General features: G+C 42.9%; 3 protein-coding genes across 3 annotated transcripts in view; 2 read left to right on the forward strand and 1 right to left on the reverse strand.

Moving 5' to 3' along the window:
* Positions 1-14,566: 14,566 nt before the first annotated feature.
* On the forward strand, positions 14,567-31,448 carry dynlt1a (dynein light chain Tctex-type 1a). The gene is made up of 6 exons (XM_073028409.1): positions 14,567-14,585; positions 14,858-15,023; positions 16,500-16,541; positions 16,633-16,756; positions 24,005-24,082; positions 31,229-31,448. The coding sequence occupies exons 2-6, from the start codon at positions 14,997-14,999 to the stop codon at positions 31,297-31,299; spliced, it is 342 nt and encodes a 113-aa protein (XP_072884510.1). The 5' UTR covers positions 14,567-14,585; positions 14,858-14,996; the 3' UTR covers positions 31,300-31,448.
* A 15,273-nt stretch (positions 31,449-46,721) lies between these two features.
* Positions 46,722-116,722, reverse strand: rlf (RLF zinc finger). Its single transcript, XM_073028411.1, has 8 exons — positions 116,540-116,722; positions 68,123-68,277; positions 67,050-67,131; positions 60,262-60,397; positions 57,434-57,636; positions 55,125-55,261; positions 53,758-53,899; positions 46,722-52,682 (listed from the first exon to the last, which is right to left on the reverse strand). Exons 1-8 carry the CDS (start codon positions 116,666-116,668, stop codon positions 47,055-47,057), a joined length of 6,612 nt encoding a protein of 2,203 aa, XP_072884512.1. The 5' UTR covers positions 116,669-116,722; the 3' UTR covers positions 46,722-47,054.
* Positions 116,723-143,275: 26,553 nt separating this feature from the next.
* The window catches only part of znf593 (zinc finger protein 593), a 9,761-nt gene continuing 8,857 nt past the window's right edge, over positions 143,276-144,179 (forward strand). The window contains exon 1 of the mRNA XM_073028412.1: positions 143,276-143,401. The gene's annotated coding sequence lies outside the window, so the exon portion shown is untranslated. The remainder of the gene's footprint in view (positions 143,402-144,179) is intronic.

The raw sequence follows: 144,179 nt of genomic DNA on the forward strand, positions 1-144,179 counted from the left end.
CTGCCTGTATATGGAATGGGTATCTCTGCATACTTGGCTGTATATGGAGTGGGTATCTCTCCATACCCTGCCTGTACATGGAGTGGGTATGTCTCCATACCCTGCCTGTATATGGAGTGGGTATTTCTCCATCTCCTGCCTGTATTTGGAGTGGGTATCTCTACATACCCTACCTGTATTTGGAGTGGGTATCTCTCCATACCCTGCCATTATATGGAGTGGGTATCTCTCCATATCCTGCCTGTATATGGAGTCAGTATCTCTCCATAGCCTGCCTGTATTAGGAGTTGGTATCTCTCCATACACTGCCTGTATTTGGATTAGATATCTCTCCATACCCTGCCTGTATATGGAGTGGGTATCTCTCCATACCCTGCCTGTAAATTTGGTCAATCTCTCTCCGTACCCTGCCTGTACATGGAGTGGGTATCTCTCCATACCCTGCCTGTATATTGAGTCAATATCTCTCCATACCCTGCCTGTATATGGAGTCGGTATCTCTCCAAACCCTGCCTGTATATGGAGTCAATATCTCTCCATAACCTGCCTGTATATGGAGTGGGTATCTCTCCATACCCTGCCTGTATATGGGGTCAATATCTCTCTGTACCCTGCCTGTACATGGAGTCAATATCTCTCCATTCCCTGCCTCTATATGGGGTGGGTATCTCTCAATCCCCTGCCTGTATATGGATTCAATATCTCTCCATACCCTGCCTGTATTTGGAGTGGGTATCTCTCCATACCCTGCCTGTATATGGGGTGGGTATCTCTGCATACCCTGCCTGTATATCGGGTGGGTATCTCTCCATACCCTGCCTGTATTTGGAGTGGGTATCTCTCCATACCTTGCCTGTCTATGGAGTGGGTATCTCTCCATACCGTGCCTGTATATGTAATCAATATCTCTCAATACCCTGTCTGTATATGGAGTGCGTATCTCTCCATAACTTGCCTGTATATCGAATGGGTATTTCTCCGTACCCTGCCTGTATATGGAGTCAATATCTCTCCATACCCTGCCTGTATTTGGAGTGGGTATCTCTGCATACCCAGCCTGTATATGGAGTGGGTATCTCTTCATAACCTGCCTGTATATGGAATGGGTATCTCTTCATACTTGGCTGTATATGGAGTGGGTATCTCTCCATACCCTGCCTGTACATGGAGTGGGTATGTCTCCATACCCTGCCTGTATATGGAGTGGGTATCTCTCCATAACCTGCCTGTATTTGGAGTGGGTATCTCTACATACCCTACCTGTATTTGGAGTGGGTATCTCTCCATACCCTGCCATTATATGGATTGGGTATCTCTCCATATCCTGCCTGTATATGGAGTCAGTATCTCTCCATAGCCTGCCTGTATTAGGAGTTGGTATCTCTCCATACCCTGCCTGTATATGAGGTCAATATCTCGGCATACCCTGCCTGTATTTGGAGTGGGTATCTCTGCATACCCAGCCTGTATATGGAGTGGGTATCTCTTCATAACCTGCCTGTATATGTTATGGGTATCTCTGCATACTTGGCTGTATATGGAGTGGGTATCTCTCCATACCCTGCCTGTACATGGAGTCAATATCTCTCCATACCCTGCCATTATATGGATTGGGTATCTCTCCATATCCTGCCTGTATATGGAGTCAGTATCTCTCCATAGCCTGCCTGTATTAGGAGTTGGTATCTCTCCATACCCTGCCTGTATATGAGGTCAATATCTCTCCGTACCCTGCCTGTATATGGAGTGGGGATCTCTCCAAACCCTGCCTGTATTTGGAGTGTGTATCTCTCCATACCCTGCCTGTATATGGAGTGGGAGTCTCTCCGTACCCTGCCTGTATATGGAGTGGGAGTCTCTCCGTACCCTGCCTGTATATGGGGTCAATATCTCTCCGTACACTGCCTGTATTTGGAGTTGGTATCTCTCCATACACTGCCTGTATTTGGATTAGATATCTCTCCATACCCTGCCTCTATATGGAGTGGGTATCTCTCCATACCCTGCCTGTATATGGAGTCAATATCTCTACATACCCTGCCTGTATATGGAGTTGGTATCTCTCCATACAGTGCCTGTATATGGATTGGGTATCTCTCCATACTCTGCCTGTATATTGAGTCAATATCTCTCCATACCCTGCCTGTATATGGAGTGGGTATCTCTCCATACCCTGCCTGTATATGGAGTCAATATCTCTCCATACCCTGCCTGTAAATGGAGTGTGTATCTCTCCATACCCTGCCTGTATATTGAGTCAATATCTCTCCATACCCTGCCTGTATTTGGAGTGGGTATCTCTCCAAACCCTGCCTGTATATGGAGTCAATATCTCTCCATAACCTGCCTGTATATGGAGTGGGTATCTCTCCATAACCTGCCTGTATATGGAGTGGGTATCTCTCCATACCCTGCCTGTATTTGGAGTGTGTATCTCTCTGTACCCTGCCTGTACATGGAGTCAATATCTCTCCATTCCCTGCCTCTATATGGGGTGGGTATCTCTCAATCCCCTGCCTGTATATGGAGTCAATATCTCTCCGTACCCTGCCTGTATTTGGAGTGGGTATCTCTCCATACACTGCCTGTATATGGGGTGGGTATCTCTGCATACCCTGCCTGTATATCGGGTGGGTATCTCTCCATACCCTGCCTGTATATGGGGTGGGTATCTCTGCATACCCTGCTCTTATATGGGGTGTGTATCTCTCCATACCCTGCCTGTATATGTGGTGGGTATCTCTCTATACCCTGCCTGTATATGGGGTAGGTATCTCTCCATACCTGGCTGTATATGGGTTGGGTATCTCTCCGTACCATGCCTGTATATGGGGTGGGTATCTCTCCATACCCTGCCTGTATATGGAGTGGGAGTCTCTCCGTACCCTGCCTGTATATGGAGTGGGAGTCTCTCCGTACCCTGCCTGTATATGGGGTCAATATCTCTCCGTACACTGCCTGTATTTGGAGTTGGTATCTCTCCATACACTGCCTGTATTTGGATTAGATATCTCTCCATACCCTGCCTCTATATGGAGTGGGTATCTCTCCATACCCTGCCTGTATATGGAGTCAATATCTCTACATACCCTGCCTGTATATGGAGTTGGTATCTCTCCATACAGTGCCTGTATATGGATTGGGTATCTCTCCATACTCTGCCTGTATATTGAGTCAATATCTCTCCATCCCCTGCCTGTATATGGAGTGGGTATCTCTCCATACCCTGCCTGTATATGGAGTCAATATCTCTCCATACCCTGCCTGTAAATGGAGTGTGTATCTCTCCATACCCTGCCTGTATATTGAGTCAATATCTCTCCATACCCTGCCTGTATTTGGAGTGGGTATCTCTCCAAACCCTGCCTGTATATGGAGTCAATATCTCTCCATAACCTGCCTGTATATGGAGTGGGTATCTCTCCATAACCTGCCTGTATATGGAGTGGGTATCTCTCCATACCCTGCCTGTATTTGGAGTGTGTATCTCTCTGTACCCTGCCTGTACATGGAGTCAATATCTCTCCATTCCCTGCCTCTATATGGGGTGGGTATCTCTCAATCCCCTGCCTGTATATGGAGTCAATATCTCTCCGTACCCTGCCTGTATTTGGAGTGGGTATCTCTCCATACACTGCCTGTATATGGGGTGGGTATCTCTGCATACCCTGCCTGTATATCGGGTGGGTATCTCTCCATACCCTGCCTGTATATGGGGTGGGTATCTCTGCATACCCTGCTCTTATATGGGGTGTGTATCTCTCCATACCCTGCCTGTATATGTGGTGGGTATCTCTCTATACCCTGCCTGTATATGGGGTAGGTATCTCTCCATACCTGGCTGTATATGGGTTGGGTATCTCTCCGTACCATGCCTGTATATGGGGTGGGTATCTCTCCATATCCTGCCTGTATATGGGGTGGGTTTCTGTCCATTTCCTGCCTGTATATGGGTTGGGTATCTCTCCATACCCTGCCTGTATATGGGGTAGGTATCTCTCCTTATCTGGCTGTATATGGGTTGGGTATCTATGCGTACCATGCCTGTATATGGGGTGGGTATCTCTCCATACCCTGCCTGTATATGGGGTGGGTATCTCTCCATACCCTGCCAGTATATGGGGTGGGTATCTGTCCATACCCTGCCTGTATATGGGGTGGGCATCTCTCTGTACCTGGCTGTATATTGGTTGGGTATCTCTCCGTACTCTGCCTGTATATGGGGTGATTATCTGTCTGTAGCCTGCCTACATGGGGTGGGTATGTCTCCATATCCTGCCTGTATATGGGGTGGGTATCTCTCCATACCCTGCCTGTATATGAGTGGGTATCTCTCCATGCCCTGCCTGTATATGGAGTGGGTATCTCTCCATACCCTGCCTGTATCCATATACCCTATATGGATCTCCATATGGATATGGAGATACCCACCCCATATACAGGCATGGTATCTCTCCATACCCTGCATGTATATGAGTGGGTATCTCTCCATGCCCTGCCTGTATATGGGGTGGGTATCTCTTCGTACCTGCCTGTATATGGAGTGGGTATCTCTCCATACCTGGTTGTATATGGAGTGTGTATCTCTCCATACCTGGCTGTGTATGGAGTGGGTATCTCTCCGTACCCTGCCTGTATATGGGTTGGGTATCTCTCCGTACCCTGCCTGTATATGGGGTGGGTATCTCTCCATCCCCTGCCTGTATATGGGTGGGTATCTCTGCATACCATGCCTGTATATGGGGTGGGTATCTCTCCATACCTGGCTGTATATGGAGTGGGTATCTCTCCATTACTGGCTGTGTGTGGAGTGGGTATCTCTCCGTACCCTGCCTGTATATGGGGTGGGTATCTCTCCGTACCTGGCTGTATATGGAGTGGGTATCCCTCCATACCCTGCCTGTATATGGGGTGGGTATCTTTCCATACTGTGCCTGTATATGGGTGGGTATCTCTCCGTACCCTCCCTGTATATGGGTGGGTATATCTCCGTACCCTCTCTGTATATGGGTGGGTATCTCTCCGTACCCTGCCTGTATATGGACTGCATATCTCTCCATACCCTGACTGTATTTGGAGTGGGTATCTCTCCATACCCTGCCTGTATATGGAGTGAGTATTTCTCCATACCCTGCCTGATTATGGAGTGGGTATCTCTCCATACCCTGTCTGTATTTGGAGTGGGTATCTGTCCATACCCTGCCTGTATTTGGAGTGGGTATCTCTCCATACCCTGCCATTATATGGAGTGGGTATCTCTCCATATCCTGCCTGTATTAGGAGTTGGTATCTCTCCGTACCTGTTTGTATATGGGGTCAATATCTCTCAGTAACCTGCCTGCATATGGGGTCAATATCTCTCAGTAACCTGCCTGCATATGGGGTCAATATCTCTCAGTAACCTGCCTGCATATGGGGTCAATATCTCTCAGTAACCTGCCTGTATTTGGAGTGGGTATCTCTCCATACCCTGCCTGTATATGGAGTGGGTATCTCTCCATACCCTGACTGTATTTGGAGTGGGTATCTCTCCATACCCTGCCTGTATTTCGAGTGGGTATCTCTCCATACCCTGCCTATATATGGAGTGGGTATCTCTCCATACCCTGACTGTATATGGAGTCAATATCACTCCATACCCTGCCTCTATATGGGGTGTGTATCTCTCAATACCCTGCCTGTATATGGGGTCGATATCTCTCAGTACCCAGCCTGTATTTGGAGTGGGTATCTCTCCATACCCTGCCTGTATATGGAGTGGGTATATCTCCATAAATTGCCTGTATATGGATTTGCTATCGCTCCATACCCTGCCAGTATTTGGAGTGGGTATCTCTCCATACCGTTCCTGTATATGGAATGGGTATTTCTCCATACCCTGCCTGTATTTGGAGTTGGTATCTCTCCATACCCTGCCTGTATATGGAGTGGGTATCTCTCCATACCCTGCCTGTATTTGTAGTGGGTAGCTCTCCATACCCTGCCTGTATATGGAGTGGGTAGCTCTCCATACCCTGCCTGTATATTGAGTGGGTATGTCTCCATACACTGCCTGTATATGGAGTGGGTATCTCTCCGTACCCTGCCTGTATACGGAGTGGGTATCTCTGCATACCCTGCCTGTATATGGAGTGGGTATCTCTTCATAACCTGCCTGTATATGGATTGTGTATCTCTCCGTACCTGGCTGTATATGGAGTGGGTATCTCTCCGTACCTGTCTGTATATGGCATGGGTATCTCTTCGTACCCTGCCTGTATATGGAGTGGGTATCTCTCCATACCCTGCCTGTATATGGAGTAAGTATTTCTCCATACCCTGCCTGATTATGGAGTTGGTATCTCTCCATACCCTGCCTGTATTTGGAGTGGGTATCTCTCCATACCCTGCCTGTATATGGAGTGGGTATCTCTTCGTACCCTGCCTGTATATGGAGTGGGTATCTCTCCATACCCTGCCTGTATATGGAGTGGGTATCTCTCCATATCCTGCCTGTATTTGGAGTGGGTATCTCTACATACCTTACCTGTATTTGGAGTGGGTATCTCTCCATACCCTGCCATTATATGAAGTGGGTATCTCTCCATATCCTGCCTGTATTAGGAGTTGGTATCTCTCCATACACTGCCTGTATATGGGGTCAATATCTCTCCGTACCCTGCCTGTATATGGGGTCAATATCTCTCCGTACACTGCCTGTATTTGGAGTTGGTATCTCTCCATACACTGCCTGTATTTGGATTAGATATCTCTCCATACCCTGCCTGTATATGGAGTGGGTATCTCTCCATACCCTGCCTGTAAATTTGGTCAATCTCTCTCCGTACCCTGCCTGTACATGGAGTGGGTATCTCTCCATACCCTGCCTGTATATTGAGTCAATATCTCTCCATACCCTGCCTGTATATGGAGTCAATATCTCTCCATAACCTGCCTGTATATGGAGTGGGTATCTCTCCATACCCTGCCTGTATATGGGGTCAATATCTCTCTGTACCCTGCCTGTATTTGGAGTCAATATCTCTCCATTCCCTGCCTCTATATGGGGTGGGTATCTCTCAATCCCCTGCCTGTATATGGATTCAATATCTCTCCGTACCCTGCCTGTATTTGGAGTGGGTATCTCTCCATACCCTGCCTGTATATGGGGTGGGTATCTCTGCATACCCTGCCTGTATATCGGGTGGGTATCTCTCCATACCCTGCCTGTATTTGGAGTGGGTATCTCTCCATACCCTGCCTGTCTATGGAGTGGGTATCTCTCCATACCGTGCCTGTATATGGAATCAATATCTCTCAATACCCTGTCTGTATATGGAGTGCGTATCTCTCCATAACTTGCCTGTATATGGAATGGGTATTTCTCCGTACCCTGCCTGTATATGGAGTCAATATCTCTCCATGCCCGGCCTGTGTTTGGAGTGGGTATCTCTCCATACCCTGCCTGTATTTGGAGTGTGTATCTGTCCATACCCTGCCTGTATTTGGAGTGGGTATCTCTCCATACCCTGAGTGAATATGCAGTCAATATCTCTCCATCCACTGCCTGTATATGGAGTCAATATCTCTCCATACCCTGCCTGTATTTGGAGTGGGTATCTCTGCATACCCAGCCTGTATATGGAGTGGGTATCTCTTCATAACCTGCCTGTATATGGAATGGGTATCTCTTCATACTTGGCTGTATATGGAGTGGGTATCTCTCCATACCCTGCCTGTACATGGAGTGGGTATGTCTCCATACCCTGCCTGTATATGAGGTCAATATCTCTCCGTACCCTGCCTGTATATGGAGTGGGGATCTCTCCATACCCTGCCTGTATTTGGAGTGGGTATCTCTCCATACCCTGCCTGTATTTGGAGTGTGTATCTCTCTGTACCCTGCCTGTACATGGAGTCAATATCTCTCCATTCCCTGCCTCTATATGGGGTGGGTATCTCTCAATCCCCTGCCTGTATATGGAGTCAATATCTCTCTGTACCCTGCCTGTATTTGGAGTGGGTATCTCTCCATACACTGCCTGTATATGGGGTGGGTATCTCTGCACACCCTGCCTGTATATCGGGTGGGTATCTCTCCATACCCTGCCTGTATATGGGGTGGGTATCTCTGCATACCCTGCTCTTATATGGGGTGTGTATCTCTCCATACCCTGCCTGTATATGTGGTGGGTATCTCTCTATACCCTGCCTGTATATGGGGTAGGTATCTCTCCGTACCTGGCTGTATATGGGTTGGGTATCTCTCCGTACCATGCCTGTATATGGGGTGGGTATCTCTCCATATCTTGCCTGTATATGGAGTTGGTTTCTCTCCATACCTGGCTGTATATGGGGTGGGTTTCTGTCCATATCCTGCCTGTATATGGGTTGGGTATCTCTTCATACCCTGCCTGTATATGGGGTAGGTATCTCTCCGTATCTGGCTGTATATGGGTTGGGTATCTATGCGTACCATGCCTGTATATGGGGTGGGTATCTCTCCATACCCTGCCTGTATATGGGGTGGGTATCTCTCCATACCCTGCCAGTATATGGGGTGGGTATCTGTCCATACCCTGCCTGTATATGGGGTGGGCATCTCTCTGTACCTGGCTGTATATTGGTTGGGTATCTCTCCGTACCCTGCCTGTATATGGGGTGATTATCTGTCTGTAGCCTGCCTACATGGGGTGGGTATGTCTCCATATCCTGCCTGTATATGGGGTGGGTATCTCTCCATACCCTGCCTGTATATGAGTGGGTATCTCTCCATGCCCTGCCTGTATATGGGGTGGGTATCTCTCCATACCCTGCCTGTATATGGGGTGGGTATCTCTTCGTACCTGCCTGTATATGGGTGGGTATCTCTCCATACCCTGCCTGTATATGGAGTGGGTATCCCTCCATACCCTGCCTGAATATGGAGTGGGTATCTCTCCATTCCCTGCGTGTATATGGGGTGGGTATCTTTCCATACCGTGCCTGTATATGGGTGGGTATCTCTCCGTACCCTCCCATATATGGGTGGGTATCTCTCCATACCCTGCCTGTATATGGGGTGTGTATCTGTCCATATCCTGCCTGTATATGTGGTGAGTATCTGTCTGTAGCCTGCCTACATGGGGTGGGTATCTCTCTGTACCCTGCCTGTACATGGGTGGGTATCTCTCCATACCCTGTCTGTATATGGGGTGTGTATCTCTCCTTACCCTGCCTGTACATGGGGTGGGTATCTCTCCATACCCGGCTGTGTATGGAGTGGGTATCTCGCCGTACCCTGCCTGTATATGGAGTGGGTATCTCTCCATACCTGGTTGTATATGGAGTGTGTATCTCTCCATACCTGGCTGTGTATGGAGTGGGTATCTCTCCGTACCCTGCCTGTATATGGGTTGGGTATCTCTCCGTACCCTGCCTGTATATGGGGTGGGTATCTCTCCATCCCCTGCCTGTATATGGGTGGGTATCTCTGCATACCATGCCTGTATATGGGGTGGGTATCTCTCCATACCTGGCTGTATATGGAGTGGGTATCTCTCCATTACTGGCTGTGTGTGGAGTGGGTATCTCTCCGTACCCTGCCTGTATATGGGGTGGGTATCTCTCCGTACCTGGCTGTATATGGAGTGGGTATCCCTCCATACCCTGCCTGTATATGGGGTGGGTATCTTTCCATACTGTGCCTGTATATGGGTGGGTATCTCTCCGTACCCTCCCTGTATATGGGTGGGTATATCTCCGTACCCTCTCTGTATATGGGTGGGTATCTCTCCGTACCCTGCCTGTATATGGGTTGGGTATCTCTGCGTACCATGCCTGTATATGGGGTGGGTATCTCTCCATACCCTGCCAGTATATGGGGTGGGTATCTGTCCATACCCTGCCTGTATATGGGGTGGGCATCTCTCTGTACCTGGCTGTATATTGGTTGGGTATCTCTCCGTACCCTGCCTGTATATGGGGTGACTATCTGTCTGTTGCCTGCCTACATGGGGTGGGTATGTCTCCATATCCTGCCTGTATATGGGGTGGGTATCTCTCCATACCCTGCCTGTATATGAGTGGGTATCTCTCCATGCCTTGCTTGTATATGGAGTGGGTATCTGTCCGTCCCTGCCTGTATATGAGATAGATAGATAGATAGATAGATACTTTATTCATCCCCATGGGGAAATTCAGCATTTTTTCCAATGTCCCGTACACTTGTTGTAGCAAAAACTCATTACATACAATACAATACTTAACTCAGTAATAATATGATATGCATCTAAATCACTAGCTCAAAAAGCATTAATAATAGCTTTAAAAAGTTCTTAAGTCCTGGCAGTTGAATTGTAAAGCCTAATGGCATTGGGGAGTATTGACCTCTTCATCCTGTCTGAGGAGCATTGCATCGACAGTAACCTGTCGTGTGGTGAGTATCTGTCTGTAGCCTGCCTACATGGGGTGGGTATCTCTCTGTACCCTGCCTGTACATGGGTGGGTATCTCTCCATACCCTGTCTGTATATGGGGTGTGTATCTCTCCTTACCCTGCCTGTACATGGGGTGGGTATCTCTCCATACCCGGCTGTGTATGGAGTGGGTATCTCGCCGTACCCTGCCTGTATATGGAGTGGGTATCTCTCCATACCTGGTTGTATATGGAGTGTGTATCTCTCCATACCTGGCTGTGTATGGAGTGGGTATCTCTCCGTACCCTGCCTGTATATGGGTTGGGTATCTCTCCGTACCCTGCCTGTATATGGGGTGGGTATCTCTCCATCCCCTGCCTGTATATGGGTGGGTATCTCTGCATACCATGCCTGTATATGGGGTGGGTATCTCTCCATACCTGGCTGTATATGGAGTGGGTATCTCTCCATTACTGGCTGTGTGTGGAGTGGGTATCTCTCCGTACCCTGCCTGTATATGGGGTGGGTATCTCTCCGTACCTGGCTGTATATGGAGTGGGTATCCCTCCATACCCTGCCTGTATATGGGGTGGGTATCTTTCCATACTGTGCCTGTATATGGGTGGGTATCTCTCCGTACCCTCCCTGTATATGGGTGGGTATATCTCCGTACCCTCTCTGTATATGGGTGGGTATCTCTCCGTACCCTGCCTGTATATGGGTTGGGTATCTCTGCGTACCATGCCTGTATATGGGGTGGGTATCTCTCCATACCCTGCCAGTATATGGGGTGGGTATCTGTCCATACCCTGCCTGTATATGGGGTGGGCATCTCTCTGTACCTGGCTGTATATTGGTTGGGTATCTCTCCGTACCCTGCCTGTATATGGGGTGATTATCTGTCTGTTGCCTGCCTACATGGGGTGGGTATGTCTCCATATCCTGCCTGTATATGGGGTGGGTATCTCTCCATACCCTGCCTGTATATGAGTGGGTATCTCTCCATGCCTTGCTTGTATATGGAGTGGGTATCTGTCCGTCCCTGCCTGTATATGGGGTGGGTATGTCTCTAGAACCTGCCTGTAGATGGAGTGGGTAACTCTCCATGCCCTGCCTGTATATGGGGTGGGTATCTCTCCATACCGTGCCTGTATATGGGTGGGTATCTCTCCGTACCCTGCCTGTATATGGGGTGGTTATCTCTTCGTACCTGCCTGTATATGGGTGGGTATCTCTCCATACCCTGCCTGTATATGGAGTGGGTATCCCTCCATACCCTGCCTGTATATGGAGTGGGTTATCTCTCCATTCCCTGCGTGTATATGGGGTGGGTATCTTTCCATACCGTGCCTGTATATGGGTGGGTATCTCTCCGTACCCTCCCTGTATATGGGTGGGTATCTCTCCATATCCTCCCTGTATATGGGTGGGTATCTCTCCATACCCTGCCTGTATATGGGGTGTGTATCTGTCCATATCCTGCCTGTATATGTGGTGAGTATCTGTCTGTAGCCTGCCTACATGGGGTGGGTATCTCTCTGTACCCTGCCTGTATATGGGTGGGTATCTCTCCATACCCTGTCTGTATATGGGGTGTGTATCTCTCCTTACCCTGCCTGTATATGGGGTGGGTATCTCTCCATACCCGGCTGTGTATGGAGTGGGTATCTCTCCGTACCCTGCCTGTATATGGAGTGGGTTTCTCTCCATACCTGGTTGTATATGGAGTGGGTATCTCTCCGTACCCTGCCTGTATATGGGTTGGGTATCTCTCCGTACCCTGCCTGTATATGGGGTGGGTATCTCTCCATCCCCTGCCTGTATATGGCTGGGTATCTCTACATACCATGCCTGTATATGGGGTGGGTATCTCTCCATACCTGGCTGTATATGGAGTGGGTATCTCTCCATTACTGGCTGTGTATGGAGTGGGTTTCTCTTCGTACCCTGCCTGTATATGGGGTGGGTATCTCTCCGTACCTGGCTGTATATGGAGTGGGTATCCCTCCATTCCCTGCCTGTATATGGGGTGGGTATCTTTCCGTACCGTGCCTGTATATGGGTGGGTATCTCTCCGTACCCTCCCTGTATATGGGTGGGTATATCTCCGTACCCTCCCTGTATATGGGTGGGTATCTCTCCGTACCCTGCCTGTATATGGGTGGGTATCTCTCCCTACCCTCCCTGTATACGGGTGGGTATCTCTCCGTACCCTGCCTGTATATGGGTGGGTATGTCTCCATACCATGCCTGTATATGGGTGGGTATCTCTCCGTACCCTCCCTGTATATGGGTGGGTATCTTTCCATACCCTGCCTGTATATGGGGTGGGTATCTCTCCGTACCCTGCCTGTATATGGGGTGAGTATCTCTCCATACCCTGCTTGTTTGTGTGTCTGTCGAAATCCCTGTCAAAAAACACCGTTGTCTCTGTTCCCACCACCATCCCTGGCAGCACGATCCGAGCACCTACCACTGTGTACCACTTCTTCAACAGGTTCGACAGCTCAATCTCATCCTCACCGCAGAAATCCACACCAGGCTTACTTCCCACACAGGAAAATAGCCACTCACAGGAGACCTTGCCCACGCCCAGGATTACGGCTGCACAGGTGGAAGGTCAACTGAGGAAGATCTGTACCAGCAATGCGGCTGGACCGGATGGAGTTTCCCCACGATTACTGAGGGCCTGTGCGACTGAGCTGGGAGAACCACTACAGCGCATTTTCAACATGAGCCTGGAGCAGAGAAGAGTACCCAGACAGTGGAAAACATCCTGTATTGTCCCGGTACCGAAGAAACCACAACCAAAGGAGTTGAATGACTTCAGACCTGTTGCCTTGACGTCGCACGTGATGAAGACCATGGAGCGGCTGATAATACAGAATCTGAGGCCACAAACCAGGCACGCCCAGGATCCTCTTCAGTTTGCGTATAAGGAGAAGGTGGGAGTGGAGGATGCTATCACGTATTTGCTGCACAAATCACTCTCTCACCTAGAGGGGGTCAGTTGTGCTGTGAGGATTACATTCCTTGACTTCTCCAGTGCCTTTAACACCATCCAGCCCAAGATCTTAAGGCACAAACTAACGGAGATGGGAGTAGACTCTCACATGGTGGATTGGATAGTGGACTACTTGACAGATAGACCTCAGTATGTGCGGTTGGGAGACTGTAGGTCTGACACGGTGGTCAGCAGCACAGGGGCGCCGCAGGGAACCGTACTCTCTCCGGTCCTGTTCACCCTGTACACATCAGACTTCCAATATAACTCAGAGTCCTGCCATGTGCAGAAGTTCGCTGATGACACGGCCATAGTGGGGTGTGTCAGGAATGGACAGGAGGAGGAGTATAGGAAACTGATCTCAATATCACCAAGACCAAGGAGTTGGTGGTGGACTTTAGGAGATCTAGGCCTCATATGGAGCCAGTGATCATTAATGGAGAATGTGTGGAGCAGGTTAAGACCTACAAGTATCTGGGAGTACAGTTAGACGAGAAGCTAGACTGGACTGCCAACACAGATGCCTTGTGCAGGAAGGCACAGAGTCGACTGTACTTCCTAAGAAGGTTGGCGTCATTCAATGTCTGTAGTGAGATGCTGAAGATGTTCTATAGGTCAGTTGTGGAGAGCGCCCTCTTCTTTGTGGTGGCGTGTTGGGGAGGAAGCATTAAGAAGAGGGACGCCTCACGTCTTAATAAGCTGGTAAGGAAGGCGGGCTCTGTCGTGGGCAAAGTACTGGAGAGTTTAACATCGGTAGCTGAGCGAAGGGCGCTGAGTAGGCTACGGTCAATTATGGATAACTCTGAACATCCTCTACATAGCACCATCCAGAGACAGAGAAGCAGTTTCAGCGACAGGTTACTATCGATGCAATGCTCCTCAGACAGGATGAAGAGGTCAATACTCCCCAATGCCATTAGGCTTTACAATTCTACCGCCAGGACTTAAGAACTTTTTAAAAGCTATTATTAATGCTTTTTGAGATGGTGATTTAGATGCATATCATATTTTTTTTTACTGAGTTAAGTATTGTATGTAATTAGTTCTGCTACAACAAGTGTATGGGACATTGGAAAAAAAAGTTGAATTTCCCCATGGGGATGAATAAAGTATCTATCTATCTATCTATCTGTAAACACAAGAAGTTCTGCCGGTGCTGGAGGTCTTAAGCAAAGCGAAGCGGGAACAGGCAACGTTACTGGAGAGGTACAACCCATCGACCCCAGGACAGGAACGTCCTCCGGGTTCACTGAACTCTGTATAAAATACCCATCTTAAACTTCCCCCCTCTCACTTCAAAGTTTTGCACTATATTATTTTGCATTTCCACCCGGGTGGGGGGGAAATCTCCATCTATGTATGCCTGTCAGGTCGCCCCCTCCGCCGCAGAGTCGGAGCCTTTTGTCTGTAATGGCACATTGTTTGATAAAGTCCCTCCTTCAGCTCGGTTAAGTGCAGGATGTTGTGTTTCTTTTCAGTCCCGAAACCCCCCACCGCCAACACGTTGCGGCCCCGGTCTGGCCGGGAGGAGCGGCGAGCTGCCGGGGACCCCCTCCCCCCGTCCTTAGCGATCCGGTTTGTTGTGGCAACGGCGGCGGCTCCCGGGAAGGACCAGCTATGGATGACTTTCAACAGGCGGAGGAGGTAAAGAAACAGAAAAAGATTCATGATGTCCCCCCCCCCCCCTCCATGGAACTTTAATCCGTGTCGGCCTCGGAGCACAAAGGCTTTGCCTTTTGGAGGGAGGGAGGGACGGGCGTTGTTCCAGGGCGATCCGCCTGCACCGCGCCCCGGCCCGGGCTGAAATCCCGGGGCGGCGGGGGGCAACCGGCGGGACTGGCTCCACGGTGAGGTCGATTGAGGGGGTGGGGGGGGGCAGGAAAGTACTTTTATAGTCTCCGCAAAATTACTCCCTTCTTGGGATTGGAGCGGCGGAGGTGGGGATTGAACTTGCGCCCGGGCCTCCGCCGCCCTGTTCCGTGCGATAATACGGTCTTTGTGTTCTCCTCGGGTCGGCAGACCCTCGAGGATGATGGTGACCCGGACGGGGAGAGCAGGCTGATGGGGATGGTCAGTGATGGCCCCCACCCTTTTACACCCACAAAGGCTGATTTGTTAAGTCTCTCAACCCCATTCTTTTGTGTTCTCCCCGTAACCGGACTAACCCAGAACTTGCCGACCTCCATGCGGGGCGAGGGGTGGGGGCTTGGTGTCAGACAGCAGGCCAGATTCAAGTACTGCTCCTTCCCTTTGAACAAACCGCAAAACCCAAATCACTACAGTTTTTAGCAAAATCTAGGACCACCTTGCACTAACAAGGACATTTTTTTTGTTCCAAGTGTGTTTTCTTGTGGGGGGGGGGGGAAGAGCTTTTAAGTTTTGCTTCTGAATGCTGCTTACATGATGGGCCTGTTGCAAAGTAAATTTTTTAAATCCAACTGCATATATGTCACCATATACAGACTTGAGATTCATTTTCTTCCAGGCATACTCAATAAATCCATAGAATAATTAGCATGATGGAATTTTCTGGGAGTTTTTCTTTCCGCCTGTGCAAACATGTACCTATAAGCGTACTCGGCTTTGACTTTGACCGCGTCCATGCTGATCTGAGTTAGTCACTTTTGCCCGCCTTTGGGTTCATGTCCCTCTAAACCAGGGGTTCCCAACCCGGGGTCCGTGAACTTGGATGGGATACTCCTTAGCCAGGGTGTGTGAATCTGCGGAGGCCAAGCTATTGGGCATATTCAAAGTGGAGGCTGATGACGAGCAAGATTCTCAAGGTACGAGAAGGCAGGGGACTGGGGTTGGGAGGGAAAAAATAAATAAGCCATGATGGAATGGCAGAGCAGGCCTGATGGGCCGAATGGCCTATGTCGCATGGAGAGTTGGGGCTCACCATTGACAGGAACGGATAATAAAACGCCCTCCTGTACCTTCTCAAGGTTGTAAAACAATTACCTTCATTGTACGTTGCGGTGTGCACCTTCACGGTGGTACAAATGTCCCTGTACAGCAAGCATCGCAGTGGAGGGGTCTGTGCCCCAAAAACAGGATTCGCATTGTTCCCAAACTCATTAAACATGCATTGTGATAATCCGTTTCGTTCCCATTTTCCAGGCTGCCTTTGTTGTTGATGACGTGAGCACTATCATCAAAGAGGTGAGTGTTTCGATTCCATTTCTGCGTCGCTTTTTCCGCGCGTGGCTGATGCTTCACAGTTGGCTGATGGTTTCCCGGTTGGTACCTCCAGGCAGTGGAAAACACCATCGGAGGGAATGCCTACCAACACAACAAGGTGAACCAGTGGACGGCCTCCGTGGTAGAGCAGTGTCTGATCCAGCTCACCAAACTGGCCAAGCCTTTTAAATACATCGGTGAGTTTTCGTTTTCTCTCTCTTGGCTTGTGGACATATTTCCAAGTCGGGATGGTAAGCGGCATTTATTAGAATTTTATTCCAACAGTATAGCCCCTTTGGCCCATCCTATTGTGCCAACCCTTTAACAAAGATGAATCTAACCCTTCGCTCCCACATCATCATTACGTGCCATATTTATTGACAAGGGTGATCGTGGTCTTCTATCTGTGGTTCTTATTCTTTACTCTATCCATCACCATGGTTGTTCGTGGCAATTTTTTTTTCCTACAGAAGCAGTTTGCCATGGCTGCCTTCTGGACAAGATGGGTGACCCCAGCCATTATCAATACTCTTCAGAGGTTGTCTGTCTGGTGTCAGTGGTCACATAACCAGGACTTGCGATCTGCACTGGCTGCTCATACGAGCATCCACTACCTGCTCCCGTGGCTTCATGTGACCCTGATCTGGGGGCTAAGCAAATGCTACCCCTTCCCCAAGGGTGACCTGCAGGCTATCGGAGGGAAGGGGCACCTTACCTTTGGTGGAGGTGTATCTCCACCCCGCCAATTGTCCCACCCATATGGTTCCCCTACTTTTCTTTCTCCCATTAGGCTATCTATGAGTCTGTCTTTAATGTATATGGCTCTACCAATACCACTGGCACTGCATTCCAAGCACTTACCAATCTCTGTGTACAAAACCCACCTCTGACAACACCCCTGTACTCTCCTCCAAATTTTGCCCCTCATATTAGCCATTTTTGCTGTGGGAAAGAGTCTCTGGCTGTCCACTCTATCTATGCCTCTTATCATCTCGTACACCTCTATCAGGTCACTTCCTATCCCCCACCCCCTTACTCCAGAGAAAAGCCCCAGCTTGCTCAACTTACCCTCCTAAGACATGCTCTGTTATCCAGGCAGCATCCTGGTAAATCTCCTCTGCACCCTCTCTAAAGCTTCCACATCCTTCCTATAATGAGACGACCAGAACCAAACACGAAACTCCAAGTGTGGTCTGACCGGAGTTTTATAGTGCCTTCTTAACCACCCTCTCGACTTGTGCAGCCACATTGAGGAATCCAGGGACGTGCACCCCAGGATCTCTCTGTTCCTCCACAATGCTAAGAATTCTGCCGTTAACTTTGAAGGAAAGCTTATGGGGGCATCATCTTCCCCATGTTGTCTTGCCTTCCTTGGTGTTAGAGGCCCCGGATAATGTGAGGCACTGTTGAAGAAGTCATAGCGGGTTGCTCCAATGCCTTGTGTAACAGGTAATCTCTACCTCCATACTGTTCCTGGTGGCTGAGGTGTCAACCTCCCAACATTGTTAACAGTGTATACGTGTGGGAAAGTGGGTTCCATCAAACTCCTGCCATCTGTTCAGAAGATCCTTGTGAGGTGTAGCCAATCACCACAATTTCTTTGATCTTTGATTCTAGTCAGGTTAACACTCTATACGTTGTTGATGATTACATAGAAACCCTACAGCGCATTACAGGCCCTTTGGCCCACAATGCTGTACCGAACATGTACTTAATTTAGAAATTACCTCAGGTATAGAAATATAGATAGTACTCTCAAATTTGATGATTACTAATTACTACCATTTAGAACATAGAACAATACAGCACAGGAATAGGCCATTCAGCCCACAATGTTGTGCTGAACCAGTCAAATTAGCAACCAACAACGCACACAAAATGCTGGTGGAACACAGCAAGCCAGGCAGCATCTACAGGAAGAAGCACTGTCGACGTTTCGGGCCGAGACCCTTCGTCAGGACTAACCGAAAGGAAAGATAGTAAGAGATTTGAAAGTAGTGGGGGGAGGGGGAAATGCGAAATGATAGGAGAAGACCGGAGGGGGTGGGATGAAGTTAAGAGCTGGAAAGGTGATTGGCGAAAGTGATACAGAGCTGGAGAAGGGAAAGGATCATGGGATGGGAGGCCTCGGGAGAAAGAAAGGGGGGAACACCAGAGGGAGATGCAGACCAGGCAAACAACTAAATATGTCAGGGATGGGGTAAGAAGGGGAGGAGGGGCATTAACGGAAGTTAGAGAAGTCAATGTTCATGCCATCAGGTTGGAGGCTACCCAGCCGGTATATAAGGTGTTGTTCCTCCAACCTGAGTTTGGATTCATTTTGACAAATTAGCAACCAAGTGGCCCAACCAGACTAATCCCTTCTGCCTACACAAGGTCCATATCCTTCCATTTTCATCTTTCATGTGCCTGTCTGAACGTGTCTTAAAAGTCCCAAACATATCTGCCTCTACCACCACCCCAGACACCAACCACTCTGTTTTTAAAAAAAAAACACTAGCCCCTCATATCCCCCTTGAACAACCCCTCTCACCTTTAATGCGTGACCTCTGGTATTAGACATTTCAACCCTGGGAAACAGATACTCTCTGTCCGCTCTATCTCTGCCTCTCATAAACCTCTACCAGATCTCCCCTCAGCCTCTGGCGCTCCAGAGAAAACCACCCGTGATTGTCAAACCTCTCGTTATGGCCCATGCTTTCTAGTCCAGGTAGCATTCTCCTCCGCACTCTCTCCAAAGCCTTGACATCTTTCCTATAATGGGATGACCAGAGCTGTATTCAATACTCCAGATGCAGCCTAACTAGAATTTTATAAAACTGCAAGATATCTTCCTGACTTTTGAATTCAAACCCTGGACTAATAAAGGGAAGCTTGCCCTTTGCCCCCTTAACCACCCTATCAAACCGCGTAGCCACTTCCAGAGAGCTATGAACCTGGGCCTCAAGATCCATCTGCTCCTCAGTGTTGTTAAGGGTCTTGCCTGGATTGGAGTCACCAATGCCCTTGAGCAGAAAAGGCTACAAAAAGTAGTAGATATGGCCCAGTCCATCATTGATAAAGCCCCCCCACCATTGAGCACATCTATGCGGAGTGCTGTTACAGGAAAGCAACATTCATTATCAACCACCCCCATCACCCAGGCCATGGTCTCTTCACACTGCTGCCATCAGTACGAAGGTACAGGAGCCTCAGGACCCACACCACCAGGTTCAGGAACAGTTATCACCCCTCAACCATTGGGCTTTATGAACAAGAGAGGATAACTTCACTCACCTCATCACCGACCTGTTCCCACAACCTATGGAGTCACTTTCAAAGACTCTGCATCTCATGTTTTTGATAGTTATTGTCTATTTATTAATATTATCACTTTTTTCCCCTTTTTGTACATATATTTTCCGTTTGTTGTCTTTTGCACGTTGGTTCTGTCCTGCTAAGTGCAACTCTTCATTGATTATATTCTGTTTTTTTGTATTTACTGTGAATGCCTTCAAGAAAATGAATCTCAGGGTTATACAAGATGATGAATTCACTTTGAATTTACGTTGAACTTTGAACCAACTTTCATATCATTTGCAAACTTACTAACCCATCTCATCTACATTTTCATCGAGGTCATCAGAAACAGCAGACGTCCCAGTACGGAACCCTGTGGGACAACACTAATCATAGGCCTCCAGCTCGAATAAATCCCTTTGACCACCACCTTCTCTTCTATGAACAATTTAATTTGTACAAGGCAAAAGAATATCAGAGGGGTAGTAGCTCTGATCTCATCTCTATGTTGATTCAAATTATTTACTTGAGATCGTTTAATGGTATGGGGTGGCGGGGTGGCAGGGTGGAGATATGTCTCTACCAAAAGGGGAGTAAGGCACTCCCACAGGTCACCCTTGGGCAAGGTGTCACACCTGCTCAGCCCCCTGATCAGGGTCACATGAAGCCATGGGAGCAGGTGGTGGATGGTCGTATGAGCATCTGGTGCAGATCACAAGTCCTGGTTATGCGACCACTGACGCCAGGCAGACAATCGCTGAAGAGTATTGGTAATGGCTGGAGTCACCCGTCTTGTAAAGATAATAACAAGAGAAAATCTACAAACGCTGGAAACCCGAGCAACACACACAAAAGGCTGGAGGAGCTCAGCAGGCCAGGCAGCATCGATGGAAAAGAGTACAGCTGACGTTCCACCACCAGGACTGGAAAAGAAGGGGGAATAAGTCGTCGATGTTTCGGGAGTCCTGATGAAAGCCTGTTGATTTTGTCGTGGTTTCTTGAAATAACCAGGAGACGCAGAAGGTTCTTCGAGAAGTTTAAGCCTTTATTTGCAAACAAAAGCTGAGACAATTAATGAGTGTGTCACTAATTGTCCGCCGAGCCCTGGTTCACAGTATTCTTTATAGTAATTTCTTATCTTAGTTGCATTAGCATACCCCGTCTCCTATCTCAGTTACATTAGCATACCCTCGACTCCTATCTTAGTTACGTTAGCATACCCCGTCTCCTATCTCAGTTACGTTAGCATACCCCGTCTCCTATCTCAGTTACGTTAGCATACCCCGTCCCCTATCTCAGTTACATTAGCATACCCCGTCTCCTATCTCAGTTACATTAGAATACCCCGTCCCCTATCTCAGTTACATTAGAATACCCCGTCTCCTATCTCAGTTACATTAGCATACCCCGTCTCCTATCTCAGTTACATTAGCATACCCCGTCTCCTATCTCAGTTACGTTAGCATACCCCGTCTCCTATCTCAGTTACGTTAGCATACCCTCGTCCCCTATCTCAGTTACGTTAGCATACCCCGTCTCCTATCTCAGTTACGTTAGCATACCCCGTCTCCTATCTCAGTTACGTTAGAATACCCCGTCTCCTATCTCAGTTACTTTAGCATACCCCGTCTCCTATCTCAGTTACATTAGCATACCCCGTCTCCTATCTCAGTTACATTAGCATACCCCGTCTCCTATCCAGGTACATTAGCATACCCCCGTCTCCTATCTCAGTTACATTAGAATACCCCGTCTCCTATCTCAGTTACGTCAGCATACCCCGTCTCCTATCTCAGTCACGTTAGAATACCCCGTCTCCTATCTCAGTTACATCAGCATACCCCGTCTCCTATCTCAGTTACATCAGCATACCCCGTCTCCTATCTCAGTTACGTTAGCATACCCCGTCTCCTATCTCAGTTACGTTAGCATACCCCGTCTCCTATCTCAGTTACGTTAGCATACCCTCGTCTCCTATCTCAGTTACATCAGCATACCCCGTCTCCTATCTCAGTTACATCAGCATACCCCGTCTCCTATCTCAGTTACATCAGCATACCCCGTCTCCTATCTCAGTTACATCAGCATACCCCGTCTCCTATCTCAGTTACATCAGCATACCCCGTCTCCTATCTCAGTTACATTAGCATACCCCGTCTCCTATCTCAGTTACATTAGCATACCCCGTCTCCTATCTCAGTTACATTAGCAAACCCCGTCTCCTATCTCAGTTACATTAGCATACCCCGTCTCCTATCTCAGTTACATCACACCATCATCATCCCCATACCATCACACCACTCCATAGCCCGTACTTGCTCTAGTCTACTCCCTGGAACACGTGTCCCCCTTCCCGGCCTTGACTGGTCCCCATACCATCACACCACTCCATAGCCCATACTTGCTCTAGTCTACTCCCTGGAACACGTGTCCCCCTTCCCGGCCTTGACTGGTCCCCATACCATCACACCACTCCATAGCCCATACTTGGTCTAGTCTACTCCCTGGAACACGTGTCCCCCTTCCCGGCCTTGACTGGTTCCCATACCATCACACCACTCCATAGCCCATACTTGCTCTAGTCTACTCCCTGGAACACGTGTCCCCCTTCCCGGCCTTGACTGGTCCCCATACCATCACACCACTCCATAGCCCATACTTGCTCTAGTCTACTCCCTGGAACACGTGTCCCCCTTCCCGGCCTTGACTGGTCCCCATACCATCACACCACTCCATAGCCCATACTTGCTCTAGTCTACTCCCTGGAACACGTGTCCCCCTTCCCGGCCTCGACTGGTCCCCATACCATCACACCACCCCATAGCCCGTACTTGCTCTAGTCTACTCCCTGGAACACGTGTCCCCCTTCCCGGCCTTGACTGGTCCCCATACCATCACACCACTCCACGATCCCGTCTACCATCGTTATCTCTACATGCTTACTTTCACTGTTAGCTACATTCTCAAGGCACTGAGCTTACTTTCACTGTTAGCTACATTCTCAAGGCACTGATGTGTTCAATAGTACAGAGACAATACAGAGATTACATTCTGGCTAATAAGTTGGATACATAGTAAATATAAGGCTGGTTTTTCACTGTTAGCTACTTTCTTAAGGCTAGCTACTTTCTTAAGGCACTGATGCGTTCAATAGTACAGAGACAATACGGAGATTTCATTCTGGCTAATAAGTTGGATACATAGTAAATATAAGGCTGATTACATAGTTTTGGTTACACAGCAAACAATGCAACTTTATTCTCCAATAAGTTCCAACAGCATTTTGTCTGTGTTGTAAAGACACTGCCCAGAAGAAAGCAATGGCAAACCATTTCTGTAAAAACATATGCCAAGAGCAATCATGGACAGACCATGATCGTCCACGTCATACGGCACGTCACATAATGACGATGTCATACGAAATGGCGCATAATGATGATGATGAGTTAAACAGTTCAATCTTTTCATCCAATGTAAGTTTTCCGGATGTTCTTTCTTTGTTTTAACCAGCAGCTGAATTCTCTCCCATCCCAAAGCCTTAGACCCTTACTTTGGCTTTCAAACTATTCAATGCTTGACACTGACCGTTTCGAAGGCCCAACCTTAAGGAATTTAAAAACAGACCTTTTGATTGTAGCAAAATATCTGACCTTGGTGGAATCACCTGCTGTCCTTCCCACTGTACGCTTTGATGTACCTCTGATAAACAAATGAATCTGACACACTGCCTTCAATAAGTCAGAACATAATGTCAGTGTAAGCTCAGAATAGTTACAACAGGAACCATAGCGTAACGCTGTTACAGCGCCAGTGACCCAGGTTCAATTCCTGGTGCTGTCTGTGAGGAGTTTGCACGTTCTCCCCGTGAATGAGTGGGTTTCCTCCCACAGTCCAAAGACCTACCGGTCGGTAGGTTAATTTGTCGTTGTAAATTGTCCCGTGATTAGGCTAGGGTTAAATCAGGGGATACTATTCCACACAGTATCTCAAAACATAAATGCATTCCTGAAATCGATAAAACTTCATTGATTTGAAACAGGCTGTGATTTTTCTCTGTCCCTAGATAATGCCTGACTGGCTGAGCATTTCATGCGTCGCTTTAATTCCCGATTGTCTGTGACTGCAGCGGTTTCTGTCGCTCACTATTCTTCTCTTTCCAATTTCAGTGACCTGTGTTATTATGCAGAAGAATGGAGCCGGCCTGCACACTGCTAGCTCCTGCTTCTGGGACAATTCCATTGACGGTAAGGAAGACTGAAGTGCCTTTGCTGTTGGCGATCTGTGCACGGAACAACGTGTGGGCGTGCTGACGGTTCAGTACCAACTTGCAGGTCGCTCAGAGCTCTGCGGCACGTTTATGAGAAGCCCCTGCTACACTTTAAACTAAATTTATAACCTGCTGAACATGCTTTTTCAATTAGTGCTGGACTTTGGCCAATGACAATGCAAGGCAGCATCCTGACAGATGTAGTGTTTAGCGTAACGTTTTACAGCGCCAGCGATCCGGGTTTAGTTCCCACCGCTGCCTGTGAGACATTTGCCCGTTCACCCCATGTCTACGTGGATTATGTCCAGATGCTCCAGTTCAGTATCATCAACATAGTTGTGAAATTTGTTGTCTTTGTGGCAGCAATACAATGCAATACATGATGATAGAAAAAAAACTGATTTACAGTAAGAGTATACATTAAATAGTTAAACTACATAAATAACGTGAAAAGTAGAAATAAAAAAAGTGGTCAGGTAGTGTTCATGGGCTCAAAATCTAGAGGGGAAGAAGCTGTTCCTGAATCGTTGAGTGTGTGCCTTCAGGCTCCTGTACCTCCTCCCTGATGGGAGCAGTGAGAAGAGGGCATGTCCTGGGTGATGGGGGTCCTTAATGATGGATGCCGCCTTTTTGAGGCATCGCTCCTTGAAGATGTCCTGGACACTACAGAGGCTAGTACCCATGTTAACTGACTAAGTTGACTCTCTGCAGCTTATTTCGATCCTGTGCAGTAGCGCACCTCTCTCCATGCCAGATGGTGATGCAGCCGGTTAGAATGCCACATTCCAAATAGGTATGGGCTAGGGTTGCTTACCTATGGGCAAGCTACGTTGGCGTCAGAAGCTTGTCCACGCGTGTGGGCTGCCCCCCAGCACAATCCTTGGACTGTGTGATGGTTGCTGACGCAAGATAGAAATGTGCGTGTTTTTAAATAAAAGCTAATCTCTCCAATCAGGGATTCTTACGCTGGGGTGGGGGGGTCCATCAACAGATTCCGGGGGGTCCTTGATTTGACGGGGAAAAAATTTACATCTTAATTTTACTAACCTCTAACTGAAAGCACATATACTGTATTACGATAATCATAAATTAGTTTTAAAAAATAATTTGTTAACTTTCATGATATAATCTGTTTCTTTAGTAATCCTCTATATTTTATTTTCAATATTTAAATACTTTATTCCCAGAAGAGTCCATAGGCTTCTTCGGACTGCCAAAGGGATCCAAGGTGTAAAAAAGGTTAAGAACTTGAGTTTTAGACAGGCAGAGGGAGACAGATCGATAAGAGTTGACCCCATTCCAGTTCCAGACAGAGTGCGGCGCAGGCAGGCGGGAGGGCCGTGGCCAGGTAGATTGTGAGGTCAAGGGTCAATCTTATCGGACACGAACTCTTGTTGTAAGAGCCTGCTAATAGTGGGAAGCTGTCCTTGGGCCTGGAGGTGCATTCTGTTAAAAGCTTGAAGACCATCCAGTGGGAGCAACTGTGCCCCACTTGAACAAGATATCCAAAAGACCCTCCCTCCCTCCCTCTCTCGCTCTCACAACCATGTCCACTCACCCTTGTAACCCTCTATTACATCATTACGTGCCATGTCCACTCGCCCTTGTAACCCTCTATTACATCATTACGTGCCGTGTCCACTCATCCTTGTAACCCTCTATTACATCATTACGTGCCGTGTCCACTCGCCCTTGTAACCCTCTATTACATCATTACGTGCCGTGTCCACTCGTTCTTGTAACCCTCTATTACATCATCACGTGCCATGTCCACTCGTTCTTGTAACCCTCTATTACATCATTACGTGCCGTGTCCACTCGCCCTTGTTACCCTCTATTACATCATTACGTGCCGTGTCCACTCGTCCTTGTTACCCTCTATTACATCATTACGTGCCGTGTCCACTCGTCCTTGTAACCCTCTATTACATCATTACGTGCCGTGTCCACTCGCCCTTGTAAACCTCTATTACAGCAGCAGCTTGCAAATACAGATCCACCATGGGCAGCCTGTTCCGAATTGTCATTCTCTGAGGTGGTGAGGCACAGCAGAGTGCATAACTGGGAGTGATGCATAATGCCAAATCATATTAGAAGCATAGAGCACTGCAGTGCAGAGACAGGCCCTTTGGCCCATCTAGTCCACGCAGAAGTGTTACTGTCCCCAGTCCCATCGACGCACAGCGTTCCGACCCACTCCCATTCACGTACAAACACAAACTGCTCCTAAATGCTGCAAACCAACCTGCGTCCACCACTTCCAGTGGCAGCTCATTCCACACCTTTCACCCTTAACCTATGACCTGCATCTGTCGTAGCAAAAACCTTGCACTCAACCTTCCTAAGACCAAAGAGCTGGTTGTGGACTTCAGAAAGGGTAAGGAGTGGAACACGCACCAATCCTCATAGGGATCAGGAGTGGAGTGAGTGAGCAGTTTCATGTTCCTGGGTTTCAGTATCTCTGAGGATCTCACCCGGACCCAACACATCACTGCAGCTACAAAGGCATGGCAGTGACTATATTTTATCAGGAGTTTGAGGTGATTTCGTATGTCACCTGAAACACTCGAAAACTTCTACAGATGTACCATGAAGAGCATTCTGCCAGGCTGCATCACTATCTTTCCTTTCGGTTAGTCCTGACGAAGGGTCTCGGCCCGAAACGTCGACAGCGCTTCTCCCTATAGATGCTGCCTGGCCTGCTGTGTTCCACCAGCATTTTGTGTGTGTTGTAGGCTGCATCACTGTCTGGTATGGGGGGGGTTGGTGGTGAGGTGGCTACTGCACAGGATTGAAGCAAGCTGCAGAGAGTTGTAAAATCCTCAGCTCCATCATGGGCACCAACCTCCGTAGTATCCAGGACATCTTCAAGGAGCGGTGCCTCAGAAAGGCGGCGTCCATCATTAAGGACCCCCATCACCCAGGCCATTCCCTCTTTTCATTGCTACCATCAGGAAGGAGGTACAGAAGCCTGAAGGCACACACTCAGTGATTCAGGGACAGCTTCTTCCCCTCTGTCATCTGATTTCTAATGGATGTTGCACCCATGAACACTACCTCACTACTTTTTAAAAAATTTCTGTTTTTGCCCTACTTATTTTAAGTTAATTATTTAATATACGTATCTTTAATTCAGTTATTTTCTATATTTATCACGTATTGCGTTTTACTGTTGCCGCAATGTTAACAAATTTCACTAGATATGCCGGTGATATTAAACCTGATTCTGATTCTGACCTCTAGTTCAAATCTCACCCAACCTCAATGAAAAAAAAATCTCTTTTTTTGCATTCTATACCCCTAATAATTTTGTATGCCTATTCCAATCAGATACTGTTCCAGATGCAGGTCTCCCTTGGGCAAGGTGTGGTATCTGCTTAGACCCCTCCCCACTGATCAGGGTCACGGGAGCAGGTGGAGGACGGTCGTACGAGCAGCCAGTGTATATCACAAGTCCTGGTTATCCGACCACTGACACCAGGCAGACAATCTCTGTGAAGAGTATTGATAATGGCCGGGGTCACCCGTCTTGTCAAGGCTCACTGCCCAGAAGAAGGCAGTGGCAAACCGCTTCTGTAGAAAAATTTGCCGAGAGCAATCACGGTCAAAGAGACCATGATCACCCACGTCATAATGACTGGGCACTTGATGATGGAGATGACCCCTAATAACTTTGTAAACTTAGTCGTATCACACCCACCCTGCCTTGCTTCAGTAGGGTGCACTGTCAGATCATTAGGACTCGGAGTCTGGTTACCTTGTCAGTTCCTCGCCAGCTCCAGATCGTAGAGATACGCACGGTTCCATCTAACCCAACATCGTCTGGATGTGCGACAAAGCCCTTCACTAAACGGCGTAGCAGCGGGTAGGAGCTTCAGAGATTGAGTGACTGTAACCAATCACACACACACGAGTCCCGCCTGCCTCGTCAGTAAAACCTTTGCCTTTCGAGATACAGTCAAGATTTGAGGTTGAAGTTTGCTTGTCGATTGTCCGTCGAAACATACAGTGAAATGTGTCGAGCAAACATGAGGAAATCTGCAGATGCTGGAAATTCAGACAACACCACACACAAAATGCTGGTGGAACACAGCAGGCCAGGCAGCACCTATAGGAGAAGTACTGTCTCGGCCCGAAATGTCAACAGTACTTCTCCTATAGATGCTGCCTGGCCTGCTGTGTTCCACCAGCATTTTGTGTGTGTTGTTGAGTGAAATGTGTCGCTTGTGTTAACAACCAACACGCCCGAGGATTTGATGGGGGCAGCCCAGGAGGGTTGGCAGAGCAGTCCACTGCCAACATAGTGTGTGCCCACAAGGCTCGGCAGAACAGAACAAGCCCCGAAACAACAGCGGCAGAAACGGGCCCGGTTCTCCCCTCCCCCACGCGCATACACTTGAAGACCATCCGGTGGAGTGGGGCCTGTAGATGCCGGACTTCGAGCTCCTCGGGCGAGCCTGCAGAGTTTCGCAGACCCCGCTCTGGCCGGCGGGCCTCAACCTCCGCACTGCGACTCGAGGGAGGTCACAGCTCTGCGCCATCTTGGAGAAGTAGATCGCCCAATGCAGGCAGATGGGATTGGGGCAGGTGGGCAAGTGTATAGTAGGTCAAATAACCTGTCTTGGTGCAGTGTAACACTGTGACTGCAGGGCATTCCTATCTTCCTGACTGCTGAAGTAGTCATTATGCCTGAAACTCAACACCAGAGCACGGGTAGGCTCTGATCATGTACTTCAGTTGTTGCCAGGAAAAACTCCCCAGCAGTCCTCCAGTCAGGGCCTGGGTTTCAAGTTTCAGCTGAAATTGTGGCACTCCCTTCTCACTCAACTGGAATATCATTACGCGCAGCTCCGTAAACACAAGAAATTCTGCAGATGCTGGAATCTTGGGGAACAAACACAAAATGCTGGAGAAAATCAGCAGCTCAGCAGGAGGGGTCATCTATTTGGTGCTCCCAGCGCAGCCCCCTCTACATCGGTGCCGACCAAAAGAGATTGGGGGATCACTTTGCTGAGTACCTTCGCTCCGTCTGCAACAGACGGGATCTCCTGGTGGCCAACCATTCATCTCTACTTCCAATTCCCATTCCAACATGTCGGTCCATGGCATCCTGTACTGCCACAAGAAGATCACTCTCAGATTGGAGGAATACCAATCTGGGTAACCTCCAACCTGATGGCACGAGCATCGATTTCTCCCCTCCCACTTTTCTCTTTTTCTGGCTCCCCCTCTTACCCCTTCTCTTCCCCTCAACCTGCCTATCACCTCCCTCTGGTGCCCCTCTTCCCTTTTCCCCATGCTCCATTGTCCCCTCCTATCAGATTCCTTCTTCTCCAGCCCTTGACCTTTATCACCATTAATCCCTCAGCTTCTCACTTCACCCCCACCTCCCCTGCTCTTACCTATCACCTTGAACTTCTTCCTCCCCCTCTCATTCTGGCTTCTGCCCCCTTCCTTTGCAGTCCTGACGGAAGGTCTTTGCCCGAAATGTCCGCTGTTTATCCCCCTCCGTAGATGCTGCCTGGCTTGCCACGTTCCTCCAACGTTTTGTGAGTGTTACTGGTGGTTTGCCCTCCAGTGAGAGAGTCCACATTGAACGTTTGAGGAGGCTGCCAGCTGAACACTTTGCATCAAAGGGAGACAGAGCAAAGAAAATAAACATCCTAGTGAAGTTTATTGTCATTTCGACCATAGACTGCCGGTACAGTACACAGTAAAAACGAAACACTGTTCCTCCAGGACCATGGTGCTACATGAAACAACACAAAACTACACTAGACTATGTGAGACAGCACAAGGCTACACTAGACTACGTGAAACAACATCAAAACTGCACTAGACTACAGACCTGCACAGGACTACATAAAGTGCACAAAACAGTGCAGGGCAGCACAATAATTAATAAACAAGACAATAGGCACAGTAGAGGACAAATTACAATATAATAATAAATGATGTAGATGTCAGTCTAGACTCTGGGTATTGAGGAGTCTGATGGCTTGGGGGAAGAAACTGTTGCACAGTCTGGTCGTGAGAGCCCGAATGCTTCGGTACCTTTTGCCAGATGGCAGGAGGGAGAAGAGTTTGTATGAGGGGTGCAGGGGAGGGGGGGGGGGTCCTTCACAATACTGTTAGCTTTGTGGGTGCAGCGTGTGGTGTAAATGTCTGTGATGTCAGGAAGAGAGACCCCGATGATCTTCTCAGCTGACCTCACTATCCGCTGCAGGGTCTTGCGATCCGAGATGGTGCAATTTCCGAACCAGGCAGTGATGCAGCTGCTCAGGATGCTCTCGATACAACCCCTGTAGAATGTGATGAGGATGGGGTGGTGGGAGATGGACTTTCCTCAACCTTCGCATAAAGTAGAGACGCTGCTGGGCTTTCTTTGCTATGGAGCTGGTATTGAGGGACCAGGTGAGACACACACCTACAGAAACAAGAAAATTTTCAGAGCCTGGACTGACACCTTACTGCCCTATTGTCCTGTTTATTATTTATTGTAATGCCTGCACTGTTTTGTGCATTTTATGCAGTCTTGGGTAGGTCTGTAGTCTAGTGTTTTTTTCTGTGTTGTTTTTTTACGTAGTTCAGTCTAGTCTTTGTACTGTGTCATGTAAACCATGGTCCTGAAGAAATGTTGTCTCATTTTTACTATGTACTGTACCAGCAGTTATGATCGAAATGAGAATAAAAAATGACTTAACTTGAGATCCTGGAAATCCAAGCAACACGCACGATCAATGCTGGAGGAACTCAGCGGGCCAGACAGCATCTATGGAAAAGAGTCGACACTTAGGGCCAAAATGTCAACTGTACTTTTTTCCATAGATGCTGCCTGGCCCGCTGAGTTCCTCCGGCATTGTGTGTGCTGCTCGGAATTCCAGCATCGGCGGATTTTCTCTTTTTTTATGATTGAATTACTATTCTGGGAGGTCTCTTCCAGGGACGCCTACCCTGAAGAAGTTTAAATCTTCCCTTCGATGGGAGTTAAGTGAAACCCTCTCTCACTGCTCCCCCTCAGTGTTCCCGACCGCCATCCTACAGGAAGCAGTTTTGAAGCCAACGTGGATCTTTTGTGCTTCAATTTGTCATGTGCTCCACTGACTGCTGTTCTCATTTTTAGGAAGTTGCACCGTCCGGTGGGAGAACAAGACCATGTACTGCATCGTTAGCATCTTCGGCCTCGGTATCTAGAACTGGCTTCAGCGACACTCCATGTCACGTGCAGACCACTTCCAAAACTGTTTTCAGAATTTTCTTCCCAGTGTCCTATTAAATGATCTCAGTCAATCACTTTGTGAAAGTGGAAAACACAATTATCATATAAAGTGGATGTAACTTAATGAATGACTTACTGGAAATCATTGTCATACACTTATTGCACTACAAGTACTAACTTTTAAAAAATATTATTGGGAAATATTACATGATGTGCACAGTCTTGTGGTCACCCTGCTATAGGAAGGATGTTGTTAAAATGGAGATAATGCAGAAAATTTTACAAGGTGTTACCAGGATTCGGGGGTTAGAGTTATACAGCACTGTGCTGAAGTCTTAGGCACATAGGTTTATAGCTAGGGTGACAGACTTTTGTACAGTGCTGTATTCGTCAATGTGGAGCAAGGAGTGAATTTGTAAATCTAGCGGGGCAAAGGAGGTTTTGAATGGCGAGGGTGGAGCACCGCGGGAGGGGTGACGGGTGGGGTGGGGGGGAGGTGGCGGCACGGGTATAGACACACCCAGCCCTGAGACACCAGGCAAGGCCATTTGATTTCAAACTGGTGTATTGATCATTACAGAATATCTCTCTGGTGCTTCCCTCTCCCTCCCCTTTTCCCAACCACGATTCCCCTCTTCCTGCCCCCTTCCCCCTCTCACTCCACAATAAAGACCCATATCAGTATCATAAAATTTCAGGTTTTGTTTTGTAGCAGTACAGTGCAATACATAAAATTACTACAGTACTGAGCATAATAGTTAGGCACCCTCGCTATATGAATGTGCCTAAGACTTTTGCACAGTACTGTGGGGAGAGGTGAACACTCGAGAACTTTATTCCTTAGAGTGTAGGAGACTGAGAAGTGATCTCAGAAGTGTATAAAATCCTGGTGGGCACAGATAGGGTTAATGAAGATAGTCTTTTTCCCCAAAGTTCAAAGTAAATATCAAATTATACACATCACTTTCTACTACTATGAAATTTGCTTTCTTGCGGGCATTCACAGTAGAACATACAAATACACAACAGAATCAATGAAAAACTACAAAGACTGACAAGAAACCAAAGTGCAAAAGACAAATTGTGCAGATACAAAAACAAAACAAAAATAATCAATAAATACTGAAATAATTGTTTAACTAACCACAGTGAGAGGGGAAAGGGTAGGAACTGGAGGAATAACTTTTATTCCCACACAGAAGATTGGTACATGTGGCATTTTATTTTTACTGGGAGATCCAGCACATCGACAGGCCTTTCCAGCCCAATGAGTTCACGCCGTCCAATCAGACCCATGTGACTGATGAACCGTACATCTTTGGAATGTGGGAGGAGACCAGAGCAACTGGAGGGAATCTGCACCATCACAGGGACTCTCCACAGACAGCAGTGGAATTGAACCCAGTTTGCTGGTGGTGTAATAGCATTACCATAAGATATAGGAGCAGAATCAGGCCATTTGGCCCATTGAGTCTGCTCCACCATTTCATCACGACTGATCCAGTTTCCCTCTCAACCCTAATCTCCTGCCTTCTCCCCGTATCCCTTCATGCCCTGACCAATCAAGAATCCCATCAACGTCTGCCTTAACTATACCCAATGATTTGGCCTCCGCAGCCACCTGAGGCAACAAATTCCACAGATTCACCACTCTCTGGCTAAAGAAGTACCTCCTCACCATTCTTAAAGGATGCCCTTCTATTTTGAGGCTGTGCCCTCTGGTCTTAGACCTCCCCTCCATCATTGGAAACATGCTCTCCATATCCACTCTAATGAGGCCTTTCAACATTCAGTATGTTTCAGTGAGGTTCCCCCCACCCCCCCCCCCCCATTCTTCTAAATGCCAGTGTGTACAGGACCAGAGCCATCAACGCTCCTCACGTGATGAGCTGATTTTAAAGTTAGGCTGATTGCTATGCTTCCACGCCATCCCAGCTGAGTTGCAAGAGGAGGTAGTTGAGGTGGGTACACAGACAGGAAAAGCTTTGGGGAGATGGGCTAAACACGAGCAAACGGGTCAAACTTGGACGGGCATCGTGCTCGGCATGGACTGGCTGAGCCGAAGGGCCTGTTTCTGTGCTGTATGACCAGTTACTTTGAGTTACAGTATTTGCAGGATCTGCTACCTGCCAATAGCTGAAGAGTATAAGCTTTGTTTCTTTTGTGTGAGATCATTAAATTGATTTACCCAAATGCAAGCACCTTCTGCGTGGCAAGCGTGCAGCTAGGGGACACGAAATTGTTTCCAATGAATCGACAAAAGCAGAGCGAGTTCAACCTCAGAATCACGTGAGCCAAGTATCTTTTTGAACAAATGCACATTGAAGATTAGTTTTGAAAAACCTTTTTCTTTGAAGAAAATCTCAAAACATGAGAAAGCCTGCAAATGCTGGAAATCCAAAGCAACACACACACACAAAATGCTGGAGGAACTCAGCAGGTCAGGCAGCATCCGTGGAAAAGAGTAAACAGTCGCTGTTCGGGCTGAGACCCTTCTCCAGGACCGTGGAGGAAGGGGGCAGATGCCTGAGTGGAAAGGTAGGGGGAGCTAGACGGCAGAAGTACAGGCAGCCAATCAGACGTGAGAGAACGCAGCCACAGAGCCGTTTCATCACACTGAAAGTTCCACTGAATAATGTTGGTCTGTCTAATCTTATCCCTGGACTTAGCAGATAACATGGAAAGCAAATTTAGGGTGTGGAGTTAAGAAGAGAGCTTTCCTGCGGATTTCTTTGAAATGTACAATATTCTGAGGAGCTTCACACCCTAGATAGCATGAGGGTTTTTTTCTGGTAGGAGAACATGCATTAGGGAGCAGAATCAGGATTAAAGGGTGACTTATTAAAAGACTTTGAGTATTTTTTTCATATCTCAAGTTTAGAATTATTTCCAATGCTTCACTCAGAAAGCTGTAAAGGATTAAATATATTCAGGCCTGACATCATCTAAGGTTTGGGGATTTGCCAAAGCAAGTATTTGCAGGCAAGATCACAGCGGACCCGACCTTACTGAAGATCACAGTACTCCTGCTGATAGTGATTGCTTTAATCACTGTCCAGCAACTTCAGTGTGGCCACAGATACAAATGAGAGGCAGGAAGCACTGAAGTTGTTCTGCGACGTCCTTGGGTTGCAGTTCAGACATCACTGATCTCCTGACTCAACAACCATCTTCCTACAAAAAGTAGCGGATTCTGCCCAGTACACCACAGATAAATCCCTCCCAATTGAGCACATCTACATGAAACGTTGTTGCAAGAAGGCAGCATCCATCATCAGAGATCACCACCACCCAGGCTATGCTCTCTTCACACTGTTGCCATCAGGTAGAAGGTACAAGAGCCTCAGGACTCACACCACCAGGTTCGAGAACAGTTACTACCCCTCAACCATCAAGTTCTAGAACAAAAGGGGATGACTACACTCACTTGCCCCATCACTGAGATATTCCCACAACCAATTAACTCAGTCTGAAGGACTCTTTATCCCATGCTCTCGTAATTTATTTGCATTTGTGCATTGGCACAGTTGTCTTCTGCACTCTGGTAGATCTTTCATCGATCCTGTTATAGTTACTATTTTATAGATTTGCTGGGTATGCCCGCAGGAAAATGAATCTTAGGGTTGTATGTGTACTTTGTTACTAAATTTCCTTTGAACTTTTTGAACGAAACTTAACTGGCCACAGAATATATAGGCAAAAGGATCCTTGCCTTTATTGACCAAGATATAGGAAATCAGAGCCAAGATGTTTTGCTGAAACTGCAATGCATTCATCAGACCACAGCTGGCATACTGTGTACAGTTGTCATCACGCTACAGGAGGATAGTGCTAGAGAGGGGACAGAGATATACACAGACATTGCCAGAACTGGAATGTTATAGCCATGAGATAAGACCGGCTAGGCTGGCATGATTTATCTTGAGGCTATTGAGGGGTTAAAACTATTTAGAGCTGCAGCTGAAATCAACCTTCACACAATTGCTACAAGCATGATATACAAATGAAAAACTTGAGCAGATTACAAAGTGTTTTATGTAACTTGCATACAACGATTTGATAGCTATAACCTAATAGTCACCCAGATAATGAACAGATTACCATCTAGACACCTCACTCTCTTATGCACAAATTCCCATGGTTTAAAGTCCCTGTGCTTTGAAAATTTGGCCAAGGTGTGCCATAACAACAACCCGTTACTCAATGTCAGCAAGACCAAGGAGCTGATTATTCACTTCAGGAGGAGGAAACCGGAAGTCCTGAGCCTGCCCTCATTGGAGGATCAGAGATGGAGAAGGTCAGCAACTTTCATTTCCTCCATTGTTATTATGTTGCAGGATGATCCTGGGCCCAGCACGCAAGTGCAATTATGAAGGAAACAAGGCAGCTTCTCTTCCTTAGGAGTTTGTGAAGATTCAGCATGACATCTAAAACTTTGAAAAAAACTTCTAGAGGCATGTAGTGGAGAGCATATTGACTGGCTGCATCACAGACTGGAGTGGAAATACCAATGCACTTGAAAGGAAAATCTTACAAAAGGTAATGGACACGGCCCAGTCCATCACCCGTAAAGCCCTTCTCACAATTGAGCATACCTACGTGAAGCACTGTCACAGGAAAGCAGCATCCATTATCAATGACCCCCAACATCCAGGCCGTGCTCTCTTTTCATGGCTGCCATTAGGAAAGTGGTGCAGGAGCCTCGGGACTTGCACCACCAGGTTCAGGAACAGTTACCACCCCTCAACCATCAGGCCATTGAACCAAGGGGGATAACTTCACTTGCCCCATCATTGAAATGTTCTCGCAACCTGTGGACTCACTTTCAAGGACCCTTCATCTCACGTTCTCAATACTTATTGCTTATTGTTACTATTTCTTTTTATACTTGCATAGCTTTTTGTCTTTTGCCCGCGTGTTGAACACTCAAATTGGAGCAGTCTTTGATTGATTCTATTATGGTTATTATCCAATTATGGATTTATTGAGGGTGCCTGCAAGAAAATGAATATCAAGGATGCATATGGTGACATGTGTGTACTTTTATAATAAATTCACTTTGAACTTTGAATTACAATTCATATGTTCATGGCTGTTCTACTCAGCAACCTCCCCCATCCTTATTAATAGTCAAGGTTCTAGTGAGGATTACTGTTCTCATGAAAATGATACCTCATCAGATCCTCTGGTACAGGTTGGTCAGTCTGATGGGCTCCTTTAAATTTGGCCAGTTATCTTGATCCTACATGAACATGTAATATTTGTGGTTCATCATTAACAGAAATTATGGTCTTAAGTGAAATTCACAGTGATCAAAGGCAGAGATAATTGGCTGGTGTTCCAGTTTTTCCAAATGCACCTTCAATCAAAATATATCCATAATCTACATACTTGTTCCCTTTAGGAGCAGAGAGGAGATTTAATAAGGTATATAGTATAATTAGGAAAGGGCTGGATATGGGGAACATGGCAGCAAGAACTAATAATTAGGGGTGGGTTGAGCAATTTTTCTTTCTCTCTACTTCGAGAGGTGATACCATCCAAGTCCCATTATCTGACAGTGAGATAGGTCCAGAAATCCTCAACATATTTAAACATATTGACAAGGCAATGGACGAAAGGTTGGGAAATAAGAATACAAAATCCATGGTTGTCAGGCATGGACACAATGAGTCTCAAAGTGTGGTAACACACATAGTTTGATAATAAATTTACTTTGTATTTCAGAAAATGACCGACTTCCACTAGAGCCATTAAAACACCAACTTTGTGCCCTACTGGGATTATTTCAGTGCAATGAGATAAAACACGTGGAGGGGGATATTTAGCACTCTAAACCCAAGTCATTACGTATATACAACTGAAGGACATATATTTTCTTTTGATTCATAATGTGCAAGATGTGTGTTGAAAGGGAACAATCTCCCCAATCTTTAAGTGAGACAGCCAAATTATTTTTACACGCCAGGAAGACATTGGAATTGGTAAATCTGGAGATTGAAATTAAAACAATAAAAAGGTAAAGGTAGACCCTTACCAGGAAGATAGTTCAGGGGATACAAGAAAGGATCCATAGATCAATGGAATTTTAAAATTCTGCGGCATGAGTCGCTAGTACAGTTGTTAGATTATCAGATTAGTAGTCTGGAGTCTTGAAAGAACAGTGCAGTCACACAAATTTAAGTCTCCTACAAGTTTTAAAACACCTTTCTCAATAAAAGAACTGCACCTGCCCATTCACCTCAGAGTGTCCTTTCAGGTGAGGCAACATTTCACCTGCAAATCTGCTGGGGCCGTCTGTTGTATCCGCTGCTCCTGATGTGGCCTTCTCTACATTGGTGAGATCCATCGAAAATAGGGGGACCGCTTTGTCGAGCATCTCTGCTCCATTTGCCAAAAGTGGAACTTCCCGGTGGCCAAACATTTTAATTCAGATTCCCATTGCCATTCCGACATGTCGGTCCATGGCCTCATACCACGAGGAGAAGGAGCAACAACTTGATTTCCGTCTGGGTAGCCTCCAACCTGATGGCATGAACATAGATATCTTCTTCTGGTAAAACAAATTCTTCCTCCTCCCCTTTTCTCACTGCCTATCACACCCTCCTGGTGCCCCTCCTCCTTCCTTTTCTCCTATGGTCCACCCTCCTCCCCTCCCCTCTCAGATTCCTTCCCTTCCAGCCCTTTATCTGTACAACCCACTGGCTTCATCTATTCTCCCTCCAACTTTTTATTCCGGCAACTTCTCCCTTCCCGGTCCTGCAGAAGAGTTTCGACCCAAAGTGTCGACTGTTTGTTCATTTCCATGGATACCACCTGACCTGCTGAGTTGCACAAAGTTATGTGTGTTTCTTTAAAAGTCTAGGTTTAAAAAGATAGTTTTATGATCATTATTACTATCAGATTGTCACAAAAAAAACCCCAAATTTATCCACAAATACAATGGTGACCTGCATTCATATCCAGTCTGGGCTATACATAAATTCTGCTCATTGCTTATGGTTATTTCTAAAGTTAAATGACCACCACCTCAAATATGTAAAACTTTATTTTTGTGAGGGTGATCTTACAGCGTTCACAAAAGGTCTTTCCAAAACTAAATGAACCCTGCACAACACAAGTGTAAACCATACACCAGCCTCCCCGGCATTCTCATTTCCAGCAAGTTCAAAGACAGGCTTCCAAACAAAGGATTGGCACTCAGGTACAATGATTAGATTATATTGCAAAGGATATATAGTATAAAATGGATGATCTGACACAAATTCAGAGGCCAATGGTGAGTATGACACAGTTTTGGTCTTCACACTTAAAAGGCATACTCACATTAACGGCAGTGTCTCCTTGGTTGTTTACCAGGTAAAAAGGGTTAGCGTGTGAAATGGTTGCCTTTGGTCATTGCAATTTAGAAGAACAAGAGGTGATTTTATTGTAAGTTAGATTTTCTACAGAACTGACAACCTGAACACCGAGATGACACAATTAGAATTAGTGGACTTAAAGTAAGAAAGTTACCCATTTAAGACAGAGATAAGGATGTTCTTCTCAGAGGGGCATAGTCCTTTCAGAATTCTCCATGCCAGACTTCTATATTCAAGGTTTGAGGTTGACAGACAGTAAGACAGTGTAGAGAGAAACATCAATACCCACCTCCATTTTATTGAATGGCAGAACACAATCCAGGGACTGAATGGCCCATTTCTGCTTTTCGTTTGCAATTACCTCAAGTTCTGGAAGTTAGTTTTATAGATTTTCTTTTTTTTTTGGGGGGGGTGGAGAAATGCCCAACTTTTGCAGTTTTCTGCTCAGCTACTTTGTGGCTTTGAGGGTCGTTTGAGAATCCCAGGAAACAGAGTGTGGTTTAATGCAGTGTAAGAGTCTGTAATAACCAGCTATCTGCCTCATCACATGGACCCCTCTGCTTCTTAATATAAGTAGGGAAGCATTATCAATTGTCCACTGCATAATGTAGATAAATGATCCCAAATGGGCAGTGTAACAAACAGGAAAAACATATGACTTAGTAAATACTATGATGGCTCGCCACGCACCCAGAATGTGAAATAATTTTAAATGACAAAAGGACGAACAGGTTGATTGATATAAAGGATTAAACTTCCAAGAGCTCAGTAGATATAAACTCAAGTGTACCCTGTAACATGAAAAATACAGCAGGCTTATTTCCTGCAGTTTCTGGTCTAGTCATGAGAACTAAATTGAAAATTTATAGGATGTCTGTGCCTGAGCATAAGTACTTTGAACAGCAGGAAGGCCTCAAGCCATGGAGATCAAATACAAATGCATATTTCCCAGAATCTGCATGCCAAACACTTGTACGATGAGTGTCAGCATAACTTATTTTGTAAAAAAAAAGTTTACTCTACAGGCTGGGGATTCCAGCCTGAAAGTAATTCAATAATACTTTACGATGTGCCAGCACGTGTGAACTGGATTTGCTTTCTCAAACTCCGCAAATCCAGATTTAAACTTCAATGCTTGGGCACGTTATCAGAGCAATTCTGGTAGCCAAATCAGATTAGCTGATTCCCCCACCCCTCCATTTCCCACTCTGGCTCCCCTCTTACCCCTCTCTCCTCACCTGTCCATTACCTCCCTCTGGTGCCCCTCCCCTTTCTCCTATGGCTCACTACCTTCTCCTATCATATTCTTTCATCAGCCTTTTACCTCATCCACATATCACCTATGTACTCTGTCCCCTTTCCCCACCTTACTCTGTCCCATCCCAATGAAGGATTTCAGACTGAAACATCAACTGTTTATTTCCCTGCGCAGATACTGCCTGACTTGCTGAGTGCTTCCAGCACTGTGTGTGTGTGTTGCTCTAGATTTCCAGTACCTGCAGAATCTCTAGTGGTTTAGGATGAATTAGATGCCTTTTATTTTAAAGGTGACTCAAGTCACCTGCACAAATGGAATTGGCAGCCATTTCTCATGAATCTTCGATTCGCAACCAACACTTCACCCTGACAACTATTTCCACCTTCATCAATGATGTCTGGATTCTGTGCACATGTAGGGCGAGCATGTCAATGCTTCAGTTTGAAGCCCTGCATCAGGATTAGGTTTCAACAGAAACATCGACAATTCCTTCCTCTTCCACAGAAGTTGTACAGCAGATTGTTGATTCACATTGCAACATCTGCACTTACCCTTTCCAAGCTGACTAGGAAATGCTGGGCATCTCTGCATTGTATGCATCAGGAGAGTGATACAATGCAAACTCACCCAGAGATCACAATGTTAAAATGGTCAAACAAGAGTGAACAGCATAAATTAAGTTTATATTTGCTGTTGGGGCAAATTCTGGAATTAGGGTCTATAGCAAGTATTAAATTCAATCCCTACAGTTTTCTGGAAACCAGACTGGAAGTTTGAATCCTTAAATGCTGTTTGAAGGACTCAAAGATGATCATGATTTCAAGCTCACAAATAGACCAGCCAGTAAATGAAAACCAGTGGATACCTAAGCTACATTTCAACTACCTGAACATTCCTCTTGCCACATTCTTGGGAAAAATACTAATGGCAGCAATGTATTGTCCACCTACAACATTTATTCAGATCTACCATATCATGGTCTTGTACCTTATTGTCTGATCATAAGATATAGGGGCAGACGTAGGCCATTCGGCCCATCGATCTGCTCCGCCTTTCAATCACGCACGGGCTGATCCAATTCTTCCAGTCATCTCCACCCTCCTGCCTTCTCCCCATACGTTTTGATGCCCTGCCTAATCAAGAGCCTATCTCTGCCTTAACTGCACCCAGTTAATTGGCATCAACAGCTGCTTGTGGCAACAAATTCCACAGATTTACCACCCTCTGAGGTAGTAATTTCTCTGCATCTCTGTTCTAAATGGACGTCCTTCAATCCTGAAGTTGTGCCCTCATCTTGGATTCTCCTACGAGGGGAAATAACTTCGCCACATCTAATCTATTCAGGTCCTTGAACATTTGTAATGTTTCTACAAGATCCCCCTCATTCTCCTGAACTCCAGGGAATACAGCCCAAGAGCTGCCAGATGTTCCTCATAGGGTAACCCTTTCATTCCTGGAATCATTCTCATGAATTTTCTCTAACCCTCTCCAGTATCAGTATATTCTTTCTAGAATAAGGAGCTGAAAACTGCACACAATATTCCAAGTTCGGTCTCACGAGTGCCTTATAGAGCCTCAACATCACATCCCTGCTCTTATATTCTATACCCCTAAAAATGAATGCCTACATTGCATTTGCCTTCTTCACCACCGTCGCAACCTGGAGGTTAACCTTTAGGGTGTCCTGCACAAGGACTCCTAAGTCCCTTTGCATCTCTGCATTTTGAGATCTCTCCCCATCTGAATAATAGTCTGCCCGTTTACTTCTTCCACCCAAGTGCATGACCATACACTTTCCAACATTGCATTTCATCTGCCACTTCTTTGCCCATTCCCCTAAACTAAGTCTCTCTGCAGGCTCTGTTTCCTCAACACTACCTACTCCTCCTTATCTTTGTATCATCAGCAAATTTAGCCACAAATCCATTAATCCCATAGTCCAGATCATTGATATACACTGTAAAAAGCAGCAGTCCCAACACCGACCCCTGTGGAACTCCACCAGTAACCAGCAGCCAGCCAGAATAGGATCCCTTTATTCCCACTTTCTTTTTCTGCCGATCAGCCAATGCTCCACCCACGCTAGTAACTTCCCTGTAATTCTATGGGCTCTTATCTTGCTAAGCAGCCTCATGTGTGGCACCTTGTCAAAGGCCCTCTGAAAATCCAAGTACACATCCACTGCATCTCCTTTGTCTATCATGCTTGTAATTTCCTCAAAATTGCAGGTTAGTCAGGCAGGATTTTCCTTTCAGGAAACCATGCTGGCTTTGGCCTATCTTGTCATGTGCCTCCAGGTACTTCGTAATCTCATCCCTAACAATCGAATCCAACAACTTCCCAACCACTGATGCCAGGCTAACAGGTCTGTAGTTTCCTTTCTGCAGCCTCCCACCCTTCTTAAATAGCAGAGTAACATTTGCAATTTTCCAGTCATCCGGTACGATGCCAGAATCTATCAATTCTTTAAAGATCATTGTTAATGCCTCTGCAATCTTCCCAGCTACTTCCTTCAGAACCCGAGGGTGCATTCCATCAGGTCCAGATTTATACACCCTCAGACCATTACGCTTCCTGAGCACCTTCTCAGTTGTAATTTTCACTGCACATACTTCAGTTCCCTGACACTCTTGAATGTCCAGTATACTGCTGATGTCTTCCACTGTGAAGACTGATGCAAAATACGCATTCAGACCCTCTGCCATCTCTGATTACAATATCTTCAGCTTTATTTTCTATTGGTCCTGTATCTACCCTCAATCCTTTATATACTTAAAAAAGTTTTTAGTATCTTAAATATTAGTTGCCAGCTTCCTTACATAATTCATCTTTTCCTTTCTAATGACCTTCTTAAGTTTCCTTCTGCAAGCTTTTGAAAGTTTTCCAATCCTCTATCTTCCCACTAGCTTTGGCTTCCTTGTCTGCCTGTACTGCAGTTTCCTTAACTGCAAAACTATGTTTAACATTGCATTAAAAACACAAAATGCTGGCAGAACTCAGCAGGCCAGACAGAATCTATGGGAGGAGGTAGTGACGATGTTTCGGGCCGAAACCCTTCATCAGGAGTGATTGCATTATTGTTGGCACATGGCCAAGTGGTTAAGGTGTTGGTCTAGTGATCTGAAGGTCACTAGTTCGAGCCTCAGCTGAGGCAGCGTGTTGTGTCCTTGAGCAAGGCACTTTACCACACATTGCTCTGCGACGACACCGGTGCCAAGCTGTATCGGCCCTTGCCCTTCCCTTGCACATCGGTGGCGTGGAGAGGGGAGACTTGCTGCACAGGCAACTGCCGGTCTCCCATACAACCTTGTCAGGCCTGTGCCCTGGAAACTTTCCAAGGCGCAGATCCATGGTCTCTCAAGACTAACTGATGTCTATTATTATTATTATTGTTTTTCCCCTTTGAACTACCTCAACGTACTGATGTGATGGAATGATGCTGGCATGCAAAAGTGTCTTTCACTGTACCTTGGTAAAAGTGACTGCAAGCTAACATAGCAGATTGTCACATTCACCGGGGTGCAATGAAATTCCACGCTTACAACCTGTGCTACATTTCTTTCCAGTCTCTCTCTGAAACTGGCATCACAAATGAAGGCATTAAATACCACTCAGGGGTTTTCAAAAATTAAAAAAAATTAAGTCCCCAAATCCCAAAGAGTGTCAATAAGTTTTATTTGTTAATTAATACACAGAATAGCTAAGTTTGTAATAATAGCTGGATTCTCCACAAAGATCTTTCTAAAATAAATATCTATCAAGAGAACTTTAAATTGGCATATTTTGCCTTCCACAACACACAGATGACGGTCAAAAAATACTGCTTAAAAACTCTAAGGTATAGCTAACCCTATAATGTAATGCAGAGGATAGCAAAGAAACATTTTTGCAGCTTTGGTCTTGGGCTGTACAAACTTTACGGAATTAAAGACTGGAATCACTGTGAGATATGTATATAAAGGTTGGTGCAGGAGGCAGGAAAAGCAATTCCATCCTTCGTCAGAAAGGGAAGCAGTGGAAACCAAGGAGGGACAGAAGTTATGGAGCCAGTGTTTGCTCTCATTTTGTAGCCAATGGCTGTAAAATCCACCACCATTCACAAGATAAAAAGTGAGGAAAAACAGAAGTGAGGTAAGACAGGAAGGCACACACACAATTAACCTGTTCAGTTATTCTTACATGAGAACTTATTACCCAAGTTGGATTGTGAACTAAGGAGGCCATCAGACAGAGCAGAATTAGGACATTCAGCCCATCCAGTCATAGAAAATACAGCACAGAAACAGGCCATTCAGTCCATCTAGTCTGGGCCAAACCACTTAAATTGTCTACCCAAACCATAGCCCTCCAAATCTTTCCCGTTCATCCCCTCCCAGTCTGCTCCATCATTCACTCTTGGCCGATCCTCTCCTCACCAGCTCAAACCTATGCTTCATCCTTCTCCCTGTAACCCTTAACTTGGTCTCCACAGCCCACTAGCAACGAATTCCACAGATTTGTTACTTAAATTTGCAACGAGGCACAGCTCTATAACTAATTCCTTTGGAAAACTTCAGTAGATGGGTGGAGAATAATTTCAGCATTTGGATCTTATTAAATGCTATGGTTACTGCTCACTTCCCTTATGAAATACACACAATGTGCTGGAGGAGCTCAGCAGGTGAGGCAGTATCTATGGGTGATGCTTCGAGTCCCGATGAAGGGTCTCGGCCTGAAACGTCGACTGTTCATTCCCATCCATAGATGCTGCCTGACATGCTGAGCTCCTCCAGCACATTGTGTGTATTACTCTAGATTTCCAGCATCTGCAGTACCTCGTGTCCTTAATTCCCCTTCTTGTGCTTCTTCCCAACACGCTCAAGTTGTTGAAAGCAATGTACCACCAGCTGAATTAACCCAAAAAGGTTACAGTCAGATATCCAACCGCTGCTGCGCTCTATTTTGTACAACAGATTTGTTGAACTTTACATGGCGTTTATTAACAGCAAATTTGCTAAAATTGACAAGTTCCCAGCAATCAACTATTTGATGGGGAAAGCTGAAGAGGGGTCAGCCTAAAGCAAGTCACAATGTTATTTAAAGCACTGTAAAATAAAGAGCTTGGTTCAGTTTTCACATAGAATGAAAAATCTTGTTTAAACTGTTTTACTCTTCACTGCGAGGTTTAACTTTCCATTTACATTTTGGATGAAACTTTGCGGCACAAACATGAATACATTCAGTTAAAACTTTCTACAATTCATTACAAGCAGGCTATAAAAATGCGAACAGAACAAGCATGTTAGGACAGATACTATCAGGTCTATTAGTTATGCTCATCAAAACTTGTGTGTGTGTATATATATATATATATATATATTTTTTTTTTTTCTTTTGAGCTGCATTGTATTAAAATGGATTTTAAACCATGATTCAATGCAACACCGCAACTGCCTTACCAAATGAACAGAAATTTACCAGCTCAATTGACAAGTTATTACAAATGAGGATAAAAATGGAATTCCACGGTCAAACTCGTACTTAAAAAAAGTAAATTTGTCTAATTGCAAAGTGAATACCACATTATAACCAAGAAACAAAAAGCCTTTATCCAAATCTTCAGTTTACGTTATCTCTTTGAAGGAAAATATGCATTTTCTTTTCATCTTAATTTTTAAGAGTAAACATGGGCTATAAATCTTGGACTAAGAGTCTCTTGGGGATATCTAGTTGACATCTTGCTTTTAATAAGGAACTGAAGGTACTCCCAGGGGCCCTCTCCTTCATCATCCCCACTGTTGCTGAATGAAAATTCTTGCATACGCACAGGAAATACTTATGCCTACAGGCAGTACTAAACTGGTCTAAATGTGGATTTCCAGTGTCTTTTGAAATCACAAAACACAGATAAGATTCTAAAAGCAACAAATTTCTATAGAACAAATAGCACTGTGACTCAAGGGTCCACACGATGAACCTACCTTAGTAAGCCCTATGGTAAATAGTACGTGGACTATTGCAGAAACTATCAAAACTTGATTAGATATTTGTAATGCTATGTCACCAAGCCCTCTTTGGTGCTTCCCAGGGCCCATTTAAGTATGTTTTGCTATGACTATGCACTCAGTGTCAGTCAAGTGTCACTGATAAACCTTACTAGAAAGGTAGCATAATTGGCCAAAATGTTCTAGGTTTATTCAGACTGAAACAGACATTCCAAATTTCTTTTCAAAAACTTTGTTATATGAGTAACGCATTATTTCAAAATATCTAAAACAATGTTTTCTTTTCCTATTTCACCATCTCCAAATACATACACCAAGTTATCATTTACCTTCTAGGTTAAAATCTATATTATTAGGATGGATTAAGTAAATAAAATATACACAGGAAAATACTGCCATGATTTGGTCCTTTGTTTGAAACAAAATCCAGAACAGAAGGTATGCTACATAGTCGTACACTCAAAGGGAGGATTCCGTTGACAGCAAAAAAAACTTCCTGGAGCCAATTTTAAGATCACATTTCAGTCAACTTGTGAAGAAGGTCACGCTGAAGTGGAGTTAGTTCATCAAAAATTAAATCAGCCACAGTACTTGTTCCAATTATAGATTTCGTACATAATTACAAGAATATTTCAGAGAAAACCATAATGGGTTATAGCTAAAGCCCTGCTGCAATAAAAGTAGTTTCCTTTCGTTTATTGATAACTGTTTTGATGCCCACAAATTAGGCAAGTGATGCTTTTGAAAAGCATCAATACAATTTGATTTATAGTACAAATCCATCAGTACAATGATTTTTGTGAAAAATTGCCATTTAATTGACAGCGTACTATCTCAAAACCCATACATAAAGGAGATGTAGTGTACAGTATATTACAGAAAAGCACCAGTATGTGCACATTCAAGTTCTTAGTGAGAACTACTAATCCCCGATAAGTACCCTAATACTTGTTCGTATACACACACACACACAATCATGCACAAAACCAGAACAAACCAAGGTTTCATTTCCCAAATGGAAGCCCCAGGTGTACTCGTTCCTTTTTTATTCTCTGCAGTACTGTTTTTATCACTCTACATAGGTTACAGTATGGTGATTTAAGTTTGCAAAATAGATACAAATAGTCCTATGAACTTCCCACACAGAGTTCATCATTCTTTTTTGTTGGAAACAGTTCTAGTATGGGAGTGGAAAACTCAGACCTTTCCAGCACTACCACAGGTCGAAGGAAATGAAGCTGCTTTAAGGCAAGATCCCCACAGTCTGTCAACGCCTTGTCCAATATCGTTCGTAAGTTCTCCAAAGATGGAGTTGACCCTTGTGAAATTAGGGGCTCGATAGCTGTGAAACTGTTATGCACAGCAGAGTCACTTTTGTCACAGTCTGCATTGCACCCTTTACAGTTCTCCACTGCTGATTCACTTGATCCAGTGTTAACGCCCGACTCCCTCTGGTGTGAAGCAAATTTTTTGCATCGCTTCGGGGTATCCCAATGCCACGACTCTTCAACGTCATTCTCAGTGTCTTCACTTTCTTGAATAAACTTCAAGAACGAGGCTTCAAAGCCTATAGGTTTGTACGTGGTTAAGTCAAATGGTTTCTGCTGAGCGCTTTGGCTCTGCTGGCTCTCCTTGGTGCCGAAAAGCGAGCCCTGAGGCAAAAACATGGAGTCAGTTCTCTGTGACTGTCCGTCCATTTCAAATTTTCTTTTCAAAGGCTGCTTCAGTTTGGGAAACAGGGAGCCATTTTGGGTGCCACTTTGCTTCACGATGTTTGGAATTACTCCTCCGTTCTTCGGCAGAAAGGCCCGATTCGCATCATTTTCCTTGAAGCTTGGACCTCTGTTTGCCATCCCCAGGGCGAGACTGCTGTTTACCGACTTCCCAGGAAAGAGAACATTCCCACCGCCAGGGAAAGCATCGTTGCCATTCGCCACACTACAGTTCTGTAACTGCTGCCCTGATCCAACTTGATCAGGTTCAATTTTGAACTCCGTTTTCAACGGCACCTCACCATTTTGTTGCCGGAGAACACTGCAACTTGGAGCGTCCTCAACCTGCTCAGGGAACACTTTTTTGGGAGGAGCCGGAGAATCAGATCCCACCTTCTCACACGACGTATCAGAATATTTCTTGCACACTAGAAGTGTATTACAATTCTGCTCAATATATTTAGCAGTCATTTTGTGAAGTATCTTATAGTGCCTCAAGACACTGCGCCGGCTCAGAACAACAGTCTGACAGTCATCGACCATGCATGGAAATTGATCTCTTAAAACCTCATTTTTACACATTGCAAATCCGTGGTCTGTACTCTTCAACGAATAATCCCGACACCGGCCTGATTTTCTTCCTTCCTTATCATACTCATCCACTGAGGAACCACCGTAAGCCATAGAGGATGCATTTCTCTCACAGTCTTCATCCTGTGGCGACGAGTCATTTGAGTCATCGGAATGATTATCTGATAGACTCCTCTTTATTTCCGGTTCCAATTTTGCTTTTCTGCTGCAAGCCTCACTTTTAAGATCTCCGTGGCTGTGACCTTCCAAGTTCAACTCAGCTTTCAGTGTCGAACCATATGGGTCAAGATTCTTATAATTTTCAAAATTAGGCTCAGCTTCGGATTCAGAATCGCAGCCTCCTTCGTCGGACAGATGCTCTCCGCTGATCCTGCCCAAGTTAGGCGCACGCGGTAACGCGGAGCCGCAGCTATCTTCGTCGGTGAGCCGTTCCTGCTTGAACAGCCTCAAACCGGGCTTGTCAGCTGAGGCTGAGCCATTGGCCTCGCCGTCGATAAAGCAGTCCTGATTGCACCTTTCCAAGTTCAGCTTACGGTCATAGTTACTGTTTTTGCGTGGCTTCAGCAGTATTGACTTGTAATGGGCCTTGTGCTGTCTTTGGACGTGGCGCAGGTAACTGGAACGGATAGTGTAGGTACGGCTGCAACCATCTATGCTGCACTTAAACTGCAAGTCAGCAGGCTGGCGTCTAAGGTTACTATACATGTTAAAAGAGGACACACAATCTGGCTGATTACAAGGGTACTTTGCTGTTTCACTGCCTGCAAGTTTGTGAATCTCACTGTAGTGCCTCAACAGCACTCTAGGATACTGGAAGCGTTTGGTGCAACCTTCAAACTTGCACTTGAAGATTTTCTTCACTTTGGTATTGTCTTTCTTGGCGTTTCCTTGATCTTCTTCCAAACACATTTGCTCTCGGTTGTACTGATGCACTGTCTGGTAGTGGCGTATCAAGTTTGGTTGCCCAGTGAATGCCGCGGAGCAGCCCTTGTGAATGCAGTGGTAAGGTTTGTGGTACTTGTTCAGCATGTAACACAGATTACTTTTAGTGCCAATTCTCCGACTTCCTCTACCTTCTTCCTTGGATTCAGAATCATCTGCGCTGTCAGGCATCATGCAGCTGGATTCCATGCTGCCATTCATATGCATCTCCTCAGATTTCAAAGATTCTGCAGATTCAGAACATTCAACTTCTGTCGTGAAGGACTCATTCATTGTGTTTTCGGAATCGCTTCCAGTCTGGCGCCAGCTTCCGCTCACGGTGCCAAGTTGTGCGTGCTCATCGTCCCCAAATAAATTAAAGTCTTTAGTCTGGTAAGGAACAGTCACGGGGTAAAGAGAGCCCTTTTCTATCTTAATTGTCGCAGTATCCTGAGACAAGCTCAGCCTTTCAGAGACATTCTGGGAGCTGCATAATTTCTCTTCAGTTAGGCGGGGACTGTCATTCTCAGTTTTAATTAATATATTTGGCACAGCCAGCTGTGGAGTTGTATTGCTAGGAACAGAAACACAGTTTATATAGGGGAACTTTCCTTTCTGCATGTCCTCTTTACTGAACCTATGCATTTGTTTATAATGAGTTCTGAGATTCGTTTTTCTTGTGAACGTTCTTAGGCAGATGTGGCATTTGAATGGTGCGAACCTGAGTTGAAACCGGCTTAACTGAAGCACCTTGTCCTTGGAGTACTTGTGGGTTTTAACATAATGGTTAATGAGGCCATCTTTGGTCATCGCCTTAAAGGCACAACCTTCGTAATCACAAACAAAAGGCTTAATGACCCCCGGGTCCTCTTTAGATGGATCGGTTTGGAAGAGCTCGCGTGAGCGCGCCTGTGATTGGGAAGCATTAGTTAAAGGCTTGGATACAGAGTTGGCAGCAGAGATTGGCGGGGGCGGCAGCGGTTCTATCAAAGGTGACGACAAGGTAGAGCTACACACCATCACTTCATTGGGACCTGCTTCCGATTTATTCAGCTGCAGCTTTTGCAGGGCCCTTACCAGGTCCTCGAGAGTTGGTACTTCGGGAACGCGAGCAGGCCGACCTGGAGGGCGCCCTTCGTAACGCTTCTTTACTGGATTCACGCCTGAAGCGCTCTCTGACAGCAACGGGCATTTTATTTTGCGAGCGAGGTGGCCACCAAGTGATTTGGGATTTGAAAATTCCTTGAAGCATCGAGAGCACACAAACTTACCATCCTTGAAAATAGCTGGCCACTTGGCATTCCTGTTATTCTTGGGCTTTTTAACTCTCTGAGACTTGAGCAACACATTCTTATTTTCGCAAAGTTCATCTGCAGATGCCGCTGACTGGCCCTCTTGCCCCTGCGATGAGAGCAGCTGTGCCGTTAAAGGTTGCTGTTCCACCTCAGCTTTAACTTTGCCCTGATCTGTAGCAGAAACTTTCACAACACTTCTGCTCTGTTTATCAATCCTTTTCTTAGCTTTGTAGTAATTTGGATGAGCTACCTTAATGTGTTTCTTCAGGTCCTTTGTCGAGGCATACATCATCATACATCCGTCGATACTGCAAGAATGCTGATTTACAGTCGGCAAGCTGTCTGCGCCATTAGGGGTGATTCTATGCTTGGCTAAGCTCCTATTAAGTTCAGGATGAAGTGTGGCTGCCTTCATCATATCCTCAATGTCACTCAGCTCTTTAAATGACGCCAACTTTTCTAACGGCACAAGCAAGTTTTCAGAATAAACACCCTGGAGATTAGGATATTCAGGCTTACCCTTGTTGGCTGAATCTGTCCTGTCAGCAGCCAGACTTGTAGGACAGTAAGAACCACCTGGATTATACTCTTCCTTTTCCTTTTTTACCACATCTTGAGGCACCGAGTAGCTGCAGCTTTGTGAAGGGTTTTCAGCACTTTCACGCACTTTCTCATTTACGGTTTCTGCACTGCTACCAACCACACGACACTGCTTCTCCTCTGCGGTCACAAGCTTAGACCCAACGTCCACCACACCCTCTGTGGAGGTGCCTTTTTTCAGAACCCTGGCCTCAAATTCTTCAAGACTCGATAAGCCATGCGTCTGCAAATGACTTTGGAACTCACTCTTGGAGAAGTAGAATTTCTTGCAGCCCGATAAATTGCAGGAGTAGGCTGCTTCCCTGTAATGCTGAGCTTCATGGTGATAGAGTAAACAGGAACCACTGAAAACTTTGTTGCAACCTTTGAACGTGCACTTGGATCGGAACTCCTTGTGTTGTTTTCTGTGCTTCACTAGGTCAGCGAAGGCCTGAAAGCTCGCGTTACAGTTCATCTGAATGCAAATGTAGGGCTGCAATCCGGAATGGACCTTCAGATGGGCTTTCAGGTGGTAATCGCTGACAAAATGGCGTCGGCAGTATTTACACAGGGCCTTTCTGTTATTCATCTCCAGGAAGTGTTTTACATTTTCGTCATTGTCCAAATGATCATTCTTCAAGTGGGCAGTGAGATTCTTATAGTATTTAAAGGATCTTGAGCAGGCTGTGCCTGGGCACGGATAACTTTCCGTCCAGTGTGTAACGACAGCCTCACTCACTTCGGGCTTGGGCACATCACCTTGCTCTTCGTCCACAGAGTCTGCTCCACTGAAGATTATGTAATCATTTTCTTCTATCTCTTTTTTAACAGAATTCTTCGCATCATCTAAACGAGCTGGCGGCTTAGTGGGAGTATTCACGCTTGATGCCAGCGGCAGAGGTTTCTCAGCTGCTTCTGATTTCTTTTTCTGCTTCTTCTCTCTCTTCGGTTTCTTGATGTGTTCTTTTACATGCGGCGTAAACTGCTCTTTTCTCTTGAACTTTTTTGCGCAAACGGGGCAAGAAAATATCCCATCTCTAACGTGCGTCTTCGCATGGTGCACCATTCTGGCGACAACATAATCTTTCTTGCACAGCACACAGAAGAACATGTTTTGAAGCCACCTGTAATACCTTTCAGACATCACCTTCTCCTTCTTTTTGACAACTTCTCCATCCTTCTCCCTTTCATTCTTTATCGTCTCTGGCATTTTACTCATTTGATCAAAGAGCTCATTACTACCATCTACTTCATCTTCACTGAGTTCATCTTCTGAAATGGCATCTGCCTTCTCTCCCAAATGTCCCCGACAGTGTCGTTTCAGAGTTTTCCAATCCCAAAACTCTGGATCAAAAGGCCAGTGGGCTTTTAAAACCAACAAGAGTTCACAGTGCAACGAATTAGGAATTGGGCCGTTCTCCTCATCATATTTCTGATCAGGTTGCTTGTACAGCCTTTCCACTTCACGGTATGCATCCACTGTGGGCTCCAGCAGGAACTGAGTGAGCTGACAAGCACGTCTCACTTCGAGATCATCTGGCATCAAGCAGGCGATGGTTTTGCAAATGGAGATCTTCATCTCTGCATTTTCATTGGACTGAATACGAAGGGCTCCTACACAAAGCTCGATTGAAATTGGGAGACCAGCTCCTTCTGCCTGCAAAGTAAATGAAGGGAAGAAAAGGTTAATTTTTTTTTCTTATATAGAAAAAAATACTATTTTAGGATCTTCTGGTGATCCCTGAATAAAACCAAAGTTAAGTGACTTTACTGAGCAAAATCCACAAAAGTGCATGCATCAACACCTAATGGGGCAGAATTTATAACACAAGGAAAAATATTACAACTATTTTCACAAAGGAAACAAGTCTTATAGTAGCTGAAACCTACCCACAGAGCACACAGGTGTACTCTGAAATGTGACAAACAGATATGAGCTGGAAAGAGACATTCTGAAAGTACACCTCAAAAGAGTACCACAGAATATCTTCAAAACTTAGCCAGCTATCGTAAGGTTATTTAACTTTGATAAATTACACAACCTTCCAAGTGGACCATAACCTTGTCATGGTATGGAGGCTTGTGTACCTCAATGACCTGGAGAGCTAGGTTGACTGGAGTCACGGCTTTGTGTTTTGGCACTTGCTAGGGTCACCCATGCCAAACAGGTAAAAGACCAGTCTAAGAGTGGTCCACTAGTCCTCCAGGTTTGGGGGTTCAACAAAACTGTTATGGAAACAGCAACGAAGAACCCTTCCACACCTGTGTGCGACAATATTCACGAGTCTCCACCAGGGACTTGCATGACTGACAGTAGTGATAACCGAGCTACTGACATGATGAACTAAACACTGAACATCGCCAGAGATGGAGAACCTTCATTGCTGCCCTAGATACCAGAAGTATAACAGGCAATATCTTTACTGGCTGGGACTTACTTTCCAATTTCATGAGGATGATTAATCATTGGAGTTGCTAATTATTGCACTCACATACTATCCAAGTTGGTCTAGTAATAAAGCACAAGTTGAAAAGCTTTTGAGACTAGAAAAATTCAAATAAAAGCCAATATAATTAAAGACAATATAATTCACGTTTCACATTTTTTAAAAAAATGAAGAACAGAAATTGTAAGCATTGAATTAAGTTTTGAGATTATAGTTAAAAACTACCTAAGGAAAATACTGTAAATAGCTACATTTAAAGTTTAACTCCAAAAACATTTTACTTACTTCAGATTGGATAACTTTTATAAGGAAGAATATGTGGTACACGGTTCTTGCAATAATACCAAGCTGGCGACAGCGCTCCAGGAAGGAATCCAAAGATGGATCCATTCTCCGCTGCAACTTGCTCCAGAATAGGGTGAGCTCCCTTTGGGGGAAAAACAGCACGTTCTGTTCAAGTACATCTTGGCAGATTTTTTAAGCCCTGACTTCGTAACTTAATGGTGTACCCAGTTCATTTATCCAAGATTGACAGTGTGCATCTATAGATTTTAGGCTACCACCAGACCACACTGCAGAAGAGCAACTTCACTAGTGGTTATAGAGGGCAGATGTTTTGGGGATACAACTTATGATTTACAAGAACACCATATACTTTGAACAGGAACCAAACACTATTAAACGTAACACGACAAATCTTTGACTACCCTGAGATCATCTAGAACAAAAATAAGCAAGAAGCTTAAAAATGTATCAGTAAGTATCAGACAGGATTTCTGCTCTATACTGATCTAACCCAAGCTATGGGAATTAGAAACTCATTAGAATTGGAATTCCCTGGATTAAAGTCAACCAGATTTCCCATTGCTATTTGCTATCCAGGGAGACACTAGATGACAACAGCATCAGCATTCAAGTATGGTTAATATTCGGACTCTGTGCCAAGATTGCCTCTCATGGGAACACGATCACATGCATCTCCTTTCTAAGTCAGGCATCATCTTGGCTTGAAAACAGTGTTCATCATTGCTACTGAGCGTAATTGCTGAAACTCCCTGCGCAACACATGGAGGGAATACCTCCACCTGAAGGACTTCTTACTATGGATAGTTCACCATCTTCAGGGCAATTCAGAATGGATAATAAACGCTGGCCCGACAATCATACAACAAATAACTCACAAGAAGTGTATACACTGAGAAACAAGGAATACGATTTCAGTAAAAAACTAAAAATGACTAGCACACTCAAAATATAATTGCATCTTCAAGAGAATACTGGAGGCAATTAACTACAGTTTCTCCTTCAAAATTAATGGCACAAAATTTAAAAGGTTTAAATTTTATGTCCTGAAGAAGGGTCCCAGTCCAAATCATTAACTGCTGATTAATTTCCACAGATGTTATCTGACCTGCTGAGTTCCTCCAGCATTTTGTGTGTCGATTACAGGTTTAATCAATCCAGATCTATCTTTGTTACCTTTCTCTTCCCTACCCCCTCAAGTACGGGACTGTGGAAAAACAGCAAAATATTTTAATTTGGAACAAGTACTTCACCTGCCAGATAAGCCACCCACACTAGTAACAAGTGTGAACAATGTGTGCAATACAGAGCTGCTGCTTGGCGGAACAAACACCAGCGCGCTAACTTACCAAGAACAATAGACACTCTCCTGTTGCAGTTGATGGGTTAGGAACGTTGTACACAGGACAAATGCAGCATTGTCCTGGCCATCAGACTCCAAGTTGCAGATAATATCCAGCACTTCCTTGCAGTCAACACGTGCAATCTACAAGGAAGAATGCTTCAGATTTTAGGAAAGACAGTTTTTAAATAGACCATTTGCTCATGCTGACTCTCAAAGGTATTTTATATTTCAATACGGTTCTCTCAATTTTACCAAAACCAGCCAAATCTCCAAACTCATGCTGCATTCTAATCCACTAAAGAATCATGCAAAAAGATTGAAAATCAGGGCAGCAAGCCAGTTGACCTGCTGCGTCTGGTGTCGTTCAATAAGATCATGGCTGATCGTCCAACTTCAGTGGCCTGTTCCAGCTACGTCTATATTTCATTTCCCTATTGTAGGAGCCACGCACCTGCTCTGTCTGCATTGTATTCTGTATTGCTTGCTTTTTATGGTAACTAGTCACGAGTGGGGGGCGTGGTAAAAGGAAAAGGAATAAGTTGCGTATTCATGCTTTGTTCGTGGCAGTTTGTAGTTTGGGATATCTCTGCTGACCGCTCAATATCACTGTTATGCTCAGCTTACACTTGAGTACACTTAAGTTTCATCGCTTCAAGATTGTATCTTTCCTAAATGCAAATAAAGGATCGACTACATATCCTCGACTCTTAGAACATTATTGGAGCTGGGGTGGGGGGCACACCATGCAAGTATAACAAATCCATAGGGTAACTGGCAGCGGCAATTGTTTTGGTTTTGGCACCACACTCTTGTTAGCTCCAAAAACATCACACACGTATTCCATGATTTAGCTTCAACTGATTTCTGTGGTAAAGTACCCCACAGGCTGAGAAAAGAAACTTCTTCTGTCTTTAATAACTTATATTTAGACAGCCACCCCTAAGCATCCCTCCTGCTTCTAATCTGCCCATTACAAAATATATGGGATGTTAATGCAAGCAGTTTTCTCACTAATACCGTTGGGCAGGAGGTCCCACACAACTAAGATCAGGAACAGTTATTATCCTAGAACTATCAGGCTCCTGAACCAACGTGGATAAGTTCAATCACTGCTACTCTGAACTGATGCTACAATCTGCACTCACTTTAATGGACTCATTATTTTTTTAATTTGCAGTTTGCCTTCTGTTGCAATTGGTTGTTTCTCAGTCTTGGTTTTTCATAAGTTCTACTGTATTTCTTTTATTTTTAGGTAAAAGCCTGCAAGAAAATGAATCTCAAAGTACTATATAGTAACATATACATACTTTGATAATAAATTTTCTTCAAACTTTGATCAGTCTTCCAGAAAGATGTTTCATTTCATTCCTCCTGAAAGACTATATTAGCAGAGAATAAAATTACTTCTACGGCTGCACCTTCCAGACCCACAACCACTACCGTCTAGAAGGATGAGAACAGCAGATACCTGGGAACACCATCACTTGGAAATCCCCCTCCAAGTCACTCACCATCCTGACTTGGAAACATACTGTATCGCCATTCCTTCAATGTTGCTGGGTCAAAATCATGGAATTACCCTTCGTAACAGCACTGTGGGTGTACCTACACCTCAGGGACTGCAGCGGTTCAAGAAGGTAGCTCATCACCACTTTCTCAAGGGCAACTGGGGATGGGCAATAAATGCTGACTTAGCTGGCGATGCCCACATCCCGTACATGAATTTAAAAAAATTTTGAACCTGTCTTTCCCATATACAAGTCTCCATTTGAACCCGTCTTTCCCAGGTACTGATTTTCTTAAGATCCAGACAATAGTTCCAAGATCGTCACTCATGAATTTGAACCTAGTTTAGCTCCCAACCCACCATGAGTTTGAGCACCGAGCAAGCAACGCGGCCTTGTGAAACAGACAAACGTTAAAGAAACAGCAAGGTTGCTGCCCGATGGCTCTTACTCTAGCGCCCAACATGCCTTTTTACATCTGGTTACACATGTACCAGGAAATATTCAAGTTCAGGGTCCTTTATTTCCTGTTAAGTACTGAATGCCGAGACCAGAGAAGAGTCACGTAGCTTCTCAGAACCTCCATCAGGTTTGAAGTAATACACATCAGTGTGGGTACATTTTAACCTGTTACCTCAGTGAAGGATCTATTATTTTCCATGACATTAAAATAAAGCCAATTATGGAGGGATTGACCACTGGCGTAGCATTGAATTACACAAGACTGGACACTGGATTGATTAGCCCTCCAACTGAAAACGCCAAAGAGCTACTTTGCTGTTAAACACAATTACAGAAAGTCATTAACCTCTTTCGCTGCCTCCTCATTGGGTCCCATAGTGCAGAGACAAGTGAGGTAGATTTGTCGAAAAGCACCTTTGCTGTTAAATTCTGCATTTTCTGCACAACACTTTGCAAGGAGTGCTGCTTCAAACTTGCGATCTGTCTTCATCAGATGTTTAATGCGAATCTCAAGAAACGTAGGCCCCTCATGCATCAAGTAATTGTTCACTGTATGAACAGAAAAGGCTGTTAGATCACATCCCACAAATATAGCTATAGCTTACCTGATGTTAACTGTGCCGCATATTAGCTTTAGGTTTTGAAAAAATACTGTATATATGAATTTGCAATTAAACTTGCTGCCAAGACTTGAAGATGCAAGCACAGTAGTTAACATCCCGCAACATTCAGAATTATCTGTGTAGTACTTTTCTACCTATCTCAGTACATACACACACTCGCTCTCTGTTTCACGTTGACAAATACATTATTGTGCAAGTCTTTATCTCTTTCTATACACACACACACACACACACACGTATCTATACAAACATATGCACACTAACTCTGGTAGGAGCAAAGGATGCTGGGATTGACAAGAGTGCTTTCCACCTCCTCCCCACTCCTTTCCCCTTCTCCCAACCATGATTCCCCTTTCCCTACCCTATTCCCACTCAGTCTGCAATTGAGACCCATATCAAAATCAGGTCTAACATCACGTCATAAAATGTGTTATTTTTGCGGCACCAGTACAGTGCAATACATAAAATTACTACAGTACTGTGCAAAAGTTTAAGGCGCCCCAGCTATGTATATGCACCAAAGATTTTTGCACAATACTGTGTGTTACCACAAAATAACTAAAATTATCTTTTCTAATTTAAAATTACTTGCATTCCTTAGATAACATCAGTGAGAGTAAGGACAATCTCAGAGTCTCCTCCAAGAGGATCACAGCGTTGTCGTGGTTTGAAGGCTTGCACTCCTCAATGACCCAGGGAACTAAGTCGGCTAGGGTCAGGGCTTTATACTTTGGCTCTTAGTAGGGTCACCCATGCCAAACACATCAAAGGGTAGAGGGCCAGACTAAGAGTGGTCCACCAGCCCTCCAGTTTTGGAGGTTCAGCTTAGGGTTGGTAGAACAAAATTGTTATGGAAAAAGCAATTAAGAATCCTTCTGCATCTGAGTGCTACAGTATTCACCTGGGACTTGCATGTACTGAAAATCAAGAGGAAGCTGCTGACATGGTGAAGGAAGCCCTGAACACTCCCAGGATCTTCATTGCTGCCCTAAATGCCAATGGCGCAACAGGTCAGTAAGTTAATTTCAGAGACTACACCTTGAAATGCAGGATAACATGTTATAGCTGCCAGAGGTTTATGCACCAATAATTCAGAAATATAACCTCCTGGGAAGATAAGGTACATAAATTTCAAAGCGTCCAGATGCAAAATTTCTGCTGGAAGTCAAACGAAATGTTGATGTATTCAAAATAGTAACAGTAAGGAGAAAAGAGAAAAGTCACTTTCTCCCACATCTCATCACCACTCCCCAATAAAAGTAAAATTGCTTAATTGAAATTGATTTAAAAAAATTAGTCATGCTGGAAATTAAACTTTTAAGCACAGCTTGCAGGAAATTCTGTTAGTTGGATCTTCCTGTCTGTGAATGTTATCATAGGCAATTCCTGATGTAGGTTTTATTCCTGATTCACCTGTCCACTTTTGTATCCTTTGTGAGAAAGCACTGTTATTACCAGATTAACCAGAAACTATTTTGTCTCTTTAAAGCTATATTTTATAACATGTACTCTTTAGGTAACAAGTCCAACTTATAGGTTGGTTTATTTTTAAAACAACCTGTTAGTGGCTTCACATTAAAACTTGGACCTCTGCTCTGTAAACCAAATTTATTTTGGATCGATGCTGGGGGGGAAAAACATTCCTAATTTATGCAAGAAAGGGGTTTTGACCCAATCACTCAATTATTCCTGAGGCCAAGCTGAGAATATCAACATAACACAGTCTTCCAAGACTGCAATTATCATCACTGAGTATTACTCCTACGGTTTCCAGACTAGAATATCCGTAGAGAAAAATATCCCACAATGATGACTTCAATGTACAAAGCATTAAAAGAACGGGTTTATTTATTTAGATACAGTGCAGAATAGGCCCTCTGGCCCTTTGAGCTGCACGGCCCAGCAACCCCCAGATTTTGTCCTAGCCTAATCAAAGAATAATTTACAATGACCAATTAACCTACCAACTGGTATGTTTTTGAACTGCGGGAGGAAACCAGAGCACCTGGAGGAAACCCACGCGGTCACCGGGAGAATGTACAACCTTCGTACAGGCAGCAATGGGAATTAAACCTGGGTATCCAGTACTGTAAAGGGTTGCGCTAACCATATACTAGTGCACCGTTGAGCCTGCTCCATTATTCAACCTCCAGCACCATTTACTTTCCCTATCCTCGTATTCATTATTTCTTTTCAATATCCAGAAATCAAGCAGGCTATTTTGAATACTGTTGTTCCTCTCTGCACCTTGTGGTGCATCAGGCGGCAACACTGCCACTTCTTTAGCATTTGTGTGCTTTTTTACGAGCCAGAGTTGCTAGGCTGATGCTCAACCCAGCATGGCTGGGAAGTATGCAAGGAGTCAGCTGGATTCGAACCCCAGGCCATTCGTCTCCAAGTCCGGCTGGCTTTGTCTGAATGCAAAAACTTCTACAGCCCTCTGTGGTAAACAACGTTCAACATTCATCCTTCATCACATGAAGAATTTTTTCATTTCTGTTCTAAAGGGCCAACACCTTACTTTCATGTATAAAGGATATATAATACTTACCCTCTTCAATAGATGCTGTCTGCTTGGAGAGAATACACTGTAGAACTGAATTTTTCCAAGCTCCACCCTCTCTAGAAATAGTAAGAAGTGGCTGCAATTCATTATTTCCATATTCCAGTAATGCACTGTGGGAATCCTATCAAATAAAACAATGACAATTCCAGAATAAAGACACTGCAGAGTTATTCATTAGTGAATTATAACAAGAGTTCAGAATTAAAAAGGAATTGTCCCAATAAACTATTGGATAATTTTTAAAAAGGCACTATTTTCTGCAATGTTTAGCTCTTGGCCCTCACGTATGGCTTAGCTACTAAGCCCGGTAGAACCGTTTCTACTGACAGGAGAAAGGGTAAAGGCAGATTACTACTGATTTAAAGCAATCACTTTGGTCGGGTGGGGGGGGGGGGCTCATCAGCCGTGGCTAGCATCTCATTGAGAAGGAAAACACTGATCTCAAACCTCTGTTGCCTTGCAGCTATACCCACTCAAGGGGAAGGCTTTGGGAGTAAGCCCCAGGGGGAAAAGCTGGAGCTGGAGGTCCTACACTGAGTTCAACGTTGATTGGCAACTCCTGCCATGCTGCTGGTACCAAATTGTATTGGTCTCTGCTGTTCCTTTGGGTTTATCAGAAGCATGGAGAGGATGAACTTGCTGCATGGACAACAGTTTGCCCTGGCCATTTTGTACTGCCCTGGCTTGCATATCTAGACAGCTAGGATGCAACATCCATGGTCGACCCTGACTGATGGAGGCCTCACTCACTCAAACTGAATTTGTATACAGGCATTCACAGATCTAAAGCAGGCAAATCTGAATGATTTGGTCATAGATCAAAGTAAAACAAAATGAGTTTAACAAAAGTGGCAATTCCACACAGACTAATTTAGACTAGGCGTTTCATAGTAAGCTACACCGCTAAATATTTATTTCTTTTAAGTGGAGCAACAAGTCAGGAGTAGAAAATTTATCCAGCCTGATAGCTTGATGACTGGGAAAAGTATTTGTTCTTTCACGGTTATTTCATTCCAAGCAGTATAGATATTTGGGAACACTTTCACGTCAAAGACGCTCATCGCATGTATATTTTCGTGTATTACACCCAGGAAGAAAAATGATCGAGCAGATGAAAATCTAAAGGGCAGCTGCTTTGAGAATGAAAACTGGACTTTTTAAGAAGAGTGTATGGAATCTGTTCAGTCTTTACATTTTGTACCATAATTTATATCTGAGAGAAATAAAGCATTTCTCCAGTTTTATCCTGCCTGCTTCTGGCAGTAATTTCCTGAAGGTGGTAGGACATATTCTCAAGGGTAACAATTAGCCTTTGCTAATCACTCTGAGTGCAATATTGAACAGCAAAGCTATTGAATTATGCGAACAAGAGTAGCAAACTTCAGGGCATCCCATTGTAGTTTCCCTGCTGTTTCCTAGACAGGTTATAGAAAGGAAACTATTATTTCTGCCTGAACACGCACTTAACAAGAACATGTCAGAACACAAGAGTGCCAAAAGACACTGCGAAAACATTCAAAACCTCAGTCAGAAACATCAAATGGATGATCCACAGACTTACTCTTGTGATCCTCAATGTCACAGAAGCGTATCTCCGCCTAATTTAATTCACTTGATATCAAATGGCTGAAGGCACTGAAAACAATGAAGATTCGTGCCATGGCAACATTCCAATTGTGGTGCAGAGACTTAAAGAATAGCTAGCTGTCTGTGCCTCTAACCAATCTGTTCCAGCACTTCCATCTACTTAATCTGGAAACTACATAAAAAGTAGGACAAATTATTATTGTTTGCCTGTTGGTCATCATAATCAGCAGAATGGGTCAGACAGTTCAACACACATTACATCAAAACCACTTAGCTCCAGCCTTTATTACATAACACTTGGCTCATGTGGCTAAAGAACACAATTCTAGAGGCCAGGTGGGTGATTTCAAGGCAGAGTTCAACCATGGCATCAAAGAGCCATAATAAAACAGAAGTCAATGGGAAACAAGGGGAAAATTCTCCATTAACAAGTAACATACCTTTTGCAAGGTGAAGTGGCTGTGGTTAGTCCAGGGACATTGGTGCACAAGCTCTCTGGAGAAGTGCCTTTAACTAACTACTTTCAGCTTCTACATCCACCATTATTAGATTTTCCAACTGAACTCCTCTTAAAATAAAGTTGCCTGTATCTTGTACATCAAGGATATTGACAACATTCACATAACGATGACAAAAACGAGTAATATTCATGCTACACAAGACTTGGGCAATGGTTAATTCTAATAGAGAAACTCTCACCTACTTTAGTGGTAACTTCAAGTTAAGCAAAGTTATCATAAAAGCCTCACAGGGCAATCTGGGTCAAAATAAAAAGCTCATGGAATCCAAGGGAGAGTGGAACCTAGATCTAGAATTGCCTGTGTGTTAGGAAGCAAAAAGAAATGCCTGCGACTTGAAGGTGATAAACTAGCGGGGCTTCACAGGACTCAGCGCCTGCACAATGACGATAACAAATATAGGAGCCATGAAGCTGATTATCAAAATGACACATGATTAACAATGAATAGAAAAGCTATATACTGCTGGAAGCCAGCTGGGCAAGAGAATGTGGCAAATGGAACACAGAACTGAACTTCCAATCAAGACGGTGCCATCATACAACACTCCCTCGGTCAACATCTTCCAAATAACCCAAGAAATGTCTACTTTACTTCCTTTACATCTGTTTTTCACCTTAAGTGTGTTTCTGGGACTGTAAGAACCTGCGATTTACAGTTTGAGTGATCCAGCGCTTTGCTGCCTCCGAGGAGAGACGGGGTGCAAGTGTAAGATCAACTCCATTTCGCTGATTAATCACAGATTAAGGCGCTGAGGTGAACGCAGACATCGACTGAGGGTTCAGTGCCAACTGTCTTTCTTTTGATCGATGTCAAGGAAGAGTCTGTGAGCAGCCTATTGCTGTGTGGCTCACTGTGGAAGGCAGATAGGCCTCTGCCATGTGTGGTGTCCCCCTCTATCAATAAATGTCAGTGATATCAGAGGATGGTATTTTGCTTCTGTGTTTATGGACTGTGGACTTTCTCAGACTTATGGTTTTTATATTGTGTTTTTTTTAAAAATCGTCTGTTCCTTTTCTGCTTTGCTGTGGAAGGGGAGGGGCTTCATGGATTTATATTATGCTAGTTTTTTTAGCGCAGGGGAGGGGTTTTAAAGGGGTTGATATTCTTGTTCCGTTTTGTGCGAAGGGAGGAGTTTTGGGGATTGATGGTAAGGATGCTGTTCTTTTTTGTGTGGGGGGTGCGGGGGGTGTGGTTTGATGTTTCTCCCTGAACAACTTTTGTGTTCTTTGTTTCGTGGCTATCCAGAGAAAATGAATTTCAGACTTGTGTATGGACACATACTTTATTAATAAATGAACCTTTGAACGGCACTAGTTGATGGCCTGGGGTGCAATAAAAGCAGAGAATATTTAAGAAATAGGTAGATATTGAATTGTATGGATAATGAAGGAACCTCAGGCTGTAACTCTAATGTAGTAGAGCCAGTTAAGGTGTATTAAAATGCATGGAAGCTTTCCTTTATTGGTCAAGAACAGAATGTGAGAGTAGAAGTTCAGCTAAACTGGATGTGCCACCAGCTGGATTAATGCATGCAACTCTAGTCATCGTATCTCTGGAAAATTATGACTATGCTGCAGAACGCATAAAGGAGCTTTACAAAGATGTTGCCAGGCTGGACAAATGCAGCTGAGATAAGACTGAATAAGAATTTTTTTAAAAAAACTGGAAGAGTGCAGCTGCAGAGGGGAGAGTAAATGAATGTCTTGGTATTGTTAATAGTAAGGATTTTTTTCCATTAGTAGGGTGAAAACCCTGGAGGGAAGGGGTACAGATTTAAGCTCTGATGGAAGGATTAAAGGAGAACTGAGTGGTTGGAGGCCCAGATGACAGAAAGAGTCCTCCAGGCAGGAAGCCATTTCATGTTTAATACATGCTTGGATATACACTAAAGAGCCACAACCTCCATGGCTACAAACCTAGTAATGAAATGCGGGCAGTTGTTTTTTGTTGTTGGGCCTACTGGCCCCCCACTGTGCTGAAAGTTTGTATTTGATTTCCTGTTAGTTATCATCCAGTGCCACCCAGACGCTAACCACAAACACCGCGGTTCAGGCTGGATACCTTGCTCTAAGTATTTCAACTTGCGACTAGAGAGCAGCAGAGCACAGAAACAGGCTCTTCTGTCCTGTTCTGTTTCAACTATGTTGCCAACGTAAACTGCACATGATCCATATTCTCTCCCTAACCAGTCTGTTCCTGTGACTCTTCAACATTGCTGTTGTATCATGCCCAACTTCTCTCATCCAAGTCTCTCATCTCTCATTTATACTCTCTTATCTATGTAACATCCCGGTGGCACTTTAATGCATCCTCTTGTAAAGTAATAAAGCCTTCACACCCTTCTTGTAACACGGAGACCAGAACTGCACACAGTACTCAACTATGGCAAAACCAAAGTTTAATACAGCTGCAGTACAACTTCTCAAGTTTTGCACTCACCAAGGTGTGCTGATCAGAGAAGGCAATCATGCTGTAAGCCTTTTTTTAAAGCCACCCTACTTGTGTTGCCACTTTCAGGGAGCAATGTACTTGGAACCCAAGATCCCTCATTACATCAATGCTCCTCAGGTCCTGCTACCTAATAAACACTTTACTTTACATTACATGTCCCAAACTGCAATACCTCACACTTGCCGGGATTAAACTCCATCTGCCATTTCTCTGCCCACATTTCCAACTGGTTTATATCCTGCTGAATCCTTTGGCAACCTTCCTCACTATCCACAACTCTGCCAATGTTGGTGTCATCTGCAAATTTTATAATCAGCCCAACTACATTTTCATCCAAATAATCATAAACAGCAGCCCAACACTGATCTTTGCTGAACACAACTCAGTCAGATTAATACTCTTCAACTACCATCCTGACTTCCATAGTCACTCCAATTTTGAATCCAATGTACTATGTCCATGGATCCCATGTGGCTTAATCTCCTGAGTCAGCCCAACACTAGAGAGCTTATCAAAGCTTTACTGAAGTCCATATATGCAACATCCACTGATCTACTCTCACCTCAAAAAACTCAATCAGGATTGCAAGACATCACCCTATCACCTCCCTGAAAAAAGCCTTGATGGTCATCTCAAATAAGATCCTATGCACAAGAATCCGCTCCAATAATTTCTCTACCACTAAGGCCTATAATTTCCTAGTTGGCCCCTACAGCCTTTCTTTAATGGGAGGAATGACACTGGCTATTCTCAAGTCCTCTGACTGAGACCTTGCCTGTGGCTCATCATCATAATGGCACATAGGAATAAACATTGGGATATTTTCCACTTGCTCAGATGACTATAGCTGCAATACACTTAAGTTCTACATGAGAAAGACAAATTCAACAAACAAAGCAGTCTGTTTGATTGGGCATTCAACCCCTAGACTGCAAATCATTAACCCAGCATAATACAACATCCACAAAATATAGTTACTTGCCACAGCCAAGACTTCTCAGTCTTTGCCACCAGGCAAAAAAAACAGCAAATGATCACCGTAACATTTAAGACTCTCCTCACCACAAGGTTGTGCAATCTGATTGCAGACTATTTAACTATCAAGATTTGAAATGAACAAGTCTCGTTTGGGTGGGTGGAGGGGGGGGGAAGGGAAAGAGGGGAGTTTGAAGACAATACCGAGATATGGGGGGGGGGGGGGGGGGGAGAAGGGGTCCAGGCGATGCTAAAGAAAAAGCAGGGATTCTGCAGGACTAAGACAGATAGGAAGAATGGGCAAAGAAACAGCAGATGAAATATAGTGTAGGGAAGTATATGATCATGCTCTATAGTAGAAGGAATAAAGTCACATTCCACTTTCTAAACAAGGAGAGCATTCAAAAATCAGGTGTAAAGGGACTTGGCAGTCCTTGTGCAGAATTCCCTACAGGTTAACTCGCAAGTTCAGTCAGTGGTAAGGAAGGCAAATACCTTCATATCCATTTACCAATACCAAATACCAATATCCATTTATTGAGAGGACTAAAATACAAGAGCAAGGATATAATGCTGAGGCTTTATATGATATTGGTCAGACCACACTTGGGAATACTGAGAGCAGCTCTGGCATTGGAGAAGGTCCAGAGGAGGGTCACGAGAATTATTCTGGGAATTAAAGGGTTAATGTGCGAGGAACCTCATGTCTTATCAATGGGTCAATCCTGAAGTCATTACTGAACAGTCTAAGGGAGTACTCTTACTACCAGGAGGGCTGCATCCCAAAGCAACTAGGAAATACTCATCAGTAAACATTGGCCTTGCAAGCAAAGCCCACACACTAAAATTGTTATAACAAAATATTCCCTTTTGATTAATCATAACTAATACAATTAGGTTGAGGTTTCGCTTTTCTCCACGGGCCAATGCAAAAATTATTCCATTGAGGATCAACATGGTGTGCCACACAGTGATAAAAATGCAAGGTCATTCCAATACAAGCTTGACTTTCAATCATTGAGTAAGAATTATTAAAATTTGAAGATTCAGAATGTTATTTTTCCTAACAATTGTAGAATATATGAATATCCAAACATTCAAAATACAGAGATCACTTTTTGAAAACACTAAAAATAGAATTGCACCTTTAGATAACTCAAAACCAGTTCACATCTCAAATCGTAATTCTTTGTTGTTAAGTATCAGACATTGAAGCAAGTTTCTGAACCGTTCCCTTACCTGTAATGTCTGTTGAAGCTGCTGCCAAATGTCTTGGGGAACCTTGTTGTCAGGAAGTGAAAGCAGTAGTTCAAAACAGCTCCTAAAATTGTTACAGGACATAAGTAATCTGGCTCACTTTCAAGAAGCTCTAGAACCATTTTACTGAATATATCACACCATCCCATCAGACACCAACGATCCAAGCTCCCTCTGAGTAAATGCAGTTTCCAATTAAATGCAATTATCAGATAGATAGTAGTCACCCACAGAAGTGGTCAAAAATGTTTACAAAGCTTCTGAAAATTGCTTTGCTGACAAAACACCGGTCTTAATGACTTCATGTAATGTAATCTAGTGGTTAGATTTTTTTCCACCCAAAAGTAATTAACTTCCTTAATCTGGTCAAATCCAGATTTAATGATAACCTGATATGTCTTTAATTGTCACTAAAAGAAATGAGTACTGATCAAATGCACCTGCAACAAACATTTTACAAGCCACACCCCATTACAGGTCACAGAAGGAGTTAATCAAGATCACAAAAACCCACATTTGATGTTGCAGTGCTCACTAAGCTTGGCAATTAGTTTGCAGACGTTTCGTCGCCAGTTGAGGTGACATCATCAGTGCATAGTTGTTGGTGTTTCCCTCTGGGAGTGCTCACATTGAAATAGGCCGCCGTTCGCTTGCCTCAGTCCGGATTGGCTACCCCTTCAGTTTCCCTTTGAATTCTATTGGCTCAGATTTCTTTGGCCCCTAGGGGTTTGTAGATGGCGTCAAGTTCAGAATGTTTGCTTACAGAGTTATCAGAAGAGAACCATGCTTCTAAAAATTTTCATCCCTGCCTTGTGTTTGCCTGCGCCAGAATCTCTGCGGTCTCTCAGTTAAAGTGGTGTCCTTCTAGGCCTGCACTGAGGATGTTCACCGCAACTGGCGATGAAACGTCTGCAAGATCATTGCCAAGCTCGGCAAACACCACAACTCAAATGCCTCAACCTGAGCTACCAATAGTCACCACCATCCTAAACCCCACATTTAACAATTCTTACAGATGCAACTTCTTAAATAAAATCATTTGAGGAGACACTTACACTGCTAATTGACCAAGTACAAAATTAATGTGAGCACATTCTGTAGTTAAGTAAGGCCGTGCACTTGTGTAGCTTTGGATAGAAATCCGATAGACTTCCAATAAAGGCAGGAGTTCTTCAGTAGCTTTGTATTTTTCACCATATTGTACCAAGAGCTGCAGTGGAGGAGAGAAAAAAATGTGGTTACTAGAGATTCCAAAACAAATTTAAATCCTACACTCATAGATATGTAAACAATTTCACAAATGGGAGACAATCTGCAAATACTGGAAACCCAAACACACAAAAAAAGCTGGAGGAACTCAGCAGGTCAGGCAGCATCTAATAGAACAGTCAACATGGCCCATCTCAATTCTATTTCCCATTCCAAAATGTTAGTCCATGGCCTCCTCTACTGCTGCGATCAGGCCACATTCAAGTTAGAGGAGCAGCACCTTATATTCCGTCTGATTGGCCTCCATCTTGATGGCATGAACATCGATTACTCAAATTTCCGGTAATTCCCACTCTCCTTCACCTTTCCCCATTCCTGTTTCTCTCCACCTTATCTCCTTCCCTGCCCATCACCTTCCTCTGGTGCTCGTCGCCCCCCCCCCCCCCCACTTTCTTCCATGGCCTTCTGTCCTCTCCTGTCAGATTCCCCCTTCTCCAGCCCTTTATCTCTTTCACCAATCAATTTCCCAGCTCTTTACTTCTACCCCTCACCTGATTTGCCTATCATCTACCAATCTGTACTTCCTCCTCACTTCCCCCCCACCTTCTTACTGACTTCTATTTCTTTCCAGTCCTGCTGAAGGGTTTCAGCCCAGAAATGGCAAGTTACTCCTTTCCATAGATGTACTCAATTTAATGTGTGCTTCATGCAGTAGATTTATGTAGAACTTTTTGTCTGCCATATGCTGGGACTGCAGATTCAGACCAACACTGCTGGAAAAACTTGCAGTTGTAGGAAAATAGGACACAATATTTGAGCACATCCTTGCAGCAGTTAATTTAGTGGGAAGGCAGCTGGTATTGCCATTTACAAATAACATTCAGTCCTTTTTGTCTTTCCTACTGGAAGTTTAAGGACCTACTTCTGTAACAGACTGGAGCTCCTCTTTAATTATGCAAGATGAAAATTACCATAAGTACATAAGTACACTACCTGCTGGCAGCAAACAAAACAAAGAAAACTACTAATTACTTTATTAATCACACTTTCTGGTAAACGATCACTGCAATCAATAACCTGTAACTTCCTTTTTGGAGTTAAGCTTTTGAACTGCCCATATGACCCTACATTATTGCAGTGTGAACTAAAGACTGAAGGTGCAGGATGGTTGCAGCAGGGCGTGCGGGGGTGAATTGAGGGAGCTTGGCCCAGGTACAAGGATAGTGAATGAGGCAACACTTAGCTATCGCTGGAGTGAACTTGTAGTGATACGATGCAGCAAAAGAATTGAATTGACTTTATTTGTTTACATCCTTCATATACATAAGTAAAAATATTTACGTTATGCCTCCGTCTAAATGTGCAATCATAGTAGTTTATAATAAATAGAACATCAATGTAACAGAAATACACTCAAATCAGCGTGAGTTCATCAGTCTGATGTCCTGGTGGAAGAAGCTGTTCTGGAGCCTGTTGGTCCTGGCTTTTATGCTGTGGTACCATTTCCCAGATGGTAGCAGCTGGAATAGATTGTGGTTGGGGTGACTCAGGTTCCAGTGATCCTTCATGCCCTTTTTCACACCTCTATGTAATTATCCTGAATCATGGGAAGTTCACAACTACAGATGCGCTGGGCTGTCCGCACCACTCTCTGCAGAATCTTGTGATTAAGGGAGGTACAGTTCACATACCAGGTAGTGATGCAGCCAGTCAGGATGCTCTCAGTTGTGCTCCTGTAGAAAGTTCTTAGGAAACTGTCTGAGGTGAAGGAGGCACTGTTGTGCCTTTTTCACAACACAGCTGGTGTGTACAGACCATGTGAGGTCCTCGGTGATGTGGATGCCTAGGAACTTAAAGCTGTTTACCCTCTGAACCCCAGATCCATTGATGTCAATAGGGGTTAGCCCGTCTCCATTCCTCCTGTAGTCCACAACCAGCTCCTTTGTTTTTGCGACTTTGAGGGAGGGGTTGTTTTCTTGATCCCACTGTGTCAGAGATGTCTTCTTCCCTGTAGGCCACTTCATTATTGTTTGAGATTAGGCTGATCAATGTAGTGTCGTCAGCAAATTCAATTAGCAGATTAGAGCTGTGTGTGGTGACACAGTCATGGGTATATAGGGAGTAAAGATGGGGCTCCTGTGTTGAGAATGAGGCAGAGTTAAGATGGAACCTGGATCCCGAGAGTGAGTAAAGACCAGAGATTTAAGCACTGAGCCAAATTGGAAAGTTTGGGTATGGGCTGAATTGAGGAGGCTGGGATGGTTTAAGTGCTGGAACAGATTGAAAAGGTCAGGATGTTGGGGCCAGAAGCAAGGGATGGGTCAGTTCAGCTCACAGACTGAGCTCCTGAATCGACTGTCGACTCACTTTCATAAACTTCAGTTCTAAATGCGAATTGCTTACTTTTATTTTGTACGATTTAATTTTTATCCCCCACAAATCAGTGCTCGAGGATCTTTGATAATGGATTCTATTGGGTTTCTTGGTTTTATGGCTCCCAGTAAGGAGACAAATCTCAAGGTTGTATAATGTATACATACTTTGATTGATTAAATGTATTTTGAACTTTTGGTTGTTAACTCTGGAAGAGAAGCAAAAATAGAACTTCTTTTCAGGTAAAAGGAGCAATTCACTTGTATATATCTTCCAATCCAGTGTACTGCATTCAGTTTTCACAATGTGGCCTCTTCTATACAGGGGAAACCAAACAGACAGGATGAACACTTCAGAGACCCAGACTCTGCCTACTGGTCGCCCATCATTTTAATCTACCATTCCATTCCCACTGATCACTCTGCACTGCAATATCCAATGCAAGCTCAACACACTTTACATCTACACATGATGCAGCCTCAAGGACTCAATATTCAATTATCCAACTTTAGATAAATTCTATTCTGTTTGTATCAGCGACTGGCCATTTGTGTCATCTATTCCTCTCTCCCTCTATTTTTCCCTTCATTTATATATTCTGGCCTGTTCATCACATCCCTATAGGTCAGACGCTGCAACAGGGGTTCCTAACCCCAAGTCCAAGAACATGCGATTCAGCCCACAATGTTGTACCTAACCAGTGTTAGGGTTAATGTTAGGGTTAATTCGAGACTGCCATTACAGGTCAGGAGTGGCTCACGTAATGCGAGGGAGGGGGGGAAGCGAAACTGGGGACTCCGCTACACCGAAACTACTAGTGTCACGCGATTCAGTAAACAAAAGAAACAGGTAACTCGTGCGTGTATGACATCGGGCCAATAAGATGGACACAAGTGCCCGATGTTACCTAATATGTAGCGGGGGGTTGTGCTGGGGGGAAAAGGGATATAAATAAGAGCAGATTGTAAGGGGAAGTCGGAACGCGCCTTCTCCAGCGACTCCGTCGATTCGCTGTGCCAGTTACGAATTCTGCAATAAACCCAAGTTTTGTAATATTCCGGTGTTGGTTGTCTCTCTTCCTAAATGAACACGGGGCAGAATTTCAAGCCCAACACCAGGTACAAAACAAATCAGACCAGGCAGTGCATTCCAGACATCCATGAATCTGAGTAAAATCTTACCCCTCACATTACCCTTGAACCTTCAATGTATGCCCTCAGGTATTCGACATTTCAACCCTGGGAAACAGATACTCCCTGTCTACTCTACCTATGCCTCTCATAATTTTGTAAACCCCTAACAGATCTCCCCTCAGCCTCTAGCACTTCAGAGAAAACAACACAAGTTTATCCAGCCTTTCATGATAGTACATGTTCTCTAAACCAGGCAGCATTCTGGTAAATCTCTTCTACACCCTCTCCAAAGCTTCAACATCCTTCCTATATATACTGGGGCAACCAGAACTGTATACATATGCAACACTTTACAGAGAGAAAGGAATTTCACACTCCAATTCAACTGCTACTTCATTTCATTAAATCTAAAGATATTCACTGTTTCATCCATTGTCCTCCTCTGCCTGCTCTGCTACTTTGAACAACTTGCTTTCTATCCTTCTCAGTTCTAATGCAAGGTCTTTGACCTGAAATATAAACTGATTTCTCTTTCTACAGATGCTGCTTCACTGGTCAAGGTCTTCCAACATTTTTGTTTTTGCTTGAAAACAACACTGTCATTTAGGAATGGTGAATGCCCCCTCCCATCCAAAACTTGAGCACTAAGTTTTAATTTACTTTAATGGACTGTTAAATGCAGATCAGCAGGTTTAGTTGACACTTATCATACTGATAGATAGATAGATAGATAGATACTTTATTCATCCCCATGGGGAAATTCAACTTTTTTCCAATGTCCCATACACTTGTAGCAAAACTACTTACATACAATACTTAACTCAGTAAAAAAATATATGATATGCATCTAAATCACTATCTCAAAAAGCATTAATAATAGCTTTTAAAAAGTTCTTAAGTCCTGGCGGTAGAATTGTAAAGCCTAATGGCATTGGGGAGTATTGACCTCTTCATCCTGTCTGAGGAGCATTGCATCGATAGTAACCTGTCGCTGAAACTGCTTCTCTGTCTCTGGATGGTGCTATGTAGAGGATGTTCAGAGTTATCCATAATTGACATTAGCCTTCTCAGCGCCCTTCGCTCAGCTACCGATGTTAAACTCTCCAGTACTTTGCCCACGACAGAGCCCGCCTTCCTTACCAGCTTATTAAGACGTGAGGCGTCCCTCTTCTTAATGCTTCCTCCCCAACACGCCACCACAAAGAAGAGGGCGCTCTCCACAACTGACCTATAGAACATCTTCAGCATCTCACTACAGACATTGAATGACGCCAACCTTCTTAGGAAGTACAGTCGACTCTGTGCCTTCCTGCACAAGGCATCTGTGTTGGCAGTCCAGTCTAGCTTCTCATCTAACTGTACTTCCAGATACTTGTAGGTCTTAACCTGCTCCACACATTCTCCATTAATTAACTGGCAAACACAGAAGATCTGGAAGTTCCTGTCTCATTGACAGGGCAATCATCCTGATAAGGAATAGATAGCTTTTAGTTTTTCTAAGTACATTTGGATCATGAGGCAAAGTAGAACATTTTTACTGGAGATTAAAAAGAAAACAACTATTTTCAAGTTTACATTTTACAAGACTTCCCAGAATGAAATCTAAAGGACAAAACAATTCAAAACAATCAAAACGAGGTATTGACTTCAGCAGGACCAGTTGGTCTTACACAGTGAACAGTGGGGCACTAAGGAGTGTGGTACAAAGGGATCTAAGAATACAGGTCCATAATTCATTGAAAGTGGTAACACAGGTTATATAGGGTCATAAAGAAAACCTTGGCACATTGGTCTTCATAAATCAATGTACTGAATACAGGAGATGATATGTGGTGTTGAAGTTGTACAAGATGTTGGGGTGATGTCTAATTCTGAGTATTGCAGTTTTGGTCACCTACCTATAGCAAAGATGTAAACAAGGTTAAAAGAGTACAGAGAAAATTTACAAAGATGTTGCCAGGACTGCAGGACCTGAGTTACAGGGAAAAACTGAATAGATTAGAACTTGATTCTTTGGAATGTAGAAAATTGAGGGGTATAAATACGGTAGGTGCAAGCAGGCTTTTTTCTGAGGTTGGCTTGGACTACGACTAGAGGTCATGGGTTAAAGTGAAAGGTGAAAAGTTTACGGGGAACCCGTGGAGAAATTTCTTTACTCAGAGGCCAGTGAGAGGGTGGAATGAACTACCAGTGCAAGTGGTGCATGTGAGCTTGATTTCAACATTTAAGCGACATTTAGATTGGTGCACAGACAGCAGAGGTATAAAGGGCTATTGTCTCAGTGCAGGTTGAAGGGATTAAGTGGTTAAAGTGGTTCAGCATGGACTAGATGGGCCAACTGGCCTGTTTCTGTACTTTTCTATGAATATGAGTCTAGACAGTGATTGCCATATTCTCTCACACAGTAAGGACAACAAAATCTGAAATGACTCCTAGCAGATACAAACACTCCCAAGTAGAGAGATCTGGTATTGAAGTTGCCTTTACATCACCTTTCAACTTCTCGATACAAAGTAAAACATAAATGCATGTTTTGTTAACGCAATTTACAAGAACTTTGAATATTATAATCACAATGCTACAAGGTTTGTGGATTGTATTTGAGGAGTCAGTAATTTCTCAAGCTTCTTGAACTGCAAACAGATCAGAACGGATCCAATTTCTGCTTTGCAAAAAGCAGCAGTACAGAATGAGCTAGACATTCTCCAATATAATATATAATTCAGAATAGGGGCTAGAAAATTACAGCCTATACAAACTCAAAGTAGTTCCCCTTTCTACAGGGTAAGAAATCTGTGCAAAATACAATTTCCTCTTTTCAAATAAAATTTCCACGTGATCAACCCATTTCCTGCACCACATTTCTGAAATAATGCTTGCATCACATCAGATTAGAGTGTATTAAAAATGATTATAATTTGGAAACATGTAGGAGCCATGTATCTGTTCTCTACCTGCTTTGTACTCTGTGTTGTGCATCTATTATGTTTATTATGGTAACTAGTCAAATGAGCAGGGACGTGGTAAAAGCAAAGGGGATACAATATGCATTCATGCTTATTTCGTGGCAGTTTGTAGCTTGGGACCAGTGGAGATCGCATCTTTTGCTGACCACAAAATACTGCTTAGCTTACACTTGGGTATGCTTTAGTTTCATCGCTTCAGGACTGTAATGTTTGCTCATTGCTGAAAGGATTTGACCTTTGGAACCAGCATCAGAGCTGGGGATGCATCATGCAAGTATATCCAGAGTGGTCGCTGGCTAGTGGTAACTGTTTGGTTTTAGTTTTGCTGCTACAGTCCCGTATCATTAGTTCGCTTTTGGTCCTTGGACCTTCTCTTTTCAGGCACTGTCTAAAACGAGAGTTTCCAACCTTTTTTATGCCATTGACCCCTCCATTAACTGAGGGGTCTGTGGGCACCCAGGTTGGGAATCTCTGATCTAAAACAATCTCTGGTCCAAGACTTCAGCCACATACCAAACCATATTCCTAGTCATTGCAGTATATAAATGATCAAGCACAAAGTACAAATATATGACCATATGTGCGTAAAGACCCAAGCCTGTGAAGGAAGCTCTATTTAAAATGATCAAGGCTGATCCGTTCCAATCTCAACTCAATCTGATTTCCTATCTACCTTTCATAACCTTCCCCTGGGTTATCAAGAATCCACCTGTCTTTAAAATAGTTCCACAATCGATGAAATGTGTTGCAGACACATAGTCCACAGATTTTAAAAAATCTCTCATTACCCGTCCAGGTGATGGGTCTCAACCTGAAATATTCTCTGTTCCTTCCACAGATGCTGTCTAACCCAAATCCTCCAGCAGCTCATTTTTATCTCCACACTTCAGCGTCTGCAGTCGGTGTCTTCACCTCACATCTCAAAAGGGCTCTTCTGTTACTTTTAACCAAGACATGACCTCTTCTCACTGCTACCATCAGGAAGTAGGTACATAAAGCTGAAGGCACACACTCAACAGTTGAGGAACGGCTTCATCCTCTGTGCCATCAGATTTCTGAATGGACTTTGAACCCGTGAACACTTTTCTTGCACTACTTATTTAACTATTTAATATATAGATATACTTACTGTAATTCCGTTTTTATTATGCATTGCAATGCACTGCTGCTGCAAAGACAACAAATTTCACGACATATGCTAGAGATATTAAACTGGATTCTGACGATCTGAATTTAGATTTGTCATGAGTCACATCATGAAAACAGGCCACTGAGTCCATGCTGACCAACACCTATTAACATTAATCCCATTTTGCCCTCCCCACATTCACATCAATTTACCCCCTCCCCTAGATTCTACCTATACACCACGGGCTATTCGCAGCAACCCTAACCTGCCAACCCTAAGTCTTAATGTGGAAGAAATCAAAAATATTTGGAAAAAAGCATGCAAACCCCATACACACTGCTTCAGATTACTGAAGCTATGAGACAATACACTTTTTCACTCTTCTACTGACTACCTGAGTGGACACAAACTGAACCTGTCCAACTATTCTCAGAACAACCCTTACTTTCCAAACCTACAGTCATAGCTGAACGACTTCCAGCACTTTAACATGTTTTGTTAAACAACAAAACCTACTCTATTTCAGATGAGCTCCCATCGATGACCTACATAATGGAAGCACACCCTCCTAACTTGTGTGTTCAATTCCCTTTGCAATAAAATATCATACTGATATACTGATTCTAATTACTTGCTTGACCTACATACCACCTTTGTGAATAACATACTGGACTCTGGATCTCTCTGCACCCAAGAGCTCTGAGATCTCTCGTTACTTTCTTGCCAAAACGGACAAGTTCAGTTTTTCCACAATATATTCTGCTGCCACAATCTCTGTCCATCAGTTAACACAGCTTCTTTACGTCCTCCTCAAAATTGCTTTCTGACCTATTTGTGTCATCAGTAAATTTAATAGTTTCAGCATCTTCATCTAATTCACTGATAGAAAACTTCAAAAGTTGAGAACCTAGCACTGATTCCATTAAGTCTTGCCAACAAGAAAATAAATTGGATAGTTTTGGTTTCTTGTTAGTCAGCTAATCTTTTATCCAAGCCAATGTGTTACCCCTAAACCATGAGGTTTCATTGCTTCCAATAATCCTGGGTTTCCATACTTTAAAAGGACTTCAGGGAACCTAAGCATAGTGTATCCACCTTATTAACACAACACCTTACTTCTTCTGTGAACTCCATGAAATTAGTCAAAAACAATTTTCCTTTTGCAAAAATAAAGACGACACCTTGAAATTACAGTGTCTGTCTTTAAAATCTTTATGAATTCCTTCTAACATTTTCCCTACATGATGCTTACTAGCTTTAGTAAGCTTTCTGCTTCCTTCCTTGTTTTTCAAATAGAGGTGTTACTCCGATCAAATAGGACCTGCCACAAAGCTAAGAATTTTGGAAAATTAAAACCAGTATGTCAATTATCTCACTAACCACTTCTATCTATGCCTCTTATCTTACACACCTCTATCAATTTGCCTCTCATCCTCCCTCAGTACAAAGAAGGAAGCACTAGCTCATTCAAACTATCCTCATAAGACATGCTCTCTCATCCAGGCAGCATCCTGGTAGATCTCCTCCCCATCGCTTAAAGCTTCCATGTCCTTCCTATAATAAGGCGGCAGAACTGAACACAAAATGTTACTTGTATCCTCTGCAGTGAACTGGACAGCACTAATTATACAAAGACTGATTATTTCTAATGATTTTCCAAACTGAAGATACAACATTACAATGAGCACATTCTCACATTCCCCAAGCATCTATCAGATAAATAAGACAGAGTCAACAGCAAGCGTGTAGATTTCCACAACTGTAATCATGACATTTACTCATTTGCAGGATTGGTAACTAGTACTGGATAACTTACTTCATTTTCAGCAGAGACAGATATACTTTTACCCAAGTTCATTATTTAAAATGCTGTTATTATAGGCATTGAAGTGATTCAGCACTTTCACTGTTCACTACTGTAGTCTCTTTTCCACTTGTATCATATGTTTCCCAGCTGCATTGCGATGTCTGTAAATACTTAGATGTGTATTAAAAATACTGCTCAAGACAGCAGAGGCATAGTTCCTTTCAATGTAAGGAAGAAGCTACTGAATGGAGAAAGTAACAAACAACAAACTATTTCGATCCTCGGTAATTTCCGGGAGAAATGGGAAGCAACCGTGAACTAATCTGCAGTGAGATAACCAAGCTGTCAAAGAGGGCAAGCACGTGACATGACTGCCTCCTTTGACAGCTTGGTTATCTCACTATGGATTAGTTCACAATTGCTTCTCATTTCCCCTGGAAATTACCAAGGAACTGGATAGTTTATTGCTTGTATTTCAGATCACTTTTTCTACTCGGCAGCTTTCTCCAGGTCTAAGACCAAACATCAGCAACCTGAAACTTTTAATCGACTCTTTCCACAGATGCTGCCTGACCAGCAGAGCATTTCCAATACTTTGTTTTGATTTCAGATTTTCAGTACCTTGCATTCCTGTCCCTTACACAGTATAAACCTAAAATGCTTTAAAGCAAACTTTAATTGTCACAGAAGTAAATGATAGTGCATAATAAATTCAACTTAACTCCTTTAGTTAGACTACTCAAGCAGATCATAATACAGTGGATTCCAAATAATTGGAACATTGGTCAAATCAAGACAGCTGTATACTTGGGACAACACATTGCTTAATGGGACATTGAGCCTGTTCTGAACATCTTCCAACTAGCATCAGTCACATGCAAGTCAGTTGGCTATTAGACAATACACTGTACCTAGAGTGTCAGTTTAAAATAGTGTCAGTTGCGTGCACATATTCATAAAACAGTGATTTTTGTCACTGATGGTTTATAAGCAGTAAGACAATTCAAGACTGTTTTGCTCATTGCAGTTTCAAGCATTCAGACTTAGAAATGTCAGAATAGGCCAGAATTGAAAATGAAACATTTCACTATTTCAACAAGCTAAGACCAACAAAGAAGAGTTTTAAGGTATCAACAATCACTTTGTCTCCACCGGGCACTCAAATCTCAACTGTTGCTCCAATCAGGTATTTCCATGCGACTGCAGTCATATCCTGGTACACTGCTCGACAGGCGAGCTAAACCAGATGAGGGTAGCCAGCGGGGCTCATACCCTGGTGAGACAAGGACATGCCTGTCCTATCAAGCAAAGCCAGCTAAAGCAGACTGACTTGATGAGATCTACAGCACTTCATGGAGAGCAAAGGGCATGATGGGGCACTGCAGTGAGGCAAGGCCCCAGTCGTAATGGCCACTCTTCCCACTGGACATAGACTTCTGAGATTTGAGAGTGGAACTGCCCCAGCACAACAGCTTTTCCACTTTAAAAACTCTCCCACACAGGTTTCCTGTCATCGCCAGATACGACTACAACCACCAGTAGTATTGGCACTGTTCTAATGTGTCCTGCATTTTGATTGAAATGCACAATTTGATACTCAGTTATTTGGTAATTAGTCTTTTCTATACCTTTTTAACTATTATTTATTTATCTATCGAGATTCAGCACTGAATAGGCCCTTCCGCCCAGCAATCAAGATTAATATAGTGTACCTCGATTTTCAGAAGGCATTTGATAAGGACCCACATAGGAGATTGGTGGGTAAAATCAGAGCTCATGGCATTGGGGGGAAGATATTGACATGGATAGGAAACTGGTTGGCAGACAGAAAGCAAACGGTAGCGGTGAATGGGTGTTTCTCGGAATGGCAGGTGGTGACTAGTGGGGTGCCACAGGGCTCAGTATTGGGACCACAGCTGTTTACGATTTACATCAACGATTTAGATGAAGGCATTGAGAATAACATCAGCAAGTTTGCTGATGATACTAAGCTGGGTGGCAGTGTGACATGTGATGAGGATGTTAGGAGAATTCAGGGTGACTTGGATAGGCTGAGTGAGTGGGCAGATACTTGGCAGATGATGTTTAATGTAAATAAGTGTGAGGTTATCCACTTTGGGAGTAAGAACAGGAAAGCAGATTATTATCTGAACGGTGTAGAATTAGGTAAGGGAGAAATACAAAGAGATCTAGGAGTCCTTGTTCATCAGTCACTGAAGGTGAATGAGCAAGTGCAGCAGGCAGTGAAGAAGGCTAATAGAATGTTGGCCTTTATTACAAAGGGAATTGAGTACAAGAGCAAGGAAATCCTTTTGCATTTGTACAGGGCCCTGGTGAGACCACACCTGGAGTATTGTGTACAGTTTTGGTCTCCAGGGTTAAGGAAGGACATCCTGGCTGTAGAGGAAGTGCAGCGTAGATTCACAAGGTTAATTCCTGGGATGTCCGGACTGTCTTACGCAGAGAGGTTAGAGAGACTGGGCTTGTACACGCTGGAATTAAGGAGATTGAGAGGGGATCTGATTGCAACATATAAGATTATTAAGGGATTGGACAAGATAGAGGCAGGAAATATGTCTAGATGCTGGGAGAGTCCAGTACCAGAGGGCATGGTTTGAGAATAAGGGGTAGGTCACTTAGAACAGAATTAAGGAAAAACTTCTTCTCCCAGAGAGTTGTGGGGGTCTGGAATGCACTGCCTCAGAAGGCAGTGCAGGCCAATTCTCTGGATGCTTTCAAGAAGAAGCTAAATAGGTATCTTATGGATAGGGGAATCAAGGGATATGGGGACAAGGCAGGAACCGGGTATTGATAGTAGATGATCAGTCATGATCTCAGAATGGCAGTGCAGGCTCGAAGGGCCGAACGGTCAACTTCTGCACCTATTGTCTATTAATCCTAGCCTAATCATTGGACAATATATGATGACCAATTAATCTACTAACCAGTAGATATTGGATAGTGGGAGTGTGGAAGTCGAAGGAAACCAGGAAACAAGCGCAGTCACAGGGAGAACATACAAACTCTTTACAGGTAGTGGCAGGAATTGAACCCAGGTTACTGGTACTGTAAAGCGTTGTGCTAACCACTATGCTACCATGCCACCTTGGCTAATTAGGACAGCCGTTTAATAAGGCCAAAATATACTGGTCCGGATGGGTCCCAAACTGGAATCCACTGTATATATAAAAACTGGCATGAAAAGCAGTTAATATCAGCGTTCAACACTTCATTCCAGATGAACTTCGCCCATGACATTTTCCTCACAAAATGTAAGAGGTGCATTTATAAGCTGAGTGAGCAGTAACACTGCTCTTTAATACTGATGTTTCAATTAAATCAGAAAATTATAGAACACTGGGGACAAGTCTGCTTAAATTTATTAATCTAGTTTTTTTTTAAAAATCACAATTACTTGATTTAAAAGTTGCAAACATTGCTTTGTAAGTTTATAAAAAGAGCACAGCTACCAGTTTCTGATTAATCAACCCATTCACCTCCATAGCAACAAAAGATTCCATTGTAATTGCACAATAAACACATTAGGTCTTCCCCCCCCCCCCCCCCCCCCAAGAAATGCTCAGCTGCAGAAAATGCTTGGGCAGAAATTCTGGATTAAAAAAATGCACAAAATCAGAAAGCTTACATCACATACGCTAGTGTTTCTTCATTATCAGCAGATTTCAGCCAAGACAACAATAGCAGCTGCTTGGCTTAAACAGTATGTGGTTTTCTCATGTTTGGTCAGAATGCCAAAATTCAATGTGGTTCAGCTCTATCGCACAGAGGATGCATGTTTATTTTCAAGTTAACCTGACAACGCCCAGAGTACCAAAGCAGAATAAAAGTAAAGAACACCAGCTCTTTATCCAAGTAGAAAGGGAGACTGGACTCAAATTTAAGGATCAAAATGGAAGGAATGATAGATGATAGACAACTACTTAAGAGCAAAATCGTGATTGTCGAGCTTTTACACAGAATCATCTGTGCACAGAAAACACAAAATCAATACATTTTATGAGCGGATCTTACAGCACATAGCACCAAGACTGCAAACGGAGAAGACTAGATCACAAGACAAAGGAGCTGAAGCAGGTCATTCGGCCCATCGAGTCTGCTCCGCCACTCCACCATGAGCTAAACTATTCTCCCATCTAGTTCCAATTTCCGGCCTTTTCCCATATTCCTTGATACCCTGACTAATTAGATACCTATCAATCTCCTCCTTAAACACCCTCAATGATCTGGTCTCCATAGCTACTAATAATACAAGTGAGAACAGTGTTCAAAGGTTACAAAAAGCTGATTTCCATCACAATATGAGATGGTTAGCACAGTGCTTTATTACAGTACCAGCAACCCTGGTACAATTCCTGCTGCTGAATGTAGAGAGTTTGCACATTCTCCCCGTGACCGTGTGGGTTTCCTCTGGGTTCTCCAGCTTCCTCCCACAGTCCAAAGATCTACCAGTTCATAGGTTAATTGGTCTCTGTAAATTCTTCTGTGATTCAGCTCGAGTTCTATTGAGGGGTTGCTGGGCCAGAAGGGCCTATTCCGTGCTATATATCAATAAATACAATGGAAAATCAATGATTGTTGTACCATACACACAAAATGCTGCAGAAACTCAGCAGGCCATGCAGCAACTATGGCAAAAAGCATAGTCAACGTTTTGGGCCGAAACATCAACTGTTCACTCTTTTCCATCGATGCTGCCTGGCCTGCTGAGTTCCTCCAGCATTTTGTGTGTGTTGCTCGGATTTCCAGCATCCGCAGATCTTCCCTTGTTTTTGATCACCGTACAATACTTTTCATTTCGTCCAAAGACGTATCCAGCAGAGACCACTTTGGGAGTAAGAACAGGAAGGCAGATTATTATCTGAACGGTGTAGAGTTGGGTAAGGGAGAAATACAAAGAGATCTCGGAGTCCTTGTTCATCAGTCACTGAAGGTGAATGAGCAAGTGCAGCAGGCAGCGAAGAAGGCTAATAGAATGTTGGCCTTTATTACAAAGGGAATTGAGTACAAGAGCAAGGAAATCCTCTTGCATTTGTACAGACCCCTGGTGAGACCACACCTGGAGTATTGTGTACAGTTTTGGTCTCCAGGGTTAAGGAAGGACATCCTGGCTGTAGAGGAAGTGCAGCGTAGATTCACGAGGTTAATTCCTGGGATGTCTGGACTGTCTTACGCAGAGAGGTTAGAGAGACTGGGCTTGTACATGCTGGAATTAAGGAGATTGAGAGGGGATTTGATTGATATAAGATTATTAAGGGATTGGACAAAATAGAGGCAGGAAATATGTTCCAGATGCTGGGAGAGTCCAGTACCAGAGGGCATGGTTTGAGAATAAAGGGTAGGTCATTTAGGACAGAGTTAAGGAAAAACTTCTTCTCCCAGAGAGTTGTGGGGGTCTGGAATGCACTGCTTCGGAAGGTAGTGGAGGCCAGTTCTCTGGATGCTTTCAAGAAGGAGCTAGATAGGTATCTTATGGATAGGGGAATCAAGGGATATGGGGACAAGGCAGGAACCGGGTATTGATAGTAGTTGATCAGCCATGATCTCAAAAATGGCGGTGCAGGCTCGAAAGGCCGAATGGTCTACTTCTGCACCTATTGTCTATTTTCTAAGTGTTTCAGTAAACACTTATCATAACTTAGTCTTCCACCAGCCAAATGTCAGAAAGCCACCTGGATCACCAAGTTTCAAACCAGATGTTCAAGAATAACGACTTAACGTAAATCTTCTTGTAGCCTGAGTCAACAATTCTAATTAGAATTTTTAAAAGCAGATGCACCATGGACTGAGCACTTACTTTGAGCTGTAGAATCAGAATTCCTGTTAGCATTTTGTCACCTAACTTGACCAGGAAAAAAATTGATCAAGGTCCTAAATCTAACAAAATAAATCTAAGGAGCTGCCACACACACACACACACACACACACACAGATAGCTTTTTTCCCCCAACCCCTGTAAAGCCATTCACTCTGTAAATCTGGATCATCTCGTATTTGCTTTATGATAGCATGCAAGACGTAGATTAAACCGCAGCATCTAAAATAGACTCAATCTCTGTGGATAGCAAATCACCACTTGGTAACATTTCTCCCCCAATTTTTTTTAAACCACAGTACTATCCTTACTTTTAACAAGTTGCCTAGCTATCCTATTGATGTTGAATGCTAACTGATGTCCTAATGAATGCCAACTAATTTTCAAATCATTGCCTGAATGAAAGTTACAATCATTTCATTTATCTTAGTGTAATGACATTAAAATCAATAAAAGCAAATAACCAATTAATATTTGTCCAAGTAACCTACAGGGCTAATCAGAAATATTTTAACCTACAGCGACTGCATCCAGAACCAGGATGTCCAAACCTCTAACTGAGCCTGTGGTCGGATATGCCTGTATTCAGATGTCAAACTCTAAGCCACTGAGGCATACAAGAAAATTGACTTTGCACTCAACATCCACAAAATACAGGTTATTCTCCAATTCCCCTGCTGCTCTCACTATCCAAAGGAAGTTGTGCAAATCTAAAGGTTACCTCTCGTGCACAATCAAAGCCTAAGAGGAACTAGATCATTTTGCAGGAAACTGCATCATACACCAATGTGGCAAACGGGCAGATTTAGTCTGGGGCCACATACAGAGCAACAGGATTCCTGGAGAGTTAACTCCAGGGAGTTCACATTATGGATGACCTCACCTGGTTCCTTACTATCACCTCCCTGAACAAATTGGCACAGCAGTTCCTCCACTTCCTGAAGAGATTGAGGTGTTTTACAGGAGCATCATTAAGAGCTTCCTGACAAGCTGCATCTCCACCTGGTATGGAAGGAGCTCAACATCGGACCAGAAGTGCCTACAAAAGACTGAGAACAGCTGAGAGGATCACAGGGGTCTCCCTACCATCCATCAGGGACATATATCAGGGCATACACAGGGCCCTTGGTATTATTAAGGATCCCACCCACCCATCCAGCATCCTCTTTGAATTTCTACCATCAAGCTAGAGACTCTGATGCATAAAGACAAGAACGGTCAGGATGGGAAACAGTTTCTTCCCTCAGGCCATCGGGCTTCTGAACTCCCTGCTGCTTTGTATTCAAAGTTAATTTGATCTGTATCATACAATATTTTATTTATGCACTCCAGTCTGCTATTTATGTGTAATTCATCTGTAGATTTTATCCTCACTTTCATACGTGTTATGTGTACTACTGTGCTTTACATGCTGGTTCGGAGAAACCAAATGACAACAAACTTGACGCATGCTTGAGTCAGAAATAATAATGTTCACAAAGATATCCAGCAGCACACTAAAATTTGTGATTTGTAGTTGTTATCCTGTTGCAATTCCTATCAAGCGAGCTGCAGGTGGCAATCAACTCCAGTTGAGTATTACTGGAATATCTTTTTATGTAAGGCTTTGTCATGCTCTGGAGGCTTACGTGCCTCAATGACCCGGAGAGTTATGTTGGCTGGAGTCAGGGCTTTACGCTTTGGTTCTTGGTGGGCTCACCCATGCCAAATAGGTCAAAGGGTAGAGGCCAAACTAAGAGTGGCCCACTGGTCTGCTCCAGGTTTGGGGTTCAGCTCAGGGCTAACAACCCTGACTGATCAAACAAAACTTATAAAAACAGCAATAAGGAATCCTTTGCATCTGAGTGTAGCCAAGGACAGAGATGGAGGTCCTTCATTGCTACCTTAGACACCTGCGGTGTAATGGGCACTTAGTAAAAGTTTTATGTCAGGATGGATAAACAATCCATGCAATTGGTAAAATTCCTGGAACTGCAACATAACATCTATATTAACACAAAACCCAGAAAACAGTTTCATATTTCTCCTACTGAAATAATACAATTAAATTGTCAGATTAACTTGAGGGATTGGAATTCCAAAGGCTGAATTTTCAAGTTTTTAATCTGCTGTCTTCAAAGAGAGTTAGGAATTTCCTATCAAAATCAATATTAAATCAGATATTGACATTTATCCAAATAACTGTCCTGCTGCCATTTTAGCAAGTACGTTCATACGTGCGCAGCACAAACTTCTCTTCAGAGCCAAGATCTGAACTTCCTTCCTATTCACCATCATACTTTTGGCATAGCATCCAGATAAAATTTTACACGTTTTCCACTTCCAAGTCATTCACTGGGTGCTAGACACAGAGATACCATGAAAGAGCAAAGATCTGTACCATGTATTTTCAGGGAAACTGCATTCTAATACACAAATGCTTCAAAACCTTTTACCAGAATTAAACATTATCCAGAATATTTCATGCAGTCAACTGCCAAGAATGTCACTACTGGGTTGCAAGAATACTGACGTTGTTCACATTCCAATCGCAGATCCAGAACTGAGCTAATGGCAAACAAATTTGTTTAGCAGAATATTTAAATCAGCCAATATTACAAAACATTAATGAAGTGGCAATTCAAAAGAAACACATTCTCAAATTTATTTATTTATTGAGATACAGCATGTAATGGGCTTTGGAATCAACCTGGTGAACCTCCTCTGCACTGCCTCCAAAGCCAGTATATCCCTCAAGTATGGAGACCAGAAATGCATACAGTACTCCAGGTGCGGCCTCACTAGTACCTTGTACAGTTGCAGCATGACCTCCCTGCTCTTGAATTCGAACCCTCTAACAATGAAGACCAACATTCCGTTTGCCTTCTTAATAACCTGTTACACCTGCAAGCCAACTTTTGCAATTCATGCACAAGCACTCCCAAGTCCCTCTGCACAACAGCATGCTACAATCTTTCACCATTTAAATAGTATGCTTTTCTATTATTCCTTCCAAAGTGCATGATCTCGCATTTACCAATGTTGTATTCCATCTGCCAGACCTTGGCCCACTCACTTAACCTATCTATATCCCTCTGCAGACTCTCCACATTCTCTGTACAGTGCGCTTTTCCACTCAGCTTAGTGTCATCAGCAAATTTTGCTACGCTACACTCAGTCCCCTCTTCCAAATCATCAATGTAAATGGTAAACAGCTGCCGGTCCAGCACCGACTGCTGCTGCACCCCACTCACCACAGACTGTCAACTGGAGAAACACCCATTTATACCAAATCTATTGGTTAACCAATCCACTATCCATGCCAATACACTTCTGACTCCATGCATCCATATCTTATTTATAAGTCTCTTGTGCGGCACCTTATCGAACACCTTCTGGAAATCCAAGTATACAACATCCACCTGCTCCCCCCTTATAAAATAAAAGCAAGGACGTATGATGAGGGTTTATAAGGCATTGGTTGGGGCTTCTTTGGGGGTCTTGAGAGCAGCTTCGGGGCCCCTTATCTAAAAGATGTGCTGGCACTGGGATGTTTTCTGTAGTGGGTGAGTCTCAGACGAGAGGGCACAGCCTCAGAATAGAGGGATATCCACTTAGAACAGGGATGAAGAGGAATTTCTTTAGCCAGAGGGTAGTAAATCTGTGGAATTCACTGCCAGATGGCTGTGGGGCCAAAAGTTTGAGTATATTTAAAGCAGAGGTTGATTGGATCTTGATCAGTCAGGGGAGAAGGCAGGAGAATGGGACTGATAGGGATAACAAATCCACCATGATGGAATGAGCAGAGCCAACAGGCTGAATGGCCTGATTCTGTTCCTAATTCTTATGATCTTTTCTGATCCATTTATTTAAACTGAATTATCCGTCATAAGGAAAATTATAGACAGAATGGAAATAGGTGTATAGAAAATGTATTTTTAAGTAATTTTTGCCTCAGTTATTGTATTGCATCTTCAACTCAAATGACCTGTGCAAAGCAAATATAACAAGCTACATTTGCTACCACACAAGCACAGATCCAGAATGCTGTTGGCCTATTACAATCGTCATCCAAGGCAGACACCAAAAGGATTTAGAAAGGAATTAAAACACTTATTTTCCCAAATCTTAAGTTTAATAACAGAGGAAACAGGACATGATATGCTTTCACATCTGTTCCTACTTAAGAGTGACACACTTCAAACTTTTTCAAAATTTGCAAGTCAGCGAAAAAGCTGTACAACCCATAAGAAACACTTCCATAATGCAAAGAATTGAATCTGATTCATATTTTTGTCAAACTCAAATAAGGTACTTACACAATACATCACATTCACTGAATCATGTTCCAGTGAAAATTGTTTTACTGATTGCAAGTTTTACAAGATATTTTTTCCCCTCACAGATTTCATTACATTTTACTTTACATTCAGTGAAAAGACAGCTTCTCACTGTAACATCCATCGGGTTACCAGTAATTTTAATTTTAGAAAATAATACAAAATGGTGAAATTGAACACTTTGCCCTTGTTCAGATCTAAATCCCAGCTGCTGCCTTTACTGAAGAATCTGCAATAAACTAGTGTGGAAGTTGCTCTTTAATATCAATAGATGAACATCAAGCCAAAGGCAGAATCAGTTACAGCAACAAACCAGTTAACATGCATCAACTTGACACAATTAACTCAGAAATCATTCATCTGACCATGGAAGCTGAGACTGTGGTCCTTTCCATCTTGCAGATAGAGGGAGAAAAGAGTGTCACTTTTTAAGTTGCTAGCATGCTTCAAGGAAGGAAATCTGCCATGCTTACGTAATCTGACCTATATATGACTTCACGCCTACCAATGAAACTGACTTGTAACTGTTTCCTCAAATCAGGGCGTTTGTGATGAAGACTCTTGGGATTGCCAAGGTCATTCACATGCCACAAATGACTAAATTATGAAAAATGTCAGCAATTCTTATAAACTTCAATGGCTAAAGTGATTTATATATATATTATATATATATTTTATGTGAATTACAGTTAATCGATCTTGTATTTTCTAGCATTTATAAGCACTTTCCGAAATGTTAGATTAGTAATCTTGGACCACGAATCAATTTTAATCAAAGCTTCTCCTTCAGAAAGTGATTTTGATTTGCAAAGCTGAATACCAGAATTAAGCACAAATGGTATTCAAGTTATCAACAAGTGATCCATTAACTGACTCACTAAGACAATGCTTCAGGTACCCTATGGGTTGTTAATTCACACTGGGTCCGTGTTTAGTCTTCACAATTGATACTTGGCTCCATATCTGGACTACTGACTGTACTACCATTTATTAATAAAACAGAGCTACGGAAAGTCTCCTAGTCACCCATGGTTTTGTTCTTATCACAACCTGCCCTGCCATATTCAAGATGCACATTAGTTGATTCCACCTGCCTGACTTGGAATGAACACAATTGCTTGGACAGTGCCTTTATGGTTTTCTTTTATGATAGGGTCGACACAAATGCAAGTTTCATTGACTAAATTTGCCAGGTTTTCCTCAAGTTTTATGTTTACTACAGACTTATTATCGAAGTACATACATCACCATATACAACCTCGAGATTCATTTTCTTGCCAGCATACTTAGCCAAACAGGATAATCGTAATAGAATCAATGATAAAGACCATACTAACTTGAGCATTCAGCCAATGCTCAAGACAACTGTGCAAATACAAAAAAATAATAAATATAGAGAACATGAAATGAACAGTCCTTGAAAGTTGGTCCATAGGTTGTAGGAACATTTCAAATGATGGAGTAAGTGAAGTTAGCCCCTTTAGTTCAAGAGCCTGATGGTTAAACTGTTCCTGAACCTGGTGGTGAGAGTCCTGAGGCTCCTGTAGCTTCTTCCTGATGGCAGCAGTGAGAAGAGAGCATGTCCTGGGTGGTGGGGCTCCCTGGTTTCCTGTGAGAGCATTTTGTGCAGATCTGTTCAATGGGCTTTCCCATGATGGACTGGACTGTATTCACTACTTTTCTGCAGGATTTTCCGTTCAAGGGCATTGGTGTTCATATTGTACACTAGATTAGTACCATTTTAATAAACTATTAATTTCCAGTATTTTTCTTTTTGCTAATACAGACTTCGAATTTTAAAATTTTGGTACTATTTTATAGACACAGCATCTTTTTTTTTGGAAACTTACACAATGACAAACTTCTCACCTTCTGTAGTTGTTACATAGATCTCTCTGTTCCTCTAACAGCCCAAAAAATATGACTACTTTATCAACTGTGTTCAATTTTTAGAAATACTAACTGAAGGTCATTCCCCCTCCACTGCATTTTTTATATCATAAACAAGCTAACAGTTCTACATTCTTGCAATGTAGTCTATTAATCGTCATAGTGACATAGTTGGCATCTTTTCAAATTGTTCAGCCCACGTTAGATTCCGGCACAAAAATTCAAACCAATCTCGTACTGGGACTTTCAGCTGAGACTTTAAATGGCCTTTCCAAGCCCAAAAAACAGCATCACAATTTTTGAAGAAGAGCAGGAGAAAATAGTGACCTTGTCCTTCCTTAATCAACACTGCTAAGGCCAGATTGTTTACTGTCAAGCTGCTGTTGATGTAAAGATGCTAAGCACAAACCTGCAGCAGTTTTCTAAATTCCCACAGAGGTTGCTGTTATAGTGTTTTAGGATATCCCAGGGTAATAAAAATTACTACTTAAACTCAAGTTGCACCTGCTTCTGTGTTTTAACAGCACGATCAGTTGCTGGAGAGAGTAACACACAAAATGCAGGATGCACACAGCAAGTCAGGCAGCATCTATGGAGAGAAGTAAACAGTTGACATTTCAGGCCAAGACGCTTCACGGGGATGGAAAGGGACTGAAGTCAGAATAAGGTAGGGGAAGGGGAGGCCAGCTTGTACTTTGCAGTCCCACTGAAGTGCCTCGGCCCACAATGTCAACTGTTAACTTCAATTCATGGATGCTGTCTGAGTTCCTCCAGCATATTGTGTTGAGCAAGATTTCCAACATCTTCAGAATCTCTCATGTCTCTGATCTGCACGTAGATTTACCAGTATGCTTTGCCTGGGATGAAGCATTTCAGTTATGAAGAAATACACAAGGCAGGCTGTGTTTTCTTTGGAGCACAGAATGATTAAGGGGAAATAGTTAAGGTATATAAAAACTGAGGGAGTATAGATAAGGTAGACTACAGAAAACCTTTCCACCCATATCAGAGGAAGATAAAACTAGGGGTCATCAATTAGAGCTAAGGGGAAGAAGAAGAACAGCCCTTAACTCGGCAGTGGAGTCATGACGGTGTTTCCGTAGCAAGCTATTCTTGTTTTTACGAGGCCGAGTTGCTAGCTCGACACTCAACCTGACTTGGTTTCGAACTTGGGAACCTTCGCTCCAGAGTCCGGCGCTGATATTATTGCACCACCAAGCAGGATAGAGCTAAGGGGCTAAGAGACTTAAAGGGGAATCTCAGGGAGACCAAGGAATTGATTGAAGACTTCAGGAGAGGGAAGCCAGAGGTCAATGAGCCAGACCTCACTGGAGGATCAGAGGTGGAGAGGGTCAGCAAATTTAAATTCCTCCCAGTGTTATCATTTCAGAGGACCTGTCCTGGGCCCAGCACAGGAGTGCAATTACAAAGAAAATGCAGAATGTCTTTACTTCCTTAGGAGTTTGCTGAGATTCAGCATGACATCTAAAACTTTGACAAACTGCTGAAGATGTGTAGTGGAGAGTATACTTAAACAGATTAAACAAAAAGTAGTAGATTTGGCCCAGTGCATCATAAGTAAAGCCCCCCTCAAAAAAAAACATTCAGCACATTTACACGAAGAACTGTCATAGGAGGGCAGCGTACATCAGAGATCCCCACCACTGAGGTCAGAATCAGGTTTAATAACATTGGCATATCATATGAAATTTGTTTGGTCATGCTGTCTTCTTGCTGCTGCCATCAGGTGGAAGGTACAAAAGCCCCAGAACTCACACCACCAGGTTCAAGAACAGTTACTATCCCTCAGTCATCTAGCTCTTGAACAAAAGGGGATAATTTCACTTGCCCCATCATTGAGACCTTCCCACATTCAATGGACTCACTTTCAAGGAGTCCTCATCTCCTGTTCTCATTATTTATTGCTATTTATTTATATCTGTATTTGCACAGTATGTAGACCACACTCTGGTTGATCTTTCATTGATTCTGTTATAGTTACTATTCTACAGATTTGTAGAGTACGCCCACTGGAAAATGAATCTGAGGGTTGTATATGGGACATATGTACTTTAATAAAATGTACTTTGAACCGTTTCCATCCAGAATACACTGCTTGAGAGGGGTGAAGCAAGTTGCTCTCAGCAATTAGTAAGCGTCATGATGAGTACCTGAATCAATTAGGCCCAGAGGCTATGGCCCAGTACTGGAAGATACAAATAGATGTCCATTGTCAGTGTAGACACAAGTCAAGTCAAGTCAACTTTTATTGTCATTTCGACCATAACTGCTGGCACAGTGCATAGTAAAAATGAGACAACGTTTTTCAGGACTATGTACACAGTACAAAAAACTAGACTGAACTACGTAATAAAAAAAAAGAGAAAGCTACACTAGACTACAGACCTACACTGGACTGCATGAAGTGAACAAAAACAGTGCAGGCATTACAATAAATAATACAGGACAGTAGGGCAAGGTGTCAGTCCAGGCTTCAGGTATTGAGGAGTCTGATAGCTTGGGGGAAGAAACTGTTACATAGTCTGGTCGTGAGGGCCCGAATGCTTCGGAGCTTTTCCCAGACAGCAGGAGGGAGAAGAGATTGTATGAGGGGTGCATGGGGTCCTTCATAATGCTGTTTGCTTTGCGGATGCAGCGTGTAGTGTAAATGTCCGTGATGGCGGGAAGAGAGACCCCGATGATCTTCTCAGCTGACCTCACTATCCGCTGCAGGGTCTTGCGACCCGAGATAGTACAATTTCCGAACCAGGCAGTGATGCAGCTGCTCAGGATACTCTCAATACAACCCCTGTAGAATGTGATGAGGATGGGGGGGTGGGAGATGGACTTTCCTCAGCCTTCGCAAAAAGTAGAGACGCTGCTGGGCTTTCTTTGCTATGGAGCTGGTGTTGAAGGACCAGGTGAGATTCTCCGTCAGGTGAACACAAAGAAATTTGGTGCTCTTTATGATCTCTACCGAGGAGCCGTCAATATTCAGCGGGGCGTGTATGTCCTGTTTTCATGTTGTTCTTTACCTCCCACTAACTTCAGCTTGAAGATGCAGCATGGAACTCTTAATGTAGGATTTCAGGACCAATAAAGGATCCTTTGTAATTATGAAGTGGAGAATCACAGAAGAATTGCTGAAGTATTCACATCACCTTTGGTATCTCTGTCAATCATCTACATTCTACGACACAACCCCTCCGTCTGAAGAAAAAGATTGGAAAGAATTGGGAAGATGTGTAGCTTGGGTATTTGATGGTTAGGTTGAGTTCTCCAATCTTCAATTTACTTACAAACATTTCGTCACCATACAAGGAGTGATAGTCAGTGTGCTGTTACACTGATGATGTTTCTTTGTATGGTGATAAAACATTTGCAAGTAAATTGCCAAGATCTGAGAACAATTCAACCCAACCAAAAGAAAGGTCTTGACTTCCTGTTCAGGAGGAGCAATTTCACACTATCTATACCCTTCAGGATTTGAAAGGTCCCCATCAACTAATTATGCATTACTTCTGTATCAAGACGAGCTCCAACTTTACCAGTCTATCCAGATAACCAAAATACCTCATCATGGAATCATTTTGATATGTCTTCTATTCCATCTCCAAATGTGGAGACAATAATTGAACACAATTCTCTAAATGAAGCTTCATAAATGTTCAACATGACTTCCTTGCCCTTTTAGCCTTTGTTTATGAAGTCTAGGATCCCACATGCTTTTTAGTTGTAAAAAATCAATTTATTTACTGAAATACAGCGCAGAATTGGCCCTTTGAGCAGTGCCGCCCAGCAATCTTGATTTAACCCTAGCCTAATCACAGGACAAGTTACAATACCTAATTAACTTGGCAACCAGTACGTCTTTGGACTGTGGGAGGGAACTGGAGCACCCAAGGGAAACCCACGTGGTCATTGGGGGGGGGGGGGGGGGGGGGGGGGGGGGAATGTACAAACTCCTTACAAGCAGCGCTGGGAATTGAACCTGTGTTGCTGATGATACTGTAAAGCCTTGTGCTACAGCAACTGTGCCCCCCCACCCGCCCACTAGTACATTGTATCAGAATTTGCCTCAATATGACCTGGATTCTTCACAACTTTTGGAGCAAGTCTCATTCTGAGTGAAGGATATTGAGGTTATTCGCATCAAGTTTAACATAGATTTAGGCTCATAGATGCAGATGTTATGAGCTAACAATACACCACTGTCTCAAGGGAATCCTGTGAAACAGACTCAGATGGGAAGTGGATGGGAACTCACAGATGTCATCTGCTTAGCCCACCCACAAAAGCAGTCTACAGCTGTAATTATTTATAAAACAAGACATCTCGTAGTAAAGTCTGCTTGTGATTCTATCAATAGCTCAGCAATATTATCTTTTAAATACAAGTATAAAGAGCTAGAACGTGCCAGCTGTCACTCTATCACATATACAGTGGATTCTAGTTAATTGGCACATATCAGGACCAGTACATTCTGGCCCAATAAGCCAATCTTTCATGAAAAGCGTTTAAAAAGTCTAAAGAAAAGATAAAACGCCTATAGGAGCCATGATCTGCTCTCTATCCACTTTGCATTCTGTGATGCACGTTTATTATGGTAACTAGTCAAATTAGTGGGGGCGTGGTAAAAACAAAGGGACTAAGTTACTTATTCATGCCTATTTCATGACAGTTTGTAGCTTGGGGCCAATGGAGTTCATATCTTTGCTGACCCTTGAGATAACAATATCGCTTCAAGATTGTATGATTGCTTAAGAAGGATCAAAGGGAAGAATTCGACTCTTTGGAACAATTGGTTCATTGGGGCTAAGGGTGTGTCATGCAAGAATAACAACCCCAGGGCAGTCACAGGCTAGCGGCAATTACTTTGATTTTGGATTAGTTTTTGCCACTATACCGTTTAACTGAGTAACAAATTACATATTTTAAATGAAATACAGAACAAATTAGACCACTACCAATACTACAAACAGAACTATAAAACTGTATTGGTTCTCAAGTTATTGATGGGAGAATTCATAGTAACATAGAAAACCTACATACAGCACAATACAGGTCCTTCAGCCTACAGTGCTGTGCTGAACATGTACTTACTTTAGAAATTACCTAGGGTAACCCACAGCCCTCTATTTTTCTAAGCTCTATGTACCTATCCGAGTCTCTTAAAAGACCATATCGTATCCGCCTCCACCAACGTTGCCAGCAGCCCATTCCACGCACTCACCACTCTGCGTAAAAAAACTTGCCCCTGACATCTCCTCTGAACCTACTTCCAAGCATCTTAAAACTGTGCCCTCTTGTGTTAGCCATTTCAGCCCTGGGAAAAAGCCTCTGCCTATCTACACGATCATGCCTCTCATCATCTTATACACCTCTATCAGGTTACTTCTCATCCTCCATCGCTCCAAAGAGAAAAGGCCAAGTTCACTCAACTTATTCTCATAAGGCATGCTCCCCAATCCAGGCAATATCCTTGTAAATCTCCTCTGCACCCTTTCTGTAGTTTCCACATCCTTCCTATAGTGAGGTGACCAAAACTGAGCACAGTACTCCAAGTGGGGTCTGACCAGGATCCTACATAGCTGCAACATTACCTCTCAGCTCTTGAACTCAATCCCATGGTTGATGGAGGCTAACACACCATATGCCTTCTTAACCACACAGTCAACTGGCACAGCGGTTTTGAGTGTCCTATGGACTCGGACCCAATATCCCTCTGATCCTCCACACTGCCAAGAGTCTTACTGTTAATATTACATTCTGCTATCATAATGAACTACCTCACACTTAACTGGGTTGAACTCCATCTGCCACTTCTCAGCCCAGTTTTGCATCCTATTGATGTCCCACTCAACACTTGATGCTGTGTTCCTTATGATAAACTAAATAATATCAGTGCAGATAGCAGACTGCCTTCATACAATGCTTTCAATGACTGCAACCTCCAAACCTTAACTTTCATTGTAACATTCATGATTGTCAATACCTTCAAATTCTTTGTAGCTCCCAACTCTCACTCCTGGCCATTTCTAGGATCTCCAAACCTGAACGCTTGAAACAGCAGAGAGCAACACAGTTCTGCATTGTCTTACTTTTATTTTCACTATCAGAGAGAGGAAAAAAAAATCACACACAAAACACTAGAATTCAGCAGGCCAGGTAGCATCTATGGAAAAGAGTAAACAGTCGACATTTCGGGACAAAATTGAGACTGGAAAAAACTATAAAAAGTTAGAGCAAGAAGGCGGGGGGGGAGAGAGAAGGAAGTAGTACAAGGTAAACACAAAGTACACTGCAGATGCTGTGGTCAAATCAATACGTACAAAAAAGCTGGATGAACTCAGCAGGTCGAGCAGCATCCGTTGAAAGAAGCAGTCCTGACAAAGGGTCTCGACCCAAAACATTGACTGCTTCTTTCAACGGATGCTGCCCGACCTGCTGAGTTCATCCAGCATTTTTGTACGTCTTGAGTAGTACAAGGTAGTTGGTGACAGGTGAATCTGGGAGAAGGGGAGGGGTAAAGAAAATAACTGGGAGCTGATTGGTGAAAGGGCCAGAGAAGGGGAATCTGATAGGAAAGCACAGAATACCATGGAAGAAAGGGAAGGGGAGCAGCAGCAGAAGGAATTGGTGGGCAGGTAAGGAGTTGAGGTAGGAGTGGAAAACAGGAATGAGGAAATGAGTGAAGGATGAGGGCTCTCCCCCTTCCCTTTCTTCCACAGTCTTCTACTCTCTATTAGATTTCCCCTTCTCAAGCAGAGCATCAGATTGAAGTTGAAATAAGTCTTAGCAAAAGTGTACAGGATTATGGAAGCCAAAACCTCAGGGTCTGGAGGACCTCAGTTATATGGAAAGTTTGAATAGGTTAGGACATTATTCATTGGAACATAGGAGACTGAGAGGAGATTTGGTAGAGGTATACAGTCAATAGTCAATTCTGTGTCAATAACACAGACAGCAGAGTAAACAGCTAAGGATGAAAGTTTTAAATTACATCACATAGGAATGGATTTCAATATTTAAAACTGGTCTTTAAATGATGAAAGGCTAGAAATAATTGCAGTCCAAATGTACAAAAAAAAAATTGCTGACAGAATGCAGAAATTTGGGTAGAGAGGTACATATTGCAGGCAAAGTTGGTACTTATACAAAGCCCCAGAACAGCTGGACAGTTCTGAACTTGAATGAGGATTCAATGACCTTGAGGGACATTTACCAGAATGACTCACCACAGTAGCTGAACTACAAGGATATGATACTAACTAGGGTTATATTTTAAACAGTATGATGTGGCTGGAACAAAGTAATTGGTTAGAGATGAAAGCACCCCTCTGCTGATTTTGGCAGCAGCTCCTGTGATCAGGACTTTCAGGAGGGAATAATTTCACGCTAGGCTTCATAGGCTAGATGGCAGACTCCAGCTAGTTAAATTCCTTATATTCTGGTGGCCAAGAAAACACTGATTGGCTGTTAATACCCAAGAGAAGAAAGGCAGCAAAGGAAGTAGTTCAACTGGACCCAGTGATAAGCCAAGGTTGGGTCAGATGCCAAAAAGATTTGTCCATGGGCTTGAATTGAGTTTAGATTTGTTGTAGACCAGCTCAGATAAAGTTTTAATTACACACCCATACTTCTACTGCAAGATTCCAGTTTTATGACTGCCTATAACAGACTAAAAGATCCTCAAATTGAAGCTTTTTTGCTACCAATAAAAATTTCAATAGTGATATGAAATTTGAACTCCAAACATATCTCAGAAACCAGAATAGAAGTGATATGCCATTAACACAAAAAAGGAAACAGAACACACTGGGACATCTCCTACTTTCAAACCAAAACAAATACACATTCACCCTTCTGATGTACCCAGCTGATGTAATTTCAGGCATTTCTATGACTTGTTTCTCCTGGTAATAATGTGAACTATGCAAACCAGGAAGTTAATGCCAGCTTTCACCAGATTAAATACTCAACATGGATATCAGTGATGTCCCAGCCTCAGAGAACAGAGCAAAATGTCCTACCTGACACTTAACTACTAAGACCAACTAAGGAATCAAGGAAGAAATAAGAAACTATCTTGACTCTTAAGATGGCACAATTCAGTAAAACTACAATTTGGGTATGCTAATCTACGGTATACTTCTGCCAATGCAATTCTAAGTTCTCTATTAACATAGCAATCTGTATACAAGTGTACTCAAATCCCCTGTATACCAACAGTTGCATGTTTCTTGCCTTTTAAAGTATTCTGCTTTGTATTCTCCCTACCAAACACAAACTCTAAAAGAAAGCATGTACAAGACAATAGTCGATGTGGTTGTGATTTTCTCTCCACCTCCAAACACCTTGGTGATCAAATATTTAATAATATTCACCATGTTAACAACCACTTTGGCAAGATATCAGAGTCAACCTTAAGGCATTCAAGAGAAGCAAAATTAAAAATTAAAAGTAAATATGCAGATAGAGCTGCAAATTAGGTGACACAAGAAACAAATCAAGTTTATTGTCCCTTAACTACATACACATATACTGCCAAACAAGGCATTTCTCTGGACCAGGGCGTAAAGCACAGTAGTACACATGACACACAATAACTTAGGAAAATAAGAATTAAATCTACAAATGAATTCTGCATAGAGAAACAAAATAAAGAGCATAAATTTTGTAGGGTATTATTCGGTAACACTTCGAATGTGATGAGGCAGGGAGTTCAGAAGCCTAATGGCCTAAGGTTTCTTAGCAGATGAAACTTTAAAACAATGCTGTGGAAATCTAAAGCATCGCATCATTGGGTTTCAGTTGATAGGAAACTAGAAAAACTGGGGGGAAAAACTGGTACCTCAACTTCCAGGAGATACAAAATTAAATCGGAGACTTCTTCATGCTTAAAGTATCTTCAATGAAGTTTCAAAGGAGATAAGATTGGGTCAGCCAAACATTAAAGTTCACATTCTCTATACAAGTGTAATAGTTGACAAGAAGCCACAAAATTACTTCTCTCTAAATGTATACAAGTTCTATTATTTAATAAACATTTTAAGGCCACAGGTGATTCTGCAATAAAGCCATCTAGAGCAGGAGTTCCCAACTTTTTTAATACCATGGACCAATACCATTATGTAAGGAGTCTATGGACCCCAGGTAGGGAACCCCTACTCTGGACAATCCAAGAGGTTACAGGGCGATCTATCAGCTCAGGTAAACTAGGTGAGAAATCACAAATAGCATTGTAAATCCTTCCCCCACCCACCAAGAATTCTGTACAATCTCAGCAGCCAACTTGCTCAATGACGATAAACACAGATGTCAAGGGAATTTCATCTGAAAAAGATCCACTGCCTCCAGAAATCTTAAAAATAGCATCAACGGCAACAGATCTCGGCAAACTCAATATTCAGTAAAACAGCGAAGAAGCGTGGAAAATGTACACAGTGACTACAGCAGATAAAGCAACAACAGACTGTTCCAAATTCTATTCCAAGAATTCTCAAAAGCATCTCCACCAAGTCCTATGAGGAGTGACATAGAAGTGCCAAGCACAGCCCATAAATGTCCTTATGGAGAGAACCTTGCATCTCTATTACTAGTATGACAGACACTGCATGGCACTGAACAACAACAATTTCTATAATCATTAAATATTACAAAAGTGGTCATGCAGATCAATGTGCCTGTGCTAGCTCTTCAATTTTAATCAATTAATCCTTTCCTCTGACCACTTCATACAGTGCCCCGAATGTTCCTCTAAGTATCTATTCAGTTCTCATCTGCAAGTTATTACTGAACCTGTTTCAAGCATCCATTCAGGTAGTGCATTCCAGATTATAATCAACTTCTTAAAACACTTCTCAATTTTTGTCAACTTCTTTAACTGCATGCCACTCTATTAACCCATTTGCTACTGGAAACAAATTCATAAATTTCCACCTCTGTTCTATAGGGATGCTCTGTAGAATGTTTTCTCTGTATCGCTCTCCAGAATACCCTTCACCTTCTCAAAAGGCTTGCCCTTTTTACAACATACAAGAGCAGGTCATTTGGCGTATAACATTGTACCGAACCAGCTAAAAAGCAAATCAGAAACACCCAAATACTAATCCCTCCTACCTACACAATGCCCAAATATCCTCATTTTCCTTACATCCATATGTGTGTATCCAAAATGTCTCTTAAAGGCCTCTAATGTATTTGCTCTACCATCATACCAGGCAGTGCATTCCAGGCATCAACTACTCCGAGTAAGAAATATACCACTCACTTCCTCCTTTGACCCTATCCCCTCTCACCTTCAATGCATGTCCTCAGGTATTAGACCTGAGAAACAGATACTCTCTGTCTACTCCACCTATGCCCGTAAGTCTTGTAAACCTTTACCAGATCTCCCCCTCAGCCTCCGGCACTCCAGAGAAAACTACCCAAGTTTATCCAGTCTCTCACGATAGCACATGCACGGTAAACCACACAGCATCCTGGTAAACCTCTTCTGCACCCTCTCTAAAGCCTCTTCATCCTTCCTATGGTGGGGCAACCAGAACAGCACGCAACACTCCAGATGTGGCCCTAACCAGAGTTTTTCCCCTGAAGGGCAGTGCTAAGTATCAGCCTTAATAGTTGAACTGCAGCCTAAATAGTGTTCCAGATTTGCAATTTGTTTTCAAAGTCTTGTATACACTTACCCTCATTGAAACATGTTCCAGCGTCATAGAAAATAATACACTAAGAAAAAAAATTAACTTTCCTTGAAGGGTGATCTTCTGCATTTATTAACTTGGCATCCACTGTCACAATGAGAAAGGGGTAAAAGCACTACCATTGTGGTGTGGTTGTGTTAAAGAATGACTGACCTTGAGTTTCAATGCCAAGATGACAGTTTTATATTTAATTACATGAAGTAATACAACTCACAAAGCTACTGGATTGTCATAGAAACCCACCTTGTTCAGTGTCCTTTATGGACAGCAAACAATCAGCACTTACAAGGAGGGTACTGTCTCTGACTTCAGACCCACTGATCAGTTGCACCCATTCAACTGTTCAGTTCAAGGGCAATCAGGTTTGGACGTCAAAAACCCAACAACATTCTGTGCAATGTAGTTGAAATGAAGTGTTTTAATGGATGTGATGTGCCTGTCAACAAAACATTTTAGAAATAGCACAACATATTTTGAACATTCTCATTTCAAATAAAAGGACAGAATTCATGACCTGATTGCTAGTACTATAAAAAGCATTTAGTGGTACATTCTGGCAGCATTGCTACAATTACCAACAGTTGCAAGAAAAAGTTTGTGTAGCCTTTGCAATTACTGGTTTTCTGCATTAATTACTCATAAAATATGGCCTGATCTTCATCTAAATCTTAATAACAGGCAAACACAATCTACCTAAAGTAATAACACACAAACAATTGTACTTCTCGTCAATACTGAGTACACCATTTAAACAATCACAGTCTAGGTTCAAAAAAATGTGAACCACTGCGGTAATGCCTTCCACAAAAGCTATTTGGAATCAGGTGTTCCAATCGATGGGATGAGATTGGAGGTGTGGGTTGTTGAGGTACCCTGTCCTATAAAAAAGACATACAAAGTCAGGTTACTGAAAGAGCCTGCTCTTCTCTGAAAGATTTGTTTATGTGCACCATGACTTGATCAAAACAATTTTCAGAGGATCTTAGAATTGTAGAGATGCAAGAAGCTGCAAAAAAAGGCTACAAAACCATTTGTAAAGACCCAAGTGTCCATCAGTCCATAGAAAAAAATCAACTGTCTACAAATGGAGGAAATTCAGTACTACTGTTACTTTCCTTAGGAGTGGGCGTCCTGCAAAGATCAGACCAAGAACACAAAGTGTAATGCCAAAGGAGGTGAAAAAAAGACCCAAGGGTAACAGCAAAAGAACTGCAGAAATCTCTAGAACTTGCTGAAGTCTCTGTTCATGTGTCCACTATAAGAAAAACACTGAACAATGGTGTTAATAGGACATCATGGAGGAAATCACTGCTCTCCAAAAAAAAACATTGCTGTACATCTCAAATTTCTAAAAGGACGTTCCACAACATTTCTGAGACAATATTCTGTGGACAGATGAGACAAAATTGAACTTTTTGACAGAAATGCATGCTGTGTTTGGAGGAAAAAGGCTCTGTACACTTACACCAAAACCTTATCCCAACTGTGAAGTATGGTGGAAAGAGCATCATGGTTTGGGGCCCCTTTTTGCCTCAGGGCCTGTATAGCTTGCATTCATTGAGGGAACAATGAATTTTAACAGTGTCATTATGTCTTACAGAAGAATGTCAGAGTAGCGATCCGATACCTGAAGCTGAATAGAAGTTGGATGATGCAACAAGACATTGATCCAAAACACAAGAGTAAATCAACAACAGAATAGTTCAAAAAGAAAATTGTTTTGAAATGGCCAAGTCAGAGTCTAGTTCTTAACCCAACTGAGATGCAGTGGCATGACCTGAAGGCGGCTGTTCAAGCAAGGTACCATAAATATTGATGAACTGAGACAGTTTTGTATGGAGGAATGATCTAAAATCCCCCTCGCCATTGTGTAAGTCTGATCAGCAGTTACAGGAAATGTTTGGTGGAGATTATTGCTGCTAAAGGAGGTTCTACCAGTTATTAAATACAAGGGTTCACATACTTTTTCCAGTTGGACTGTGAATGATTAAACAATGCGTTGTTAGTTTAAATAAGAACATAAATAGGACCAGGAGTAGGTCATCTGGCCCATCAAGCCTGCCCGCCATTCAATAAGATCATGGCTGATCTGTAAACTCAGTTCCATCTACCTGCCTTTTCCCCATAACCCTTAGTTCCCTTACTATGTAAAAACCTGTTTCTTAAAAATATTTAGTGAATAAGCCTCAACTGCTTCCCTGGGCAGAGATATCCACAAATTCACTATTCTTTGGGGAAAACAGTTTCTCATCTCCGTCCTAAATCTTCTCCCCTGAATCTTAAGGCAATGTCCCCTAGTTCTAGTACTGTCTATTATTGTGACTTAAATAAAGATCACACCACATTTTATGAGTGACTAATGTAGAAAACCAGGTAACTGCAGAAGGCTTACAAGGTGACCCCCTGTATTACAATAGTTCAATAATGGGATTTTATCCTAAAAAAATTACAAATGACGACAAAAAAAATCAAAATTTATTCACTCAACCCACATCTCCTTGACATGTGTAGATTCCATGAATGCAAACGCCCACACCTTTTCCCTCCTCCAGTAACGTAGGGGTTGCATGCACATTTAATTTTCTACCTATTGTCTAACTTCACAAACAGTTAAATCCACAGTCTAACTTTATAGTCATAGAGAAGTACAGCATAGAAACAGGCCCTTCTAATCTTTGTTGAACCATCTAAACTACTACTCCCATCGAGTTGTATCCGAACCATAGCTCTCCCTACTCCTACTATCCATGTACTATCTAAACTTCTATGAAAAGGTTGAAAACAGGCTTGCATGCACCACTTGTGTTGGCAGCTCGTTCTACACTCTCACATCCCTCTGAGTGAAGAAGTTTCCTCTCATGTCCCCCTAAAACTTTTCAACTTTTGCTTCTCAATATTCAACCTTCCATACCAGTTGCATATTTCAAGTACAAAAGTATATGGAAAGGTTCAAATTCATAATTTTAACTTTTGGTAAATTCTATTTAAATTGGTCCTATTAAGATACTACCATAAGTTCAGAAAATTGCCTTCCCTCCTCCTCTAAAAGTAAAACCTTGTAAAGCTCTACAGCAATTGCGCAATGATGGAAAACTTAACAGGTGCATCTCAGCTGGCATTTAATGGATTATTCATCATCAAGAATACAGTTTTGATACATCAGGGAAAGATTAAAAAGCCCATACAAGATCTATTCTCTTATTCCAGAAGACGGTCACAATACACATTCTCCATAAGGATCAACAAAAGATTACAAACAAAATTGCACTGTCAACAAATAACTTGCAAAAATAACCGTGCAATTCAGCAAAATTTTATAAATTCAAAAATGTTGCAGAGTATACAAGAATCCTTGAGAATCCTTTCACATTATATGCTAGTGATCTGGGTGACAGAACTGATGGCCTACTGGTCAACTTTTCAAATTTCTACAGATATACCATGGAGAGCATTCTAACTGGCTGCATTGTCGCCTGGTATGGGAGAAAGGGGACAACTGCACAGGATCAAAATAAGCAGCAGAGAGTTGTAAAACAGAGTCAGCTCCATCATACGCACTAGCCTCCATAGTATCAAGGACATCTTCAAGGAACAATACCTCAAAATGGTGGCATCCATCACTAAGGATCCCCATTACACAGATCATGCCTTGCTGACATTGCTACCATCAGGAAGGAGGTACTGAAGGCACACACTCAACAATTCAGTAAGTGTCTTCCCCTCTGTTAATCCAATTTCTGAATGGACACTGAACCCATAAACACAACCTCACGACTTTTCATTATATTTCTACTTTTGATTCTCACACACACACACACACAGTGCCTCTACAAAGTATACACTGCCCTTGGAATGTATCATGTTTCATTGTTTCAAAATGAGGAATCACAGTGGATTTAATTTGGCTTTGACATGAATCAACAGAAAAAGACTCTTTTGTGTCAAAGTGAAAACAGATCTCTACAAGATGAGATTAATACAGTGATCTAAATTAATTAGAAATATTAAATACAAAATAATTGACTGCTCACACCCTTCAGATCATTATTTAGCAGATACACCTTTAGCAGCAATTACAGCCTTGGGTCTGTGTGGGTAGGTTTCTATCAGCTTTGTACATCCGGACACTGCAATTTTTCCCATCCTTTACAAAACTGCTCAAGTTCTGTCAGACTGCATGTGGACCATGAATGACAAGCCCTTTTCAAGTCCAGCCACAAATTCTCAATTGGACTGAGGTCTGGACTCTAACTTAGCCACTCCAGTATATTCACTTTGTTGTTTGTAAGCCATTCCTGTGTAGATTTGGCTTTATGCTTGCTGTCACTGCCATGCTGGAAAACAAATCTTCTCCCAAGTTGTAGTTTTCTTGCAGAATGCATCAGGTTTTCCTCCAGGATTTCCCTGTATTTTTCTGCACTCATTTTAAGCCTTCCAGCTTTACAGCTGTGTCATATTGTTTTCATTTCTTGATGATTGACTTAACTGTACTCCATGGGATATTCAGTGACTTGGAAATTTTCTTGTATCCATCTCTTGACTTTTGCTTTTCAGTATCTTTTCCATGGAGTTGCTTGAAGTGTTCTTTTGTCTTCATAGTGTAGGTTTTGCCAGAATACTGACTCGCCAACAGTTGGACCTTCCAGATACTGGTGTATTTTTATTACAACGAAATAACTTGACTGCACACAGGTCTTCAAAAACAGATCTCCATTTAACTAATTATGTGACTTATAAAACCAATTCGCTGCACCTATGATGATTTGGCTTGTCATTTTAAGGGGGGGGTGAATATTTATGCAATTATTTTAGTGTTTTATATATGTAATTAATTTAGATCACTTTGTAGAGATCTGTTTTCACTTACACACACACAAAAACATAATTATCGTAATTCACAATTGTTTCTAATACCATGTACTGCTACCACAAAGACAGCAAATTTCACAACATAAGCCAGTGACATTGAACCAGATTCTGACCTTTGCAGACAATACAAAGCTAAGTGGAGGGGCAGGCATTGGAAAGGGTCCAGACGAAGCTTACAAGAATGATCCTGGAAATGAAAGGGTTAATGCATGAGGAGCATTTGATGATTCTGGTCTGTACTCACTGGAGTTCCAAATATTAAGGGAGTATCTTATTGAAATCTAACTTGTGAATTTCATATTTGAGTAATATTGTAAATATGTTAAGCCTTCTTAAATAATTCATTACGGGTTATATGTAAAAATACTTAAATTGCATACATCACACCGCCATATGACACGTATTTGCCTCGATTTAAGTAAATAGAAAGTTAAACTCTTATTTAGACTCCTTTGTTTTCCTTTGAATGAAAACATACAAAACATAACTAACAAATATTGAAAGGCTTGGATAAAGTGGACATAAGAGAGGATATTCCCAATAGCAGGAGAGTCTAGGGCACAGCCTCAGAATACGATTTTCCTTTAGAATAGAGCTGAGGAGGAACTTCTTTAGCCAAAGGGTGGTGAATCTGTGAATTTCATTGCTACAGACGGTTGTGGTGGTCCAGTCATTGTGTATACTTAGTGACAGTTGATAAGTTCCTGAGCAGTAAGGACATCAAAAGGTTACAGGGAGAAAGCATGAAAATGGGGTTGAGAAGGACAATAAAACAGCTCTGATCAAATGGCTGAGAAGACTCAATGAGCCATATGCCCTAATAATGTCCCTATGTCTACGGACAATATTTCAATCCCATGGCATACATACATGAAATCATTGCAACTAATAAATCTAACATACTTCAGTGTGGTATTTTGAAGAGTGATAACGCTAATACTCCAGAGTTCAATTATGCACATTCTAGCTTTAGCAAATTCACGATAACCTGGGTTTTTGACACAACACCTTCAGATGGGAATTAAAACTTGGAATCAAACCCTAGTCACAATTAGTAATTACATTTTTAAAATTATTTATGCCAACCGATTTATTGAGTGTTAAGCAGACATACTGCTTTGACTAATTTGCATTATAAACCAGAGTAGTTTTTAAACCCAAGTTTGATTTCTCATAAAACACTGAACAATTCAAAGTCACTCATCTCCAAATTAGTGAGACTCTTGCAACAAGAATAGAAATCAGAAAAATAGTGAAGGACAGACTCAATTTCAGCAAGTCCCCCTTGGTGACCTCACATTTATATCTGGCCCTGCAGCAAATACTATGGGGAAATTAATCCTACTTCTTTGCTTCTGCAAAGGACTTTCACCCCTCCTCATCCCAAAATATTAAATCTAAAATCATCAACTCTAAAAGCCTCAACCTACCTTGACAGCAAACATCTCTTTCAGCAGCAAATGCCGGAGGAGACATTTCAGATCGAAACCCTACATCAGGAGAACCTCTCCCAGAACTCTATCACTACTGCCTTTTAAACAACATAGATTTAACCTGAGTGCTGGTAAAGAGAACCTTCAGCAACTTCAAACTCTTTCTTTGAAACTAAGTCTCTTCACCTTTAAAGCATCAGATTTTTTCTCCCACTCAACCTCCAATGTCTATCCAAGGCTAGGAGCACTTCCTCATTTTTGTTATACCAGAGGCACAGTTCTAGCACCCTGGAATTCCTGCAAAAGCTTGATGAATAATAGCACCCTTCAATTAACTAAAACAATAATAAAGAAATAAAACTGGTTTCGGAACAACAGATTCCTCCAGTATGGTGAATGGATCAGTCAGAATTCCACTACCAGGCTGGCATGACTTCTTTAAAATTTCAATGATCCACATAATAGGCTTCTAAAGAATAAATTATTGGGGAATTCAAGATAGCATCAGGGATACAGATATGAAATTGACAGATGTTAAAAAACATTAATGAAGCAGAAGAGGGAAAGAAGTGCAGAGTGCAGATCACCATGATGGTAGGATTTCCACTGTTAACAATCAATATTACTAATTCTGTAAATTTCAAAGTATCTAAAAGCAATTTCCAAATACATCTCAGTGAGGATAGGTGCAGCAGATCTATAAAATGACTTTGATACAACATTTAAAAAAGAGGCTTGACTGTGAAATTCATTCTTCACAGAGGAAGCCAACTTGACTAGCAGCAAAATAGCAATGGATGAGCACAATATGTCCAACTTTTTCAAACCAAAATCAATGGATATAATTGTGAATAATCTATCTAGCTAAAACAGAAACTCTACTTCATAGTTCAGGTTAAATAAATCAAGTCCATATTTGAGTCCAGGTCCTGTCATCAGGATACTAAGCAGGGTTTCAATTCCAGAAGTACTGAAAATAGCTGGAATGAATGAACTTCAGTGTCAGGTTCAAAAGTTCAATGTTCAAAGTAAATTTATTGCCAAAATACATTTATGTCAAAGTTCAAAGCTAATTTATTGTCAAAATACAATTTATGTCAAAGTTCAAAGTCAATTTATTATCAAAATATGTATGTGTCAAAGTTTAAAGTACACACATGTCACCATATAGAATCCTGAAATTCATTTTCTTGCAGGCATCTTCAATCCATTGAATAACCATAACAGAAATCAATGAAAGACTGCACCAACTTGGGCATTCAACCTGTCTGCAAAAGACAACAAACTGCAAATACAAAAAGAAATAATAAACAAATAGAGGACCTGTGGTGAAGAGTCCTTGAAAGCGAGTACATAGGTTGTGGGAACAACAGTGATGGAGCAAGTGAAGTTGAGTGAATTTACTTATCCCCTTTTGTTCAAGAACCTGATGGTAGAAGGGTAGTAACTGTTCCTGAACCTGGTGGTGTGAGACCATATACAATACTAAGATTCATTTTCTTATGGGCATACAGTACATTGCAATACATAATAAAAACTATAAAGTATAATAAATAAATTAGAGCAGAAAGGAGAAAAAATAGTGAGGTAGAGTACACGGGTTCATTGTTCAATCAGAAATCTGATGGCAGAGGGAAGAAGCTGTTCCTGAAATGTTAAGTGTCTCTCTTCAGGCTCCTGTAACTTTTCCTTAATTGTAGCAATGAGAAGAAATCCTGTCATTTTGAGGCACTGCCTTTTGAAGGTGTCCTGTCTATGCTGTGAATCCTCCATACCAGACACTAATGCAACCAGTTAGAGTGTTCTACACAGTACATCTAAGAAATCTGCGAGCATCTCTGATGACATACCAAATCTCCTCAAAATCAAATAAAGTATATGGCTGTCATGTGAAATTGGATCAACATGTTGAGCCCAGGATAGATCAGAGATGCTGACATCCAGAAACTTGAAATTGCTCATCCTTTCCACTACTGATCTTTCAATGTGTGTTCCCTCAATTTCCCCTTCCTAAAGTCCTCAATCAATTATTTGGTCTTACTGATGTTGAGTTCAAGGTTATTGTTGTGACACCATTCAACCAGCTGATCTATCTTGCTCCTGTAGGCCTTCTCATCACCATCTGATATTCTGCCAACAATAGATGTGTCATTGGCAAATTTATAGATGCCATTTGAGCTGTGCCCAGTCACACAACCCTGGATGTAGAGAAGAGAGCAGTGGGCCAAGCACGCATCCCTGAGGTGCACTAGAGGAAGTCAAATATCCAGCTGCAGATAGAGGTAGAGGCCTGGGTTTTGGAGCTTGTTGATTAGAACTGAGGGTATAATCGTGTTGAAATCTGTGCTGCAGTCAATAAACAGCATTAAGTATTACTACGTCTAATGATCCAAGACTGAGTGGAACACCAGTGAGATTGCATCCATTGTGGACCTAATGTGGCGACGGACAAGTTGCAGCAGATCCAAATCCTTGCTTTGGCAAGAGTTGATTCTAGCTATGACCAAGCTCTCAAAGCACTTCACAGCAGATGTGAGTGCCATTGGGTAATAGTCTCAACCAGCTCACCCTCTTCTTCTTGGGCACTGGTACAATTGTCTCCCTTTTGAAGGAGGTGGGAACCTCCAACTGTAACAGCAAAAGATTGAAGAGATCCTTGGAACACTCCCTCCAATTGGTTAGCACAGTTTTCAGAGTCTTATCAGTTACAACATCAGGGCCCGATGCCATGCAAGGATCCACCCCTTTTGAAAGATAATCTGATGGTAGCCTCCGAGACAGAGATCACAGGGTTTCCAAACGCTGCAGGGATTCGCACAGGTTTAGTTTTATTCTCCCTTTCAAAGCATGCATAAAAGCTCATCTGAGAGGAAAACATCACAGACATTCATATTACGTTTTGCTTTGTAGGAAGTAATGGCCTGCAAGCCCTGCCAGAGCTGACATGCATCCAATTCCGTCTCTAACCTCAATCAGAATTTTTTTTTTGCTCTTAAAGTAGCTTTCTGTAATCATAGCTGGACTTCTTGTATAGTTCTGGACCAAAGATCTTGAATGTTACAGATTGAGCCCTCAGCAAAATATGAATCACCTGGTTTATCCATGGCTTTTGGTAAGGGAACATCCAGTAAGTTCTCGAAAGCACACACACATCCACACAGGTTTTGATGAAAGTCGATGACGTATGTGGCATATTCATTCAGAATTGAAGATGTCCCTGAATATTGCCCAATCCACTGACTCAAAGCAGTCCTGTAAGTGCTTCTGCTTTCTTAAAGGGAACTGCACTCTCAAATTGAGTCTGCTGTCCAAGGTTCACTGATCTTGAGTATCAATAGATTTTTTTAAAAAACATCTTAAAACAATTCTGCTTGCTGAAGTAACCATGGCTGTGTCTGTGGATTTCAGCTGTAGCCCTAAACAGAAATATTTGATGATTCCCGTTGGAGCTGTACATAATGAGTCACCACTTCAATGGAGGTATCTTACCAGACAATGAGGAGAAACAGAGCATGCTTATTCTTTACAGTCTTGAAAAGATATGATAACCAGCAAAGACATTCACAATTAACATGATTTAAAAGGAATATTTGGAGCAATGTTCCAACAAAAAGTCTAACTATTTTATTGAGGGAGTGGATAAAATGAGTTTAAAAAAAAGCTGCTGCCGACCAGTCTTTACGTAAAGTGGACTTCTGTGCAAAGACATAGTAACACATTATGTAATCCTTTGTTAGAAGAATTTAAAAAAACACGTGTTGTCCTAGATGACTGATGAGTTCATATGCTTCTCCTCTGCCAGGGAACAAGTACAACATTGACTAACAGATTAAAATACGCTACGGATCAATATTCGTTATGGTGTCCACATGTAAAATCTACATTTTCAATTCAATCGCAGAGAATGACCACATGGAAAAAAGACTGGTTGGTTGTTACAGTGAGTGAGTTTCTAGCGCATCAATCTGAAGAGCAGACGAGTAAATGAACAGTGTTAATTAATATCCTTGCAATAGATGGCTAATTAATTCCAACTTTTTGACAATTTCACATCAAATGAAGGAAGTGGAAGCTAGCACGTACTTGAAACCCTCAATAGTTTCACCTGCATTGCTTTAATCTACTAACATATTTCACAGGGATATTACCAAACAAAATTTGAAATTCAAAAGAATATGACATTCAAATGAAATTATTAAGGAAACAAGCAGAAGTCCACATGACCTTGACAGCTTATGGAGTGGCTACAAATGATGGAGAACTTAAAAGGAAAAAAAATAATCAGGAAGATGATACATGTCCAGAACTGGAGAAACATTACCACAGAGCTAGAGATTGTAAAGGGCATTTGAAAATAAGGTTAACTTAAAACAAATGTTTAACCAGGAGCTAAAGGAGTAATAAGTGGCCAACACCCAGGACATGCCTTGTTTTCATTGCAACCATCAGGGAGGAGGCACAGAAGTCTGAAGAAACACACTCAATGATTCAGGAACAACTCCTTCCCCTCTGCCATCTGATTTCTGAATGGACACCGAACCCAGGAACACTACCTCACTACTTTATTTCCATTTTTGCACTAATTATTTAATATATACATTAAACCCATGACTTACAGTATATATACTGCTTTATTATTATATATTGCAATGTACTGCTGACACAAATTTCACGACATATGCCTGTGATATTAAACCCAATTCTGATTAGTTATTTCAAACAAAAGCACCTGCAGTTTGGCTGATCCACTTCAGAGGCAGGATGAAATTGGCCAGGTAAGAATGTACCAGACCTGTGAAGGCTGGGTGTACAATGTTAAAAGAGGATTTCACCTCCGATAATGCTCACTAAAGACAGACAATACTAGAGGGATAGAAATTGAGTGTTCATGTACTAGCAAGGCAGTGCAGTCAGCAGTTCAATGCAAGGTCAAACTCGACACCACCATGCAAACTATTTGATTCAGTCTCAAGCTGTTGTTAGCAAGTCAGTAGTTTGGATACATTTTTGGAGGGAAGACAATGTTGGAGGGAAGAAAAATAATCTGACAATTCAGTCTGTAGAGATAGCAGAGAGGTGAGTGCCATTAGTGTGCTTACAGAAGATGTTACCTTTTTGGACACTAGAACTGAAGACATGCCACTAGGCTGAACGTTGGATAAATGAGTTGTGTCACAAAGAACCCATTCAGTATTTCAATGTCTGTACTTGACATCACACAACTAATCATTTGCACGTAACCACACCAATTACATTCTGGCAATTAAATGACAAACACCATGTCTTGCCATGAGAGACAGTGAACTCTTACCCGAATAGTACAGTAAAAATTATCTTCCATTCGAAAAGCTATTTTTTAAAATCAAGATAGTCCAATGATTACTACTTCAAGATGCAAACACTACTGCAAAATGTAATTTGTGCTTTTATACGTACAGGTTTTTTTGTTATTAGAAAAGGCTTTGATGCCAATCTTCTTTCATCTATCCTGAACAGTTACCCTGACTAGATTTCCTTTCCTAGCTTGTACATCACATTCTGTTCCAAACATAGATTTGCAATTTCTATCAATGTTTTTAAATTTCAAAGCAAAAGAAATAACCCAATGCTTTCACTGGCATTTTGAAACAGGTAAGTCTGCACCAAGTGGTGGGTTGGCACCACTCCCATGGCATTGCAATAGCAAAATTCATTTGTGTGCTGCCTCGAACACAGAATAATGACGCCATCTAACAATAGACACCTGGACACAATAAAATGAATTCAACGAAATCAGAAACGTTCAGTCAATGGGGAAAGCTTTCAACAGAATCATAAAAGAATAGAATAGAGAGGGGTTTTGTAGCAGGTAATTCCCAATCCTGCGATCAAGGAAGCTGAATGCACCGTAGCCACGTGTGAAGCAAATAAAACCAAGGAAGCAGAAGAGGTCAAACAGACAAAATGCTGGAGTAACTCAGCAAGTCAGAAATGAATAAACAGTTGAAATTCTGGGCTGAGACCGTTCTTCAGGAAAATTATGGAGTATGGAAATAAGGTATGGGGTGGGAGATGGAGGAAGGTCAACAAGGCAAGCAATGAAATAGTGGAGTCCAACCATAACAAAGATCCAGAGTGAGAGTTGCAGTGAATATTATAAGGAGGCAGTTCTGGTGGCAGATTTTGATAAAGTTCACTTCACAGTTGTGAACGGTATTGGCTAGTCTGAGTTGGTAGAATGGACCACAATGAAAACAAAGTTCAGACTATTTTGGAAACTGAAGAGAATGGCTTCGATCTTCCAAACACTTGACAGTCAGGCTGGGTGGAAAATCAAAAGTAAAGGTGGCAGTAAGGTTTGACATGAGGTGCATCAGATATTGTGATATCTGGATATCGTCTGTGAAATACATTAGCAATCCAAGGTGCTCAGTGAATCTGGTGTGTTTGTTTTCAACCAAGCATGACAAATCAATGACCAAACAAATCTGCACTGTTTGAACATCTAATACTCAACACCTTTCTGCCCGACTCCCTCTCCAATTCACCAGGAACCATGACAACCAGTGTGACATCAGACACAATTTGTCACACATTTCCCAAGCAACCACAAAGGAAACACCAGCAGAAATTATGCAGACAACTGCATTATCCCTCACAAACAACCTTTGGAGAAATAGACATTGGAACATGGGAAATCATTGAGATAAACCATGCTTTGCGATGAAATCAATTATTCAACCAAAACTTTTATCTGATTGGGACCAAAGCATTCAAACACCAATGTTTACTTTCAAAGAGCATGGAGAGCAAGTTTATTAGAGTGCTGTATTATATGTAATTATTGTTGCCTGATCTCATTTCTCATAACACAACAACCAGGTTTGTCCTACCTTAAAGATACTGTAAAGGCACCAAATTACTCAAAAACCTCAGGTTGAAATTATTCTACAAAACAACTCAAAAGGTTCAAATACACACAAAAATGCTGGAGGAACTCAGCAGGCCAGGCAGCATCTATGGAAAAGAGTAAACAATCGACGTTTCAATCCGAGACTCTTCATCAAGACTGGAAAAGAGAGACGAGAAGTCAGAGTAAGGTGGGGGGGGGGGAAGGGGGAAGTAGAGGAAGTACAAGGTAGTAGGTGATAGGTGAAACTGGGAGAGGGAAAGGGATGAAGTAAAGAGCTCGGAAGTTGGATGGTGAAAGAGATGGAGAATGGGAATCTGATAGGACAGAAGGCCATGGAAAAAGAGAAGAGGAAGGAGCACCAAAGGGAGGTGATAGGCAGGTAAGGAGATAAGGTGAAGAGAGGAATACTGAAGGTGATGATGGGTGTGGGGTGGGCAATTACCCAAGTTTGATGTTCATACCCAAGTTGAAGAGGTTGGAGGCTCCCCAGACAGAATATAAGCTTGTGCTCTTCCACCCTGAGGGTAAAGCATTCCTTTCATTGCTTGCAAACAGCTGTTACCTTATCATGTATTTATTTGTAATAAAATTCAATATACAACCTGAAACTATAAAAATTTTGTGAAATTTCTTTGAGAAAGGTGACATAACAGAATAGGAAACAATAATGGATAAAATATGTGTTAAACACAGGTGAAGCATTAACTAAATGTGAACTAAATTAATTCATTAAAACATGATCAAGCACTGTTGAATGCCACAAAATAATGACTAATCTACAACATTATGTATATTTTTTTAAACCACAGACCAAATAAGATCCTAAGCTCCCGAGAGCTCACTGAACCCATATCCCAGAGCAGAGGGCCCAAAGACTGCATGGAATTTTTAAAACAAAATGGATTACCTAAATTAAGCCACTTGGAGTTGAATAGTATTTGCAAGGTTTTTAAATATGCAAAATAAGACATATATGTCACATTATGCACTATATGACATTCCAAAAGCTCAACTATACAGAGGGACCAGAAGTGGAGAGAGTGAGTAATTTCAAGTTCCAGGGATCTAACCTGGACCCAACATATCACTGCAGCTACAAAGAAGGCACAACAGTGGCGATATTTCATTAAGAGTTTGAGAAGATACGGTATGTCTCTCAAAAACATTTGAAGTTTTCTACAAATGCACCATAGAGAGCATTCTAATTGGCTGTGCCACCATCCGGTATTGGGGGGGGGGGCTACTGTACAGGATCAAAATAAACTGCATAAAGTTATAAAGTTGTCAGCTCCATCTTAGGTATTAGCCTCTGTAGTACCCAGGACATCTTCAAGGAGCAATGCCTCAAAAAGGCAGTATATCATTATGTACCCTCATCACCCAAGTCATGCCCTGTTCTCATTGCCAGCATCAGGAAGGAGGCACACTCAATGATTCAGGATCAGCTTCTTCTCCCAGCTGATTTCCGAACGGACACCGAACCCATGAATGAACACTACCTCACCACACATTTTATTTCTATTTTTGCATTATTTATTTAATTTAAATACTTAATATATACTGACTGTTATTCAGTTTTTTTCACTATTATATATTGCATTGTGCCGCTGTCGCAAAGTCAACAAATTTCACGACATATGCTGATAATAATAAACCTGATTCTGATTAAAGTATCACTACACTTATACTCTACCATAGCATACACAGCTACTGCACTGGTGGAATGCTTTATCCTTGCTAAAAAAGCAATACTACTAATCACCTTCGCATGTCTACCAAAGAACAATTAAGATCAATGAGGAAGGATGTGGCTTCTACCTAGCTGAATTCAGTATCAGATCCATACTTAATATTTAAACTTAAGCATACGTAAACTTCCATTAGCAGGAAACATGACAATCCACTGAAATTATAAAGAAAAATTGTACTGAAAATGCAAATCATCAGATAAGTATTTTTATCTATATTTTAAAAGTTACAAGAGGAATAAAAAGTCACAATTGTATTTTCTTTTAATTAGAAATCTTAGGCTTATTTTGAGCGATTTCACAAGGTCTTACAACACTTCCAGATTAAACAAGCAACATACAAAACCGCACAACCATTATCCCCACAGAATATCAACAAACTACTGCAGCTTTGTCATTTTCAAGAAAGCTTTATATATATAAAAAACACTTAAAAATACTCAATTTACCAAAAGTTCAATTATACAGAAGCAAAAAAAAATCCACTGAAATTTAAACAGATATGTTGTATTTGCAGCCGCCGAAAACACTATCAATTGCCGACCTAAACAGATAAGCAGTGTGAGAAAAGGGATCAGTCGCTGCAGCAAAACTACCAAGTATTTTCACCACAATTCCTGCAATATTAAAATATTACACTTGGAATACTACACAAGGAAAACATTCTAGATAATCGAGTGTTTCGTTCTAGTGGCGAAAGAGGACCAATGTACAAATCTAGCTGCTTGTTTTTCACCCTACTATCCCCTGATTGCTTAGGCTATTGTTCAGTACGGAGGCAACACTGGGCAAGGAGGAGGAGGAGGGGGGTGGTGGAATAAAACACGTTTAACTATTTAGTACTCGAGAGCTAAGCACAGCAAACAAGCACTGACTTAACGGTTAACTTTTGCAGCGCGATGTTTTCCCGCAGATTATAGTTTGCAAAAAGCAGGATCGGAAATGGCGAGGGACGGGAACGAGGGAGGGCTGTTGCTGCGGACTGGCGGCTGAGGATCGGAAGGCCGAGGGCCGGGATACGGGCAGTAGGCAGGGAGCGAGGACAGGAGGCCCCCCTCCACCACACCACATCCCCTCCTCCTCGGAGCCGAGCCTCTGTGCAAACCCCCTCCGACCACCCTCTTACCCTTCCCCACCCACGCCCACCCTGCAGGCAGCCGCTCACCTCGCAGAAGCGCTGGCAGTAGTGCGCAGAAGACTCCTGGGACACGCCGCGCCTCCGCAGCTCGCCGTGGAGGAGCCGCAGCCGCTCGGTTAAGGGCTCGGGGGCCTGCTCGCTCTCTCCGTCCGCCATCTTCGCTCTCCACTGTTGCGCGTAGACACTGCTCACGTGACCAGCTCGCCTCACCTCTCTCTCTCCCTCTCTCTCTCTCCCCAACCACCCCCCCGCCGAGCGGAAGGATGCGTCCCCTGTGACGTCATCGATCACGTATGGCAACGCCCCCGCGCCCCTATGACGTCACAATGTCCCTCAGCAAACCTGGGTGACCCCCAGGGTCAGACTCGGTGCACGTTTGTCAAGGGCGGAATTCCATTTGTAATTAAAACTTAAAATGCTGCCAAGACAACTTGCCTTTACATACCTGAGGCTGCATCGATTGGAATTAGAAATTAATATGCCACAATTTATTTTTTTGCAAAATCCATGGACGAGGACTTGAATTTACATAGCACCTACAACTTTACGCTGCATCAATTGAAAGTATAATTTCTTTTTGCAAAATCTAGAGAAGAGTCTTCGTTTCCAAGACCAAGGAGATGGTGGTGGACTTTAGGAGATCTAGGCCTCATATGGAGCCAGTGATCATTAATGGAGAATGTGTGGAGCAGGTTAAGACCTACAAGTATCTGGGAGTACAGTTAGACGAGAAGCTAGACTGGACTGCCAACACAGATGCCTTGTGCAGGAAGGCACAGAGTCGACTGTACTTCCTTAGAAGGTTGGCGTCATTCAATGTCTGTAGTGAGATGCTGAAGATGTTCTATAGGTCAGTTGTGGAGAGCGCCCTCTTCTTTGTGGTGGCGTGTTGGGGAGGAAGCATTAAGAAGAGGGACGCCTCACGTCTTAATAAGCTGGTAAGGAAGGCGGGCTCTGTCGTGGGCAAAGTACTGGGGGCTCTGTCGTGGGCAAAGTACTGGAGAGTTTAACATCGGTAGCTGAGCGAAGGGTGCTGAGTAGGCTACGGTCAATTATGGAAAACTCTGAACATCCTCTACATAGCACCATCCAGAGACAGAGAAGCAGTTTCAGCGACAGGTTACTATCGATGCAATGCTCCTCAGACAGGATGAAGAGGTCAATACTCCCCAATGCCATTAGGCTTTACAATTCAACCGCCAGGACTTAAGAACTTTTTAAAAGCTATTATTAATGCTTTTTGAGATAGTGATTTAGATGCATATCATATTTTTTACTGAGTTAAGTATTGTATGTAATTAGTTTTGCTACAACAAGTGTATGGGACATTGGAAAAAAAGTTGAATTTCCCCATGGGGATGAATAAAGTATCTATCTATCTTTTGGGCTGAGACCCTTCATCAGGACTGGAAATTAAGTGGGAAGTCGCCAGAATAAAAAGGGAAGGGGAAGGAGGTCAAGTTAGAAGGTGGTTGGGTAAGAGCAAGGGCTGGAGAAGAAGAAATCTGACAGGAGAAGAGAGTGAACACTAGGAGGAGAGGGTTGAAGAGCAGGTGAGAAGATGTAAAAAGTCAGAGTGGGGAATAGAAGAAGAGGGAAGGGGGGCATTGTTTTACAGGAAGGAGAAATCGATATTCATGCCATCAGGTTAGAAGCTACCCAGACGGAATATAACGTGTTGCTCCTCCAATTGGAGGGTAGCCTCATCTTGGCACAAGACGAAGCCATGGGCCGACACGTCAGAACGGGAATTGAAATTAAACCAGAATTAAGGCAGCTTTAAACTTACTGGGCATTAATGCAATGATTGACCACTACTAGGCTCAGCACCAAAATGCAATCACATGTCAGCATATCTACTTTTTTAAAAGGTTTGGCATCTCCGAACACTCTAACAAATGTCTTTACATGTACTGTTGAACGTCTCTGCTTGGATATAGCAATTCAAATGCATGAGAATACAAGAAGTTGCTGAGTAGCGAACTTGGCCCTCTACATCACCTCTCCCAACCATTGGTAGTATCTTGGGGGATTTGGTAAGAAATAGATTATTAAATTGGAAAGAACATTGCTCAGATTTACAAGGCTGCTGCCATGACTCAAGAGTCTGAGACATAGGGCAGGCTGGGACTGTATTGTTTGGAACATAAGACGTCCAGACATAAACAAAAAATCAGGAAGCACGCTTCTTTTTTCCTGAGGAAATGGAAAACCAAAATCTAGAGGGTATAAGTCTAAGGTAAAAGGTGAAAGTGCCCAGATTTCTAGCATCTGCAAATTTTCTCTTGATTAAGAATTTAATGAGACTGGAGAGGCAACTTCTTCATACAAAGGCTGTTGCTTTTATTGAGTGAGTTGCCAGAGGAAGCGACTGAGGCAGTTACAATAAATAACATTTAGATAAGTAGATGGATAGGAGGCAAATGGAGCTAGTTTAGTGGGCACTGTGGTTAGCATAGCCGAGTTGGGCCAAAGGGCCTGTTTCCATCCTGTATTGCCTCCTGATGCTAAGGAGCAATGCCTCAAAAAGGTGGCATCCATCATTCAGGACCCCATCACCCAGGGATGCCCTCTTCTCATTGCTATCAACTGGAAGGAGATACAGAAGCCTGAAGGCCCAGGCTTAATGATTCAGGAACAGCTTCTTCCCCTCTGTCATCAGATTTCTGAATGGACATTGAACCCATGAACACTACTTGACTACTTTTTTATTTCTATTCTTTCTCTGTTATGTATCGTATTGTACTGCAGCCACAAAGTTAACAAATTTCACGACATAGGCTGATGATTTTAAACCTGATTCTGATATATAATCTTATTTCTTGGTGAACTTGGTCAGGGGATGTACAGTTAGGTTACTGCACTCGTAATCCAACTGCCAAGACTTAAGACCCAGAAGGACAAGTTGAAATCTCATCCATATAAAAACCTATCCTAGTCACTAGTCATTAGTGATAGCCACTAATTACTGCAATAGTTCAATGGTTCCATTGAATATCAGCGCATGCATACAACCTGAAATTCTTATTCTTCACCGACATCAATGAAACAGAAAAAAACAAATAATAAATGACAGGAAAATGTTAGAACCCGAGAGCCCTCCTCCCTTCTCCCATTCACAAGCAGCAGCAAAAGCATCTACACCCCCCCACTATCTAGATGATCTAGAGCCCATCAAAACTACTGCTCAACCCAACACTTCCACGTCCCACTGGCTCCCTCACTCTCCTTAACGAGGGAGAGAGAGATATCACTTCTCCCACTACAATAAAGCCATTTGCTCCAACCAACTTGATCTTTCTGCTTTCTGAACTACTGTAACGGTTGTCTTTTCACTACAGGTGAAACCAAAATATGAGGTTAAAGTCAAGGAATCAATTACACCACCTTGCCTTTCCAATCATCCCTTGTCCTCCCACCCCACCTCACTGTAAAACCACAAGTGGTCCTGAACAACAATGCCAGTGGAGATGAACTTGCTATCTCCCATAGCGTTACTTTTAGTGAGCGTTGCAGGAGATGGAATGCATCTTTCACAATGAGAAAGACAAACCTCGACCAAAGGGATTGAAAATTATTTTGAAAGAAACCTTCTCAGACACAGCTGTTGTATGATTGGTCCTTAGAGAACTATATGTGGCTTTACCATCCACTATATGTACTGTAGGAGCTATGGATCAATTCACTATCTGCATTGTATTGCGTTGTGCGTTTATTATGTTTATTACGGTAACTAGTCACATGAGTGGGGGCGTGGTAAAAGTGAAGGGAATAAGTCACGTATTCAGGCTTTGTCATAGTTTGCCGCGTGGGACATAGTTTGCCGCGTCATATCTTTTGCTGATCGCTCAATTACGCTTAGATTACACTTGGGTACAATTAAGCTTCATCACTTCGAGATTGTATGTTTGCTCATTGCTAATTAGCTGGTCGATGGTGTAGAGACATGCGCTCCAGACTTCAAGGAGAGTGGTCCCCAGTTCGAATCTGGCTGTCTCCTTGCACAATTCCTATCCATGTGGGATGAGTGTTGAGCTGGCAACTTGGCCTCATTAAAAAAACAGGCAAATGCTGAGGAAACGGCAAAGTTTGCAGCCCGATGCACCGCAGTCCGTGGAGATAAACAATGAGTTACTAATAAAGGATTCACCTTTTGGAGCAATCATTGGAGCAGGGTGTGTGTCATGCAAGTATAACAGCTCCCTAGGGTAGCAGGCAGTGGCAATTATTTTGATTTTTGTTTTGTTCCACACACACACACACACACATACAAATGGATAGTGAAGCATTGCTTTCCTTAGGATAGCAAAAGTGTCTGTGACAACTGATTCATTTATTTGCCCCATGTACATTGAAACCTGTTTCTGATAAATTTAAAAGATGCATTTCATTCAATGCAAATTATGATAATATAGTGCCTATAAAAAGTTTTACATGTCCCTTGGAAGTTTTTGTGTTTTATTGTTTTACAACACTGAATCACAGTGGATTTGGCTTTTTTGACACTGATCAACAGAAAAGACTCTTTCATGTCAAAGTGAAAACAAACTTCTACAAATTGGTCTAAGTTTATTACAATTATGAAACACAAAATAATTGCATAATTATTCACCCCCTTCAGGTCAGTATTTAGTAGATGTACCTTTGGCAGTAATTCCAGCCTTGAGTCTGTGTGGATAGGTCTCTATCAGCTTTGCACATCTGGACACTGCAATTTTCCCCCCATTCTTCTTTACAAAACTGCTCAAGCTCTGTCAGATTGCACGGGGATTGTGAGTGAACAACCCTTTTCAAGTCCAGCCACAAATTCTCAATTGGATTGAGGTCTGGTCTCTGACTTGGCCACTCCAGTACATTGGTTTTGCCATTTTTAAGCCATTCCTGTGGAGCTTTGGCTTTATGCTAGGGGTCACTGTCTTGCCGGAAAACAAATCTTTCCTAAGTCACAGTTCTCTTGCAGACCGCATCAGATTTTCCTCCAAGATTTCCCTGTATTTTGAACTCATTTTACCCTCTACACAAGCTTTCCAGGGCTGCTGCAGGGAAGCATCCCTGCAGCATGATACAGCTACCACCATGCTTCACGGCAGGGATGGTATGTTTTTGATGATGTGTGGTGTTTTGCTTATGCCAAACATACCATTTAGTCTGATGGCCAAAAAGCTCAATTTGGTTTCATCAGACCATAGAACCTTCTTCCTGCTGATTTCAGAGTCTCCCATATGCCTTCTGGAAAACTCTAGCCAAGAATTCATGTGAATGTTTTTCAACAGTGGCTTTCTCTTTGCCACTCTCCCATAAAGCTTGCAACTGGTGAAGCACCCAGGCAACAGTTGTTATATGCGCAGTCTCTCCCATCTCAGCCACTGAAGCTTATAGTGCCTCCAGAGTTGTCATAGGTCTCGTGGTGGCCTCCCTTACTACTCCCCTTCTTGCATGCTCACTCAGTTTTTTGAGGACAGTCTGTTCTAGGTAGATTTACAGCTGTGCCATATTCTTTCCATTTCTTGATGATTGACTTTAACTGTACTCCAAGGGGATGTTCTTGTATCTATCTCCTGACTTGTGTTTTTCAATAACCTTTTCATAGAGTTGCTTGGAGTGTTCTTTTGTCTTCCTGCTGTAATTTTTGCTAGGAGATTTACTCACCAGCAGAAGGACCTTCCAGATACAGATGTAGTATTTTACTACTGTCGGTTGAAACACCGTGACTGCACACAGGTGATCTCCATTTAACTAATAACATGACTTTGAAAAGTAATTGGCTGCACCAGTGACAATTTGGTGTGTCATATTAAAGGGGGGGGGGTGAATATTTAAGCAATTAATTATTTTGCGTTTTATATTTGTAATTAATTTAGATCACTGTAGAGATCTGCTTTCACTTTGACACAAAAGTCTTTTTTTTGTTGATCAGTGTCAGAAAAAGCCAAATTAAATCCACTGTGATTCAATGTTGTAAAACAATAAAACATGAAAACTTTCAAGTTGGGGGGGCATGAATAGGGACTGTATAAGATCATTAACCTCAGTGTCTGCACTGTTAGTGTAGGATTGAAAAAGAAATCTTGAAAAAGACAAATGCAAGGTATAAACACAGGAGATTCTGCCGATGCTGGAACAAGGCAACTCATAAAAGTCTTTTACATTCATCTGAACGTATATTTAAAAATAGTATACTAGTATTTGGTTGGTGGTGTGGAGATACACCTCTACCAAAGGAGGTGTAAGGGGCTCCTTCCCTCCGCTAGCCTGCAGGTCACCCTTGGTCAAGGTGTAGCACCTGCTTAGCCCCCAATCAGGGTCATGTGAAACCATGGGAGCAGGTGGTTGATGCTCGAATGAGCAGCCGGTGCACATCACAAGTCCTGGTTATGCGACCACTGACGCCAGGCAAACAATCTCTGAATGGCTGGGGTCACCTATCTTGTAAAGACACTGCCCAGAACAAGGCAATGGCAAAACACTTCTGCTCTGCAAGCAGAATAATATGTAAGTATTATTACTAACAAGATTATTGCATACCGCAACAACATACTCAAACACAGGAGGATCTCAGGTCAGGCAGCATTTATGGAAATAAATAAACAGTTGACGGGAATGGAGGATAAACTAGAAGATGATAGGTAAAGCCAGGTGGGTGGGAAAGGTAAAGCGCTGGAGAAGAAGGAATCTGACAGGAGAGGAGGGTTGGCCAGAGGAGAAAGGGAAAAAGGACGAAGGGGACACCAGGGTGAGGAGAAGAGGTAAGAAGCAGAGTGGGCAATTGAAGAAAAGGGAAGGGAGAGGGTTAAAAAAGAAAAAAAGAGAAAAAAATACCTTAAGAAGAAACCGATATTCATGCCATCAGGTTGGAGGCTACCTAGGCGGAATATGATGTGTTGCTCCTCGACCCTGAAGGTGGCATCATCTTGGCACAAGAGGAGGCCAGAGACCAACATGTCGGAATGGGAATTGGGAATAAGAATTAAAATGGTTGACAACCAGGAAGTTGCGTTTTTGGTGGATGGAGTGGAGCTGCCCAACGAAGCAATCCCCCAATATCTGTCAGGGCTCACCAGTGTAGAGGAGGCCATACTGGGAGCACTGGATAGATGACCCCAGCAGATGCCCTACTTGGAAAGACTGTCTGGGCGAGGGAAAAAGTGAATGGGCAGGTGTAGCATTTCTCTCACTTGCAGGGATACATACCAGGAGGGAGATTAGTGGGTCAGGACACCACAATCTAATTTTTAGATTTGGTAGAAATTAATTGGGTCAAGGGGATTTTTATCTGAGGCCCAAATAAATAAAGTATTTTCAGTGTCAAGGAGAAGGTAATTTACTTTTTTTTAAATGACACCCAAATGTTTGGATAAGACACACTGACCCCAGGTCAAGAAAATGTTCTGTTTTTGTAGACATCCACACATTAATTTTGTCTATAAAACAGAAAAATCATAAAAATTACTCTATACAGTAACCATACTTCTGCAGTGTGTAATGAATATTATTGATGAGGGCCAAAAATGTAAGCATTTATTTATTGTCTTCCTCAGCCTGGTTACAATGGTACAGAATCAGGCTGTGCCACACTCAAGGGCTGATTTTGATAAGATTGAAATATCTGTGGAAGTCACACTGTTTAATAGAGTGTTGTTGCACCAGTAAGGGGGGGTGATTGATAAGTTCATGGCCTAAGGTAAAAAGAGTCAATTTTAGAAAACCTAGCACATTTATTTTTCAACATAGTCCCCTCCTACACTTAGTCCAACGGTCGTGGAGCATATGAATCTTGGACCTCCAGAAACTGTCCGCAGCAGGGGTGATTGATAAGTTGATAAGGTAGAAGGAGATGAGTTATACAGCTCTCATTATATGCACATGCAGGTCAAATCTTTGAGTGAATATGCAGAAAGTTTGAAGTTAATAACTCATCAGGGGTGATTGATAAGTTTGTGGCCTAAGGTAGGAGATGTAGAAGGTAAGGTAGAAGGGCACTTGACTCCATAGTATCCAGGACATCTTCAAGGAGCGATGCCTCAAAGAGGTGGCATCCATCATTAAGAACCCCCATCAGCCACGACATGCCCTCTGCTCATTGCGACCATCAGGAAGGAGGTACTGGAGCTTGAAGACACACACTCAGTGACTGAGGAACAGCTTCTTTTCCTTTGTCATCAAATTTCTGAATGGACATTGAACCTATGAACACTACCTCACTACTTTTTTAATTCCATTTTTGCCCTACTATTTAATTCAACTATTTTATTTACACACCCATATAAAATAGAACATAAATGTATAAAAAAACTAATTAAAAAAAGAACATTATAAATAATATACAAATACTGTAATTCACAGTTCTATTATTATGTATTGCATTGTACTGTTGCTGCAAAAACAACACATTTCATGATATATGCCAATGATATTAAACCTGGTTCTAATTCTCTACTTTCCACGAAGGCTGAGAAAAGTCCATCTCCCACTCCCCATCCTCATCACATTCTACAGGGGTTGTATTGAGAGCATCCTGAGCAGCTGCATCACTGCCTGGTTTGGGAATTGCATCGTCTCGGATCGCACGACTCTGCAGTGGCTAGTGAGGTCAGCTGAGAAGATCATCGTGGTCTCCCTTCCTGCTATTACAGACATTTACACCACACGCTGCACCCGCAAAGCTAACAGCATTGTGAAGGACCCCATGCACCCCTCACACAAACTGTTCTCCCTCCTGCCATCTGGCAAAAGGTACCGAAGCATTCGGGTTCTCACAACCAGACTGTGCAACAGTTTCTTCCCACAAGCCATCAGACTCCTCAATACTCAGAGTCTAGACTGACATCTACATCATTTATCATTATATTGAAATTTGTCCTCTACTGTGCCTATTGTCTTGTTTATTATTCATTAATTATTGTACTGCCTTGCACTGTTTTGTGCTCTTTATGTAGTCCTGTGTAGGTCTGTAGTTTAGTTTAGTTTTTGTGTTGTTTCATGTAGCACCATGTCCTGGAGGAATGTTGTTTCGTTTTTACTGTGTACCGTACCAGTAGTTTATGGTCAAAATGACAATAAAAAGCGACTTGACTTGACTAAAATAACTATGTAAGTAGCCTCCTATGATGATACTGGCGATCTACATTTTTAAGAGACAATGGTGTCTGATTACTCAAAGTTCAAAGTACAGGCAAATCTATTATCAAAGTACATGCATGTCACCATAAACAACCCCCAGATCCATTTTCTTGTGGGCATACTCAATAAATCCAGAATAGAATAATAACCGTAATAGAATCGATGAAAAACTACACCAACTTGGACGTTCAACCAGTGTGCAGAAGACAACAAACTGTGCAAACACAAAAAGAAAGAAATGATAATAAATAAATAAGCAATAGGGAAAGAAATGGCAAGAAAATTGCATGTAAGTAGTTTCTTCCCCCATCAAGACTGGTTCTTATTTGAATTTACTAATATTTATGGGGGCTTGTTCATACGTACCATGTCCATGTGTTGGGTACTTGTAACCATGAAATGACAGGATTCACAGGCAATGGGAACCAGGACTGCACATTGGCCTGCCTTACCTTGGGTAAATGATCCCAAGTTATGTCATGCATAATGCTATTATAGAGTTAATTACATCTTAAGTGTGGTGGTGTTTCAATCCGCATGATTTACCCATCTCAAATGTATAGTATGCAAGCATATTTACCTGTACCACTCCCATTGTGTAGACAGACTATCCAACTGTCTGCTTAATTCCCAAAGATTGTTAATGAATTCATGTTGATATTTTATCACTGACCTCAGCTGATGTTGCTCTAACATCTCCTCTGGTATTGTTATAAACGCCCATAACAACTCTCGCTTGGGTATCTACACTTAGAATATTCACAAAGGGTAACTTGATAACCTGTGTGTGGGAGGGAGGAAAAGGTGTTTGCTTTTGCTATTGTTTGTTGTATTCTGTGTGGTTCTGTCAAGCACTGCAGGTATGCCATGTTGGCAGGGGAACATGTGACTATACTTGCAGGTTTCCCCCAGCAGGGTGTCAGTTGTGAATGTAAAGAATCTGAATCCGATCTGTCCCTCAAGAGGACCCCAACCTCGATGCGGTTTGGAGGCTTGCATGCCTCAGTGACCCGGAGAGCTATGCTGGCTGGAGTCAGGGCTTTATGTCATGGTCCCTTCTGGCACCTGGCTATCTTCCTCAGAAATTGGTCCTTAATCACTTCGTTTAGTTCCCAATCATTTCCAGGTTCCACTAACTACAAACACCTGCTTTTCATCAGCAAATGCAGTATAAAAATCCTGTGACCACAACTAGGAGGTGCCAGTTCACTGGTTGACTTGTGTATGAATAACCTCATTCAATGGTTCTTTGGACTATCAATTCTGTCTAGCATTATTCCTGAATTCTCTACTAAAACCAAGACTCCGGGTAAAGACTCCCTCATTCCATGCTTACTATGACGGTAATGCCACCTGACTTGGTCTCTGCGCCCGTGTTCAGCACTTGGGTCATTCCACCGCCATGTCCTTGCAACACTTTATGCTTTGCCTCTTAGTAGGGTCACCCATGCCAAACAGGGTAGAGGTCAGACTAAGAGTGGTCCCTGGTCCTCTAGGTTCCAGGGTTCAGCTCAGGGCTGACAACCCTGACTGGTAAAACAAAACTATTACGGAAACACCAATGTAGAATCCTTCTATATCTGAGTGCAATGGGAATTCCTGCGTCTCCACCAGGGATTTGCATAACTGATAGTAGTGAAAACTGAGAGGAAGCTACTGACAGGTTGAAGGAAGCCCTGAACACTGCCAGAGATGGAGGACCTTCATTACTGCCCTAAATGGCAGTGGTGTAACTTGCAGTAAGTAAATAAGTGAATCCAATGTGTGTTTTATAATTGGTTTGCTACCCCTTCTAGTTAATTAAAGGGCAACATTTGGAAAGAATGCAGACAATTTAAATTTTTTCACTATAATTCAAAATCTACAATCGCTCTATTAAAGGAATTAACCTCACTGGGGAAGCAGGCACTAACATTTTTAAATATAACTTTCTTAAGCCCCTCACCCCCATTGGGGCATAGACCTCTGACAGTAGCTCACCAGCGTCCTCAATCCTGGGCCATTCTTTCATGTTGTTTCCGGGTTTAGCTCACCTTCTTGGTGCATCCTTCCTCTCCCTGGGATGAGACCTTTTGGAGCTTCAATTGGTGTTTCTGTAGTGCTTGGTTTTTACAGGATAGGGTTAGTAGCCCCATGCCCAACCCTCCTTTCACAGCCGGGCTTGGGTTGGTCCATTTCAGAGTTAAATATAATTTTAAAGAATCAAAGATTCACGGTTGGCATGTCAAATTAAATGGAAGTCCTGAACTTTTTATCTTCTCAGGACAACAAGAATGCAAACAAAAATGGGGAAGGAAAAGTGATATTCATGCACTTGGATGTGTACAATTGCAAGCCATGGCGAGAGAGGAGACCTGACAGACTCGGGAGATATTTCCTAGAGCAAACATCAGCACAATGTGCTGAATCATCTCCTTCAATACATTCAGTAATTCTATTAATTCTTTAACCGTACTTGCTGCCCATTATACCGCTGGCACTTCAGGTAGCAATGAAGACTTTCCTCATTGCTGTTTCTTTAACAATATATTTTTTTGACCAGTCAGAGTTGTTAGCCCTGAACTGAACCCCCAAACCTGGAGGACCGGTGGACCAGTCTTAGTCTGGCCTCTACCCTTTGACCTGTTTGATATGGGTGACCCCTACCAAGAGCCAAAGCATAAAGCCCCAACTCCAGCCAATGTAACTCTGCGGGTCATCGAGGCACACAAACTTCCAAACCCAATGACAAGGTTGTAGTCCTCTTGGAGATTTTCTATAACAGCAAAAAGACAAAATAGGAAATGTAATTAACAAAATACTGATAAATTTCAAAAAGACCATAATAATATGGGATATGAGATTTAATAGAATTTAATAAATTTAATTAAACTTATTCCTAATAGATGCGTGGTGAAACATTGCAGTCAGAGAGAACTGAAAAAATTAGCTCTAACAAACTGCAATTGGCATCCTATTGTGGTGTTTAATTAATTAATTCTGGACATTTAGGCCACACTGCCCAGCAATCCTCCAATTTAATCCTAGCCTAAGCATGGGACAATTTACAATGACCAATTAACCTATCAACTGCTATATCTTTGGACTGTGGAAGGAAACCAACATATTCACAGAAGAATGTACAAACTCCTACAGGCAGAGGCAGGAATTGAATCCTGGTTGCCTGTACAGTAATGTAAACTGTTGTGCTAACCACTATTCTACTGTGCCACCCTTCCCTTTTGTTTATATATCACTACTCTAATGTTCTGTGACAGTTGTTACTTATACTATAGTTGAGGGGGTGAATGATCTTTTCATTTAATTCTGCCTTTGCAACCACTCTCAGACACTACTTTATAATTAATGATAAAAAGCAGTTATCTTTTGTTATTTTTCCCCTTTACCCACAGGGTAGTGGGACCAATTATAACGCTAAATTACGCTCTCAAATCAACTGCCTCAGCACAGGCCAAGAATTGAACCTGGGAACTTTCCTTATCTACATGGTTCAGTAGCATATCTGCAGTATTTTACAAACTATCTCGACAAACTGGTATTTGCTTACACTATTGATTCTTTTATTTTTGTAAACAGCATTTTCTCCATCAGAGCCCAAGTCTCCACACAGCCTCGGAGAACTTCAGTAATTGACACTACTCCCCGAAGAGCAGAAACTGCAGATTGCATTTGTTGTGTGAACAGTGGTACGATTTTACCTCCAGTACAGAATCAAATTTTCAGCTTGAACTGACGAATGAACATTTTTATGCCCAATGGAATAATATAAGCAGTGATTTGTTGGATAACATTAAATGCTTCCTTGTTTAATTTAATCATTGGAGAATATCTCTTACCTTTCACTATTTTTCAAAATACACTCTCAGAAAGATTACCACTCTATTTACACCAGCTTAAAGACTATAGTGCTATATGCATTGTGCTAATCCAACTATTTTAGTTTTAATTCCATTATAATTTACTCCACTTTATTTCTGAATTTGTGAATTTATTTTTCACAAAGCATAGGGGGAGCTAAAGATGGCACCGAAGGGCAACTTCTCTCAGCCTATCAGTGAAACAATTAAATTCTTCTTTTTCTAATGTCTGTATTTTCCTTTTCAAGGCGGCTGGGGTCCTGTCAGAGTCTGTGATCTACAGTGACCATCAAACTGCAGTTCTGCATGGCAGCCTGTTTCTGTTCTTGGAGCTTGCCGATCGGCTGTGTTTTTGATATGTCCAGGTGCAGCCTGAGGGCAGGCACCTTCAGGATGTGGGATTGTACAGCCCCGTGGACACAAATTCCTGCTGGTGGTACAAACTGAGGTGTAGCAGGAACTGCAACATCGAAACGGCGAGAGCGGTATTGGAAGCCTCTGCGCTCAGTGATATATACTTTTATATCTCTATCCTTGAGTCAGGGAACTTGAAATAAAAAGTGATGCTTCAGACTGTGACTAACATCAAAATAGCGCTGTTTGTCTCCTCTCTTACCGTGGAAGGAGTGATATCTGTTTCCCCCTTGATAGGAAGAGAGAGAGCCTGAGAGATGTCGAATTGTTGGAATGAATTGGAATAGCTTTTGATGTACTGTAGACCATTGTCTCTCTTTGGGGCATAGTGGGTGATGGGAATACTGATGATTTCTGCTAGAATAAGAAGGCGATAGTTTGATGCTTTGCTGTTGCTTGTGCATGGGAGGGGGAAGGGGCTTTGAAGTTCTTGCGTTTTTTTTCTGTTATTCATTCTTTGGGGTTTTTCTTCTGTCTGTGGAGAGCAAGAATTTAAGGTTGTATACTGTTTACATTCTCCGATATTAAATGGAACCGTTCACACATGTTAACTCTAATTCAGATAATTGCATTTATTTCTACTCAGTATGGTTGCCAATTCAAATCCAATCCAAAGACTTGAGCATAAAACCTTACTGCGGTATCAGAGGTAGATGAAATCATACATTGGAACATGACCCTGTCCTCACAGTTGGACCTAAAAGATCTACGACACTACTTTGGAGAACAGAAAAGTTATTCTGGGATTTTGGACACTTTCAATCCCTCTGTCACTAAACTAGATCATCTGTTGATTATTATATGGTAGTTTGTAGGAACATGATGAATGAAAATTGCCTGGTGCACGTTAGGGTGTATTCCAGAGTTAGGGTATATAACAAATATTAAGTTCAACAGCAGCCATTGATCAGACATGAACATGGGCTGTAGATTAAATTCAAAATGCAGCCCTGAACAAGTTTTCTTGAAGCTGTGGACACCAGTTGATTGAAAACCAGACAATGCTGATTAGCATTCATTTTGGGTGTCTGGAGTGTGGGTGTAAAGGAGGTGTGTGAAAACTATATGTAATTCAAAGGAAGCAATGTAGATACATTATAACTATAGAATTGACCTGCTGTTCCCTTTGATCTTCAGCACACAAAATATTGAGTAAAGTTGGGTCAAACAGGCTTTTTCCTCCAAGAGCATCTCATTTTGTTGAATAAAACACCTCTGTATCCACTAACTTCAGTGTCTCTTCGATGACCTTGTTCACGTTATTCCAGTGCAGAACATACAATTCTTACAATTCAAAAGAGACAACACTTCTAAAATACTTGTTGGCTGAAAGGTTCTTTGAGATATTCTGAATGGGGTGTGAAAGACTGAATATTTTCTCTCTTATGAATTGGCTCCATATAACTTTATCTTGTGTTAATTTTACTTCTGAAGCAGAACAGTAACAGAGAAAACACCATTAGAGTCATTGTTATAGAAAAGTACTGCACAGAAACAGGCCCATTAGCCCATCTAGTCCACACCAAACCATTTAAACTGCCCACTCCCATTGACCTGCACCAGGTCCATAGCCCTCCATACCCCTACCATTCATGTACCTATCTAAACTTCTCTTAAATGTTGAAATTGAGTTTGCATGCATCACTTGCACTGGCAGCTCGTTCTACATTCAAAGTGAAAATGTTTCCCCTTAGTCCCACCCAACCACAGTGGAAAAAGCCTGCTTGCATTTACCCTATCTATACCCTCATAATTCTGTATACCTTTATCAAATCTCCCCTCAATCTTCTACGTTCCAAGGAATGAACTCCTAACCTGTTCAATCTTTTCTTATAACTCAGATTCTCCAGACCTGGCAACATCCTTTGTAAATTTTCTCTGTACTCTTTCAACCTTATTTACTTCTTTCCTGTAGGTAGGTGACCAAAACTGCACACAATACACCAAATTAGGCCTCACCAATGTCTTAGACAACTTCAACATAACATCCCATCTCCTGTACTCAAAAGTTTGATTTTTGAAGGTTCATTCTGATTTATTATTCTGAATCTCTGGGTGTAACTGGAACACTGTGATGCTTATTTTTACTGGTTACGTAGATTTGCAACTTAATTAAAAAACACAGGATGTCCACAGGGCCATTTTAGCAACACACAGATCTTTTCACCCTATATTCGAAATTTTCTTCCACAGTAAGTATGAAAATTAGCAAGAGAAATGAGATGAGATGAGCACTGGTAAAATAGGAAATAGTAAGGATTTAAAAAAATAAAATTTAGAATTTTTCTGAAGAAGGATGATGGGTCTATATGTGAATGTTTTTATTTCTTCCATGATTTGGCTCCAGATCACTTTACCAATTTTTATACTTTGCAGAGGATGTGGTACAGCAACAGTGAATAATATCATTTTATACCCTATAACAGAAATAAAGAAATCCATGTATTGAGCACAGGAGATGCAATGTTATGTTAAAGTTGTATAAGACATTGGTGAGGCCTAATTTGGAGTATTGTGTGCAGTCTTGGTCACCCACCTACAGGAAAGATGTAAATAAGTTTGAAAAAGTACAGAGAAAATTTACAAGGATGTTGCTGGGACTGGAGGACCTGAGTAAGAGGAAAGATTAAACAGGTTAGAACTTTATTCCTTGGAACTTGGAAGTGAGGGGAGACTTCATAGAGGTATACAAAATTATGAGGGGTATAGATGGGGTAAATGCAAGCATACATTTTCTGGAGGTTGGGTGGGACTACAACTAGAGGTCACAAGTTAAGGGTGAAAGGTGAAAAGTTTAAAGGAAACATCTTCACTCAGAGGGTGGTGAGAGTGGTGCATGCAAGCTCAATTTCAACGTTTGAGAGAAGTTTGGATCGGTGTGTGGATGGTAGGAGTATGGAGGGCTATGGATCTGGTGCAGGCCGATGGGATCTGGCAGTTTAAATGGTTTGGCACAGACTAGATTGGCCAAAGGGCCTGTTCCTGTGCTGTGCTCTAAGATTCTAAGATTAAAGATGGTGCATCAGGGCAGGAAGGTTGGGGAAAAGTTACCCTGGACAGTTTCAGGAAGTAATCATATCCCTTAGATTAAGTACTGCTACAACCCACACTAGATCCCCTACAATTCACCTATTGACAGAGCCAGTCTACCAATGATGCCATAGCCACAGCTCTACACACCGTCCTCACTCACCTGGAGAAGAGGGATGTATATGTTAGACTGCTGTTCCTGGACTACAGTTCAGCATTCAACACCATAATTCCCTCCCAGACTTGATAGGAAGCTCAGAGACCTCGGCCTGCAGCTGGATCCTAGATGTCTTAATGGATCGCCGATAGGTGGAAGGATGGGCTTCCTTCATTTGCCCCTCTGACCCTCAACACGGATGCCCCCCAGGGTTGTATCCTGAGTCCCCTCCTCTTACTCCCTTTACACCCACGACTGTACTGCCACACTCGATCTGCTGATCAAATTCACAGATGACACGACTTTGATTGGCCTTATTTCTAACGGTAATGAGACAGCCTACAGAGGAGAGGGTGACACCCTGACACAGTGGTGTCAGGATAACAACCTCTCCCTCAATGTCCAAAAAACAAAAGAGCTGATTGTGGATTACAGGAGGAACAGAGACAGGCTTGGCCCGATCAACATCAATGGGTCTGCGATTGAGAGGGTGAGTAATTTCAAGTTCCTCGGTATACACATCACCGATGATCTCACCTGGACTGTATACACCTGCTTTGTGGCAAAAAAAAAGTATAGCAGCGTTTCTTCTACCTCAGGTGACTGAAGAAATTCAAAATGAGCCTCCAAATCCTCAAGACCGTCTAGAGGGGCACCATGGAGAGCATCCTGACTGGCGGCATCACCTCCTGGTATGGGAACTACACCGACCTTGATTACTGGGCACTGCAGAAAGTGGTACAGACAGCCCAGCACATCCATGGATGTGAACATCCCTCTATGGAGGACATTTACAGCAGCAGGTGCAGAAAGAAGGTCTGGAAGCTCATCGGGGACACCAGTCACCCCAACCGTAAACTGTTTCAGCTGCTTCCGTCTGGGAAACATTACCGCAGCATTGAGACCAGGATCAACAAGCTACAGGCCAGCTTCTTCCTACAAACCATCAGACTTATAAATTCACATGTCTGTACATTGCAACAAAGTCATAATGCAAAGATTTTTAATCACTCGTTGTAGGATGGATGTAAAAGTTAAATAAATTCTAAGTTCTAAATCATGCAGAATTTGTCAGTCAAAGGGAGAGGACAAGGAAACTATAATTGAAGCTAATAGGAATCCAGAAAGTATTACAAGAGGAAAATCAGTCTTTTTAGTTGTCCAATAGATTTGCAATTCTAGCCTGTGTAATCAAGAGCAGATAAGTATGTGCAAACCAATCACCTAACCATGAAAGATTCATTCAAGACAAGATAATGTAAAGGATAGCAATGATATGGGATTGTTGATTGAGAGACAGCTTCCATTCTCAGCAGCCATGATCCTGAGCCAAGGTTAAGGGCATTTCTGTGGGACTAGAGAGGAGCTTTAAAGGGAAGAGAAAACATCCTGTTGATGTACACAACGCTGGAAGAACTCAGCAGGTCAGGCAGCATCCGTGAGAAAAGAGTAGCCAACGTTTCTTTATCTCTACAGTTCTTTCATGCTTATCCCCTCCCCCTTTATCTTTCCTCTGATTGGTTTTCCACCTGGCGCCTCTAGGCCCTACCCCCTCCCCTATCTCTATTACTGCGCTTCGGCCCTCTCTTCCCCCCCCCCCCCCCCATTCCTGATGAAGAGTCTTGGCCCGAAACATTGGCTACTCTTTTCTCATGGATGCTGCCTGACCTGCTGAGTTCTTCCAGTGTTGTGTACGTATTCTTTGATCCACAGCATCTGCAGTTGTAATTTTGTATCCTGTTGATGTGGTCGTGTGGGAACCAACACCAGAGGCAAATCAAATGAAGTCTACCCAAGTATAAGAGGCTGGAGCCCTTATTAAAAAGAGATTAGCACAGTGTGTTCTGCCTTACAATGTGAATCGTGCATAAATCAGAGTTGGATGCATGATTCAAAGATTGGTGTGGGAGATTTACTGCCACTAATGCCATTGGCACTTAAGGCAGCAATGAAAGTCCTTCATCTGTCTGTCTGTAGGCTGTGGCAACGCATTTCTGCAGTTAGTTGTGCTCGCTTGCCAGTGTTGTACAGTTTGTATATTCCAAAAAAAACTCTTGGCAGTGTTCAGAGTTTCCTTCATTGTGCCAGTAGCTTTCTCTTGGTTTTCATTACTGTCAGTCATGCAAGTCCCGGGTGGAGTCTCCAGATTACAGTCGCACTCAGATGTGTAGTTTCTGTAACAATTTTTTTTTGACCTGTCAGGGTTGTTAGCCCTGAGATGAACCCCTGAACCTGGGGGACCGGTGGACCACTCTTAGTCTGGCCTCTACCCTTTGACCTGTTTGGCATGGGTGATCCTACCAAGAGCCAAAGCACAAGGCCCTGACTCCAGCCAGTATAGCTCTCCCGGTCATTGAGGCACGCAAGCCTCCAAACCCTATGGCAAGGTTGAGGTCCTCTTGGATGTGGTGTAAGAGAAATGGGTCTCAAATCATCTGCCTATATTTGGACCAGGGAGGGCTGTTCATTGGAAATTGCTTGGTAGATCGATAAAAGGCCGTGGATAAAGATTCAAAGAATCAAAGTACAGTTATTATCAAAGTATGTATAAATTATACAACCTTGAGATTTGTCTGCTTACAACTAGCCACAAAGCAAGAAACTCGAAAGAAGCCAATTTAAAAAAGACCAACACCAAATGCACAGAGAAAAAGAAAAAAAAACACGAATCACACGAACAATAGAAGCAAGCAACAGCATTCCGAACCAAACTGAGTTCGTAGGCACAACCCCCTGGAGCAGCCAGAGTAGGCCCAAAAGCCTCAGTCTCAGTTCATCATATTAGTGGGTGGGGGGGGGGGGGGGAGAGAGTTCTGGTGAGGAGGAATTTAGATTAAAGATGGGTCATGAAATGGGTAATTGAGAACATAAAACAATCAAGATTTTACCTCCATTTATAATCAGGAGAATGAAAATATGGTTGAAAAAAAGACAAAACTGAAGGCTCTTCATCCAAGTGTAATACCTTTGTAACAATATAGATTAGTTAATGACACAGATATAAACAAATTGGTACAATAGCCTGTAGGGAGACATGAACACAAAGTGGCTGAGGTTGGCAGTTAGATATTTAACATGTAGCTTTGAGATGGGATGGATAGTAAAGAAGGAGCAGTATCACAAATAATAAATGGCAGGATGAAGGCAGAGGAAGGATTTTACCTCAGAAAATTATGGAATCAGTTCAGGAGGAGTTGAGAAACAGCAAAGGGCAGAGCACAGTTGGTGGGAGTTGTCTATAGGTTGGCAAAGAGCAGCAGTAATCAGTCAGAGTATATATCAGATAGTGGGGTACCAAAGGAAGTGTAAGGCACTCCCTCCCTTGGGCAAGGTGTAGCATCTGTTTAGCACCCCCCCTCCCCTTGATCAGAATCACATGAAGCCTTATGAGCAGGTGGTGATGGGCATAGGAGCAGCTGGGGCATATCACAAGTCCTGGTCATGCAACCACTGATGCCAGACAGACAATCTATGAAGAGTATTGATATTGGCTGGAGTCACCCGTCTTGTAAAGACACTGTCCAGGAGAAAACAGTGAAGAAAAACTTGCCAAGAACGATTATGGTCAAAGACCATGACCGTCTACCTCATATGACACGGCATGTAATGAATAAATAAATGAATACATCAGGAAATGAAAAGGCTCATGTAACAGACATATTAATGTTGAGAAATTCAATCTTTATATAGATTGGGCAAACGTAATCACCAGTAATCATGTGGATAATGAACCCATACAGTGTATATCAGATAGTTCTCTTATTGGTATATTGCAGAACCAGTGGCACGGTAGCGTAGTGATTAGCACAACGGTTTACAGTACAGGTGACGGGTTCAATTCCCGCCGCAGCCTGTAAGGAGTTTGTACATTCTCCCCATGACTGTGTGAGTTTCCTCCAAGAACTCCGGTTTCCTCTCACAGTCCAAAAACATATCGGTTAATAGGGTAATTGGTCATTGTAAACTGTCCCGTGATTAGGCTAGTGTTAAATCGGGGTTTGCTGGGCAGTGCAGCTTGAAGGGCCGTAAGCGCCTACTGCATGCTGTATGTATCTCAGTAACTAACAAATTTGATTGATAGATTAACAAACTGTACATTATGTACCACTTCATATCAATAGGCGATCACGGTCTTCGACCTTGATTATTCTTGGTAAATTTTTCTTCTTCTGGGCATTTCTTTTCAAGATGGGTGACCCCAGCCATCATCAATACTCTTCAGAGATTGTTTGCCTGGAATTGGTGGTCGCATGACCAGGACTTGAGATATGCACCAGCTACTCATACGACCATCCACCACCTCCTCCCATGGCTTCATGTGGCCCTGGTCAGGGGGCTAAACAGATGGTACACCTTGCCCAAGGATGACCTGTAGGCCAGCGGAGGGAAGGGGTGCCTTACACCTCCTTTGGTACAGAAGTATCTCCTCCCTGACACTCAAACAAGAATAGGGATTGTTTTAACACTGCACAATGAGAAGTAGTTGATTAGGTTTGGAGCTAATGGTCTTTAGAAGAGTGATCATAATAGTATAGTAATTTACATTAGAAAGTACCACAAACTAAATGCTGGAAGAACTCAGCCGGTCAAGCAGTATCTATGGAAGAAAACGGACAGTCTCTATTTCATGCCAAGACATTTCATCTGGACTTGATCCAAAACATCAGCTGTCCATTACCCTCCACAAATGCTACCTCCAGCATTTTGCTGATTGCTCGAGATTCCAGCAGCTGCAGTTTCTTGTGTCTTCATTTTAAATAAAATGATTTAGCACTAAGAGTCGACCTTGGCAAGCAATTAAAGCTCCCAGATTTCATCACATCATCATCCCTGAAGCCCGAGATGGTCATTCTGTCAGAAACCTCGAAGCAGGTGGTCAGATTCAGGTTTAATATCACTGGCATATGCCATGAAATTTGTCATGGTAGAACCGGCAGTTCCTCGTGAGACTGCATCGAAGTGGTATTTGAGCATGAGAAAGCCAAAAACCAGGAGCTGGTAGAGCAGTGTCAGAGACAGTTGTGGAGATGTGAGTCTATGGAGGTGGGGTGTAGAGGTTCTGCTGGCTGCTCACTGTGCAGAACACACTCTCTCCCTGGCAGAAGAGAGCCATCAAGCACGTCACAGAGGCTGCTGAGCGAGTCTCCAGATGGCTATGGATCGAGAGGTGTGACCCATGGATCAATGCTGCTGGGACACAAGCCAGAGCCTGATCAACACTGGCTGGGACTCCTGGGTGAGAGTGTGTGATGTTGAAAGACTCCATGCTCCAAAGACTACATTGCTGATGATATGCCCCAGTGCTTCCTAGGTTGTGTCTCAGCATCAGAACAGGCTGAAAGCAGAGTTGAAGTCCAAAGAAACAATTATAAATGTGTGTGCTGTTTCTTGGCTAAGAGAGACTGGAATATCACTTTAAAACATAACAGTAAACAAGCCACGACTAACGTCAAAGGAGTTAATACAAAGTTTACAGTAAATATATGCTTTAAGGTACAAAACAGGAAAAGTGGTCCAACTGTGCTGACAAGAACATATTAGATCACAGAAAACTGCTTATAGTATTTCACTCAAGGCATAAGAAATTTGGTGGTTGACGTTCTTGTTGTGTTCTGTTATTTTTTTGTGTGGGGGAGGGGGGTTGCAGGACGATGTTCTTGTTGCATTATGTGCGGGGGAGTTAGAGTTTGGGGGTTGATGCTCGTGTTGTGTTCTGTTATTTTTTTGTGTGGGGGGACAGGGGGTTGCAGGACGATGTTCTTGTTGCGTTATGTGCGGGGAAGCGAGAGTTTGGGGGTTGACGTTCTTGTTGTATTCTGTTACTTTTTTTGTGCTGAGTTCCGGGGGTGGAGGGGGGTTGGTGGTCAATGTTCTTGTGACGTTTTGTGCGAGGTGGGGGGGTTTTGGAGGAGGGTTGATGATCATGTTTCCTTCTTTTCTTTGCGGGGTGGGTTTTATGTTGCTCTTTGAATGACTTCCTTGTTTTTTTTTGTTTAATGGCTATCTGTAGAACACTGCATACATCAATAAATATAATGATAATAATAATAAATGAACCTTTGAATCTTTGACTGGGAATATTTTAGATTCCAACAATGGAGGACCAAGAAATTGAGGAGGGAAGGGAAATTTGGATGGAACACTCACTTAATCAATTAAGTGGGAAACAATGTAAATCCTTCTGTAAATTTGCTAAAAGGGTGGTGGGGGGGGGGAATACTTGCTAACGTTAACACTAAAGTCTCTCACAGATTAGAAAAAGGAATATTATTTTGTGGAATGAGGAAATGGCAGAAATATTAAACAAATGTTCAAAGTACATTTATTATCAAAGTATGTATCCTTTATACAATTTTGAGTTTCGTCTCCTTACAGGCAGCCACTAAACAAGGAAACCCAATAGAACCCATTTCTGTATCTTTACAAAGGAGACAGAGATAGATAACCTTATGGAAAAATGTTCAGAGTGAATGAGGGACAATAAATGAGGAACACTACATTTTAAGAAATTAAAATCTTTGATAAGCACTGTAACTAGCAATCACTGAGCAGAACCGAGAAGTCACTACTCAAAATTAGAGTATAAAGGATTCATCATCATTGTGTTCAAATTACAAAGTATTGTAAACTTTTTTTAAATCAAAGTACATATAGTTCACCATATACAACTCTGAGATACATTCTCCTGTAGGCATACTCAACAAATCTATGGACTAGTAACTGTAACATGATCAATGAAAGATCAACCAGAGTGCAGAAGACAACAAACTGAGCAAATTTAAATATAAATAAATAGTAGTAAATAACAAAGAACATGAGATAATGAGATAAAGACTCCTTAAAGTAAGATTATTCATTGTGGGAACATCTCAATGGATGGGCAAATGAGTGTAGCTAATCCCCTTTGTTCAAGAGCCTGATGGTTGTGTGGCAGTAACTATGTTGAATGATGTGGGCGATCATGGTCTTTGACCATGATTGTACTTGGAAAATTTTTCTACAGAAGTGATTTGCCATTCCCGTCTTCTACACAACATCTTTACAAGACGTGTGACCCCAGCCATTATCAATACTCTTCAGAGATTGTCTGCCTGGTGTTAATGATCGCATAACCAAGACTTGAGCTACTTATTGGAGCATCCACCATCTGCTCCCATCGCTTCATGTGATTTTGATTGGCGGGGGTGGGAAGGTGCTAAGCAGTCGCCCAGGGCGACCTGTGAACTAGCAGAGGGAAGGAGCACCTTATGCCTGCTTTGGTAGAGACGTATCTCCATCCCGCCACCTATATAGGATTAGGGCGTAGAGAATTAGTTAATCTATATATAAAAAAGGAATAAACTGGCAAATAACATTTTATGGGAAAGATTAAGCAGATAGGATCCATCCACAGTTTCATGAATTGGAATAGAACCTCTTACCTTGTTTGACACAGTAAATACCGGCCGAAGTGAGGAATGCCTGAAGGAATCCGCTATTCACAGGACTGAGACAATAATTTCTTCACTCATAAGCTTGTGGAGGCTCAGTTGTTGGAGACAAGCAGTCTTCAGATTACGTAATTCTTCCATTCCTGAAAACCATTGATGAGCGTGGAACGAGCTACCAGCGCAGGTGGTGGATGCGATTTTGATTTCAATTACAAGAGAAGTTTGAATAGGTGCATGGACGGGAGGGGTATGGGTGGCCATGGGTGCAGGTCAATTGGAGTAACCAGATTAAAAGGTTTGGCAAGGACTGGATGGGCCAAAGGGCCTATTTCTTTGCTGTAGTTTTCTATGACTCTAAGCCAATTTCTCCACAAGTCAGAAACATCAATTTTCCATTGCTACCTATACTGTAATGATCACCACACAATGGCTACAATTCCTTCATTGCATAATTACCAATAACTAATTTAATAAATATAGCACCCAGACATCCAGTTAATGATTTTTTTTTGAGCAGGGAAGATTTTGCATAAAGTCAGATGATTTGTAACCCAGGGAGCCTCATTACACTCAAGACAGAGATTTTTAAGACCATAACACATAGGAACGGAATTAGGCCATTTGGGCCATCGAGTCTGCTCCGTCACTTCATCATAGCTGATCCATTTCCTTCTCAGCCCCAACTCCTTGCCTTCTCCCCATGTCCCTTCATGCCCTGAGAAATCAAGAATCTATCAACCTGTGCCTTAATGACCCAATGACTTGGCCTCCTCAGCTGCCACAGATTCACCACTCTCAGGCTAAAGAGGTGTCCGTCCTAAATTCTGTTTCCATAACAATTTTGTTGTACCATTCATGGTTATTAGCCTGAGCTGAACCCCTGGAACCTGCAGGACTAGTGCAGGGCTCTCAGTCTGGTCTCTACCCTTTGACCTGTTAGACACAGGTTGACCCTACCAAGAGCCAAAGTGTAAAGCCCTGACTCCAGCCAACATCGCTCTCCAGGTCATTGAGGCACAGTCCTCTTGGAGTCTGTTCTAAATCGTTGGGTTGTCCCTCTATTCTGAGGCTGTGTCCTCTGACTCTTAGACTCCCCCATCATAGGAAACATACTCTCCACATCCACTCTATTGTGGCCTTTCAATATTTGATAGACTTCAATGAGATCCTAGACACTAGAATACAGTGTCTAGTGGTGATAATGATAGATCCCTTTTCATTTTTCTGAATTCCAGTGAGTACAGTCCCAGAGCCATCAAACATTCCTCACATGATAACCCTTTCAACCCTGGAATCATTTTCGTGAACCTCGTTTGAACCCTCTCCAGTGCTTGCACATCCTTTCTAAGCTGAGGGGCCCAAAACTGCTCACAATACCCCAAGTGAGGCCTCACTGGTGCCTTATAAAGTCTCAACATTACATCCTTGCTTTTATATTCTAGTCCTCTCAAAATTAATGCTAACACTGCATTTGCCTTCCTCACCTCAGACTCAATCTTTGGGTGAAGGAAATAAGGAATATGGTGAATGACGCAGACATAAAGATTCAGACATGATCGTATCGGTTCTATTCATTAAGAGTGATTTCGCTCTTTTTTAAGTTGAAGCAAAGGGTTTGATAAGGAGATTCAAAGGTCACAACAGGATGAGGTTGGTGGAACTAAAAGTAGAAAAGGCATTGGATCAGGATAAAAACTGACATAGAGACTTCAAAGAATCCTGAGCACTCATTAAGGCATCCAACTACACTCAGGGTAGTTCTGATAAAAGACAATCAATTTGAATATCAAGCCTGTTCTCTTTATCTCAACTGCAGTGAGTTTTAGTGCACAAACAAAAGTATTCAGTAATAGAACAGTTCCCTGTTTGATTTCTCACCCGAAAATTAGTATTTTCCAGCTGTGTTGTACTTCATCGGTTTCATTCTTAAGTGCAGCATCTCTGGAGTGAGATTTGAACTATAAAGGCAGGCTTTTTTTTGAATTTCATTACAAATTATTCCAAAAGTTTTGTGTAAAAGTACACTGAATGCACCAATAGTAATGCTTGGAGACTTCACAGCTTTTCACTCTGAAAACACACAACTGAGACTGCAGCCATGACTGAATCAAATACCCTACCCTCCGATGAGAATTTAACCTTATTATCTAGGGCAACCGGGGAGGAGCTGAAAATATAACTCAGCTTCAAACCTTTTATTTGTAAAGGTGGGGAGGGAATGTAAAACAAACAAGGGGAGTCTTTTGCAATGCCGGGTCTCCAGTTACAACAACAACTTCCTTGAAACTACTTTGTAAACATTTTTTTTTGTTTTGGAGACGAAAGAGGCTTCAGATTGGAAACAAAATAGGGCCGGTCAGCCTCTGTGGAGGCAGAAGGGTGGTCGATAGCGCCCAAGAGATTCTGCCGAAGCTAGGATTGTTGGTGGAGGGATGGGGAGGGACAAAGAGGCGTGAATGAATCCTGAGAGGGAAGGAGAGCCTGCAGATGCTGGAAATCCAAGGCAAAACACACACACACACAAAATGCTGGAGGAGCTCAGCAGGCCGGGCAGCATGTATGGAAAAGATTAAAGAGTCGACGTTTCGGGCCGGGACCCTTCATCAGGAGAGGCTTGCTTTTGGTTTAGCTTGTATTTTATCCCTCATAATTCGTCGTGCGTCAAGGACGGACGCCACTCCTCCATCTTGGCTCCGGAACGGGCGCTCGCTCGCTCCCGCGTGACCTTGCCCGCGGAGCCGCGCGCGCGCTCGCTGACCCCGGAAGGAGACGCTTCTTCCTTCCTTTCCCTCCCGCCGTCGGTGCGTTCGCTCCGATCTGGTCTCTGGTCTCTGTTCTCCTTTCCAAGGCGCTCCGTCCCACGGTCGTGGCAGATCGGACGGTGAGTGCGAGGGGGACAATTTATCAAATCAAATTTTAAAAAAAAAAACAACTACCGGAGATACTCGGCGCGTCAGGCCGCGTCTGCGGTGTGGGTGGTGGGGAGGTGGTCAGTCGAAGCTTTGGGTCAAGAGCCTTTATCAGGACAGTCGGCCCGAACTAGCAGAGCGTCTGTCCGTTTCCCTCCACGGAGGCTGCCTGACTTGCTTCAGTGCCTTCCGCATCTTGTGTGCGTTGCTCTTGAATCCCAGCCTCCGCAGTCGCTCTTGTGTCCGGTCAGGCAGCCTCTTGTGGAAAGAAATGGGTGGTCAGAAACCCTTCTTCTGGTCCGAGAGAGGGGAGGTGGTCAGTGTATGGAGGTGAGGAGGAAGGGGGGAGCTGGAACAGCCTCAGAAACTGGGAGGGGAAGGCGACAGAGTGTTGCAGATGGTGGAATCTGATGGGAAAGTACGGTGGAGCGTGGCATCAAGGTAGGGAGAGGTTTAGGAAACCAAGTGGGTTCCTCTGCGTGGAATTTAGGCTTTGCCAAATCCCCTAATTGGCCATGATGGAGTGGGTGGCTGGGAGAGGTGTAGGTGTTGGTAGCTTAGGTGGAGAGGCAGAGGGGGAACAATTTAACAAGTGTTCATGCTGTCCAGCCTCTGCCCCCATCTCCACTTGCTCCTTCTCCATCTACCTATCACCCCTCATTGCCTGGATCCACCTATCATTTTCTAACTCTTGCTCCATCCCTGTCCTCCACCTTTTATGCCCGCCATCTCCCCTTTACCATTTAGTCC

The sequence above is a fragment of the Hemitrygon akajei genome, chromosome 24 (genome assembly GCF_048418815.1).
Source record: "Hemitrygon akajei chromosome 24, sHemAka1.3, whole genome shotgun sequence".
Taxonomy (NCBI): Eukaryota; Metazoa; Chordata; class Chondrichthyes; order Myliobatiformes; family Dasyatidae; genus Hemitrygon; species Hemitrygon akajei.

Coding starts and splice junctions, on each gene's coding strand:
- dynlt1a (XM_073028409.1), top strand. CDS start 14,997: ATGGATGACTTTCAACAGGCGGAGGAG. Junction 16,757..24,004: donor CAAGCCTTTTAAATACATCG/GTGAGTTTTCGT, acceptor TTCCAATTTCAG/TGACCTGTGTTATTATGCAG. Junction 24,083..31,228: donor CTGGGACAATTCCATTGACG/GTAAGGAAGACT, acceptor TCTCATTTTTAG/GAAGTTGCACCGTCCGGTGG.
- rlf (XM_073028411.1), bottom strand. CDS start 116,668: ATGGCGGACGGAGAGAGCGAGCAGGCCCCCGAGCCCTTAACCGAGCGG. Junction 57,637..60,261: donor GACAGCATCTATTGAAGAGG/GTAAGTATTATA, acceptor CTGTTCATACAG/TGAACAATTACTTGATGCAT. Junction 52,683..53,757: donor TAAAAGTTATCCAATCTGAA/GTAAGTAAAATG, acceptor TTTACTTTGCAG/GCAGAAGGAGCTGGTCTCCC.